At 35.9% G+C, this 144,179-nt stretch overlaps 12 protein-coding genes across 12 annotated transcripts; 3 read left to right on the forward strand and 9 right to left on the reverse strand.

The window, feature by feature from the left end:
- Nucleotides 1-7,032: 7,032 nt before the first annotated feature.
- On the reverse strand, nt 7,033-16,125 carry LOC120328699 (lysophospholipid acyltransferase 5-like). Its single transcript, XM_078114702.1, has 14 exons — nt 15,988-16,125; nt 15,179-15,282; nt 14,570-14,677; nt 13,544-13,650; nt 12,772-12,865; nt 12,368-12,405; nt 12,073-12,180; nt 11,545-11,615; nt 11,361-11,469; nt 10,364-10,450; nt 9,836-9,996; nt 9,432-9,579; nt 8,685-8,843; nt 7,033-8,075 (listed from the first exon to the last, which is right to left on the reverse strand). Exons 2-14 carry the CDS (start codon nt 15,255-15,257, stop codon nt 7,962-7,964), a joined length of 1,383 nt encoding a protein of 460 aa, XP_077970828.1. The 5' UTR covers nt 15,258-15,282; nt 15,988-16,125; the 3' UTR covers nt 7,033-7,961.
- On the reverse strand, nt 15,293-20,658 carry LOC120328687 (putative ATP-dependent RNA helicase DDX46). Its single transcript, XM_039395217.2, has one exon. The coding sequence runs from the start codon at nt 20,552-20,554 to the stop codon at nt 17,096-17,098; it is 3,459 nt and encodes a 1,152-aa protein (XP_039251151.2). The 5' UTR covers nt 20,555-20,658; the 3' UTR covers nt 15,293-17,095.
- Nucleotides 20,659-27,701: 7,043 nt separating this feature from the next.
- LOC120328688 (exportin-7-like) lies at nt 27,702-46,405 on the reverse strand. The gene is made up of 26 exons (XM_039395218.2): nt 46,201-46,405; nt 45,307-45,453; nt 44,843-44,936; nt 44,125-44,291; nt 43,702-43,914; nt 43,151-43,326; nt 42,437-42,581; nt 42,027-42,224; nt 41,495-41,616; nt 40,945-41,044; nt 40,437-40,527; nt 39,769-39,904; nt 39,282-39,390; nt 38,932-39,005; nt 37,785-37,929; nt 37,237-37,339; nt 36,900-36,996; nt 36,177-36,287; nt 35,383-35,464; nt 34,213-34,321; nt 33,300-33,514; nt 32,672-32,810; nt 31,864-32,048; nt 31,333-31,431; nt 31,095-31,231; nt 27,702-28,388 (listed from the first exon to the last, which is right to left on the reverse strand). Exons 1-26 carry the CDS (start codon nt 46,210-46,212, stop codon nt 28,280-28,282), a joined length of 3,315 nt encoding a protein of 1,104 aa, XP_039251152.2. The 5' UTR covers nt 46,213-46,405; the 3' UTR covers nt 27,702-28,279.
- Nucleotides 46,406-48,994: 2,589 nt separating this feature from the next.
- On the reverse strand, nt 48,995-55,283 carry LOC120328689 (phosphatidylinositol 4,5-bisphosphate 3-kinase catalytic subunit alpha isoform-like). Its single transcript, XM_039395219.2, has 2 exons — nt 52,207-55,283; nt 48,995-51,376 (listed from the first exon to the last, which is right to left on the reverse strand). Exons 1-2 carry the CDS (start codon nt 55,281-55,283, stop codon nt 51,277-51,279), a joined length of 3,177 nt encoding a protein of 1,058 aa, XP_039251153.2. The 3' UTR covers nt 48,995-51,276.
- A 41-nt stretch (nt 55,284-55,324) lies between these two features.
- On the reverse strand, nt 55,325-56,758 carry LOC120328700 (leucine-rich repeat-containing protein 28-like). The gene has a single exon (XM_039395233.2). It carries the CDS (start codon nt 56,684-56,686, stop codon nt 55,568-55,570), a length of 1,119 nt encoding a protein of 372 aa, XP_039251167.2. The 5' UTR covers nt 56,687-56,758; the 3' UTR covers nt 55,325-55,567.
- Nucleotides 56,759-66,082: 9,324 nt separating this feature from the next.
- On the reverse strand, nt 66,083-73,534 carry LOC120328701 (large ribosomal subunit protein uL2-like). The gene is made up of 5 exons (XM_039395234.2): nt 73,383-73,534; nt 69,683-69,824; nt 68,885-69,103; nt 66,694-66,809; nt 66,083-66,288 (listed from the first exon to the last, which is right to left on the reverse strand). The coding sequence occupies exons 1-5, from the start codon at nt 73,518-73,520 to the stop codon at nt 66,133-66,135; spliced, it is 771 nt and encodes a 256-aa protein (XP_039251168.2). The 5' UTR covers nt 73,521-73,534; the 3' UTR covers nt 66,083-66,132.
- Nucleotides 73,535-87,087: 13,553 nt separating this feature from the next.
- On the forward strand, nt 87,088-89,198 carry LOC120328332 (cell division cycle-associated protein 7-like). The gene has a single exon (XM_039394786.2). The coding sequence runs from the start codon at nt 87,352-87,354 to the stop codon at nt 88,402-88,404; it is 1,053 nt and encodes a 350-aa protein (XP_039250720.2). The 5' UTR covers nt 87,088-87,351; the 3' UTR covers nt 88,405-89,198.
- A 2,020-nt stretch (nt 89,199-91,218) lies between these two features.
- Nucleotides 91,219-92,933, forward strand: LOC120328678 (major facilitator superfamily domain-containing protein 8-like). The gene has a single exon (XM_078114691.1). The coding sequence runs from the start codon at nt 91,587-91,589 to the stop codon at nt 92,931-92,933; it is 1,347 nt and encodes a 448-aa protein (XP_077970817.1). The 5' UTR covers nt 91,219-91,586.
- A 506-nt stretch (nt 92,934-93,439) lies between these two features.
- On the reverse strand, nt 93,440-94,788 carry LOC120328456 (uncharacterized). Its single transcript, XM_039394947.2, has 2 exons — nt 94,488-94,788; nt 93,440-93,743 (listed from the first exon to the last, which is right to left on the reverse strand). Exons 1-2 carry the CDS (start codon nt 94,661-94,663, stop codon nt 93,578-93,580), a joined length of 342 nt encoding a protein of 113 aa, XP_039250881.2. The 5' UTR covers nt 94,664-94,788; the 3' UTR covers nt 93,440-93,577.
- Nucleotides 94,789-101,885: 7,097 nt separating this feature from the next.
- LOC120328031 (high affinity choline transporter 1-like) lies at nt 101,886-111,518 on the reverse strand. Its single transcript, XM_078114443.1, has 10 exons — nt 111,488-111,518; nt 110,238-110,447; nt 109,264-109,412; nt 109,045-109,165; nt 108,767-108,915; nt 106,505-106,642; nt 105,219-105,372; nt 104,080-104,306; nt 103,829-103,975; nt 101,886-102,841 (listed from the first exon to the last, which is right to left on the reverse strand). Exons 1-10 carry the CDS (start codon nt 111,501-111,503, stop codon nt 102,437-102,439), a joined length of 1,716 nt encoding a protein of 571 aa, XP_077970569.1. The 5' UTR covers nt 111,504-111,518; the 3' UTR covers nt 101,886-102,436.
- A 14,943-nt stretch (nt 111,519-126,461) lies between these two features.
- Nucleotides 126,462-130,038, forward strand: LOC120328450 (protein XRP2-like). Its single transcript, XM_039394940.2, has 2 exons — nt 126,462-127,123; nt 128,329-130,038. The coding sequence occupies exons 1-2, from the start codon at nt 126,813-126,815 to the stop codon at nt 129,083-129,085; spliced, it is 1,068 nt and encodes a 355-aa protein (XP_039250874.1). The 5' UTR covers nt 126,462-126,812; the 3' UTR covers nt 129,086-130,038.
- Nucleotides 130,039-135,720: 5,682 nt separating this feature from the next.
- LOC120328540 (putative oxidoreductase YrbE) lies at nt 135,721-142,765 on the reverse strand. The gene is made up of 9 exons (XM_039395058.2): nt 142,267-142,765; nt 142,039-142,162; nt 141,796-141,866; nt 141,305-141,413; nt 140,893-141,014; nt 140,627-140,713; nt 139,321-139,457; nt 137,642-137,807; nt 135,721-136,985 (listed from the first exon to the last, which is right to left on the reverse strand). Exons 1-9 carry the CDS (start codon nt 142,361-142,363, stop codon nt 136,825-136,827), a joined length of 1,074 nt encoding a protein of 357 aa, XP_039250992.2. The 5' UTR covers nt 142,364-142,765; the 3' UTR covers nt 135,721-136,824.
- Between the last annotated feature and the right edge of the window lie 1,414 nt (nt 142,766-144,179).

A 144,179-nucleotide genomic window follows, 5' to 3' on the forward strand; every position in this document is an offset into this window, starting at 1 on the left:
AATTTTTTGACACAAATTAGACCTCAACTACCTTGTATGACCCAAATATGGCATCTCTACCCTTTACCGTTCTCGAGATATAGCGTAAAATCACTGGAGCGTGACTGAGGTACTGGAGAAAAAAAATTTCTTCTAAAATGGCTTCAAATAATTTTTCTAAACATGCCCATGCCTTTACTTTCTTAATAATTCCCTTCAGAAGCCTGCAATAAGTCAAAATCACTAAAGCGTGACTGGGGAGTAGGAGGAAAAAAATTTCTTCAAAAAAATGTTAAACTAATTTTTCCAACCATGCCTATCTATTTTATTTCTCGATAGCTTCAATTTTAGGTACGCAACCTTCTTACACCACCGGAGGGCGATTGGGAGGGGGAAACATCGATTTTCCGGTAACTAAAATTACAATTAGCTATATTCTTTGAGAATTAGGCAAATCTTTACCCAAAATCCCATTCATATGCCTCTGAATTGCCTAAAAACAATATAACCTAAGTGGGCGTGGCTTTGCACGAGTTTTCTCACCACAGAGGGCGTGGGGGCAGTGCCCCCACCCCCAATTATACTTGGAAAAATTCCCAATGCTCGGGCAAACGCTTTCCGACCCAGGAAACAAAGCTAAACGGCCTCTAAACCCCAAAATCACTCTAGCGTGAATGACTGACAGCTTGATTGGCCAATGACAGGCCCCAGACCCTTAAAAGCCCATTTTGGCCCACTTCCTATGGCCCGATCGTTCTGAAAAATTTTCTGTGTTCGTTTGGTAAGTGTCCCCCGCTACATGCAAAGTTTCAACCCGATCGGCCCGCCAGTTTTCTGGGAAATGGTAACTCGTAGGGTCTGCCCTAACATACTCTGGACTAGTCTTTCGTGCAACGAATTCTGATCTATACTGTGCATGACGCACTATAGTGCTTTTCCTTGCCTAACCATCCAGAAGAAAACGTCTGCCTGCGGCACACGACGAGGGGGGCCGCGGGCGCACAAATGGTTGGTTCGGCCCAAGCCGGGTATGTCCGTGACGCTCTGGCCGCCATCTGTTGCGTCGGACGGATCGCGGCATGATCCGACCGACGCCATTGACGCCCCCTACCATAAACAGTACTATCTGTATGGACGGGAGTCTATTTTTATCAATTCCAAAGTCCGTGATCACTCGACCGTGACGAAATTTCATAGGCATAAACTACACTCCAACTACCTTCTATAACCCAAATATGAGACCCCTATCTATCACCGTTCTCGAGATATGGCCTGAAATCACTGGACCGTAACTGAAGCCTACGGGAAAAAAAATTCCGCTGATACGTGATTGGAATAATTTTTCTGATCATGCCCATGCCTTCAGATTCTCGATAAAACCCTTCATTAGCCGTCAAAAGGCCAAAATCACTAGACCGTGACGGAGGCACGGGAGCAAAAAAATTCCTTGGAAAAAGTATTAAACTAAACTTTCTCAACCTACCTATGTATTTTTTTTTCTCAATATCTCAAATCTCAAGCGCAACATTCCGAGCTCACTGGACCGTTACGGGGAAGGGGAATCCCCAAAGTTCGGGTGGTAATATATTCTATTAATTAGTCCCTTCCATATTTATACATCACTTTGCCCCAAAACCGATTCCAAGTGCTCCTAATCGCCCAAAAACCATATTACCTAAGTGGGCGTGGCTTTCTACACGTTTACTCGTCACTGGGGGGGTGGGGGCACTTCCCCCACCCCCAAACACGTTTGGAAAAATTCCCAATACCCGGGCAAACCGTTTCCCGGCCCGGAAACGCAGCTAAACGGCTTCTAAACCCCAAAATCACTCTTGCGTGACCTGATTGACAGCCTAGAAATGGCAATGTCGCACATCCTTACTTTTGGGCCACTAAAATCTCGATTTGGCCCACTTCCTCTGGCCCGATTTTTCTGAAAAATTTTCTTTGGTATATTGGGACCCTCAGCTATCTTTTGACACCGCCCGCTTGTCTCTAGGACTCGCGGTTCTCCGTAACATACCCTGTTGGATCGGAGTCTGTGATTGACCTTCCATTAATATCTCTGGCCGCTGGCTTTTGATTTTTGTTGTGGCTATCGCCACCCATCACGAGACGTGGCGGGGTAGCATCCAGGGGAAGGTCGCTACGCTACCCGCGAGGGGAAATGTATGGAAATATTTTTAGTAAATTAAGAAGCATATGTTTGTTTAAAGTTTGTTGGAGGACCCGGGTCGTTGCGCCGGACGAATGGCGGAAATTCGTCCGGCGCTGTGCCCCCGACCCCTCTAGTCCATTAAGAAGTTCAAATACCCTGTAATAAACTGATCACCCCTAACCGGAGTGGAATTTTTCCAATTTTAAGGTCCGTGATCACTCAACCGTGACGAATTTTTTTTGACATAAACTAGACCTCAACTACCTTGTATGACCCAAATATGGCACCTCTACCTTCTACCATTCTCCAGATATAACGTAAAATCACTGGAGCGTGACTGAGGAGATGGAGAAATAAAATTTCTTTCAAAATAGATTCAAATAATTTTTTTAAACATGCCCATGCCTTTACTTTCTCAACAGGTCCTTTCAGAGGCCTGCAATAAGCCAAAATCACTAGACCATGACTGGGGAGTGAGAGAAAAAAAATTTCTTGAAAAAAGCATTAAACTAAATTTTCCCAACATACCTATCTATTTTATTTCTCGATAGCTTCGTTTTTAGGTGCGCAACCTTCTTACGCCACTGGAGGGCGATTGGGAGGGGGAAGTCCCAAAGTTGAGGTGGTGAAATATTCTATATATTGGTCCCTTTGAGATTTGAGCATCACTTTGCCCAAAAACCAATTCCAAGTGCTCCTAATAGCCCCAAAACGATATTACCTAAGTGGGCGTGGCTTTCCACACGTTTTCTCACCACTGGGGGGGCGGTGGCACTGCCCCCACCCCCAAATATACTTGGAAAAATTCCCAATACTCGGGCAAACGCTTTCCGACCCCGGAAACGGATCTAAACGGCCTCTAAACCCCAAACTCACTCTCGCGTGACTTGACGGACAGCCGATTGACCAATCAGCAGCTCCGGGACACTAAAATCCCGTTTTGGCCCACTTCCTCTGGCCCGATCGCTCCCAAAAATTTTCTGTGTTTGTTTGGTAACTAGACCCCGCTACATGCAAAGTTTCGTCCGGATCGGCCCTGTGGTTCTTCAGATAATAGTGATTCACGGTCGCTTAGAGTAGTTAGCTTTAGCTATTGACTTTCGTGCAACGAAATTTGATTCTATACTGTGCATACGCACTTTCAGTGCTTTCGGGTTGCCTAACCATCCAGGGGAAGGTCGCTGCGCTACCCGCGAGGGGAAATGTATGGAAATATTTTTAGTAAATTAAGAAGCATATGTTTGTTTGAAGTTTGTTGGAGGACCCGGGTCGTTGCGCCGGACGAATGACGGAAATTCGTCCGGCGCTGTGCCCCCGACTACTCTAGTCCATTAAGAAGTTCAAATACCCTGTAATAAACTGATCACCCCTAACCGGAGTCGCATTTTTCCAATTTTAAGGTCCGTGATCACTCAACCGTGACGAAATTTTTTTGACATAAACTAGACCTTAACTACCTTGTATGACCCAAATATGACATCTCTACCTTTTACCATTCTCGAGATACAACGTAAAATCACTGGAGCGTGACTGAGGTACTGGAGAAAAAAAATTTCTTCTAAAATGGCTTCAAATAATTTTTCTAAACATGCCCATGCCTTTACTTTCTTAATAAGTCCCTTCAGAAGCCTGCAATAAGCCAAAATCACTAAAGCGTGACTGGGGAGTAGGAGAAAAAAAATTTCTTGAAAAAAGCGTTAAACTAAATTTTCCCAACATACCTATCTATTTTATTTCTCGATAGCTTCATTTTTAGGTGCGCAACCTTCTTACGCCACTGGAGGGCGATTGGGAGGGGGAATTCCCAAAATTCAGGTGGTGAAATATTCTATATATTAGTCCCTTTGAGATTTAAGCATCACTTTGCCCAAAAACCAATTCCAAGTGCTCCTAATAGCCCAAAAACCATATTACCTAAGTGGGCGTGGCTTTCCACACGTTTTCTCACCACTGGGGGGGTGGTGGCACTGCCCCCACCCCCAATTATACTTGGAAAAATTCCCAATACTCGGGCAAACGCTTCTTGGCCCCGGAAACGAAGCTAAACGGCCTCTAAACCCCAAAATCACATAGCGTGACTTGATTGACAGCTCGATGTCTTGCAACCTTCTGTTGGTGCCACTAAAACCCCGTTTTGGCCCACTTCTTTTGGCCCGTTCCTTCTGAAAAATTTTCTGGGTTCATTTGGCAATAGTCCCCACGTACATGCCAAGTTTCGTCCCGATTGGCCCAACAGTTTCCCGGGAAAGCCAGAATGTTGGGGTCTACTCTAATTAACTTTGTCCTGGCTACTGGCTTACGCGCAAAGGCTTCTGATCTATACTGTGCATACGCACTTTCAGTGCTCTCGGGTTGCCTAACCATCCAGAATAGACGTCTGCCTGCGGCAGCCGCGAGGGGGCCGCGGGCGCACAAATGGTTGGTTCGGGACCATGACGGGTATGTCCGTGACGCTCTGGCCGCCATCCGTTGCGTCGGACGGATCGCGGCATGATCCGACCGACGCCATTTACCCCCCCCTAACATAAACAGTACTGTTTGTATGACCGGGAGTCTACTTTTATCAATTTTAAGGTCCGTGATCACTCGACCGTGACGAAATTTTATAGGCATAAACTACACTCCAACTAGCTTCTATAACCCAAATACGAGACCCCTATCTATCACCGTTCTCGAGATATGGCCTAAAATTACTGGACCGTAACTGAAGCCTACGGGAAAAAAAATTCCGCTAATACCTGATTGGAATAATTTTTCTGATCATGCCCATGCCTTTAGATTCTGGATAGGAACTCTCAACAGCCGGCAAAAGGCCAAAATCACTAGACCGTGACGGAGGCACGGGAGCAAAAAAATTCCTTGAAAAAAGTATTAAACTAAACTTTCTCAACCTACCTATGTATTTTTTTTCTCAATATCTCAATTCCCAAGCGCAACGTTCCGAAGTCACTGGACCGTTACGTGGTAGGGGAATCCCCAAAGTTGGGGTGGTAATATATTCTATTAATTAGTCCCTTCGATATTTATGCATCACTTTGCCCGAAAACCGATTCCAAGTGCTCCTAATCGCCCAAAAACCATATTACCTAAGTGGGCGTGGCTTTCTACACGTTTTCTCGTCACTGGGGGGGCGGGGGCACTTCCCCCACCCCCAAACATGTTTGGAAAAATTCCCAATACCCGGGCAAACCGTTTCCCGGCCCGGAAACGCAGCTAAACGGCTTCTAAACCCCAAAATCACTCTAGCGTGACTTGATTGACAGCATGGAAATAGCAATGTCACACATCCTAGATTTTGGGCCACTAAATGCCCTATTTGACCAACTTCCTCTGGCCCGATCGTGCTGAAAAATTTTAATTAGTAGTTTGGGATCGTCCCCCATCTTTTGACACCACCGGCGAGTCTCTAGCACTTGCGGAACTCCGTAACATACCCTGTTGTACCCCTATTCTGTATACACAACCTAATCATCCTGGCCCGTGGTGCCTGGTTTTTGTGGCAGCTATCGCTGCATTGAAAGAGACGGCGGGATCCCATCCAGAAGAAAACGTCTGCCTGCGGCACACGACGAGGGGGGCCGCGGGCGCACAAATGGTTGGTTCGGCCCAAGCCGGGTATGTCCGTGACGCTCTGGCCGCCATCTGTTGCGTCGGACGGATCGTGGCATGATCCGACCGACGCCATTGACGCCCCCTACCATAAACAGTACTATCTGTATGGACGGGAGTCTATTTTTATCAATTCCAAAGTCCGTGATCACTCGACCGTGACGAAATTTTATAGGCATAAACTACACTCCAACTACCTTCTATAACCCAAATATGAGACCCCTATCTATCACCGTTCTCGAGATATGGCCTAAAATCACTGGACCGTAACTGAAGCCTACGGGAAAAAAAATTCCGCTGATACGTGATTGGAATAATTTTTCTGATCATGCCCATGCCTTTAGATTCTCGATAAAACCCTTCATTAGCCGTCAAAAGGCCAAAATCACTAGACCGTGACGGAGGCACGGGAGCAAAAAAATTCCTTGGAAAAAGTATTAAACTAAACTTTCTCAACCTACCTATGTATTTTTTTTTCTAAATATCTCAAATCTCAAGCGCAACATTCCGAGCTCACTGGACCGTTACGGGGAAGGGGAATCCCCAAAGTTCGGGTGGTAATATATTCTATTAATTAGTCCCTTCCATATTTATACATCACTTTGCCCCAAAACCGATTCCAAGTGCTCCTAATCGCCCAAAAACCATATTTCCTAAGTGGGCGTGGCTTTCTACACGTTTACTCGTCACTGGGGGGGTGGGGGCACTTCCCCCACCCCCAAACATGTTTGGAAAAATTCCCAATACCCGGGCAAACCGTTTCCCGGCCCGGAAACGCAGCTAAACGGCTTCTAAACCCCAAAATCACTGTTGCGTGACCTGATTGACAGCCTAGAAATAGCAATGTCGCACATCCTCACTTTTGGGCCACTAAAATCTCGATTTGGCCCACTTCCTCTGGCCCGATTTTTCTGAAAAATTTTCTTTGGTATATTGGGACCCTCAGCTATCTTTTGACACCACCCGCTTGTCTCTAGGACTTGCGGTTCTCCGTAACATACCCTGATGAAACGCTTCGTGTAATAGACCTTCCATTAATATCTCTGGCCGCTGGCTTTTGTTTTTTGTTGTGGCTATCGCCACCCATCACGAGACGTGGGCGGGAGAACATCCAGAGAAAATTGTTCCATTTGCTGAATTACATAAAGCGAACGTGATGATTCGGTCAATTCAAAAACGTGCAACAGATTTCATAATTGAGCTAAAGTATTATTACAGATCCGGAATGTGCCTGGTATATCATCAAATACCCCTAACCATAATAATGAAATAAACACAAATTCAAATTTTTCATGCTTATGCTAAATGCATTTATAAAAAATGATGCAGGCCGTAGTAATAAATATGACTACCAAAAAGTAGAAATTGAAATAATGAGACATGGTTTGAAGCAATCATTGCTATGATACATATGAATTTGATACAGTTAGTATTAGTATATTATTTCAAATCTCATTTTTCCTAAGTACTTTCACTTCAAATAAAATCATAATACCTAATCCAACAATATAACAACAGGTAGCTATATATTCAAAACTCTGCATATACTTGTATCATTTATTAGCCGTATTCAAGATGAAATTCCTCAACTTGGAAAAAAAGTTTTGGCAAAGAAAAAGTCGCCGCTGTGTCCCCATAACGTTCCATATAACGTTACTTCGTAGTATGTGTACCGGATAGGGCATAATTTTATTCCAATTTTCCTTTTTTTAGTTCTATTACGAGTTCGGGAACTGTCTGTGTGAATATACCCCCTGCCCATAGGTTTCAGTCCCTTTACACAACTTGATGTAAAGTAGGCAAACAAAATTAGCTACCTCCGTATTGGTACACATACTTCTGGAGCGCCCATATAACTAGGTATATACCCTACTTCCATGTACTACTAGAGGCGTTTTGTTTGAATAGTTTAACAACGATAAGCATAAGTCTGGGAATGCAGAATAAACCAGCAGAGGGTTCTTTCAATCAATGCTAAGTTCACTTTTGAAAGATTAATTAATTATGGAATGCAATATCAAAATAACACATATCGTGCATTATAACAAGTATAATGCGAAATCAAAATTGAGGTTTCTTTCAGGACTTGATTACAATTGATGGAACGGAATCTTATTATTTAAAGTTTAATAAATTGTCAGTAAACATATATTAAAAACAGTCTAAAACTTGTCTAAAGCTGTTAATCTGCATAGTGTTTGTAGTTCATAGATTCTCATTCGAGTTTGCTCTCCTTCTGTTGCTTTTGCTTCATAGATGCTCTGATCTTCAGAATTATCCAGAGACTGAAGTAGACACAATGCCCATAGTAAAAAATGGACCTGTATATCTGAAAATTAAAAACAACATATTTTTATAAAAAATATGAGACATAATTGGCATACACAAGCCTAAATTGTAGATTATGACAATGTGGCAACACAGTTCGTGTTCATTTATGTTCTTACATCTTAGAATGAAATTGCTTCAATAATATTCAATTCAGGTCAAAAACAATATATTTTTCTCAAATCGTAATGTGCCAAAAAACTCACACTCTAATTTTTGTAGTTGTAAGCTTATTTTCTGTTAAAATATAATATAGATGATATTTAAAAAATCAATTGATGCTCTACATCTAAGGTGTGCAACCTTTAATACAGGAGGGCCAGTTACGAATAACTGGGTGAAACCGCAGGCTGCACCTTTATTTAACTTAGTCTTCATAATAGTGCAGGCACAAAAACGATGGCTATTGATCTTATGGCATGCGTTGTTCGCTTCGCACAAGCTCAGGTATAGGCTTTGCAAGGGAAATGGAATAACTCGCACATACTGGATTAAACTAAAATGAAAACTCTTTTTGAGAGCCGCACAACATTCAAAATTGGGACTTTTTCACGCATTTGGCCTGCCTGGCGCAGGTTGCACACCCCTGCTCTACATCAAGATAACATACCGGTGCATAAATTTTCCACTTCCGTAGAGAGAAGTCAAGGACACAATATCCGAATAGAAGTTTGACATATAGGAAACCAATGAGGTTGGGAATCCAAGAAGTAGATTTGGAAGCGATCAGAGATTTATAAATGGATGTATCTTTCAACTCTGCTCGCAACTGAAAATACAAGGTAATATTGTTTTTCACAAAAATTCGCTCAAAGCAAAATCCAAAGCACCAAACTAAAACCAAATCAAGTGAATGCTGTCAGGAAACACCATATCAAAATAATATGTGGTGTAACACTTCCCATTTAGCATCAGTCTTGCATGACAATTGATGGATGAAACCTTAGGATTGTGTTGTACAAGAGTAAGAAAAATGTCTTATTATTAATCACGGTTATACATGAAATATAGATATGTTTTGTTCCATTGTCAAGTATATTGATGATAAATTAAAAACTGCTTGTGACGGGAACAAAGCTACATTCAGTCTAGGAAAATGTCAACTCTCAGGCTATTGGAATGTCGGTTTTTATATGTTCGGATGATATAATTATTTGAAGATGAATCTCTCAGAGTTGAAAAAGTGTGGTTTGAGTTGAGTAGATTCAGAATACATCAAAATGCTTTAACGTAATGGAAAAATCTCCAATATTAATGAGTCTGAAAAGTAGATCTCTGAATTATCATGTTATATTGCTAAGGTAATTCAACATTCATCCATACCAATTATATTTAGAGAAAAAATATTTAAATTTACCGGTCTTTCGACGGTCATCACAATATATTCATAGAAAAAACAAGTGAAATATCCTTCATGATATCCATGCCATATAGCCAGGAAAAACAGTGTAGAAAGATGAGACACAGTCTTGTTTCCAAGGAAACGCAGACGTTTGAAAACATACCTGTGAAAGTACATGAAAAATCAGAACACAATACAAAAAAATAGTATAAAAATGAGTACTAAATGGGGTATTTTTTTAATTAATGGAAATAAAGAAAATTTGAATCAATCACTACAAAGTCATTTATAAACATATTGTGTAAGATGTTCTATAAGAATATTGTGAAATGTTAACCCTATTAATGATTCAAGAATAAAATACAATTCAAGTAAAATATTTCCAAAGCAAAACATTCGATCCTACAATTCATACATACCTTGCCACCCATTGGTTTGTATTTATATTGAATGAATCAATCATATCTTGAAAACTCTTGGCAGTAACGAATTTTCTCACTCGAACATTTCTAACAGCATCCCATTGCACTTTGCCATCAACTTTGTGATAACCAAGTCCACTCATTATACAAACACCTTCCTGTAGATATTTAATAGCATAAATAGTAAAACCTAAATAATGGTCGCTTGGTCCCGGCCCCAGGGGTTAGGTAAGGTAATACCCAAAATAGCTCCTTACATTTCAGTAGCTATTGATACAGGAACTTCTATAGTGAAAGACGTAAAAAATGTAATATATAAAAAACTTTAATAAAAGAGAAATTTGTTGAATCCTGAACATTCAGGCAAACTATAAAACAGCAAAACAAAAATATCTCACTGTTGTATTTACACACATTTCAGATGAAGTATCGTTACTTCAAAGGAGCAACTTGGAAATGCAAAAAAGCGACCAAATAAACTTCGATACAGTTATTATCGATATATCTTCCTACAATCCTACTTACATTTATTATCCATATTGACATGTATTGGTAAAATAAAACATGACCCCTGACACCAACGACAAACACTCGCCACCAGAAACTTGATTCCTGTAAGAATAAATACTAGGTTTGAAGTGAATAAAAATAAATAATTAGGCAAAATGGAAAGAACTGTTTAAAACGAGATGACATGATATATATAAGCAAAATTGGTTATCTTCGGATAAAAACAACTGAATTTTGTAATACAAAGAAAACAAACAGTTTAATTTACTATTTTGTCTTGTTTTCAAAAGTGGTCATATATTGGCAAAATATTCTAAAAAATTCAATCAATTTTCAATCCTATTTCAAAGAATTGCGCAACTGTGCGAGAAAATAATAATATATTATAGGGAGTTTTCAAACATTTGCTTCAAGGGAGGCTCAGAGTAAAAGTCATTAAGCTTTAAAAGACTAGAATCTTCTACATAAGCTGTGTGTGATGAGATGCCATACCATATGACAGTTTCTTATGACAATATTAGGATAAGATTTACATATTTATCCCGGGGGAGAGGAAAACCGATAAGACGGCTTAACCATACGGTAAACCACGGCCTCTTGTCCGGTTACCATTCCATGTCGGATATGCGATTAGTTAGCTATTCGTTTTTTGGGGGCATGGACTTGATGATGGAGGAAGTCATAACTAGCGGTTACATGAACCACCCTACGGCAGCGAGGAGTCCAGCAATTCTATCGGATATAACCATCCAAACATAGGATTCGAACCTGTGAACCCACGTAGGGTTATCAGAGGTGCGGTGGCAAGCAAATTTCCTAACGCTTAGCACAATAAGCCACACAGCCGCGCCAGATATGTATGACAGATATATATTTGATATAAACTTTACCAAATAACCTGATGAATCACAATTAAAAACTTTTTTCAAGAGAACAAAATAGATTATCATCATCACACACATTGATGCGATATTGCTAAGCTGCAGCTCCAAATTAAACAACTCAACTTCACCTCAAAATCTTTATTAAACAACATTTTCTCTGGAAAATATGCATCACATGCCAGTTGAAGCGCAAGAATAGTGGTGCCAGATATACATCTTCGCAAAGCAGGAACAACACTATAATAGAAATCAGAGGTCAGATAAACCGGAAAACATTTAGTTTGAACTATTGCAAATGCGATCTGTACTTACGATTTTGGTCTTCTTCCTGGACTATCTGTAAGTTCACCATTAACCATTTCGCGGAACCTTCGGATTGGAAACTGTTAAAGCATAAAGAAATGTGATCTCCTGGAAATAACATTGTTTTTGTAGTTAACATTAAGCTGAAATTACAGTTCTCATATTTGGTCGCCTTCAACAAGTTACTATACCAGAATGTTAACTATGCTTGTGGACAATGTGGAGTCTAGAAAAATTTACACCCAGCACAAAACTATTAGCTATTTAAATTCGACTCTAAACCAGACTTATAAACATTTTGAATCAGTGATCACCATTCCAAGTTTATAAAATTCATACTCCAAATAATTCAAATTTTCTACACTCTACGGATTTGACCATACGAATCATGTTCCAATAATTATATAAACATGTCAAACTCTGACCCCAGAACCGTGCTGTTAAATACCGGTAAACAAGATGCTATTTTATCGGTCCAACAGATTGATTACATGATGACAATAACTTGTAGCAACAATATAAAAAACACATCAATACCTGTGGCCCAACACTATATCCTCCATAAAAATAACAATAACCAAACATTTCAAGAAGAGATGGAACATCATTAATGAGCAATGTCTTCTGTTCAGGGGTGACCTTCTCCTGATAAAACATACCATTGCTAAGAATTCAGAAAACAAAAAATATATTATGAAATTTAGTCACAGAATTTGCCAAACAATATTGACATTATCGTAATCTGCAATACGATATTGATACTTAAAATTATAATTGCATTGAATATGAAAATAATAAAAAAAAAATAATAAGAAAAAATAAAAAGTCTAACCTGATCACGATGGCCATCATATATATCAAATGCCAAACCTGAAGCAGACGTGGGAAAATATTGATAAAAGGATGCAACAAAGATATTACCAATGCTATATTTCCAGTGGAGAGATCCAGTGGATCGTAAAGCAAAAGGTAACAGTCAATAACCAGTTTTTTATCATAATACCATAAAAATATTCAGAAAAATGAATTACAATTAGCTCAAAGAATTTCGTATCTACCGATTTGATAGAAAATTTATGAATTTTATTTGTGTCATCTACCATTCAAGAAAGAGGCTTGAACTTGCTATATCACAATATTAACCACAGGCAAGTTCCAAAAGTTTGATGGTTATTACTTTAGTTTTTTGACCAATTGACTAAAATAATTTCACCTTGACTAGACAACATAAAATACCTATAAGTCGCATCATTAAGACACAGTGTGGCATCGTCCAATTAATATCATATCCTTCAGTTGAAGTCGCAACATAGCCAGCAACGAGATAAGCCTGTCAAAATGATATAAAATATAAAACACAATCCTTTTTAATTCACCATAATTCAACATGTGTTTTACAGCAATTACAAATACCATTCGCAATAACTGTCATCTGATTGATAATTATTTTTTTATTGTTAAACGACCAAGTTGGTAAAACCTTGAACGGAACAACAGATAAATATGTGTTTGAGAGGTACTAGAAAATGAGATGCAGTGAACCTGGTAAACAAAACATTATTTAAAAATCGGGATTCTGATTTTTTTAAGTGATTGCCATTGAAAGTATGTTTTTACTGTTATTTTGACCAAAATTATCTACCTCTAAGAAGCCATCAATATTACGAAAAATTGTAATCTACAAAGGTCTATGGCAAGCTTTATTATTCTTCAAAAGTGGAAAAATATTCAGCTCGAATTTGATGTTATTGACGATAAAACAAAACTATGAATGTTAAATTCAACAATGTACTGGTTGAGGTCTGTGTGGTTAGGAGGTAATGAACTTCTCGCTCATAGATCAGAGAGTCGCATGCCCCTAGTGGGAATAAACTGCCATTCCTCAGAAGATTGTGAAATCAATTAAGTTTGATTTTAAATAATTCAAACAACCTTTGGCAAATTTCAACTTTAAATATAACTTTATATCCATTGATTGCAAACAAATTAAAATAATCAAGCAACTAACCAATTGAAATGGAAATGATATAGCCACACATGCTGTTGAAGTTCCAATGACTTTGAAAATCAGCCACTGTGCAGTGATGCAGATGATTGAATGAATAAATCCATTGCCTAAAACAAATGCCAAAGCCATATAAAGCCAAATATATTACAATAGCCATGATACATAGCCATAAAAATAAACTATTTACTGAATAGATCAAAAGTGGTCATGGGAAATGCAAGTACTGCGGTTGATAAGTGAGACAGAATAATGCGAACAAATCAATCATTATATTGTCAATCGTAAGGCTATTTTAATATAACACAGTGTGGCGCATTGTGCTGAGAGTTAGAAATAAGCTCACCACCGCATCTCTGATTATTCTTTGTGGGTTTGCAGGTTCGATTCACATGAAGGAATAATTATGTGCGAGAGGATTGCTGGACTCCTCGTCGCTGTAGAGTGGTTCACGTAACCGCTGGTCAGTTACGACTTCCTCCACCATCAAGTAAGTCCATCTCCATGCTAATCGCATACCCGATCTGGACCGGTAACCGAACGAGAGGCCGTGGTTCGCCATATGATTAAGCCGTTTTATCGGCTTTCCTTCCTACCGGGATAAATATGTAAATCCTATTCTTAACATACATAAAAGTTTATTCATAAGACAGATAACTACTCTTTTCAAGAAATACAGAAAAAAATTTCATTACTTTGTCCAAAAACACAACAAAAGCAAATTCTCTATTATTTATCAACTGAAGCTTGATTGTAGAACTCACTACATCAGCTGATGTGCATTGCTATTTGAAATCATGCTTGCAAGCATAGATTGAAATAATTAGGATATTACGATGAATATCATCCAGCAATGTGACTTGTTTATCTACTTCTTCCTTGGTTTACCTCAGCACTATTCATTGACATGTGTATCATTTCCTCTGAGTGGTTATGGACAATATTTTAAATGAATATACTCGTGTTTAAATATTAAAATTTAGACCACTTGCCTAACATTTGTAAAGATAAGACAATGAAAATTCTCACCATAATTCCAATAGATTAGAGAAAGTCCAATTATTGTGAAATAAATATGCTGGACATAAGCTGGAGTCTTGAAGAAAAATCTTCTGTGAATTGCTCCAAATATGTAGACTGAAAATTGAGAGTAATGATACTATTAGTGATAGCATACATTTAGACAGAGTCAAGTCAATATTATTTATCACTCTAACAACAATAATAAATCATAAAAAATATTAACATATTTTATGAAAAATTTATAAAACGATACAACAATAACAAATTAAGGTAATGTGCTATCTCGGTTGTGTCACAATTTTGATATATTTCAGTTCAGAACAGAAAATTATAGAATTAACTTGGCAACAGCTTGAAGCAAAATTATGAAATGTATTAATTCTATGACAAGATAAATTCTCTGACTGCAACATGAGCATATTAAAATTTTTATACTTTTCCTGAGTATGACAACAAACAACATAATGTGTTAATTTCTCATACCTTAAGTCAAGGTTAGGTTTGAAATCGACATTTTTTGGTATTGCACTATTATATACCGGTATATCATTTTGAAAATATTTCAATGTCCTGATTTCTGAATCATATTATTTTTAGAGCCCCTTTTGTACCTACCTATGTATAAAGTCAGTAATAACTTGACTGCTCCTTCACCAACGCCAAACTTGTTTGCAACCTCTTCCAAAATCCACATATTTTAAACATCAAATGAACTGGTGCTACAAAAGACTATGATAAGGAAGAAAGTAGAAGTGGAAACATAAAAAGACAGTACAACAAAAATGCAAAGGCACTTAGCAGTGAACAGCATAATATAGTAGCTTACAAAGGTAAAACGATTGACCAATTCAGAAAGGTAGAAACTTCACAAATCTCCATGTATTTTGTGTGGTTTGATAATAAATAAAACAAACAACAGCATAAAATAAAACAGAATTTTAGTAACTTGTGATGATCTATGAAAATAGTTACATAGGTTTATCCACTGAAATATAGCCTTTCATTATTTTCATTCAGAAACTTGATTGGAATAATTTATCAATGCAATATTACAGCATATTAAATACAATAGTAATTCTATTTTTGTGAAAAGATTGAATATACAACCCGATGGGATTTACCTAAACAGTCTTTCTCGATGGGTAATCCCATCTAATCTAACGGATCTTACTTGAGACTATAACAGAAAAATTGTTATTAGTGTGTCAAGGATTATTTCATGACAAAGAAATCTGAATAATTCCAAGAAGATAAACTTATAATAATTCATTATTGTGAAACATAAAAAACAACAAATCTTGTGTAGTGGTTCCAATTCATTTTTCATACACTCCCTCAAGGTATTTTAGTTTCTCATTCATTCCTTATAATAAAGAATGGAACAAACTGACAAACTGAAAGTCGAATATCCAAATACAACCTACACAGTTTTATGTTAATTTTATAGCCCCGATCAACATCTCAATAAAGAAGTATTGACAAAATCAATTGTTCCATCCATCAATTCATGCTATCACATTCGCAATGCTTCAATTTCTTCTTCCCTTAAATATTGATCATAATCAATTCATGGTTCAGATCAGAAATCTATGGCTATCTTATTAAATTAAACGTTAGGTCAGAATAACAAATTTTTTGATTAATTTCAAGACATCTTGAAACAGAGTTGACTAAACTTGGCTAATTTATGATCAAGGTCTGACACTGTTTCATTTGCAGCATACAGTCAATAACCAAAAAAATAACAAGACAAAAAAAATATCAATGCTGATTTTGTAGGATAGGAGGTTATGTTAGGACCAATAACGTAGAATCGATTGGGACTTTTGCAGGACTAACTACTTATCCTTCTTCTGAGCTTTCGTGCCATTGGGACCAAATACATACAGTGCAAGTAATCATACGTGAAATTAGATTTTAATTACAAATAAATTCAAAATATATTTTTAAATTACAGCTCAATGGGTGTCAAACTTTTTTAGCCAATGGCTATAACTATTGACCAAACTTATAAGGAAGTCTGAACAAAGAATAATACAATAATGAATATTTTTCTAAATATCATCAAAATGAAATTGCCTACACACACTAGAAAAGATACCGTAAATATTCAAAATGAACTCTCTGTTTATGCTAAACGATATAAATAAACAACCAGGTAAACAAAAAACCTAATTTATAGTCAACAACTAGGTTAAGGGGCATAGTTCAAGCCAGTTTCTAATTGAAAATTACTGTAGCTTTTTTTTGCTTAATTGCGAATTTCGCTTTATACAAGCAGATCAGCATTGTCTACCCAATTTAATACGCCTTGGCTGAGATGGAGGCATGTGGCTTTAACCCGGGATGTGTAATCTGCAATGCCAACACAGTTAAGTATTGAAGTAGGCTTCAATCGCTGATTTATCAAATTAAAAATTATATTTTTGATGATGCAGTCTTATACACTATCACATCACACCATAAAGCAAATATTTGAATAATAAATCATCGCACATAAGGGACAAACTGGACTCGTATATTTGAACCAACTTATGTAATTTTATATCGTCCTTTGTTAATAGGTTGATAAGAGTTTTGTAATCTTATCAACTCTTCCTTAATAAGACGAGTGATTTCACTTTTAGCTTTTTGAACTGCCATTTCAGAAGTGGCTTCAATGGCCAAATATAATTTTCTTTCATCTTCTTCCGGAGTTTTACCACTTGGAAGATATTGTCCACGAATTGTTATTCCAGCTTCGCTGTACTCACTAATCTGCCCCAATGTATCTTTAGAAGTTACTTTCCACCTACAAGTCTGTGGGAAATCATTTATCTCCAGCTCCTCTTCATAACGCTTGACAGTTGATCCAGAATCAGCTTCTTCATCTTCCGGTTTCTCTTGTGGCACATAATTTAGTTTCTGATTCAATTTTTCAGCTAGTTGTTCTGCAATTGTCTTCGCACTCACTTTGGGAGCTTGAAATCGACCACCTTTCATAATTGCTGTAGCAGCCTGTTGTGTAACATCTTGTGCCTCAGCACCTAAGTTTTTCTTTAGATTGATTCTTGATGCGAGTCGTCTCGCAATTTCCAACTTCTCTATGTTAGATCCAGAAAGAGGTCCTCCAGGTTGAGCGGATTCTCCTCCTGCCCCATGAAGTAGAACAGGACCAACAACATCCTTGACTCTCTTTTTACTATTGAACATGTTTTCGATTTGTTCGTCAATATCTTTCACTGGAGATTCATCATCAGAATCATGCATTCCAAGAGCGGTTTTCTGGAACTGTTTCCGTTCTCTGACAAGCTCATCTTCAGTTTCATCAAATTTAAAACCTTTTCCGGTAAAACCACTATTTTTTGAAACTTCTTTACCTTGTGATTTAAGATCTGTCTTATAATTTAACCACAAAGTTTCTAATTGAGGAGGTACGGGAGCACCACTGAGCTCAAGTGCTTTGATAATATCACCAGCATGACGTGCCTGTTCTTTTATTATGAAAGTGAAAGCGAACCCTTTGTTTCCAGCACGACCTGTCCTGCCACATCTATGAACATAATCTTCATAATGATTCGGGCAGTCATAGTTAACAACCAAGATGAGATTTTTTACATCAAGACCTCTTGCTGCTACGGAGGTTGCAATCAATAATCTTGAAACACCATTTTTGAAGTCACTGATAACAGAGTCCCTGTCATATTGATCAATACCACCATGTAATGCCATACAAGGGTATGAGCTATCCATAAGATCTTTTAATAATGAATCAGCATGTTCTTGCTTATCAACAAATACCAAAACCGATCCCTGTTCTTGGTAGGAACCTAATAGTTCAAGGAGCTTTAAAAATTTTTGTTCTCTGTTTAGAATAACAACAGTTTGTGCAACATCTGAACATACAACACTCCTACCTCCTACTTGTACCTCGATAGGTTTTGCCAATATTCTGCGAGCGAGAGCTTCCATCTGTCGAGGGAAAGTTGCTGAAAACATGACAGTTTGTCTCTCTGGTCTTGCAGAATTAATAATAAACATAACTTGAGGTTCAAAACCCATGTCAAACATTCTATCAGCTTCATCAAGAACCATATAAGTACATCTTCTCATGTTGGTTACTCGTCCACTGTTGGCAGCAAGCATATCAATCATTCGACCGGGAGTGCATATTATGATTTCAGCACCTCGCTTGAGCTCTGCTATCTGTTCAGAGATACCAGTACCTCCATACACACATACAGCATTGAGATGAAGGGGTTTGGTGAACTTTTTGCATTCTTTAGTAATTTGCAAAGCGAGTTCTCTTGTAGGAGTCATGATAACAGCTATTGGTCCTTCTCCATCTAGCAAAGGACGTTGATCCATGATATGCCGGAACATCGGTAGAAGAAAAGCCAATGTTTTGCCACTACCAGTTTTTGCAATCCCAATTAAGTCATGTCCACTCATAATAGCTGGCAATGCTTGGGATTGAATGGCCGTTGGTTTCTCAAACTTAGCCTTTTTAAGAGCATTCAGAACTTTAAATGAAACTCCAACTTGAGCCCAACTTTTAATGGGTTTTGGACAATTCTTTCCTCTGACTTTAACATTTTCAAGTTCCATTCTTCTTTCAGCAACTTCTTCTTCTGTCAATGCAGCAAGTTCAGGAACTTCAACATAGAAACTTTTCCGAAAAGGTTCATATTTTATTTTAGTATGATCAATTACGGTATCCAGTTTTCGATTCCGCTGTTTGCTTTGAAATTTATTAAATGCACTGGATAGTGACTCCTCTTCCTCCTCGGAAGAATATTCCATGGCATCAACATCAGCCTCCATCAATTCTCCTTTCCGTTTTTCAGGTCTGATTTCAATTTCATTTTTGCTTTTTGCTACGGCAACCACTCTGCTAATCTTAGGGCCATCTGTATTCTCCGTCATGGAGGCATTCTTCTTGTACACACTATCACTCTGCGATTCAAGATTCATCATGAATGCATCAAGAGGGTCAACTTCATCCTCTGCCTCCTCTATAGACATGTCCTTTTCATTCGATATTTCATTGGTTTCTTCTTCCATCTTTTCATCCTTTTCTTCTCTATCTGCAGTTTCTTCATTTAAATCATTATCTGCAGTTTCTTCATTTAAATCATCGTCATCATCATCTTCTAAAGTCCAGGTCTTCCTAGGTCCACTATCATCGCCATTAGCACTTTCACTATCGCCATCACCTGCTTTCAAAAGTGCAGATTTTTGTTCTTTGCGCCACATTTCTACTCTATCTCGGCGCTTCTTCATTTCCTCTTCCAATTTTGCTTGCTCAAAGTCACCAGTGTTGAGTTCTTTTGTTTTTTCCGCCTCTTTTTTGTCTGATGAAGATTTAGTAGTCTCTTTCTCTTTAGAACTTTGCCTGGAATGTCGTGAAGGTTTCTTTGACCTTGAATCTCTATTACGTGAACGTGATCTACGTCTTTCTCGAGATGATCGTCTTCTTTTGTCTCGTGACCTTGATCTTCGAGATCGACGATCCCTCGATTTCTCACCTCTCTCTTTCGATCTCCTTTCTTTATTAGTCGACTTTGTTACCGTTGAAGTTTCTGCTTTGGCCTCGGGTGGCTTTTTCTCAGATTTATCAGCTTTTTCAGCATTCGATTCACCATCACTACTGCTACTACTGGAACTCGAACTTTGCTTCCGCCTACGACTAGAGTCAGACTTTTTATCCCGTCTTTCCCTTGACCTTCTTGAAGATGACTTTTTTCCTTTGCTCCTTGACCTGGATCTCGATTTTGATCGACGGGATCGATATGAGCGTCCATGTCGTCTTCTATGACTCGGACTTTCCCTGCGATATTTTCCTCCTTTTCGTGAACTTCTATCCCGAGAATTAGATCGTGATCTAGATCGCTTACGACCATCTTTGCGTTCTTTTTTTGCTGTTTTTTCGATGCTGCTTTTCTCTTCCTTAATTTTAATCTTCAGTTCATCTGTTACATTGTCCAAAACAGATTCGGAATTATCCGACATTGTATCTGTTTTGATGCACTTATAACCTGTAAGCTATTGTTATATGTTTATTTAATTTTGACGACACCCCAAACAGCTTCTAACCTGAAAAAGAAAATAATACAATAATTCAGATGTTCGATGATTAATCATTAATGATATGTAATCATGCGCCAACACTGAGAGATGCAGCAGTTTTTTAAATTTCACGCAAGGCATCAAGGTGTATTTGGTTCTTACAGTTTTATTCGAATTATCAACAATGTAAGGTCTGGAGGTTGGGATTAGAGGTTTCAAAATACTGCTGTAATGTGGGCTTTAACCAAAAAGAGTTCTTGAAAGAGCTGTTTTGAGAAAATGATCAGAATATATATTTTTGAATTCAAACACCTGTAGCTGTAGATTAAGTGTACGGTAACTTTTTCTTGACATACCGTAGTCTAAAGAATTTTGCTTATGGTTACACAATTGCTATGAACCTTTATGGTAGTTCTTTGTGATATTTCAGTGTAAATAGGCTATAACTACGTTTATTTTTAAATACAGACAAAATTTTAAACAATTCCAACATCCGCCCTTTTGTCCTAATCACAGAAACGAGCACTGTGCAATAAGCTGGTATGGGAATGCAAGAATTCGGAAATGGTTAATCGCTAGGGCTGGGAATTTGGTGCATGTGCACTAAACGCCGTAAGCACTTCTAGCTAGTGTGGCACAAACATTTTTGTAAATGATTCCTAACCCCTCCTTGACTACGTCATCCAAAAAGTTATGTCACTACGATGTCACAATCACATCATAGAGCTTGCCAAAGAAAAGCTATGATCGCCCAAAATGGCATATCTGCCGACGATAACGAACTCGCTAGTCTCATTCACTCATGTCTGGATCGTTACGAGAAAATAGCTTTCTTGATTTTGGGGAATGGCAGAATGGTTATACCAATAACCAAAATGACTATAACACAAGTGAGGACATGCATTGGTATGGTAACGTTATAGTCACTTTGGGTTATACCACCCTAACTAGAGGTACTTGACGGCGTTTAGTGAACTAGTCCCGGCAATTTCAGGAAAAAAATTTTAACCATTAACCGCAGCGTGACATTTGACGTAATAAGTTGAAATTTTAGCTTGTTACGTCACGATGGTTACAAAGCAATTCGCGATCTTATCCCGGTATCGCTCGAAATTACTCATAAACCGAGATAGTTTTTATGATCGCTCTGCTGCGAGATTCAGACATATGGTATATCGGGTATTTTAGTAAAGCCTGATTTCGTTATCAAATGTCATTCATGTGACAAATTATCAGTGTTCAATGTGCAAATTCTACTTTAAATATCTTTAAGAAAAACTGCATCAACTGAGCTTTTGTTGGATGACATTCAATAGACGCTTGTGCAATAAAATCGTGAAGAATATATTTCGACCGAAAACTGATTCTGAATTTATGATTGTCAAATTTCCATAATCAGCAATAATGGTACCTCAATTATTTGGGTCTAGTATAGTTTAGTACCACAAGTACTTCCAGTGGGCGTAGCATAACGAATTTTGGGTCTCGTGTAGTTTGGTACCTAACGTACTTCTAGTGGACGTAGCATAACAATTTTTTGATATGTCAATCCTAACCCATCTGATTACGCCATCCAAAAATTACGTCACTACGACATCACAATCACGTCATAGAGCTTGCCAAATATACATGCGATCGCTCGAAATGGCATTGACGCCTACGATAAAGAACTGGCTGACGTTATCGATCTCTCTCCTATCGGAATCGTTGCGACGAGAAAACGAGAGAAATAACTGTTCGATTTCGGGTGCTCGTTTGCGCGTCTTGGATGGCAGTTCGTATAGTTTGAAGGGCTCTATTACTTCACTATGGTGTCTCATAATGCCGTAATTTTTGGATGGTGTAGTCAGGTGGGGGTTAGGATGGCTATGTGAAAAAATTGTCATGCTACGCCCACTAGAAGTATGTTAGGTAAGAAACTACACGAAACCCCGAATTTCGCATATGTTATTCCTAACACCAACCTGACTATGCCATCCGAAAATTACGTCACTACGACGTCACCATCAGTCCATCACGTCATAGGTCTTTCCAAAGTATGATTACGATCGCCCGAAATGGCATCTGCGCCGCCGATAACGAACTCGCTAACGCCGACGATTTCTCTCCTATCGTGATCGTTGTGACGAAAAACGAGAGAATATGTTAGCCATCATGGAATGATGTTGTTCGAAAAGCACAAATATAAAGTGCTATAGTTGCCTACAGACAGGCTTGAAATAGCTGCAAATACAAAGCATGACTAGTAGTGAACACAACAAAATAGATTAGGGCAGTGTGTCTGGAAAAAATACAAAATAGCTATATACAATGGAACCATTTGCCAAAACAATATTCATACAACTACCAATACTGGTAAGCAACATTAAGATGTAAAATAATTTATCAAAACAGTAAAAGCAGGTTCAATTACACACTCACACAATGAAATACCTATGAGCAAAAATAAATAAGTGACAAAAATAAAGTTAAAATATGCTTGTGTCCTAAGTGCCACATAATCCAAGTAAAGTGGTTGAAAATGTGATTAAAAATATATAAATTATTGGCAGTCAAAAGAAAAAAAAAATACCACCAAATAATATCTACTGAGTACAGGAGTAAGGATATAGCTCATAATAATAAAAAAAAATGAGTTATATTAATTTGAAATATTAGTGAGCAATATGTATGCATTGCCTAATTGTAAAACATTGTTCAGTGCTAGGTAGGACATCACTTGTTTGAAATCAAGAAATCCAACATGAATACTTGAGCCTTTGAAATAAGATGACTTTTGTGGCACGCGTGCAATTGAAGAATTTGTGATTGTCTTTAAAATTGTAACCCCATGCCAGCAAAGAGCTGCATAAAGTGAACCCTCTTTAACTTTGATATTGGATATTCTGAAGTGTTGATTTATTTTATGCCATTCTTCATTGTTTTGGACGATGCTGCAAGGTACCGGTACCAGTATGGTATTCACTTTCCAGCTTTCTATAATTTAATCGGGACGGGCATAAATATCTTAATTAAACTTGGACAGCAAATAATCCTTTTCGATTGTCGCTAGTGTCAGTTTTCCGCCATCTAAATCAATGCATTACGATTCAGCAATACCGTACGGCAACAAGTTTTTCCCACACTCCAACAAAAATAACCAACAATATTGTCAACAAATAGCAATAATAATAAACCGGTATTCTTTCTATTTGCTTGATTTTACCTCTGACTACTGGAGGGTCTTACTACTTACTGAATACAGCGCGAAACACCGCAAAGAGCGCAAAACAGCGCGAAACAGCGCAAAAGAGCGCGAAACAGCGCAAAATAGCGCATAACAGCGCAAAACAGAGGAAAACAGCGCGAAACAGAAGGAAACCAGCGCAAAACAGAAGGAAACAGCGCAAAACAGGAGACGCAGTCATTACCACCTCCTGCCACGAAAGAACCACGGCGCCTCTCGCCATGGTTTCATGGCGCTATTTCCGGTATATTTACAAGGTTATGTACCGGATTATAGGTCATCATGCGAAATTTTATCTACCTTTTTGGTGCTCCAGAAGTATGTGCAGCAATATGTCGCACAACCTGAATGCGCTACACACACACACACACATACTATTTTCAGGTTGTGCGCCATCTTGGTGCACATACTTCTGGAGGTCCCTTTTTACCTAACCCTAACCCTAAAGCCAACCATATCCACATGGAAATTGTTCTAAATTATGGTACCCAAAATGTGTCACCAGCGGGGGCAGTCCTGCCATTACAGCATTACTGGCTACATACGTTGGTTTGTGTTTTTAATTTGCTGCCGTGGTAATCGAACTCAAAACAAGGTGCCCCGAACTCATTGCAAAATTTTTTTCTGCTTCACACTGTTTCCCTCTGTTTTGCGCTCTTTCGCGCTGTTTTGCGCTGTTTCCCCACTATTTTGCGCTGTTTCCCTCTGTTTCGCGCTATTTTGCGCTCTTTTGCGGTGTTTCGCGCTCTTTGCGGTGTTTCGCGCTGTATTCAGTAAGTAGTAAGACCGCTACTGGGTTACGTAAATCTACAAGTTTTAGGATTCTCACTACTGCATTACAGACACAGTCAGTAGTACAGACCAAAGATACCCAGTACGGTACCGGTATAAAGATGATTTGTACCGGAGATGTCAGTTAAAATAAATCGTAACCGTTAACTATCTAAAATCGGTTAACCGATTAACCATTCCCAGCAGATCAGTTCCTGTAACAGTGTAACGGCAGAACGGATTAATTTAGTAGCCTACGGTCAGACGGTACCCATAGCCTACCTACAGTTACCGCGATCCTTCATGAAATCTATGGTACCGGTACTGCATACGGTACCGGTATATCTGTATGCTGGTATGTAAGTTATTTCCTATCGTAGTTCGGTATGGTCTGTCTAAAAAAAAGTTCGTAGCTGCACACATCGCAGGTACGAAAGCTTTCAAAAATGGGAGATATGGTAGATTTTATGTGTGTCTGCATTTCTACGCACGACGTTCGATCGTCACATGTACATCAATGCCAGATTAAAATCGTATGACGCCGGTCACATAAAAATAAATTATATAATCTGAAGAATGTCCCATCACTAATTAATTAATAACTCGCTAATTATACGACATAATTCATCCAAAATCAATAGGATTCTGGTCCAATATATGATGAATGCAAAATTGGGGCACATGCAAAATTTGGGGCAGATTTCATCTCGCCTTCGTGAGATATCGCGAGCATCTAACAGACAGACAAACAAATACCTATCAACATACTTACCTATCTAAAGATCGATAAGTAATTAGGCTACATGTCTGTTCAAGCGGACTAGTGTTTTTCCTGATAATTGTGAGTGTCTGAGTGTCCACACAATGAATTTACTGTCATAGTTTTGAGTTTGTTTGTATCCTGGACCTAAACCACTTTATCACCTTTTCAGCAATGCCCAATTTAGCAATCAGTGTAGTTTTTCATGGCTTGGTATTTCTTAGCTTTCATGACTATCATCGTCACTGTATTACATTGTACATTTGTACTCCCCACATTAATTTTGTACGAGACTGTATTGGTCATTATCAACGTGTTAACAGTACAACAGCCCGAAAGTTCAATAATATCGCGTATTTTGTTTGTTAAATTCTGGCCCAAGCCTCATTTAATTGGGTCTGTGTTTTTGTGTGCGTGCTGGTGGGCAGACACATGCTATTTCTTGACACATGTTTTAAACTTCTTTATAGGTTTTGCTTACTCTCCAGAATTATCCATTTTTATTTTGTGTAAATTTGTATTATCGAGTTTCCAAAATATGTCATGTCACGTAAGTAGTATCGATTTCCTCGACTATATAGTGTGAAGTCTCCATGAGATTATATTTTATTTCACGCATCAATATACTTGGATAGGAGGGAAAACGAAGTCGATGAGATTAAAAATTTTTACTTATAAAAATTTATAGACAATGGTGATTTGTAAATCGCATTAGTCTCCAGTAGACCTACTTTTGGGCTACGACGTAGCGATTGAGACATATCGTTTGCAGTTATGTATTTGTATACTCGTCATTTGAGCATTTTATTTAATATATATAGATTCAGCTTTTTTAGTCTTGATAGTTGCGAAGCGGCAGGCTGCCAATAAAACGCAATTTTCATAAGCTTTTATTAACCCCTTTCAATTAAGTTTACATTTTCTTCCCTGCGTTATAAATTATTCAGGTGTTCGCAATAAAGTTATAAAAATAAACTAAACTAAATAAAATTAAAACAGCCTAAGGACTACTCCTAAACGTCAACTTTATGGGGCCAAGACTAAATTAATCTGCCACGTCATGAACTAGCACAGGGTGGCCCATGGTTGTCGGCCTCGCGGGCCACACTATTATTTTTGTGTTGTTCGTGGGCTACGATAATAGGTAAACAGAGCAATACAAAGCAAACGCTGTTGTGTCATAAGGCGAAAATGTCCTTTTAGATGGTCACCAAGACAACTTGCAGATATATTAAGCAAAGCATTGTGGTATTTCTCCACTCATACCCAGTCAAAAATCTATTTGAATTGGTCTGCTTTCTCTTCAAACTCATGTTTACAAAATAACCTACAAATACCTGCTGATGGATTGATTACCAAATGCGAGGTACAGAAGGGTAATTACTAAATTTTTTGAAATATAGTCAGCATTTTTTGTAATACTGTTTAGGCTGGTTGCAAAAAGACACCCGGCAGAAATTATATTGATCGGCCATTAAATTATTATCTAGTTATCAGACATAACCAACCTAGGCTAATAGGTTCCTCATTCGATTTTCAGTGTTGCATGAAGCCTATTTTGTTAGCATATATTCCAGACAAAAAAAGAAGCCAGTCTTCGATTTAGACCAAAGTGATTGATTTAGACTAGCCTAGCAAACTATACAACTGCGCTAGTAGTCTCAGCTAGCCATAACACTAGTCAATAAAGTAACATCAGGGATGTAACAATATGGCAAAAGATTTCTTGTTTCCCTGAATATTGCGACGCGGGCCACAGGGGCCTGGTTTTGGACCACCCTGAACTAGCATTTTCGTAAACTTCTTCTTTGATTTTCAGGATAACTAAGCATGTAACATCACCAGTTGTAGCTAGGATGTGAGGTCGAATTCTTTATACTCATAACCCAATGCACTCCATGCCAAAGACATGCTTTGAAAACATTCTTGGAAAAATCATAACATGACTGTGTCTTTGTAACCATTATCTCTCAATATTAACTTGGGAGATGATCATCCATCCAGTTGATTGACCGCTTGGAGTTCTCTGAAGGGATAGTTTTGGAAACGCCTAATACCCTAATTTAAACGATTAAACGCAAGGGCAACCCCCCACAAACGCAAGGGCAACCCCCCACACCCCCAATCGCACAAATTGAAAACATTTGCCTTTGTGTAAAATCCTACAAAACTTAAGGATGGATAATTACTGGGATAGGACGCCGACTTAGCTTTTACAATAGAGAAACTGGTGAAAATTGACATCATCTTCCACGACAGCACATACATCTTTACTATCAGCACATGGATCGCTAAGCTTTGATACCTCAACAGCAGAAAAATGCTACACGATGCATCGTTTTCAAAATGATTATTGCAAACTGCACAAGCAGCAAGATCGATATGGGTGTGATGGCCATGAGCAGAGACAATAACATGAACTCTTGCCACATCAAAATTATTAAAAGAACTAAATGACAAGCGGATTACTGCTTCGAATTATTTCTTTGATACATACTAATCATTGAACTTAGGAGCCTAATTGAAGACAAAGTGACATAAATTAAGTGTTTGCACTAGTAGATTAAATCGAATAGTCCTTAATTCCCTAATAAAACAAGAAATTAATTTAATCATGTGTAAATTGAAACTCATACTATTAATTATAGGGCTTGAAATATTAACAAACAAGGCTGTTATGAAAGTTCATGATGATTGAAGGCTGAACTTGAAGGAAATAACATTAGAAAAAACAATGATGGACCAAAAATACGGTAGATTACAAATTACAGCCAGCATCAAGGCCAAATGTTTTCGGCAACAAAATATTCTGCAATGTACCACAATTTGGCAGTTACGGGGTCCATTGTTAAAGAACAACAAAAACATAGGTATAAAGGTATCAAGAGAAATACTACAAATTTATCAATCATCATGACATTTGTCCTGATTGAGAAAGATCAAGACCAACGCCAGTGCTGCTGTTTGATCTCAATGTCTGATTTATATCCCGACGGAACAATGACAAATTCTGAGTGAACCTGCGGCATAAAAATATCTCATTTAAACACCCTACTTTATGATCACAATTCACATACAGTTGCAATAAAGAATATCATTTTCTTGCAGTAGTGAATATACTGAATACAAATTGTTCCATTCTGAGTCAGCTGTATCAATGTCAATACATATGTGTCAGATCAGCCAAAATAAATTATATTCATTTATCTACATAACTTTTGATTGAGCAATGGTTATATTTGTACGAAAAGTTAAGCAGTACAAGACTACCAGAGACTTACTTAGAAAACAGGTTGATAAGCGTACTAATACATAAAAGCAGTTTAATTTACTATAAATATAAGTAGCAGTATTGATTATGACTGTGGGAAATAGCTGACTGCCTAGGCCCTAGGCCTAGAGCAGTGATTCTCAAACTACGGTTTGAGAGCCGCATGCGGCTCTCGACAACCTTTTCTGCAGCTCTTGTTAATGCCTTAAAAAGTAATTACTTTCAAAGAAAATTTTTAATTGAAAACTAATCATTGACTAGAAATTAAAATGCGGAAGTCTATTAGTTAGTCGAATGGATTCCTCCGTGTTTATTTGCGTAGCGTTGACTAATCTACAAGATGCAACAGTGACGCAACTGTAAGCATTTTCGCAGCCACTCCGACACTTTTCACTTGGAAAGATTTTAAACATGGCTGTAATCATTATTGGCTTGCTTTCGTGGATTTTCAGTTTTTGTGGCATTTCCGAATATTATGTATAAATCAAATAATAACTCAATGATTTTATTAATTTCTAGAGCATTTTAATTTTGTTCCAATAATCGAAAATAGTCCCGAAATACTTGGCGATCATCTCAAGCAGCTACTGCACCTTGCATCCTCCACGATTACAACCCGTTTTGACATACTTATCAGAAATCAAAGCCAAATTAAATGGCTATTAGTCTAGGGTGGGCAAAATCGAATCTTTTTTCAAATTTGGAAACTAATAGAAACATTGAAAAGTTGGCAATAAGGCGTTTTTTTACTGGTTAAGGGTTAATTTCATCATAATCGCTGATTGCCTTTGTCACCACGATCGTTTCGGCGGCGATATCCTAAAGTTGGTATTCTATATTCCTGCCCTTTCTCGCTTTTTTGCAAGAATAAGGGTTCGCCGGATATCGAAGTTTCATTTTTCTAGTATACACTTGCGTTCACATCAGCAACAGCCGTTGAAGACATTAAGGGCTGATTTCAAAACTAAATTAATTTTATTCTGAGTTTTATCCTCTGCCTATCCTATCACCGCTTGTAAATTAACCGTGCCTGTTTAAAGTGAACGGTAACCGAGATGCAGATAATTATTAAAATGATAATTGAGGTTCTCATGCTTTTCTATGGTGTTTGTGATATTTTAGTATTAGATAGATAAACCGAACTTACGATTGCGTGAATCCTGAATGTTGATTTAAAATAGCGATTAAATAAATTGGCAATAAAAGCATTTCTAGGCCATTGTGCCTAATAGAGGGTCAGACGCTAATTATACCTAATTCCGCCAAGTTTTAACCTTTTTTTTTTCAACAAAGCAACACCCCGATGGTTATTATAGCTAAAATACTTACTGAGTAATGCTCAATTTTCTTCACGGAATTTGCAAATTTAGCACTTCACTTAATGATTTTGATTATGTCATGCCTTGATGCCTAATTATTACTGCCCAAATGCTTCAAAATCTAACAATTGTAATCATTTTCAATGATAATAGACGAATCAGCGTGCATTGTTACAACGATTGATTTATTTTATTTTACGTTCTACTCTTGGCTCAACGGCCATGCAAGGTGGAGTAAAATGTTTACATATTCGAAACATTACTTGGCTAAGGATGAAAGGGATCACTAAAGAGCTAATACAAAGTGCTTTAAAGGGAGTAGGACGTGACATTTCTTATCTGGTTACAACTTAATAAATGTTTTTCATACATATAATTCATACCAACTATTGGAAAAACTTTTGGTCATTTTTAAATCCATGCTATTTATATAACTAGAGTTTTCTAACGACCTAAAATCGCCTTTTTCACATTGAAACGCCGAAAAGTCATTTTAACATTTAATTTTAATCAACTTTATGTTCGGTAATGCAAGAAATGGCTCATGACATGTCACCAAGCATGCGGAGTTTAAAATCTGGGAAATTTATCTTAAATACCTAATCGGGTTTGACGTTTTCTAAATTTACATAACGGTCGGTACGTTTTTTTGCAAAATATGGAATTGAAACGATACGTTAGGTGCAAAGATAAGCATATAACACCATAACGCAAAGACAACCCCTTTTCAAATTTGTCGTTTTTTTCTGATAGCGAGCGCCGTTGGCAAATCTCGCACAAGTCACGATTGAGTTGGAGGCGCGCGAGTTCGATGTTCAAGCAGGTCACGTGGTATCGGATATTCGAATACATAGTAAAATGCCATTCAAATATTTTATAATACAAATATTTTGCCCAGCCTTAGTTGTTACGTGTGTTGTTGTTACGATGACTTGGTATTTTAAATATGCGCTCAAGGTTTGTTGCAATTTTACCTTGCGTTGTTTGTGTGCAGCTCTTCATAACTTTGAGGTTTGAAATGCGGCTCTGGGACTAAAAAGTTTGAGAACCACTGGCCTAGAGGGTTAACACCGTAGAACTGATATGCTAAACTTGGAAGATAAATGAACCACTGGACTATTTATTTTAAAGCTTACCTGTCTCGATTTTTTGTGAGGAGATTTCGTTCAACTCCGTCCATCAATTGACTGAAGCTATTTTGTATTGCAGACATTTTTGTCGGATGATTTTCAAATTCAGTTTCACAAATTGATTTTTGCATAGAATTGAAGAACTAAACATGAACATGTCAAATTTTAAAACATTCATTAGTATTCAACTTTTTATACAGCTATTACACAATAATATCACTAGTCCATGCTAGAAAAATCTTACCTCTTGATTTAACAGTATAAGACCTAATAATGGCCTTGACATACTCCATTGATTTCGACAGTCTTCAAACATGATCATGTTCAATACTGTTGACATCATCTGAAGAATGAAAACGTTTATCACATTTTTCCAAATGTAAATGTTAAGTTTAATAATTAAAAAACACATAGCAGTAAATGCATATAAACTTTGGAATTAAAAAATTGGCTCATGAGTCATGACTAATAAAAGCATATTAATGATGGTTTGGAAAGAACGGAGCAAGATTAGGCTCAAGATAAAAATGGTGTCATCTCTGATCAATTTTATATTGAAAAAATTTTTGCTTTATTTTCTTCAATCTAAGCAGTACATGAATGCCACAGAAATATCAACAAAAAGCATGAGACATTCTCAGAAGGAATTTTTATTAAAATTGAGCATTACACATTACAATTAATGTTTCTTAAACAAATATCTAAAAACCATGATTAAACTATGATATAAAGAATATTTTTCAAGAACTACATATCAGACACAAATCTAATTCACCTTTTGTAACATTTCAGGATGCTGTGTCATAACTTGTAAAAAATGCTGATTGCGTTCTTGCGCATGAGGATCATGGTTATATCGTTTCAGTCTTCGCTCAGACGTTGGCGATCTTGACATTAATCGAAATAAATGAGTCACCATATTGTCCAATGTAGCGCAACAACATGTGCAAATCATTGTATCTGTAAAGGAAGAAAAAAACACTCTATACTCGCTGTCAATCTAAACTAAATCTCAAGCATTTCATTTTTCATCAAATTTGTCGGGACACTATTTTCTATTTGGTAAAGGACTTATTTCTTTATTTACAGATGAGTTTTGGTGAAACTGAATTTAAACTATGAATTAAATACACAAATTGAAATCTAATACATAAACGTCCTAGAAATAACAAAAAACAGTATTATATTTCAGCTCGAAGATTGGCATATTATGCTGAGTGTTATAAACAATGTAAGGTATTGACAAGCAGTTATGGCCTTCTCCACCACAAAACATGCACATGGTACAATTAACTGGTAAACTGTTCTCATAAACGACCTGACGAGAGGGTGTGCCATACTTTTAAGTCGTCTTATCAGCTTTTCCACCCCACGCCCTTTAAATATATAATGAGAATTCTATAATCCTACCATATATGTTAGAATTGATAATGAGTAGGGGTTTGGAACATATTATGGTTTTTGCTCAATAGTGAATAAAATAATGAATATATTTAGAATATTTGCATCTGTTAAAAAATAAATACAGTACTAAAATTCAATGAAATTGAAATATATTCATTGCACAATAAATAGAATTTTACCTAAAGCCGTGAGGCCTTCTGATATTGAAGACATAACGCGATGCATCATATGCGATGGAAGACCAGTTAAAAAATTCATATGATCCTGCGCCAGTACTTCAAGTAATGTGTAGTAGGAAATACTGAGCTTTGGGTAATCCTAGAAAAATACAAGGAAGATTTAATCATACAATATCTGAATAAAAGATTTCCAAATTTGAATATTTCAGTATTCTAGAACTATTGAATGTAATTGTAATGAATTTTGATTTTGTATAATATAAATTAATGTACAAATTTGCAGTAAAATTGATGAATTATCTATGATAGTCAATATCAACTGCCATGTGAATCCTCTCTTCAATTTTTCTCCCTTTCAGCAATATTTAGGTCTCCATGGCGAGGTAGATATGTATTAGAAATTAACATATATATCAGGGGTGAGCAAGGTTTTTGGACCAGAGGTCAAAAATTTTGCCCACATAGACTGGCCGGCCATGTAAGTATGACTGAAAAAGTTATCCCATTGCCTGATAAATTTACCTTTCCAATATTCCAACCGAATGTTAATTAGGCAAATAGAAAATACAATCCTATTCCTATCATATTATAAATAGTACGTATTAACGATCTAAACCAACAATCTCACCAAAACATCAGTTGCAGGAACTGACATCACCAATTTCATAAACATGTTGAGAACATCGTCCAGTGTTGGATCATTATACAGTCTGAAAACTCCAAAATTCACATAATTTCCACATAAAGATTGCTTCAATAATGTGAAACAAAGTGATATTCCTTTCAATCTATGTGAATATACCTTTTCTTTTGGGAGGTCAACAACTTGAAGTATTCTTTCTCCTAAATTAGAATATTTACTGTAATAATATCGGCCCTGACCACCTTCTGGCCTGCCCTAGGTTAAAATCAGGCATTACATTGCAATATTTACATTTCAGCTGATTTCTCTATCCTCATAATATCGTGATGTCACATCTCAGATGTAGCAAAACATCAAAAGTAACTATACTGAGATCCAAGCGACATGAAAGGAATTTTCATAAATTCGATAGAAGACATTGTGTGAATTGAAGATGAAAAAAATGCTTAGTGGAAGTTCAACTTCAAAAGAATTCTATTGCATTGCCTGGTTTTCAAATAACAGCTTCCACAGCTTATACTCTTATGCCACTCATTAGCACTAGGCCTGGGCATTTCGTATTAAATAGCAAATTATTCGAATTGTTTCAGAGCAAAATTTTGAATCACTGCCATCTTATTTTTTTTTCTTTCTGCCAATGGTCGAGGTGAAGATCTCAATTTTTTTTATTGAAGCCATATATTTTTCAATACAATTTTGACATACGACTCTTTTCTGTAGGACGTTATTGACGAAAATGTGTTTTTTTAATGTGCCAGTATTAGCAAACAGTAATCGAGATTGATTCAATTTAACACTCCCTAAAAGAGTGATATGTATTCACAATTAATAAATAGAGCAGGAACTACGACATAAGAATATGAGTAATTTTTAATGTAGCAAACAATAAGTCTCTCACCATAAAGACAAATCATTTTGCTTGCTTCTTGAAATAATAAGATACCATTAGGAGATGAAACTTCAAATTGTAATCTCTGTCCACGATTTAATACTAATTCACTCATCATCTGGAAGATCAAAAACACAATGATATGGCATAAAACCAAAGAGGCTCTGAATTACTAACAAATATTGGTTAAACGCAGTTCAGTAAAGTACCGTATATGCTCGTTTTACCGCCCGATCTTGATTAAGGGCTCGTTTGAATAGCCGCCCGTGTAAAAAGGACATAAAAATAAATATGGGCCGGTGCTTGAATACCCGCCCGATGTAAAAGCTGATTTTTCAGTGGTAGAGAACAATAGGAAATAAGAAGCGCCTTTGTCACAACGCTGTTAAATTTTAAGCGCTGGTAGATAACACTCACGCCTTAGGCGTCCAAGTACATAACAGATAGCATTGATCATGTAACACCATAGTTCTCAAACTGGGCGTCGAGACGCCCAAGTGCGTCGTTTCAATATTGATAGGGTGAAGAAAAACTTTTCTTCTTTTGCGAATTAGTCTCTGCGGTGCGTTAAAAAAGTCAAAATTTTCGTTATTCTCGTTTAAATCATACTTGTTATCGTAACAATCGAAAATAACAAGCGCGTGTGCTTGAATAAGGGCCGGTTTGAATAAGGGCTCGGTTAGTGAGTTGGTTGAAAAAAATTTGGGCCCGGGCTACAAAACGAGCAAATATGGTATGTAAAAACACCATATTTAACATAATTTTAGAAAGAATATTGATTCCTAAAATGATAGTTTCTTAACTAGGTGTGAGAACTGGTACTTGTGCTTGACAATGCTAAATCATTAAGATTGGTTAAAAGTAAAATAGAACAGTTACACAGATTTGCTTCAAATCAACAATGCAAATACTCATGTCATGTATAACCATAATTTACTAAGTATTTGCTAATGTAATACTAATTCTATTCCCGTATTGAGCTCTTTAGGTGTCAAAAACATACAGAAAAACAATAAAAATTACACACTTGTTTTGTGAGAATCAGCTGAGGATTTGAAAAAGGTGCGAGAAAGAAAACATTAGTATAGATATGCCTGAGATAGGTGCTATTCTACACTTATGTTTCTATGAAGCATATGAAAGTAGCAGTTAAGGAAACAATCGTGTTGTACTTTTCACCTTTAAAACAGGAGTAGTCACAGTAGGATCCAAGCACCATACATCAATTGCTTTTTGCATCACTGACATGAAGTGAGGATAGCTTATAATTTGTTGAAGTCAAGAAAAAACGTATTTTTTAATACCACTGCAGTATTTCATTCAGGACAGGGCCCTTTACACTGGGGGTTCCGTACACACGGTGGGTCACGAAAGGGCTCAGTGGGGTTCACAGTGAAATATGTATCGGCACTAACATAATATCGATCAAATTCGAAAGATTTGGAACCAGTACTGAGACCGACTTTTTAGCGATATAGCCAAATTCAAGCTTTTGTGCAAAAATATGCAACATCGGTATCATTATAGGTATTGTCGATTTAATTATTATTTTTCAATATTTTCTGTATTATTAAATTTTAATTTATTTATATTTTAGTTCTTGAGGGTCGCGAAAAAAATTTTGACGTGCCAAGTGGGTCGTGATAAAAAAAGTTTGACAAACACTGATTTAGAGGATATATAAATTTGATGCCACTGTCCTCTAATTCCTTTAAACTGAATATTTCAACGTATTCCAAATTTGCTATATTCAATTTTGTTAATGCTAGCTATTGCTAACTATTTTTGTGCATTTTCAATGTGTATGTTTAAAAACTCTATATTGTATAAAAATTGTTTAAAAATGACAAACCCTAACTCAGTCCCTAGGAGCTCTATTACCTGTATTTATAACATAATACTTTCTTCAAATATTGCCGATAAGGAGATGCCCAGTTAAAAATATTGAATAAATTCATTATTCAAAAGGATACAGCCAGTCAAAAAGCATTGCATAACTAGATTTGGTGTTAAATGCATAAGTAATCCCATGTAAATCTCTTGACAACCCAATCATTGTTCTCATAGCAATGTTGTTCAATGATCTGGAATGGAATATGAGAGTTTTTTTACAATCAACATATCTATGTTCATTTCTATATTCATGTTTTAAATAGTAAAAGAGCTTCACATTCCAATCATGATAAAAACCAAAGACAGCACCTTTGTAAAAGATTTTCACTAACAAAATTCAAAATACACAAGGCCCTATATAAGCAGGAAAAGACATTTGGAATTGCTATAAATGGAACTAGAAATACCTTTATTCGATCATAACAATTTTTTATGACCCAAATTCATGTTAAGACGATGAGAAGTACTTTGTATACTAAAAACGTTGAGCGTACTAAGACTGAATATAGGGGTTATCAACCTTTATTCTCTTATTTACCCGTTCACAAATTTCAAAGATGAAATTTACACCCAAGTTTTGTTTATTTTTCACTTCCACAAATACCTATGATGATTCTGACACATTTGATCATGCTCGAAAAATATAAGCCCAATTTTAAACCAGGTTGATAAACTGGTATAAGACAACACCAATTGTGCCACCAGCCTGCATGAACCTTCCACTCAAATGTACTATTATTCACGCCAAATTGGGCCATTAAAATTCTAGGCAAATATAACAATATAAAGTTATTTGTACTCACGCATCACTATTGAGATTGGTTCTCAACATTTGAACAAGAGAATCAAGTAACGAAGATAATGAGCTCATGAAATCATCAAATCTTTCTTCATCCTCCCCTATAATATTACATGTTCAAATTATATTGGACAAAGTAAACATTGTTGAAAAATAAATAAAAATATGGACAACAAATTAGCAATTAGAGATGTTAAGATGTTCCTGCGCCATTATTTTGCCTGATAACTTTTTCTAATAAGCCTCAAGACAAAGGGTCACAGACTAAATGTATGTGGCTACCATTTTTGATTGCAATAACCACATATTAAAACCAGAAATATACTATAGCCGATCCTTACCCAAGTCAACAATTAATAAACGTCCGAGAGCCATATAAAGTGTAGTTCTACATCGAAGATCAGTGATGGGTGAGTTAACACCGAGAAAAGGAAATTGTGTACTCTGAAACAACAATCATTTAAATATTTTATATTTTTGAATATCACATTCTTTTCGCAAGTAATTGTATTACTACAAAGAATCATTAAATAATCATTAAAAGAACAAAATGTTTAGTGTTACAATATCCAATTTTTACAAAGTCCCTGATATTTCTGTAAAATCTTTTCGAAAAACCAACACTTAATAGTAAAATTATCAAACAACATTAAATCATTATAAATATAATTGCAGTTGCAGCCCATATTACACTTAACAAATTTTACGACAACATTGGTGACTTGTAAGAGCTTGTTCACTATTATATAAATATGTCGATTTTTTTTTTTTGATTTTTCTCTGATTTATGAAGCAATTATAATGCTATCGGAGAAATTATCCATTACCAACTCAAAAACATATAAATTTCTTCGTACATAACCTAGCACGGTTATGCATGATTACTCACATTATGATTCTTCAATAAAAATTGTATTGCCTCCAATTTTACGAGTTTTCTGACACTACTGTATCCAATAGAAAGATCATTTAGTAATTGCAATGTCTTTGTTATGATTGGTTCATGATTGCTCCAATATTTTAAGTTCTTTATTCTAAAAAATACAAATAAATTGCAATCATTATCAAAACTCAATCTCGTAACTTGATAAAAAGTTATGCTGTATGTCGCAGGGTATATAAATCTTGAATGAAACAATGGCTGTGGGTACGAGTTAACTAATTCAGACCTGGTCCGGCGAACGAATGAGTTGGACTAATTAATTTTAATCCATTTCATCCAATATTCCATATTCATAAATGTTATTTCGGAATATTTTCGGAATAAGTTATTGTACGTGGTCATGTCCACTTAAATTGTTTGACCAATGGCCATGTTCACAACCTGCCAATAACTCTGCCCTAAATTTTGAATTTATTTTCAGTTGGGTTATTATATTAACTTACCGTATTTCCCAGCGAATTGGTCAATAAGAGGAGGCCCGTTTTCAAGCCTGCAAAAATGGGTTTTTGCTAATAACCTGCCAATAAGTCGGGGTAGTAAAATCGCATCAACATTGGAATCACAAATTACCATGCAATGCCTTTTGAGTGGTCGCGGCGTTTACACATTGGTTAAAATAGCCTATAATGACGTTTTTTTTGTAGCGCAATATTCGATCCATAATAACTACGTGAATTCAAGCCGTCTTTAAATTTTAATCTACTTTGAGCATCTGTTCAACTCGCGATTGCGTCCACCATGAAAGAACATTACCTAATACATAATAAGGTGACACCAAAAAAATGAAAATTATCATACTCGTCTAATAAGACGACCCCCTTCCAAAATCAGGCCATAAATTTAGGTCTAGAAAAGCGACTTATTCGCCGGGAAATACGGTATATTTACACAAAACCAAAGCAACGGTTGGTAAGAAGAATGTTTCAGAATAAATGCTTCATGAGCTAAATGCCTACTTCCCGCATTTCTGAACTTGCAAGTGTGTATTAAATGTGGAGAAATACAGTTGGTAACATAGGTTTTTGTTCAATTAGTAATGCTGAGATATTAAATTAGAAACATTTAAGAACTGATAAGCAACGGCAAAACTTACATTTTTGTGACAAATACATTCAAAATCATTGAGTCATCTGTTATTTGGAGAACTTCAGACAACCTTTTATAAACCTGCAAAGAGTGAACAATATACTGACAATATTATTTTTTACTGAGGCATTTGCATTTATAACATTATTAACCTAACACTTTGCCAGATAATATTATAGAAAAATCCACACACTAGATAAGTTCATCACATAAATGACATTGGATGACCTCCAAGACAAAACTCTTCAAAATAAATAAAGCTCATGACGTCACAAAATCAGCCATTAATTTAGATAAACTATACCGAAAAAAGAAATTTTTTTTGGTGCTTCTTGCAAAATGAAGTTTCACCGTTACCTTTGATGTTTTTTGTACTTGGTCACCAACATAGATTTTTCTATATTGTTCAAAAAATGATAGAAGTGCAAGTTCAATATTGGCAAATCCATGTCCTGAAGTCAAACGTCTGGTAAAAAAAAATTTCAAAAATGATCCTTCTAAGTTTACTAATATTTAGCATGTACTCCCTTCATACGTATGATAGAAAAAAAATTTATGGCAGAACTACAACTAAATTTTCTATTTTGCAGTTTTGATCAAGCAAAAAAATGCACCCAAGTTAAGTTTTAGTGATAATACCTATTGTCATATTCTACACATATAGATGATAAAAATTTATCAATGTGTTACTCCCGAGGAAAATAACTTTGCTGTGCGCACCAAATAGCAATCACATCATTCTGAATTATCAGAATCAGTACCATTAATTAACCAGATTTGAATCTGCAATTGGTGTGATTAAATTATCTTCTGTGATAATATGTCAATTCAGCAAAATACTCACGTATCTGTAATTTCCATAAGTTGTAAGACTCTGACGACTAATTCACCATCCATTGCATCATGATCATCATTAGATGCAAAGGATACTCGACCACCGATTACAGCTCCAATTAAGTAAACTATCCACGTTAATTGTCCTGTATGAAGGATAAAATGATAAATAGAATATATATTGTATATTAACTAAAACCCATTTCTACAACAATATTCTATAACTACCATATCAATCCATAAACATTTGGAAATATTCCTTTTGAAATCAAGCCAAAGCTTTCTGCAATCGGAGATAAGAAGTCGGAGACCAACTCTGAGCAATTAAAAAATGACTCAGACTCAGAGATTTTGACTTCGACTACAGCCCCCCACTCTAATTAGGAAAATTTTTGACTCCGGTTGTGATTTTTGTAAAATGACAATTAAGAGACAATTATAATATTGCACAGAGGTTTCTCAAGACAAGAAATTTTGCATCTGGGTTTTGCTTCACTGAATAGTTTAAAAACCACACTGCTCTAATTTGGAGCTCTGTACAAGCTGAATAACATAGATCAACTATTTTTGTAAACACTAAACACTATAAGTTTGCCACTGTCTTGCGAATTTATTGCAGTCTGCCTGTGATGAGGTACAGGAGTTAACCTATTCTCCTTCACATATTATATACTTTACCTTGTGGCAATGCAAGCTGTTGATCATCTGCATTTGCTTGTAAGAGTTTTTGCAGTCCTGAAGCAGATTCATCAAACACTCGAACCAAATGCTAGAAATAGGAGAATAGAAGAAATAATGAAGATTTTTGAAACTTAGAATTATATGAAAATAGATCTATCGCAAATTCAACAGAAAAGCATACTAGCTGTAAGGCAATGACAAAATGTTTACAAAAAAAAATGTGGCGATCGACCCATCGAATACTGTGGTAATTATTATGTGCGGGTGGATTGCTGGACTCGTATGGCCGTATGGTGGTTCATGTACTGTTGGTTGGTTGGCTAGCTAACTAATTCCATACACGACATGGACTGGTAACCCAACAGGAGGTCAAGCCACATGATTAAGTCGTCTTATCGGCCTTCCTATTCCCCAAGACAAACTTGAAAATCCCATCCTAAATTGTAGAAAAGTAAAAAAAATTTTTTATCAAATTTCTTTCAAGAAAAGTTCTCAGTCTGCATACCTCGCATGTCTTTTCATATTCACATCTGGCAATTGTCGATATTTGATCCAACTGTTGTCTTATGATATCAATATCATTCAATGGATCTTCTAAATCATCTCTAAAAAACAAATGCAGAAAAAGATAAAACACTTTGAGATAAATCGAAGTGAATACATACATATATATATATATATGTGAAAATATATATATCATAACACAGCTAAATCGTTATGTTAAAAAAAAAAATTGGAATTGGAAAAAGTAAATTGGAATTGCCAATTAATAAGATCTCAAAACAACAACAAAGAAAACTTATGTAATGAAACCTTTTCTATTCATAACAACAATAACTTTTGAATTGAAAAAAAAATAAGAATATACTGATCATGGTTAGATTCTAAAGCACTTACTAAGTTTCCTGCGTTAAGCTATCAGAAATAGACAATTGGACAACGTGATAATCACACATGAAGTGAAGCCGGAAAAAAGATAAAATAAATTCAAAACATCGTGAAGAAACTAGTTTTGCTTTGTGATTAGTAAGATGATGAACTATACTGAAATTTACCTCAAAATCACAGCTACAGATTCAAGTCTTGAATCAATAAATGCTTTTGTTATTTCAGGAGTATATGTATCTAACGAGTGAGGTTCTTGAGCTTTCACATAAGGCACACTAGCAGCCATTCTCTATAACAAAACAAAACACTATTAGAACTTTCATTTTAGACATTTCTGATTAGAAGATATGCAATATATAAAAGGTTAGCAACACAAATTATGTGCGATATTCAAACAAGGTAATTCAAAAACTTCAAAAAACTCATATTTGGACATGTTCATTGACGTTCCATGAAGTTGTATAGCAGAAACAATATTTGAAAAAAAGGACGAGCAAATAATATTGGTCATTTTTGTGCTGTTATTTTCAACAATATTTCAATAACGACTATTATTTCAGTATTTTTCAAGAGAACATCGAATAATTTTAAAATAAATTTAAACCATTAGAATGGCCACAACCCATAATTATGAGTATTAATAGAAATGTGCTGTTGGTTCAAAGGTGCATGAATATAAAATCAAATAATATGACTGACCTGCCACAAACTGAGTAAATAATGTAATGAATTAGGAGAAAACTGCCACATCCTTAGCGATGTAACAGTAAAATTTGCTATCAATCTCATGCATTCTGTGTAGCAAGATACTTTGACTAGTTCTCCAAGTTGATAATTTGATTTCAGTCTGGCAAGAAGCCGACAAAATTCATGGTACACGCTTGCATCAGCTAATTTCTGAAAATAACAATAATGGAAATTATATGAAAAGCTGAAACATTTCCAGAATTATTGTATAATCAATTAAAATTGGAGTCTAGGCAAAAATATTGAAACAAATTGCGAGAGTTCAATAACGGTATTTTGATTTTATTTCCAAATTCCAATCAAACTTAACTATTTGATGTAGAACTATTATAAGCATAATTAAAGATGTCATAACTGCATACTTGAGAATTTTCCAATATTCCTTTGATACCAGATAAAAGGTCGGAAAGAAATTTAGATCTTTCGGCGTTATTAAGTAGAGTTCGACGTACTGAAGCCATTTGTACAAGACATGACAGTAATGTCGCACATAATGATAAAGGAAGTCTGTAAATAAAAATAAATTTAAGCAATATATATGATGGATGATGTACAATCAAGAAACAATAATCAATGTCCGTATTGATCAAACAATAATACAAAATATGTTATATGTGAGTCATCGTTGTATTGAATGAACGGAAAAAAATATATATTAAAAATATATTATTATGTCATAACCAGCAAATCATCTACAACATGCAGGGATTCTCAAACTTTTGGTGTTATGGAGCCTGTGAAAAGGTTAACTGTTATTTACGAAGCCCCATAATAAATTCATAAAAATAAAAACTATCTATTGGAACTTATAGATTATGTCGTATTTGAATTACCGCCTTGCATTGTCAAATCCTATTAAGGCCTTTTTAGAACAGATACAAAATTTACCAAGTCAGTATTTTAATAAGCAAACGAATAGCTCACTCTCATGGAGCCCTGGGGCTTTGAACGGAGCACTTTGAGAACTCATTATCTACTGAATAAATTTGGGATACAAAAATACTGTAAAAAGCATCCTAGTTGTTTATACTATTCATGCAATAATAACATCTGAATTGTTGGGTTTCTGAACATACCTTTTATATAGTTCAAAATATAGCAGCATCGTTGATTGATCAAGAAAGACTGATCTCCAGCTTGTTGGAACTTGTACAGTACATAGATCATCACTTGACTCATCATGCGAGGTCCCAATAAAATCAAAAGATAAACATGACAAACCCAGATCCAATAGAATTGATATTAAAGTATTCTGTTAGAGAAAAATAAAATACAAGGTATAAGATGGGAAACTGAAATCATATTTACAAGAAAAAATGTGTTAGTTGTCTTAAGTAGATTTACATTCAAATCTGACTCAAGACTGTAAGGCGTAAGCCATTTAAAAACTAACTCCAGTTTCATCTGATGACTCCACAGAGTATATTTACCCTTGCTATTGCTGACCACTGGGGGTTAAAAAATTTATATCTGTAACTCAGCTTCCAAATCCAATTAATTTTATTCGGCGACGAAACACAAGTGTCTTAAATTTCACTAGTTTATTCAAAATTGGGGATTCTCTGAATATTCACAAAATAAAAATAAAATTTTCATTGCTGTAAAATTTGAAAAAGCCACAATTCACCTTCATTGGATCTTCAAATTGGCTGGCATCAGAAGAAGTTGCTTGTTGTAATAAACCACAGTGTAATTGAAATATATTGAACAATGTTGAATCTCGGAAAGTTGCAGCAATTTTTCTGTGCCGTGTAAGTGGTTTGACACTCTCAGATTCATTCATTTCATTTACGAGCATGTTAAGTATTTGAACACCGATAATACATTGACTCATATCTGCCTAAAATAAAAATTGTTTTGCAAGAACGATTGATTTTCAAATAAGATGAAACTGTACTTGGTATGCAATGCATAAATCATAACACAAACAATTTGGTTCGGAATAACCTCCAATAAATACTATTTTAAAGGGCTTTGCAAAATGTATATGATCAGATCTATTGTGAAGGACTGATAGTACCCACTGACCTAGATATTAACATAAAGGTACCTGTAAAAATTTTGTTACATCTTCAATGACTTTCCTGAACAACCAATCACCCTTTGAACCTTCAAACCAAGAAAGTTTTGTGATTCGAACAAACAGCTGAATCATTCCTTGAATAACGAATGGAGCCAATTTTTGTCCAGTGTAAAGATAATTTAATACATAGTTTCCTGGAAAACATGGAAGTAAATGGTTAGTGGCTCACTTGCTTTGTTTAACTTCTTTACCTGACAGACATACAAAAATGTTTCAATGGGGTGAAGCGCAGCTGACCATCTGCAACCCTTTGAAACAGAGGAGCTTATCATCTCAAATCAAACACTTATAGTATAAGTTTATTTCAACTCCTTAGTTGGTGCTCCCGTAGTGTGTGTACCAGGTTAGAGTTAGGCCATAATTTTATTCCGATTTTCCTTATTTTAGTTCTATTACGAGTTCAGCACTGTCTGTGTTAGCCAAGTGAATATACCCCCTGCCCATAGGCTTTGTCCCTGTACACAACTTGATGTAAAGTAGGCAAACAAAATTAGTTACCTCCATATTGGTACACATACTTCTGGAGCACTCCGTAATCAGTATACCAGACAATAAGAAAGTAATTGATGAAAACAAATAAATTAAACTGATTACAGATCAGGTTTAGTATGCAAAGACACAGTATTGAATTGCAATCTGTCCTTACAGTAGATATTACAGTATTAATCAATTCGAAGTTACATACTTATGTCCAGCTTCTGTTGTAATGTCAAGCTTGATCCAGGTTTGGTCACTATTTTTGTCAATGTTGTTGCAGCCAAATGTTGAGAAAATGGTGACTTTAAAAGAATATATAAAATGACATAAATGATTTTTTTTTCACCATAAACAAAAATATAAATAGTATAATTTATATACAAATTGAACATTTGAATTTTAAAATAAAAAAGCACATATATTTTCAAGTCATTAATGAAATAAACACTCAAATCGAAAGAGGAATAGTCTTGAAACCAATTTTTCCTTACTTCATTCAGATTTGAAATAAATATCTCAGTCAATATGCAGAAAATTCACTGTATGTTATCAAAAAAAAATGTTTCGAGGACAGAGTATTTCATTCATACTTGCTATACCGGACTTTTTTAATGCTAAATCAATGTTCTAAATTTTACATTTTACAAATAGCATATTGTTTAAGAAACTTACAATAGCTCTTTGAAATAACATTTGGCATTTTTCCAAAGCAGTAGGGTCAGATGCGAATTCAACCAAAACTTTTTCAGCATGCTGACGAGTTGCTGGATCAGCTGTCTCGAACATTGCTGCACAAAAGGTTTCGAGTTGAGCGACTTCCTAAAATATTAAATTGGGCATTAAGTGGTCATGGAATATACATTTATGAATCATTTTGCAAGATTGTTGCTGTTGTTATGAAAATGAATCATTATTCTCTGCAACTAATGTACTAATTGATTTCACAGTTTAGTACTTAAAGATGGAAGAAGTGGCTAAAAGCAAAGAAGGCTATGCCATTGTTTCTAAATTTGCTCCAAATTCTGAAATTTCACAGGACTCGATATTTCGCCCAAAATCTTGATATTTTTGTGCATAGTGCGCCACGATATTGCCTTGACATCACTTTAATTTGAATCATATTCCCTCTGAGGTGGGTGCTAAGCGTTAGGAATACGCTCGGCACCGCACCTCTGATTATCCTGCTCGTATTTGCAGGTTCAAATCCCGCCGAGGATAATTATGTGTATGAAGATTTCTGGACTCCTGGCCGCCAAAGGGTGTTTCATGTAACAGCTAGTCGGTTACGAGTTTCTCCACCATCAAGTCCATGCAGGATTTACATATTTATTATGGAGAAAAGAAAAGCCGATAAGACGGCTTAATCATATGGCGAACCAGTCCTCTTGCTGTATTGTCACAGTGTCAGGTTACCAGTCCATATAGGGTACCGTATGGGATTAGTTAGTCAGTTATTTGTTTTCTGATGCATGGACTTAATGAAGTGATCAAAATATATAAACTATACTGGAATTTGAAAGTCGAGACTTTGAATAGATACGATCACATAACAGCATAATGGCATACCTGCTCCATCATCTGGTTTCAATTCCTCGTGGTTGAGTAAAATTCTACCTGGCCGTACACATTTACGGGTAACTTATATGGCTTACGCAAAAACCCACAAATTGCAGGTAACCTAATTCAGCGCCTGAACCTGCTGACACAAATTGAATTTGTTGTTGACAAAAAAGTAAGCTTTCACCAAATGTTATGCAAAATAACATTTTATAGTAACTGCTTGGTGTTGCTCAAGAGCTGATACTGCCCTCTGAGGATTCCCATATTTGACCACAGAAATTTTTTTCTAATATTCCAATCATCTTTTCATGTAGATCTGAAGACAAACTGACAGTAGGACAATAATGTAGCGAGGTCAAAAATGTGGGGAGGATTACTTTTTTTTCGGGATGACATTTACTCACGCCTTTCGCTTCGAATAAGGCCGGGCATAAGCACTGATATCAATGGGCATCTTTAAAAGAAGTCTTCCACAGACGTACTACGCCTTCGAAAGCTATACAAGCTCGATTGGTTTATTTGGAGCAAAAATTGATAGTACGCCAAAAAAGCGTTGGGTTTGAACATGCCAACGACCAACTATCGACTGGTAACGGAATGATAGGTTCGCCATATGATTAGGCGGCGTTGTCGAATTTTCTTTTCGTAATAAATAATAATATAAAATCCATATCTTTTTATCAAATTGATTATAGATATACCCGGAAGGGTTTAAAACTTAAATATACGCCCCAACCCCCCATACGAAAAGCCATTGAAGTCCACATAAGGCTGAACACTATTTATAATCGGCAATACTTTTTGAGCAATTCAAGATGAGACAACACCTAACAACTAAATTTTAGAACATGGGAAAATGTTTACAATCGGAAGACAACAAATATATTTTGTTCATGGAAATCACGCCGATTGGTTTCCTTACAATGATATGCAAAGTGCACTTGCAACACGCAAAAGTTGAAATAATTGTGCCAAGTAAATATTTGATTAATTGGATTAAAAATTTGAAATTGCTGTTCTCAATGGGGGAACCGTGATTATAGATAGAGTCGAATTTCCCAACCAAAGATTTAAAGTTGAACCCTAAGACCACTTCATTCGCCAAATTATAGTCCAGATTACATTAAATATTAATTAGGTGTTGCCGGTAACAGTATAATAAAATATAGTTAATTGGGGTAGTGTGGCCCTGAGGTAGGAATATATTGATTTCCAAGGGTGTGAGCAACGATTTTCCCATTCATAGGCATTGAGTTCAGACAAGGATATAAGAATTACGGTTGTTATTTCACAGGATTACCCGAAATTAACATGGAAAATTCATCAGAGTTTTTGTAAATTTTTTGTTGTAGACTTCATTTGATCATCGTGAAGCGGCCAGAAAAACAAATCTGCGAATAGATGTTTCAAAGATTGCATTGCTTATAAGGAAACATAATAAGATGAACCATTATTTAGGGACTAATAAAGTGGTTCAATTGATTTTAGCAGGTATTTATAATTTAATGCTTATCATTTTATATTGAAAGTTGGAGGGTCCAAGGCGAAATTCTGTTTGGGGTGAAGAAGAAATTATCACACCGTGCGAAAGAACCCAAATTTGATCACATCACGCTATCTATACATTGCCCTACAAGTCAACTCCACACCATTACCTCACCCAAACACAAAATACATGTTTACATTAAAGGATAGAAAACCACATCAATTCAAAATCACCGACAGCAAATTAGAATTTCAAGGGGAGAATCCAATATATCTCAACTGGTCGCCTAGTTACAATAATTAGTAATCTTGCAGTCACTATATATATTATATTGTTCACAACCACCACGCATGCGTGCATGTGTAATAAGGAGATCCCATATAAAGAAAAGAGTGCATTCACATGCAATTGTCAAAATGCGAACAGCTATTCAAGGGAAATACCAAATATGTCAGTTACCATGTGATAAAGCAAACGTAGCATATACATATCTCAAACGTATTTGTACCAGACCAGCCTCAACACAAAACTAATTCAAATTTGGAGGTAAAAAATAGCTCAACAGCACGTCCGATCACAGTAAATAGTAGTTGTCGGGACCATATACAATGTTATTACAGCTGTTCACCACTCTAATTATTTGGTGAATCTCAGCTGAATTGTTCATCAGCTCGTAGCGGACTTGAAGGATTTTACTATTAATTTATCTACACAACGAACCTATGAAATATATAATTTTTTAATATTCTGGGGTCTTTTCTTTATCCTATAACTTATTTTTTAGAAACGAAATCACAACACTCCGTTACAGAATTTTTTCCCCCCAGATATCTTGTTAATTAGCTACTGATATATACTTTAAGAAAATTATATTGTTCCTTTTTAGATTTTGTGAAGGGGGGGATTCTCCCAAACCAGGTTTTTGTGGGAAATTTCGATATAAAGGAGCATGAAACTTTTATTAAAACACAATCTAGCACTATTTCTTTAGTGTTTTTGATATCCCAGTCCCAGAAGCATTTTTAATGAAAGAAATTAATAAAAAAATACGTTAAATATCATTTTGGCAACAATTAGGCTAGATTATTTCTTTATAAATTTTGTACCAAAACGGGGACAGCCATTTTCATCGCATATTGCCATTTTACCGAAATGTGGATATCGAGTTCTGTATACTGAACCCCATGACTTCTCCATCAATTTTCGCTGGTACCCAAAATCATTAGCTCACCAGGTGTTTTGTGGGGTTTCCACACATATTTGATGACACAGAGAGAAATCTGAAGAACTACCCATGTCTGTAAATTTCGCAAACACATATGTCAAAGTACTTTACTTCGCAGATGAGCAATAAAGAACAATTTATAAACGTATGGAAAAGGAAAAGAGTCAGAACGAAACAATATGTATAATAGTTTGGCTAGAAAGCTCTAACCATATGCAAACAAATAGCACCTGGGAATGGCGCACAACCAGAGCAAAAAGTGAGATACATAACAAAATCCTATCCTAATTAATCTTTAGTTTAATATTAAAATAGACAATAATATTGTGCAACCAAATTGTGTTCTGTTTGCAACTTGGGTTACTTCAATCTTAAAATGATAGGTCATTTTCTCTTGAAGATATTTCATATCAACACCAGAGCTAACATATTTTAATTAAGAGTGTCTTCTATTCTTTGCTTTAAACAATGCATATTTAGCTATTCTAATATTTAGCAGTTGAGGCGATATGCAGGACGGCATGAAATTCCCGTCCAACTTCAAATATTTTACTCTTGAATGTTGATTAGGTAACTGCAATTTCTACCTTAAGATAGGGATGGAAACAAGAACAATTTACACAAATTGTTCATTTACAACAAAGTGTTGTGTAATGCAGTGAAAAGAGCACATAAAAATACAAAGAACCACTATTTACATAATATCAATAGAAAAAATTTCATTTATATATAGCACTAACATAGGAACATAATTCTTGAAAGCATGTATATTAAAGCACCAAAAAACAAAACCACAAACATGGTGAACACCACAAACATTGATTTAACCAATATAAATACAGGTTAAGTATATTCATTTTATAGCGTAATATCTGTTTGAACAACTCCCGTCAGGAGTGCAAATTCCCTTACAATTTAAAATAACCCTCTTTGGAAAACCAGGTCCAGCAGCATGCCATAGAATAAAACATTCAATTTAATCTACTATTTAAACTGCAATTCTTGGCAACATTCTCTGAAGAAAAATTATCACCCAAATGTCCAATAAGCAAAATTTGATAGGCCAACATAAATTTTAGGGCATAACTGCAATTCTTGGCAACATTCTCTGAAGAAAAAATAACACCCAAATGTCCAATAAGCAAAATTTGACAGGCCAACATAAATTTTAGGGCATAATAACAAATCAGTAATCGTCTTTTGTAAAGAGGATTTTCCATGCTGGGAACCAAGTAGGATCCATAAAACAATTAGTTCATATGCAACTTCTAACAAACAAGTGTGCACATATACATCTAAAAAATTGTTCCAACGATGAAAAACTATCTCAAGATCAGTCAGCCAATTACTAACAGATACAGCCTTTACATACTAGAGAGTAGTGTTGAAAAAATAAGATACTCATTCCAATTGAAAAAGCAGAGTCGTTTCTAAATAACATTTGATTTATTTTTTTCAAAAAGCGCATTTTTTTCAGTCAGTAGTTCACCACATTATCTTCTTCCTGTTTGTATTATCCGAATGGTGTTTTACATGGTGTTAACAACCCAAGAAATAATAAACCTTTATTATCACTTTTAAATAGTACTAATATTTGCTTCGTAAAAAAAATAAATATAAGGCACAGAATAAAACCTGAGGGCACCTTGGTCACTGAATAAAAAAATAGCTACCTTGTTTATCCATCATAATGCTGGATGGCACTGCAACTGCAAAAGTAACACATTTGTACTAAGTATTCATAACATTAAGCACGCAGGCTGTTGAATACTTCAAATGGAAAGTAAGATATCTAAAATCAGGTGAGATGGCACAATCTATAACACTACATCTGCAGGTAGAAGCAATGAACCGTGGTAAAACAAGTGCAACCATAATCTGAACACAAAAAAGTAACACCGAAGGCAAAGCAACAGTCATCACTGCGTCTCTGCAAATACCACGAAAAAAAATATAGAATGTAAAAACTTGATATACAAAGCAAATATAAAATAAACGTTAAAATGCAATTATTTGAAACAATTATTAAGAATTAAACATTCAACATTTACAAATACTACTCAGAACCCAGTTAGCAATCCTAGTGATAAAAAATAAGTTGGCGCTGTGGGTCAATTCTGGTAAAAAAGCTAAGCTTCATATCATGCCCAATCCTTATGTACCGTTCATATATTTCCAAACCTTTTTCCAATCAATTCTACAAATGAATTATTGCTCCTTTGAAGTCATCATTTTGGTACCATAACATTAACCATACCAAGTCAATCTGTGAAAACCAAAAAAGGATGCCTGAAAAACATCTCTTATAACTGTAGATAAATCTCCTGGACAGCTGTGTGTCGGAAGCCTTGTTTGCAAGGAACAAGAGATTTCAGTTCTTAAAAACACCTTGACTAACTGCATGACAAACCCAATCAACTCTTGTAGTCCAACGTCCACTATGAGCAGTACTCATGCAATCTCTGAAATGTCTGAAAAAAAAATATGAGAATGGAAAAATTACCCAGCAATCACCATAAAATATATGTGCGGGATGTTTTACTTTGGAACAGAACAATTAGAAACTATTCAAGTTCTGTAAAAAATTATCAGTCCAATTTCATTTCCAACGAAAACATCACAACTGCAAATAAAAATACAAGAGAGAAATCTGGAATAGGGAAAAAGTCGCAGAAAAGTTTAGGATAAACCGAACACACACCTCTGGCCAATCGCGAAAATAATAGAGTTACAAAGTGATAACTATGATAACCAGGATTTAAAAAGAAGATTCTAAAACTGAGTGTGTTGAAAGTCAAGTATGATAAATCAGCTTTCTATGTTAAGAGTTTAATTGGAATTGCTATCTGTGACATGATTTGTTGCAATGACAAAAAATTTTGTGTTACTTTTTTAACACTCTGTATATAGTTACCGGTAGTTAGTGTGCTGTTGTATATCCTACTAATTATGAAAATACATATTGGTAGTTATGTAATATGTTATGCAATTGCGATCATATCCGGGTATTCCAATCATATTTTTAATCTCATTTATGGAAGCTCATACTTGGATGCTATTTTATTATTGCAGATTTGCAGTTATACCTGAAAATTATTTTGGAAAATTGCTATTTCAATAACACCATATTTGGCAACATAGTTATCTCTTTCAGCTCATTGTTTTTCGCAATTGTCATCCAACATATTTATTTGGTCATTATGTGTTAATAGAAGAACTATTATCCTATTACCACATAAAAAAATTCTAGTAACATATTTTATAATACTGGATATTTTAAAATGATTGAATCCCCACTAACCTCAATGCATCCGATTCAGAGGTTTGAACTGCCAAAGAACTCCTGACATATTCTAAGTCTTCAAGTGAAGAAAGCTCTGGAATTTCAGCTCCCATCATCATAGATAGAAGGTTGAGAACTAGTTGTGATCTATGTCGAATAGATAAATATGCTCTGCAACACAAGTCCTGAAAATCTGCATATTCTTCTGTTTTTGTGATATCATTAGCACCTTTACAGATTACTTTCAAAAAGTCATCTGTCAAAACAAACGGGACTCTCTCGCGTTTAATTCCATATTTTTTCTTTTTGTGGTTAAGAAAATGTCCAAAATCAATGTGAAAAAGTTGTCCGTTTTTCTTGACCATAATGTTATCATTATGTCGATCTCCTATACCAAGTATAAAAGTTGCAACACAGTATCCAGCAAACGAATATGTAAAATTTTTCACAGCTTTTTCATACTGAAGATCACCAACGTTATTGTCTTTTAACCACTGATGTAGCATTCCAGACTTCAGTTGCAAAGAACCTACTACACCTCCCTTTTTCTGAATGCTCATAACTGTTTCAGAATCAGGTATAATTTCAATCATACCTACTTCAAATCCCATCGATATACATTTATATGGGGTGATGCACATATCGAGGCCGTCTTGCTGCCATATATCATCCATCACTTTGAGGATTTGTAACGTTAACATGTCTTGCCGTAGGTCATCGCCATTTTTAAACAAAATTCCCCACATTGGTTGGAAAAAAGTTGCAAGTGAATCTTCATTATACCATTTCAAAATGAATGGTCTTTTAGCAGAAGTTTTCACTTCTGATTGTTCTGTTACTAATGCACCTAATTGCTGGGAAGGATTTAATGGGTTGGTGTTGTGTTGGAATATTTCACGAAAATCTGTTTTATTCAGATGATCTCTGAAAACTTTACATGAAACCGTGTCTTCATTCTTCATGATGGTGTTTAAATTAATAAGCTTTTCAAGCATCTCGGTCTGTCTCATAATCTCAGTAAGATATGACCCACATGCTCTGCAAAATGTCTCTAAAATTAAACCAAATTTTAACGCTATTTTGCTGTTGTGCATTTCTGCTTTTAGGTGCCAAAACAGGTAATGTCCAACATGTAAATTCAATATGGCTTTTGAGAGTAAAAATTTAACCAAAGCATTGTTGAGGTAAGGTTCAAATTTCAGGGCTGTGACTAACTGTAACAAATATTTCAGCAAATCATCATTGCTCAAAGTTTGCTGGAGGCATTTGGTTGAAAATGTTCGTACATTCGGATCAGGATATTTACTATCAAGCAACTCTAGTGCAATCTCTGGAGGCAGTAGTTGCCAATGCTTGAGCAACATATATATTTGTGAAACCTCATTCCTATTCTCCCATTTGACAGATTGTAAAAGTTTGGGTAAAGATTCTGGTATTTGCATACATGCTTTACGATTGTTCCACATCAAGTCTTTCTCATTATCAGACAGTTCATACAAAGGATCACGACTGACGATATCTTTGATTTGAAGCACTGATTCTTCATCTACATGAGAGTTAATATCCATCATATCAAATTTAAAATAATCTGAACCTTCAGCCCCATCACCAGAAGATCTCAGACAATTGTCAACAATCTGTGATTCAAGTGGAAATCGAACTTCCGGTCCAAGGTCACAAAACTCCAATTCTAAACTTGGAGAATCTTTGCATGGATTTGGTCCTGATACTCCAAGTGGATTGAGTAAGTCTTCAGTCAAATGAGAAGTAGACCACAGATGTACCGTATGTCTGCCTTGCAAGTGACATCCTCTATAATCATATATGGGAATGTTCGCCCAAGCCAGTGGCCAACATTCATCTCTCTTGCGCTTTAGAACACAAATAGCCATGCACAGTTTGGTACTTCGAGGCATATCTCGTAAAGATATATCGCATTCAAGAGTTTCATTCCATTTTGGTGGGCACGCCATTGCCTGCGTTTTCTGAGAATGACAAAGCGGTGTATTGCCATGATATAAGTTTAAAAACACGAAAGTACGATCTTGTTCTTTCGTGTTCACATAAGCGGCAGACAAAACACGTATTCGAAATGACGTATCACTGCAAATAAATTTTGATGAATCATTAGGAGTTGTAATTTTACACTTCGCTATTTGTGGTTGTAAATAAAAAAGTCCAGGGTCAATGTCTCTAACAATGTCCTTTGTAAGTCGAACAGTCAAATCAGGATACTCGGATCTATTCACACACTGGCGAATATATTTGTATTGACATATTGGATAGCTACCAATAATGAACTCATTCACACCACATACTTTTAACACATAAATGCTTTCAAGCTCTTTAGTGGACAAGGACCGGGTTTCAGGAGGATAGGTATCTTTACAATTACGGACACTTTTCTTTACAACTTCCATAAGAACATCAGCTGGTGTGGCATTGTACGGAACCCTGACTGAATATTTAACTTGCCTTTCATCATCTTTGTCCCATATTCGTATAACCACCAATTTCTGTCTCAAAAGTTTATTTTTGGTGTGTAGAGGCAAGGTAGGCGAAGACTCAACAGCAGGAGGATATCTGTATTTGATCAGAGCACAATCATCTGAACTGTCTCTTCTATTTTCAATTACATTCTTACAATGCACTGACATGTCTCTGCGAAAGTCATCAACTTCTTGACATTTGATACGATCAAATTCATCTGTAGACATACCAATCGCTTGTCGTATCTCATGTTTCAATATCTTTTCTTTGACGTTACCTTCTGCTTCAACGAGGCGTAAAATAGGTTGGAATAGATGAAGATCACACAAACGTCTTTTTTCGTTATAGAACTCTTCACATTCTGCATCTTGTGTGATTCCGACAAAAATATAAGAAGCAGGTTCCATTAAAGATTCATACAAAGGATATTGTCGTGCCTGTGCCCAGACATCATCTTTTAGATCCAGTAATGTTGACTCCCTTGCAGCCTCCAGAGTTAGGTAGATCCCATTTGGTAAAAGCATATCCATTACAATTTTACTTGGCATCAAGGGTAAGCCCCACAACTCCCCTGAAGCAGATGAATATCCACTTGATGGAGCCATGTTCTGGGGTGTTTGGGGAATATTGACTATTACTAAATTAACTTTAAAATCAAGAATAATCAAGCTGATAAGATTAGAACTTAAAATATATACCGTATGTCAAATTGTTTAGGAAATGACTGAGTCAAGAAAGGTATGCTATTTTGCACAGTAATTGGTCTTATTGGCGGGCATAGAATTGTTCCAAATGGAGCTATAAATTAAAACTTTTTTCTAAAAGTATGAAATGAAACATAGACATATGTTAATATACGGTAAGTAAAAATTCATAAAAACAGTAGAAATTATTCATCAATTTGTAAGAATAAATGAAGTAAAAGACATTCTGGTGAACAAAAATATGATAAAAAATAAAAATTTTTTATTGACATTGAATGCCTTAATTTACAGGGTGAAGCTTTATTTACCACAGCATAACATGACCAAAAAATAGGTTTTGAACAATAATAACAATGACCGAGGGGTGACTCAAGACGATCAAAAATATCCCCTGAGAGATCATTTTCTGAAATAAGAAGATGTTGCCTCTCTGAGAAAAAATTGACAATACGGCTTGTTATTTCCATAAGTGACGGCACAATTTTTATTGAAGCATATGATTTAACATGGGATGGAAGACTAATGGTATATGAATCCCTCGAAGTTATCTGAGCAAGAGTGACATCATGAAAATCATGCTCACGGCCAATCTCAACTTGAGCACATCCATCAAAATGACAATATTTAGATAAAAAGTATGAGGGACAGAAGTGCAGCAAAGGATTATTTCCCATTTCTATAATACTCAGAGTGGAATGTTTTCCAAGATCCATAGGGAGGTTTGATATACAATTAGAGGTGATCGATAATTGCTCAAGATGAGTAAGAAAACATACTTGTCGAGGCAATGAATATAAACGATTATTACTTAATAATAACTGATAAATATCTTTGCAATTACCAATTGAGCATGGAACAGAACGCAACTCATTATGAGAAGCATCTAAAACTTCCAAAGATGAAGCATTTCCAATGTTGTAAGGCAAAGATTTGAGTATGTTATGCCTTACCCTTAATTGTTTAAGATTTTCCAATGTGGTTATGGAGTCTGGAAGGTATTCAAGTTCATTGTCACAAACATCTAAATTTCTCAAGTTTATCAAGTCACCAATGCTTTGTGGCAAACTACAAAGTTGATTCGATGTTAAATATATTTCAGTTATTTCAGGATATTGCAAGGAAATGTCCACAGGTAGCTCTTTTATTCTATTTCGTTTAACATAAAACATTTTTGCAAGCAACCGATGCTTGCTACACAGTCTGTTTGTTGGTAAATTCTCCAGATTTCCATAATTTAATAAAACAATTCCATTTTCAGTAACAGCACGTAACCATGAAGGATGGCAACAACAATTATCATTCATTTGAATCCAATAATTAACTTCAATTATTAAAAAGAAACTATGTACAGATTTACCTAGTATCAAATGGAAAAATAAAACAATAATTAGAAGAAATAAGAATACCAAATGAACACTTCAAAGTTTTTTTGCTACAAAATTTTATCTACATATAGTCTAGCTGTAAAGACAGAAAAAAGATTTATAAAACTAAACTTCAATCCAGTTAAAACCAAAACTACCGAATATCAACATTTTTTTCATACGTGTGGCTTGACTCTCATATTTTTCCATAATAAATTTAATCTGAAACTGTCAGAAATAAAATAATGTATCATAGACAAGTAAGCTAAGTAATTTTAATGTACTGATAACTTATGTCCTAATCCAGTACCGGTAATCAGACAGTTAGAAATGATATGCGATGTTACAGTACGGTACCCAGCCTCCTGGTCTCTAAATCTTTTTCAAACTTGACCGCTGAACTGCGATGCAAAAAACTGACAGCACACAACAGCACAAGGCAAGCATGCTGACATTAATATACAGTAAATAATGAAATACAGTATGTGGAACAACTGTTTAATGGGCAAAACATAAATATAGAAAACAACTGAGTTATCTTTCTATTAAAAAACCTAAAACATAACTCGTAGAGCTCGGCCTGGACCCACAACTAAGGGCAGGGAAGGCGAACCGCGCTGACTCGTTGGTAAAACTGTGGTATGCTGGTATGGCAGCAAACCCGATCTCGCATTTTTTTCTCGACAATCGTCGAGTGGCAATGCTGCAATGTGTACTCGTTCATCTGCGGTGTGCGCATCCTGCTGAGCGTAAAACGCGCTTGCCACAGCACCTCTGATTTAGTTAACAGGCTGATTGAACAATTAGTTCATATTAAGCTGAAACATGTATGAGAGTGTGATGGGAGAAGGGGTTATTGGATTGTATGGGTTATCAAGAATAGAAGTCAGGTACTTTCAGAGGTGACTCCAGTTATAATCAGCTTGGCGAAATACCTTATTTGTCTTCATATCAAATACTGTTCACTCTTGTTTGGGAAATTTTATTTATAATTATGAAAACGGTGTGGCAAACAATTCTTATCTTTTATTGCAGTTCCTATTTTTTATTCTAATTTCTTTTTTTTCGTATTTATTATTTTTATTCTGTTTGAAAATATAATTTATCTAAATTCCATCACCATACTAATTGCGAATAGCTTGATGAAACAGCAATCCCCGCGTACAGATTCAGATATTTATTTTTATCGTGCAGAAATCAACGTAAAACAATAAACACACATAAAATGACAAAAAAAAAACGGAAAACATTGAATCTAGCCATTGATGAGGGGTCGCGAAAAACTCGGCGAGGAAACAATATATTAGCTTAACTTGCACAATCATCAGAAGTTCAACAGATTAGTGAGAAAACCATTGTAATATATTTCGTATAGATCAAAGTCCTTATATACCTGGTATAGATGGCTCATTAGCGACATTTAGTGAACAGGATATGACTCGATGAGTGCAAGCACAGCAAAATTTTGCTGACTAATATGCCTAGCATAAGAAATGACCCTGCCAACCAGCAACGAGGGTCGTTATGAAAGCGGTCGACAGACAATTAACTTATTGGCTCTATAAAATACCTGGGATAAAAACATATTTGCATCTAGCTAATGTCACATGATAAGTGGTCAGAAATAGACAATGCCAAGCATGAAACAGATAACAGCAAAGTAAATGATGCACAACTTTTCTGAATGAGGCTGCAGTCATATAATAGAAGAACACAAACGGATGAAGTGTATGGGAAATGAAATTTTAGTCACGTCACCTGAAAGTCTCTTTGGATTACTGGTAAGAATCAAGAAATAGAGTGTAAAATAAAGGCATGCTTGGCGCGGCGGTGTGGCTCAACGGGCTAAGCGTTAGGAATACGCTCGCCACCGCACCTCTAATTACTCTGCGTGGGTTCGCAGGTTCGAATCTCATGCAGGGATGATTATGTGCGAGAGGATTGCTGGACTCCTCGCCGTCGTTGGGTGTTTCACGTAACCGCTGGTCGGTTACGGCTTCCTCCACCACCAAGTCCATGCTTCCGAAAACAAAACAATATAACTAATCCCATACCCGACTCGGAATGGTAACCGGACGAGAGGCCGTGGTTCGCCATATGGATAAGCCGTCTTGTCGGCTTTCCTCTCCCCCGGGATAATTATGTAAATCCTATCCTAAATTATAACTCATTGTTCGAGTACTATCAGGAAGCGAATTCCGTGGACCTTTGAACCCCGAAAATTTTTTCCTATACTTTATCATTGCAAAATTTTCGGGGCTATTTTAAGAGTGCTTTTGCGAGTTGGCGCCTGTAAAATGGAGTATGTGTTTTAAATCATCATTATGATTCATCGCATACAACAATCTGTTTTTTAAAAGTACCGGTGAAGAATTTTAGCCTAGTCTATCACAGCTATTTCTACACTAATTTTTTATTACTGTAAATAAATTAAAACTCCTAGTAAGACGAAGTAATCATTGAATTATCTGATTTATATTTAAGTTTCCAAAACACGACTTGAAACTAACGAATAGAGTTCAAAAACGCGAAAACGAAGTAATGTTTACGACCACGCTTGAAAATCTGTCTGAGTGAGAAAAGTGTCTGAGCGGATGCGAAAAGGGAGCATTGTTACGTCACTTTTTGCATCTTGCTGATTGGCCAATGTCACGGAGTAAACAAGGCAGTCGATGCTCGGGGAAAGGTCCATAGTTTGACACCAACAAATTTGATTGAGTTTTGAGTAAGTTTGTGAGAAATAGAGTAACATAATAAGAGCATCTGGCAGAGGACCGTGTACCATATGAGCGAACATCACTCTGCTTCGTGAAATAGTTGGTGAATGTTTGGGGGAATTTTTTGTTGTGGTGTTGATGCATTGATTCCAACACTTCGACTTTATAAACATCTGCCATTTTAATTATATGAAGGCTATGGAAAATAGGACTAAGATGAGTGCGGTAACCAACATTTGAAATAGCGCGGAATTTTCGGTTCTGTAAAATTTCGGCGCGATGCAATAAAGTCTTATCCGATAAACCCATGCCACTATGCCATATTCAATATGGGTTTGAAATAAAGAGTAGTAGTAGATCATGCGTAAAGTGGTAAGGGAAGTAAATTGTCGAAGCTTATATAGTATTCCAACTGACTTGGATAATTTAACATATATATTGGCTATTTAAATATCCCACTTCATTTTGTTATCTATATAAATACCAAGATATTTATAGGAGTTGACATTTTCAAGTATCGTACCATCAATCATGATTGAAAGATCATTTTGAGAGTTGCTTCCATTTGGAGATAATAGCATTGTTTTTGATTTATGAATGTTTATTGTTGGCTCTCATTCAATGTGCTACTGTCAATTGGATTAGTGTAATCGGAACTCCATGTGTCACAGCTAAAGGAAGTGAAGAATATGTTCCCACTTGAACATACTGTGATCTACCGCTCAAATAACTAGAGATGAGATTATATGCTATACCCCTAATACCGTAATGCCTCAACTTGCAAACTGGGATGACTCGATTTACGGTGCCGAAGGTCTTTTTAGATCCAGAAAGTTGCACCATCGAACGCTTTTCTTTTTACTTTATTGTAAACATATGATATTGTATCCCAAATGAATGGCATGCGATGTGGAATGATGTTCTGAAAACCGAATTGAGATTTATCTATTACACTGGGCGTGACGGTCGATAAAGCAAACGAGTGACTGTACGAATTCATCAGAAAAAACATCAAAATTTTGGGCATTCAGTTACAATCTGGCAAACTGGTTTTAATAGTGCACTATGCATCAACACGAAATGAGTCAATCGATAAAGATGACATATCCCTTAACATTATGCAGTCATTTGAGCAAGTTGGTTTTATGCCACTAACACAGCACATGATTGGGAAGTGGTCAAATATATCTGACAGTATAACATAAGAATTGATTTGTGAATTTGCCATGTTTGTGTATAGACATAATTTTCAATCTGGATATTAATTGATGTTAAAAGTAAATTGATATTCCTGATGACAAAAATTGTTTATTTGCCAATATAGCCAAAGAAGATTTAGATATGTCAGTAAAGTATGGGATATCATTACGGGGGTGTTTACAGGTAATGCCGATGACTAATCTTCTGACAGTGTGGGCCAAACTGATCCCCAACCATATATTTTCACAATTAGGATAATTATAATTCGATTTTAGTGAAAGCGAGGCCATTCCTAACTAGAGAGCAATGCCCAAATATATGGACACGTTAATCAGAGAGAAGCAGTTCTTACATTTGACGCTACCGGTACCTACCGCGCTGTTCGCCATTCCCCGTTAGGAAAACAAGAATTTCGTTACCCAACACCGACGTTCGATGAGCACGCGATCAAAAGAACAAGAAAAAGAGTGTCAGCATAAATGCGACTTTTTAGGTTTTCCACCAGGCGTCCAAAAAAAGTAAAACGATCCATAGGTCCACTCCGTGTTCAATAATAAAAAATAAAAGTAATAGCCTTTTGGAAAAAAAAATCATTCTTTCACCACTGAAAATTTCAAAGCAATTGGTCCAGTATTCGAAGAGAAAAGCGATTTTATCATGACGAGGAAGAAAAACAACACAATAGGTCTAATATTGAAACGATCGATATGTCCACTGACGTGTTCAATAAAGAAACCAACACCACCTTCTTTAGTGAGAGCTGGCATATGAATAAAAAACTATATCCATCAATTGCAATATTAGAAACATAATTATGATGAGATTACTTTGTTTCGGTTATTGCAATTATATTAGGAAGGATGTAAAACTAGATAAAAGTGTTGTCAAATGAACAATTTTTTTTAAGCGGAACGCATATTTGGGTGAAAAATGAATAAATCAGATATGAATTCAAATCTGGAACTTCTATATTAATGCACGCAGCAGTGTCAGTGGAAGTTACTATTTTATGATCACTACCCTTGGTTATGGTTGAAATTGAAAAATATTAGCAAGAGGGTATGCACGAAATATGCGGTTATATAACCTATAAATATACGAATACAGATTAGAACAATACATATTATTAGTAAGATCTTACAGTAGGGCTGGGCATTTCGAATTGAATCGAATAGTAAATTATTCGAATCGGTTCAGAGCTAAATTTCGAATCGCCGCCATCTTGTTTTTATCTTTCCGCTAATGGTCGAGGTGAATTCCCCAATTTTTTTTTTCATTGGAGTCATATTTTTTTCAACGAAATTCTAACATATGACTATTTTCTGTAGTGAGTTATTGAAAAAAACGTGTTTCTTATTGTGTGTGAACGCTCAGTAATCTATCTGGGTAATTTATTCTATGTCTTCAGTAATTCATATTTTTGAGAGGACCAATTACTAAAATAAAGTCGCTTACAATTATATATTTTCAAGTATTCGATTCGAAAAAAATTATTCGATTCTGAAATCACAAGGTATTCGAAAATGCCCAGCCCTACCTTACAGTGTAGAAAAATGAAGTGTACAATTGAGTGACCTACTTGAATAGTGGAAGGTCATCTTCAGTTATAATAGGAATGGTACTTGTCATGGCGTACTTTTTCATTAGTACTTTTCCATTGTGAGTCCACAAATATTTGTAACCACAATTGTTCTTAAGGTTTAGCTTTAAAAAATAGATCCTTGTTGGTAGACTATTTAGCAGGTTTTCAACCACACAATTTTTTTTTGATGCAGGATAACGAGATAACGAGGAAAGTTCAGGCAGGTTGGCCGATCTGAGTTTACGACGATTTTTTAATATTTGGAATCTGGTTGATCTGTTGGTGAATTTTACTACAATTGGTGAAGGTTTTAACTTGTTGTTCTTTGACATACAGTGGCATTTAGAGACGTCATATGATTGAAACGGTACGTTGATCATTGATGCTACCTCTGTTATAATATTTTCACAGTGTTCGCCTGGTGAGTACGGGATGTTATAAAATTCCAAGTTATCAAGCTTAGATCTACGTTCTTGATCTTGTAGTCGTTCTGTAAAAATATCCAATTCTTCTTTTAACTCATTGACTATCTGTTCAAGTTCCCGAACTTTTTTGTTGCTATTAGCAGTAATTTTGTTTAGTTCTTTGTAATTGGCATCCAGTTCGTCAATTTTTTTTCGAAATAAAATCTTAGCTTTTTTAATCTCTCCTGCTTCATTTTTGATCACACCGATTGAAGATAATTGAGTTTTTACTTCCTTCAATGATTCGTCCACAGATGATAATTATTTATAGATGCCAATGCTGGTAGGAATAGTTGAGGAGATATCAAGAGCTCGATTATTATTTCGACTCTTAGGAGTTTTCAAAACTGTGCTGTCAAGTCGGAGATGGTGCTCTCCGTTGGTTTGGCTACTATGGAAAAACTACTATATACTGCAAAACTTATTTAACAGCGAATAAGGATTCATCCCTCGGTGCCGGGTGTGAGCATCGTGCTAAACGTTAGGAATATGCTCGCCACCGCACCTCTGCCTACCTTTACGTGCTGGGGTTCGCACCCCGCCGTGAGATGGAGCACGTAACTGACTAACCAATACCATACCAGACATGAACTGGTAACCAGACGGGCGCCCGGGGTTTGTCATACGATTAAGTAGTCTTTTCTCTTTTTTTGGGGGATAAATATATAAATCCTATTCTAGTTGCGTCTACTGATGGAACCAGTAGTTAGTGTGGTTCTGAAGGTTACAAAAAATAAATCAGACGTAATATCCTTTGTCAGCGATAATGCAACACCAGACCTTGTTGATATATGTGTAGCCTATGTTTTGAAAGTAGCAAATCATTGTTTCATGGTAAATAAATTCCAATTTGGTTTATTGTTTTTTCACTGTTTGGAAGAATTTTCATTATCTCTTCGTAAAGCTTTCCACATATACCTAAAATATCAGTATTTTGTTCTAACAAATTTCTTTTCACACGTGGAAAAATTTTGTCATTGAATTTAACCGATTTTGGCAAGCGAACCGAAAATTGCATACCCATACTCGACAATTTCAGGTGCAAATATTGGTATACTAACTTACACTCAAACAATTCTGTATGAGATCCAAGGGCCGATGATATCGATATATTTTAGTCGATATCGAGAAAATGGCTAAATGTAGACCGATATGTTTAGCTTTTTAATCTGACACGGAATTTTTTAAAAAATAATTTAGAATATGGAGATTGAACTTATATTTTGTTTGGAGGGATCGTGTTAGCGGTATTGGTCTCGTTGACACTGGAGTAGGATTCTAATCTGTTTTAGCCATTTATCAGCCAAACTAGCTCAAATAATTTGGCTATTTTCGCTTTCAAATCAATTATTATATTGCCATTTTTATCTTATATGGTTATTACGAAGAAATATATCAATCGATTATTAGCAGATTTTTCAATGTGTAGGTTATAGAGGGGAGTTTTCAAATTTAGGGGATGGCAGATATTTTTTTATTAGTGATAAAACTATCTGCAAATTATAAAAATGTGGTATGTATTTGACCGATCATCTTCACCCGCATATTAGCCAGTTCCCTGGATATTCAAACACATTTACGTCAAGAATTAAAAGATGGTATGAATGAACAAACATACATGACACCTGAAAATTAGAGCGGGTGGGGGTCGATGTAAGGAAAACCCTGGTCGTTGCACAACGCATCTGAATCAATTCAGGTGCTCCAGAAGTATGCGCACAACCTGAATCCTAACCGGTACACACATACTATGTTCAGGTTGTGAGCCATCTTGGTGCTAAATCTGAAATAATGTTAACGGCGAATAACGCTCAGTTTTCTCGAATCTGGGCTATCGAAATGTCCGTAGAAGACTGAGCTTATAAATGTAGACAGTGCCGTCACTGCATTATGCCGCTATGAGTAATTGGATCTGGTGTATCTGAATATTGGTTTCCGACTCAAAACCAAAATAAGATGAGTCGGTCGTAGAACTCGGAATTCAATCTACCATGGATCGAACACAATGACACACACTTAATATTGTGCATTGTTGCCTGAAGAACACATGGTACGGTATGTTAGTTTGTTGAAATCTACAAGCAAATTCACGTGCACCCAACGAAGACAGCCAATTGTATCATGTCGTACTCGTAATCATACCAACCACCGCGGATCACTATGCAAAGTATAACTCTTGTAAAGGGCCGGAGGATAACGTTCTCAGGGTCCGAGGAATACACAATCGTAGTTACATATAGCATTTTCTTTACTGCTGGCATTTGAAAACATGCACACGTTTAGTACACCATGTTACTTGCCAGGATCATAATTTTGAGCGCACATGCCAAACCCCTGCCCAGTTTTAAAAGTTCACAAATTCTTTTTCCCTTCGATTTCAACGTATTTGGGTAGTTTTCAAATTCAATAAATTCACTCTTTATCAATGACCATCCTTGTTCCTCTGACTCTACCAGTACGTCTGACAGCAATAAGACCAACCTTCGCACCAGGTGAAGCATCACGACGCACAATTGATGGGGAACCAATATGTTGATGGTTACCACCACCGTGAGGATGCTCAACAGGCTGTAAGTAGATTAAGTAGCAGTTAATAAAATGTTTTAACTAATTTGGACTCAGTGACGAAACTTGTTCTCATCCATGAATCATAAACAGCCTCTTAAATCGTCAAAATGATTAAGTTGATAGAAATAATCCTTTTCATGGATAAGAAGGGCGCCTGAAAAGTTATTTAGAGCACAAAAATGCAGATTTTTTTATGATCATCATTAGCAAACAATTCACATAAGAATGTATGATGTATCCATACTTACGAGAACATGGTCGTCAGATGGAATGAGTTTTCTCGAATCTGGGCTATCAAAATGTCCATAGAAGACTGAGCTTATGTAGACAGCGCCGTCATCGCATTCTGCCGCTATGAGTAATTTCAATTAATTGGATTCGATGTATCTGAATATTGGTTTCCGACTCAAAACCAAAATGAGTCTGTCTAGAATTCAATCTACCATGGATCGAACACAATGACACACACTTGATATTGTGCATTGTTGCCTGAAGAACACATGGTTCGGTATGTTAATTTGTTTAAATCTACACGCAATTTCATGCGCACCAAACGAAGACAGTCAATTGTATCATGTCATAATCACAACAAACACCGCGGATTAAACTCTGTAAAAGGCCGGAGGATAACGTTCTCAGGGTCAGAGGAATACACTAACAATCGTAGTTACGTATAGCATTTTCCTCACTGCTGGCATTTGAAAACATGTACGTGGTTAGTACCCCGATGTTGCTTGCCAGGATCATAATTATGAGCACACCTGCCAAACCATTAAAACCCCAGCCCAGTATTAAAAAGTTCACGTTTTTCCCTTCAATTTCGATGTATTTGGGTAGATTTCAAATTCAATAAATTCACTCTTTATCAATGACCGTCCTTGTTCCTCTGACTCTACCAGTACGTCTGGCAGCAATAAGACCAACCTTCGCACCAGGTGAAGCATCACGACGCACAGTTGATGGGGAACCAATATGTTGATGGTTACCACCACCGTGAGGATGCTCAACAGGCTGTAAGTAGATTAAGTAGCAGTTAATAAAATGTTTTAACTAATTTGGACTCTAGTGATGAAACTTGTTCTCATCCATGAATCATAAACAGCCTCTTAAATCGTCAAAATGATTAAGTTGATAGAAATAATCCTTTTCATGGACGAGGATGCCTGGGAAGTTATTTAGAGCACAAAAATGCAGATTTTTTATGATCATTATAAGCAAACTATTCATATAAAAATGTATGGCAGATTGCCGATTATTTTTCTTAAACATCACCTTTCATAAAATATCAGTTTTAAAAACTATTCTGAACAAAAAAATGTGGACATATTAAATTTCAAGCCAAAACAAATCCTGCAGTCTGTCACACCCTGCTAATGAATAAAGTATCAAAAGAAAACGGGAGTAAAAATAACATACATTCATAGCAACACCACGAACTTTGGGCCAGCAGTTACGCTTAGCCTTGTATTTGTGATAAGCTGTTCCTGCCTTCAACATTGGTTTGTCGATACGGCCACCACCTGCGACGACGCCTGCAAAATTAAATGGATTCTGTTGCAATATTATATCGACAAGAGTTATTTGCTTTTGATATCACTATTATTTTTTAACATACGAGATTTGATTCAAATCAGGGATGGCCAAAACCGAATAGTTCATTATTTCGAATACATTCAAAATTATTTTTTCGAATATGAAATTTCGAATACTTCGAAAATAAAATCCATTAATTGAAGCTTATCTAAGTGTATGTAGGAATTTCCATACAATAAGCAATGGAATAACTGCTATCTACAAGTTACGACCTAGCTATATTACCAGGCATTTCATATTTGCAGATTATTGCAGTATATATTTTATATACCATGAGTCATGTTAACAGAATTAAATTAATACGGCAATAGTGGTATCGATGATGGATTTGAATATTTGCGAAACACAAAATCATCCTAGTAAAATGCCATTACTTTTAAATACCAACCATTATCCAAGTTATTTGCCAAAAAGCGGGATAAAGTATGAGTTATTTTTCCGACTTGTGACAATTTTTTCGTGAGTACAAAAATACGAATCAAAAATTAATTATATTCGGGAACTTTATAAATAATTTGGATAATGGTTGGTATTTAAAAGTATGGGCATTTTACTAGGATGATTTTGTGTTGCGCAAATTTCCAATCCATCATCGATACCACTATTGCCGTATTAATTTAATTCTGTTAACATGACTCATGGTATATAAAATATATGTTAATTAAATTCTATTATCATAACTCAAATGTTGGTAAATCGGGCAGTTTACCACACATTTTAAGGTCACAGATCGTTAGAATTATAATAGTTTAATTATTTTGTAAATACTAATCCGAAATTATAATTGGGCAGTTTACCGCGTATTTTATGTCCACAAATACCCGTGGTATTTGGTATTAATACTTTCATTATTTTATCAATATAAAATAGGAATCAATATTTAATAAAATCGGTAAGTTTACCACAAATTTTATGTCCACAGATTGCCGATACAACCATGAGTTACGTTGAACAGAATTAAATTAATACGGCATGACATTTTAAATGCTGGTACCAGTCATGGATCGGATTATTTTGCACAACAAAAAATCATCCTGGTAAAGGATCGATACTTTTAACTATCGTTATCAGAATTATTTGCCAGAAATTATTTTCTAATAAATCGACTTGTTTTTTCAACTTGTGACAATTTATTGGATATCGTAACAATGACTGTTATAAATACCGTATTTCCCGGCTAATAAGTCCACATGGCAAATAGGACGATGTCTATATTAGCACTCCAAAAAGGGGTTTTTCCATATAGGCCTCCAATAAGACGGGTAGAAAATTTGTGTCCCTGTTGTTCAGTTATGCTGATGTGCGCTAATAATTTAAATGTTTAGAACCAGATCATGTTAGTTTGGTAGAATCATACTCACAGAATTAACTATTTTTAACAACTGAGCGGTAAATTTAAGTTGTAAAGCGACAATCATTTTGGACAACCTATTAACCCGAATGTTGAAATAATTTTTGAATGTGATAAGTAATACACTGTAGGTCCACGGGTTATTTCACAGCTGTGTTTTCCTGTCGTGTTCTGCTGAATCGGCAAAACGAAAGGGTCACAAATCGCTTTATCTCGGTGGCCTAGAAAAGCGACTTATTAGCTTGGAAATAGGGTAATTGTCAATTTTTCGTGAATTTATAAATTAGAAGCCTCGTAGACGAATGTCGGCAATGTCCACCCACGCAAACGTGCAAATGTGTCGCAACACTATGCGACATAGGGTCGCACAGAATATAAACAATCGAAGTGCCGATTCTATTTCATCGTCATTACAATACGTGAGACAGCGTAAAAAGTCGTTTTAAGATATGTAAAACGAAACGCCACGTTTACGGCGAAAAATGGCTACTATTCGGAATTATTCGAAAATCAGCCGAAAAAGTATTCGATTACTTTGATATTCGAATCCATCGAATATTTGATTCGTTTTGGACAACCCTGATTCAAATATTCAACAAAAATAGTATCTCCAATAGTAATCCCCTGCGTTACACATAACTTATAAACTGACATTATCCATACCTACGAGAGCACGGTTGGCAGATGGAATGAGTTTTTTCGAACCGGATGGCAATTTTACTCTTGTGCGTTTGGTATCCGGGTTATGAGCAATGATTGTTGCATAATTTCCAGATGTTTTCGCAACTTTGCCGCGATCCCCCATTTTTTCTTCAAGACAGCAGACAACTGTACCTTCAGGCATTGAGCCGACTGGTAGGACATTTCCGATTTGAAGCTGGGCTGTCAAAAAATTAATGCACATTAAAGACAAGAGCCGTCACGACACTATACTTCTCCTGCATTGAGTTATTTTAATCCATTGGATCTGATGTATCTGAATATTGGTTTCCGACTCAAAACCAAAATAAGATGAGTCGGTCGTAGAATTCGGAATTCAATCTACCATGGGTCGAACACAATGACACACACTTATTATTGTGCATTGTTGCCTGAAGAACACATGGTATGTTAGTTTATTTACAATAGATAAGTCAAAAATAATTCCACCATTTTTTATAAAGTCTGAGGAAACGATTGAAAAGATCAGATTGTGTTGCCGCAATTGAAACGATAGGCTGAATCAAGCATAAGTTAAAAAAAATAGGTGATTACAAGATTTGTGACCAACCTACCGGTATTTTTCATTATGTTAGTTTTAATTTTCACACACAATATAATGGCTGCAATAATGCTGAAAATAACTATCAGACAAATCAAGACTGTTATCTGAAAATTCTCCGCCAAGCTCCAAAAGCCAACGAAACACAAAATAATTCTAGGTAGTACTACACATTTAACAAATAAACTTACTTCACCTACCCTTTTTGCCACAATAAATAGCTTGGCCGGTATAATTTCCTTCCACTGCAACGAAGGTTTCCAATCGTCTTTTGTACTTGTACGGATCTTGAAATTGAACCTTCACCAAAGGTGCTCCCCTGCCTGGATCATGGACAATATCCTAAAACAAGACAGAATATAAACATAAACGATGTGCCAATGGACCAATCAAATACACGTTGAAGGTGTTTCAGTGTTAGGTTCCATCAGGGGAGGGAAATTGCTGTAACAATCGTTTCAATTTGAAAGTTGTACTTCTGGTGCTAAATATGGGCAAAAAACACCACCATCACATGTCAGAAAACAATGCAAAGGAATGGTTTCTTTTCTACAATTTCATATGTACAGTCAGTGGCGCAGCCAGGGGGGGGGGTTTCGGGGTCGAAACCCCCCCTTTTGAATTTTCTGAAAAGTGAAAAAGTTGCCGATAACATGTAATTGCCTTCTGCTAAAATCGCCATTCGTTTTTTATCAACGTGGCATTTTATTTATGCCGTGAACGCCCTTTACATTGGTGTTTATTCTCTTTAAATCACAAATTTGTGCCGCGGGAACAATGATAATTATTTTATTTTTGTACCCGCACGGAAATGTGAAAACTGAAAAAGCGTGCAATTGCCTTCTGCTGAAATCGCCATGTTTTCATCAGCGTGTTATTTAGGCCGTAAATGCCGTTATGTCGGTTTTTATTCTTTCTAAATCATAAATTTGTGCCACAATAAACATGATAATTATTTTATTTTTGTACTTTGCACGGAATTGTGAATTCGTGAGTTATTATACGTTCATCAGTGGCGAGGTTCTAAAGACAAAAGGAGTAAAACTGCGATCTAAATTTGATTGAAAAGCGGCATTATAAAATACTGAAAATAAAACCGTAAACAATATAAGTTTTGTTGAGTCCCGCGACAGTCTAAAAACGCTTTTCTAGTCGCAAAATTTCGTGTGCCTACGGCGCACATTATGTTTGGTCGCCGTTTAGGAACATACCGTCACAAAATCGAAACACGGTTAATTGTGGGTGGGATTTGCCTTTTATCCATTACTTTAAAATTGTCGTAGAAAATTTTCGTGTTATCATTAAACAAGGTTGAAAACACGATTTTTCCCCGGTTTGTGATGATATATAAGATAATTAATCCGAAGTATATCCATCAATTTTTATTGTACCGAAATAAATTTTACTCCATGAGAATTTACAGCAGATTTAGGGATTTTTCAGGAGGTTTTATCTTTAAAAATAATCGGAGTGTCAGCATTGCGATTGAACGGAGTCAATGTTACAAGCACATTTCAAATTTGTCGAATTTGCAAAATAGAAAAAATACGGATCAAAACAATATATGATAGGCGACGGGCAGTTACCACAAATTTTTATTTTTATGTCGGCGAATGGCCGAGGTATTTTGAAATTGTGAATTGTAAAAAATTGTTTTGTTTTGTCGACGCAAACGCTGGTCAAATTGAAGACAATTAAATTAATAAAGCAAGACATTTTAAATATGCCCTTATCGGTCCTGAATTGATTACTTTGCACAACAGAAAAATCATCATCATGGGAATTTATGATTATGAAACCCCCCCCCCTTTTGAAAATCCTGGCTGCGCGCCTGTGTACAGTAATGCTCATTTTCACAAGTCTTCACAGGAAACATGTTTGATATTTGAGTTTCAACCCATCTGGGTCTCAAGAATCTTGATGTTGTTCTAAGACTAAGTGATGCTAAGAATTGAGAAATTCTAATCTAACCTTTTCTGTAAAATTTGTCGGGAAATTGTGTAAACGGAGTTATATTTGGCATTTATAAGAATTATACCTTAAAATATTCTAAATTGATTGCAAAGCAGATCTGCAATATCCAACTATGTCCATAGAATATATTCAGATAACAGTTGCTAAAATCTAAGATATTTTTGAGCTCTAAGATATTTTTGAGCCAATTAAAAATCAAGCCATAATCGAATAGTCCAGTTATTAATTCATTATTCAGTGTATACAAATTTCAGAGTTATATTCTGAGACAATTTCATCAACATGTTCCAGGAAGTCAAAACTGTTCTTACATTTGATATTAGGAAGTTTCATTTTAGCTTCATAACATAAAAAGGGAAAGTTGTCACACAAACAGTAGCACCATACATGCACTTATGAAAGATATTCCCCACACACAAGAGCAATAATATGATGCCACCACTTGCAGACCAGATTAGATGATATTCATGTTTTACAGTCTTAGTATCACACTCTTACGGAATTGGTTCATCACATACTGACATAGGTATTCTCCAAATAGGAAAACGGAGAAAGGTGCACATAGCAAATTAAATAATTACATATATTAGACAACTAATCAGTGATTGAGGTTTCTCATAGTTGTTGAAATGCTAAGTCATACAATACAAGTCCATTCATGATTTAGCAAGAACAGCATTGTGCAGAAATGTTTTCCGAAAAAATATATATCGTAGAAGAAAACAGTATGTCATGCTGTTTTGATTTTGTATAGTTTCGCTGCTTTGAGTAATACCTGACAGTTTAACCACGTGATTAGGTATGTAGATCATATGCACCAGTCTGGATTTCATGGCCTTTTTGAACGAGAAATCGGGCATGCAATCAGAAATTCCCGCGTTCAAATAAGAATTTCTGGCGTGCAATTATAGCTCACGGCGTGCAAAACAACTCCGCCCGCGTGAAACTGACTTCGACCTAAGATACCTCTCAATACATCTGCGTAAAATTACCGGTATAGGATAAAAATTATGTTAAATCATAGCAAAAATGGACGTTTGACCTTTGACCCCCAAACATTATTTCTACAGTTTGTGCGACTTTGGTTACCGGTACTGCTCAGTACATTCGCGTAAAATTATTGGATGAAAAATATGTTAAATCAGAGCAAAATGGACATAATTCGTCATTAATTTGTAAGTGTTTTTACGTGGAATTAGTGGATGAAAAATTCGTCAAATCAGAGCAAAAATGGACGTTTGACCTTTGACCCCAAACACTATTTCTATATTTTGTCACTAATTTTGAGAGTGTTTGTGCGACTTTAAATACTGGTACTGTTCAGTACATCCGTGTAAAATAACTGTATGAAAAATACGCTGAATCAGAGCCATAACTGGCCAGTGTCGGTGAGGAGGCGATCTTTCTCACAAGATTCCTATCATTCAACACGATATGGTGTTTTTTGCTTCGCATTTTTCGATCAGGCCAAATCTTGCAAGCTAGTATTAGTCGACAATTGTGAAGTTATAATTTTTTGGCATCTTTATATTACTAGATTATTAATTTAAAAACTATTTAAACCGATTTACATTGGTGAGCAATCGCAAATTTTCGGCGTGCAAAATTGAATTCGCTTGCATGCATTTTTGTGGAGCGCGAGCGCCCTCGGGCGTGCATCTGCCATGGAATCAGGTCTGGCATATGCTTATTCAATAATTTTGATAAGTTAACTTTAATGTTAACATTTTCAGGGAAATCAAGATTAAGACAATCCAGCAATCCCAATCAAGACAATCTCATGGTTGCCAAAAATAGCGTAATGTTACTAAAATTAAGTTTACTGTTGAAAACTAAACAGTAATCACATCACTTTAGCACTTGCGAGTTCAGAAATTAGGTACTTAACATACACCTGCTGTTATCAAGTACAGAAAGTTAAGCTACCTTAATAATTCCTTTTAGATAACCATGACGTTCTGCGTAGTCCACAGCTCGTAATTTCGCTGCCCCTTTCCTATGTTTCGTGTGAGCTTTAAAGATGCCGCCAGGTCCTTTTCGCTGACACCTGATGACCCGTCCCATATTCGGAGTCAAGCCTGAAACAATAGAACAAACGATCAATTGACAAATCAGATTGCTTAAATAACATGTAATTATAGTTGATCAAACTTTTGTACCGCTATTTTAAATACTAAATATCAACTAAAAGGCCGATTTCACAAGATAAAATAGTAGCGCAAAATCCGAACAACCAACCTCAAATCAGCGAAGAAAAAGACCGATCGAACGTATTGATGAGCTGAGAGCGCCTTGGATACGCATGAATGAATTTGTGGAATATCGGTATAAGTTTACAGTATTCACATCGCACAATGAGCTCAATACAAAATGAAAAACAAAAATAAAATATAATAAAAAGACATATAAAAGTACAAAAAACTTATTCGTAGTTCAAAACACGTATATTATGAAAATCATATAATTTTTATCTCGGCCTTTGACACTACCCGTTTTCTTCAGAAAACATCTACTTCCTTGTTTATTTTGCCACCATACCCAATCAGCAATGAGTAAACAATGACATGCCAATTGTAAGTTATGAGGCCGCTTGGACACTTCTGTTGCTCCGACAAATATTCAAGCATGGTTGTAAACATTGCCTCGTTATTGTGGTTTCGAGTATTATATGTCAGTTTTCCGTTGTGTTTTCAAAAAATAGCCGTAAATTAAATTAGTTAATTGTCATGATGTTTACTGATGAAGTAAAAAATAACGCTATTTTATCGTCAGCGTCACAGTATCGCGGTCAAATCTATTTTATCAGATTAGTTGCAATAATCAAAAATTAGTCTCGCAAACGTTGACATATACTAGGCAAAAATTATCTATTAATACCTTTAAGCGGTACATGGTTGAATAATTTTGATAAAAATGATGGCTTCCAACCAGTGGCGGGATTCAAACTTTTTGTCATCCGGTTCTTTCACGAAAGTCATATATTTCAGCCGGTTCTGTTACAAACAGAACATTGACAGTAACCAGTAATGCTAACCAGTTCGCTGATCTCATAAAATTCGATTCGATTCTGAAATCACAAGGTATTCGAAAATGCCCAGCCCTACCTACCAGTTATTTGTGTATTTGATATTATATATCTGGAGTAATAAACTTTGTTACTTGTAATTTTCTCAAGTATTGCGGTCTTCACTGTGATATCTATAACTTTTCGTTAGTGTTTTTCATATAGAATATACCTTAGAGCAGGGATGGCGAACCTTTTTCAATGAATGGGTCAAAAATTATATTTTTATCGCGGAACAGAAGAGAGTGGGTCACAGATATATGATCAATGTTTGTATCTATCAGAATTACTGAAACAAATCTTTTAGGCTTCTGTTGGTGTAGTTTAAGGCTTTACTTATGCATCACTTCTATCAGGGACTTTTTATGGCTCTCGATTTTATGAAATTAGAGTACAAAAACACGCATATGAATTATCAAAAACGTTTAGGATGATGCGGTAAATTATTTTACGGTTTCAAAGAGTTTAGAGAGAATCCCACCCTGACAGTGTTCTATTTTTCGATCAACTTTAAACCTCATTAAGGCACTTTTACACTGCCTCATTGTTATTTCAGATATCTAGGCTTTTATTTTAAGTCAGACATGCGTCCAAGATTAGGGGTTTTGAAAATTACCATACCGGCTCGAAATTAACAATTTGAATATGAGCTCTCGCGGCCCTGACTGCCCAACTGACGGTAGATTATAATAGTTTAGGTATTGTTAAATTAATTTAAGGCCGGTTTTATCAATTTTTATCATTGATATGTTAGCATTTTTATTATTATTTTATTCGTGCCTTGGTGGGTCACGAATAAAACGCAGTGGGTCACTTTGTGACCTGCGGGTCAGTGGTTCGCCATTCCTGCCTTAGAGGTTGGTTATCACGGGTACATTTTTGTGGTGTATTTGATTCTATACTATTTTTAAGAGTTTTATTGTTCACCGCCTATACATAAAGTGAACTTTGTTCGCGAGACACGATCTTTAAAAAGGTAACCCAGCTCGAGAATTAGTAGGGTCCGCTAATGACTTATACTAGCGCATACTATTTTTTGTCTCCAATCAACTACATTTTAGACCTTACGTGGATTTGTGTGCTTTTCTGATTCTATACCTAGTCCTTTTGTTCTATTGTCGGTAAATCTATAGTATATACTATATTCAAATCTGCTGTGATAATTTTTTGAGTAGCTGAGGTGTAGTTGGTGGTTACTGCAGAATTCAGAGTGATGGTTCGGCCATCACTAAATAAGAAACAAGAAGAAAACTATGAATCAAATTTGCTCAGCTAAGCTTGCTGATGTCCCCATGGAAACCTCTAATTTGAAGTGACTGTTTCAGCCTGAAAATAATGCCGAAGTCCATGCAAATCCCTGCCTCTAACCCGATCTAATGTACCCATGGCACTAAAAGAAGACCTCTAATTTGGAGCGAACGTTAGAGCCTGAAAATTATTATGAAGTCCATGCAAACCTCTTTTCAACAGTCTAAAAACAACAACACCCATAGGCGTAGCCAGGGGGGAGGGGGGGGGGGCCAGAGGGGCCATGCCCCCCCCCCCCCCCAAAATTTTCAAGAATTCCATTCCTAATCCACCAGTTTTGTGGCATCTTGTCTCGTCAAGCGTGTACACCGCAATACAGATCGTTATGACGCTACTAGCAACCACCGTTGAGGCTGAGCGGTCTTTCTCATGCATGAAACGGGTAAAGACATGGCTGCGCTCATCAATGACGTCCAATCGCCTTTCTGATTTGTGTGTGCTTCACTGTCACCGTGAAATGGTCATCGAGGAGAAAATTAATCGAGTTGTGTCGAGCATAGTTGGCGGGAAGCGAAGGATGGACTTTTAATTGGGGCGATGTATTTTACTTATTCAAATTGCGTTGTTAATATTTGTTGTTTCAAATAAAAAAATTGTTTATTAATGGATTTTGTATTCACAAAAATCCAGCTGAGTAATTGAATCAGTTTGCTTGGTGACCAACTGTTGTTGTTTTGCGCTTGAAGAACGGTGTTTTAAACCCAATATAATTTCTAAAATTTTCAAATTTGGCCCCCCCCCAAAATTTTGGGCTGGCTACGCCACTGACAACACCTGATGCAATTTATCAAAACCAGTTTCATTGGATACGGGGTGGACCTATTGATCGTTTGGTTGTTAATATGTTGTTGTTATTGTTGGTATTTTTCTTTCTGTCGTTATGGAAAAATCGCTTTTCTCTTTTATTACTGAACCAATTGCTTTGAAATTTTCAGTGGTTGAAGATTGTATTTTTTGCTAGAAGAATATTATCCATTTTGAATATTTCTGTGATCTTTATAAAAAAAATTTTTTTTTAAGCGCTATGACGTCTTCAAAACACCTGTGTTGGGGTGTGCACCTTGATTCCGCGGTTCCGCGGAGACATATCAACGGATGTCGTGCCCGGCGAATGTCGACGGATGTCGTGCCCAGCGAATGTCAGCGCATCTCGTGCTTAGCTAAAGGGAGAAGTTTTCATGGGTAATTGTAGACTGCCGTATCTGGTAATACAAAAGTGAGTCGGAACAGTTGGTATTTCAATTTACGTTGAAACTGAATGATGAAAAATGGATCATCGTCACAGGACCTAGAAAAGCTATGACTGTCCCTGTAGTCGAGTTGTCCACCCCCCGATACGGCTAATGGTAAGTTACTGCATACGATTTTTGGGGAACTGATGATAAAATTTTGTCCTCCGTGTCCACATATTTGCGCTTTGCTCTCTTGTTTATATAACTATTTTCTGGTCTGTGACAATTCACCAAGTTACGATTACAAGTTTTCATCATATGTAATTAATTCATGTCAATGAATGTTTCCACACAAATCTTCATCAATTGATGCCCCGTGATATGAATATTGCATTGATCTTTAAAGGGCAGTTTTGTCATTCCAAGTATTTCACTCTGTATGCGCATCCACGACTATGGATGAACCCAAACGTTTCGCTTATCCTGGAAAAAATACTGGATTGGACTGGGAAAATTATGCATACTCCAACATCATTCAACAAATGATCCGTTCAAAGTCTACCGGTTTGTGACAGCTGGACTGTGTTGTTGATAGCAGTTCGAACTGGAAAACATATGGATCGTTTTGTTATTATGTTGATCTTGTTAGTATTTTCCATTTTTTTGTTATAGACCGTGAGACGAGCCCTGAAAAATGCCTAGAAAGGGAGTTTCGTAGAGCACATCTAAAAACTAAATTAATTCTTGAGTGAAAATGAACACACTGAACACATTACAGCCTATTCCCACTAACGAAAGTTGCACATGTTCTTTAAGACGTGCTTCAAAATGCAAAAATTTTGTTTAAGGGGATTCCCCGAATATCAATAACCATAGGTTTACAACCCCACAGCATGAAAAGTTGCATTCATTTTATAGAAGGGACTTTTCAGAAAATCAATATCCATAGGTTTACAACAACACAGCATAAGAACTATGCAATTCAAGAGTTCTGCTGCGCACTAACACAAATGTTTTTCTGAAACGTTTCGTCCAAAATCAGACTTCCTCAGTAAAGCAGTTTACAACAAAAAACGGCGGCATAAGCAGTTGCATTTATTTTATAGAAGCTATCAAACCCATATCTTTTTATGCAATGAAGTCACAAATTAACATTGTGAGCAAAAAACACAAATAAATCAGCTATATTTCTCACTGAGAAATTTACACGGAAAAGTCAAGAAAATTTAATGAATACAGTATGTGCATAACATAGTGAAAAGAAATATCACAATTAATCATTTTTCAGGGCTGTGTATTTGAAACAAAGGCAATATTATTCATAGAAACAAGACTTTCGATACTAACAGATGTCTGAGAAAAAACTGATAAATGATATCTATTAAATTAACTTCAATATCTAATTCACTCTCCTCTGAACTGCTTCCAAAATCCTCATTCTCGAAAATCAACTTTTTCTCTGCAAGCGTACTGTGGTTTTTGCAGTTGATACAAAATTCTGTGCAATTTAGGTTGTTTTTGGCACACGTGCATAGATTATTTTGACAATGAACACCCATTTTTCTTACACTTTGTCAACTCATGAACTGATTTGGGGGTTAGAAGTAGAACCATCAATTTAACCCATAGAACACCATCATCAAAAACCCATGCATGGCCAATAAGTGGGGTAATAATCGACTTTGGTTCTAGGCAACAGTGATGAATTGCTATTTGGTAATTTGCCCTCATAACATGCTTCTTTAGTGAATCATTGTTGGATGGAAGAGTATAATCCATATTTTTGCCAGTTTTGAAAAGACGTGCCCTGGTATAGCCGAATTTACATTCTTCATATTCTCTCCATACAGTGAACAAACAAATTCCTCAGCTTTACTTATTACTGCCTCGTTAACATCAAAAGATCTTCATAGTTGAGAAAGAAACTCAATGAATTTCGATTCCTCCAACATCAGTTTGATGGACAGTTTCAAGGGCTGATAAATGCCAATGTATTACAATATAAATAGCCCATCTAAACTGTTTGCAACTGTTATGATTCTCATGTACCTTGACGATTTTCTTCCTCTTTGATTTCTTCTTCTTCATTTTATTCTTACAGGTATAGCGCTAATATATATCAGCAGCTATGATAGCCTGTGTTAGATTGAATTGATGGAACATTTTCGTTTTTGTTGTTGTTGTAGTACAGTATTTAAAATGAGAAAGAAAATCACGGTCTTACTACTTACTGAATAGAGCGCGAAGTGCGCGAAGCAGCGTGGAAAAGAGGGAAACAGCGCAGAGGAAAGGGAACATTTTTTTTTCATTATTTATTAGCGTCCGTGAAATTTTAAACAATTTGATGGGAAACAGTATACAGTGGTAGGGAGTGATTACGAGTTTATATCAGTAAACTTCAACATCTTTAAATAACCTAACATGACGCAATATGAGCACACCAAAGAGCAAAATCAAAGAAATTTTGGAGCTCCAGACTCGTGAGCATTCCCTACTATTGTATACTATTTTCCATCAATTGTTAAAAATTTCACGGACGCTAATAAATAATGAAAGAAAAATGTTCCCATATATTTTGCGCTGTTTCGTGCTCTTCTGCGCTGTTTCGTGTTCTTCTGCGCTCTATTCAAGTAAGTAGTAAGACCAAGAAAATCATATTTAGAACAGCATGAGTGTTTTTCAACAAATATAAAGACCACTAAATACTAACTAATACTTCCCATACATAATGCATTTTATCTAATGTACTACAGTCCTGCAGTGTTTGCATACTAGACTATATCTACACTGAATCTCGACAAATCACACAATCTGAATTGCCCTAATTTTTTGAAACATCAACTTTTAGCCTATAACTTGATACATGATTTCTCACCTCTCAATCGCTTCATTTCATTCAACTCCTGCATAACTTATCATTGGAGCCCAGGTTCTTGTCGACTCTATGAATTTACACCAACTGATATGAGTAAAATTGGTTACTTTCTCCTCTTTCGCACAAACGTGCATTGCACAAACAAACGGTCATTGTTTTCTGAATCAAATATGCTGTACTAGCCTATATAGTAGTATAAGTCTGCTGAATGGTCAAGAATCAAAAGTAAGAATTCAGATACTCAAAAGTAGGAATGGGCAATATAAAATACCGAATCCGGAAGATTTGAATCCTTAGGACTCAGTTTCCGCATCTTCGTCGCCGTGCGACGAAATTTGTCTCGTGCGATTATACTTGTGTTTTCTCGCAAAGAGCCCGCAAACGCGTTTGCGTCAGATATCAAACACCGTAATCCCAGCTTGAATATTCAAAACGCGAGGACGGCGGTATTGCACCATTTTATTTATTATCATTGGTGCCGCCCGTCATCTTACAAGCGATTTTTCGATTGAAACAATCTTAATTTTTTGGAATGGTGAAACATTCTTTGTTTTATACTAAATAACTTTTTGAGTTCTCCCGGAAAATGATGAGTACCCGACGTTAGATGATAAAACATTATTTGCGATTAATTTAGATCAAATTTTACTTTTCACGACGCCCAGCTTCCGAAAATACGAAGGTATAGCGCAAAACATTGCGCTTTGTCACATTTATTTTGCGCTCCCAATAAAATACATATATCTTGGATTTCGAGTCGCTGATGAATCCGTTCCTATCGCCCAAGCGCGACAAACGCCTGGTCGAGTGACGGGTGGTATTTTAGTCGACGATAAATTTAAAAAGTTGCGATGATAACTGGAAATTAAAATTTGGCAACAGATATGAATTTGTCTCAAGATGTTTTTTTTATGAGTTTTGCTCACAGAAGCAATCGTTTTCTGTAAAAGGCACAAGACATCCAAACAATATATTACGATATCATATCAGTCTGATAAACTACATCCTGTTTAGACATCGACTACAGCCAGATAGCTGAGGACTATTCGAGCCATAATATCGCGTTGAAAGAATACCATGACGCACTCCTCAAGCATAACGAAAGAACTGGGTAATATAGATAAACGAAAAAGGCGTGAGCGAACTATATTAAGTTAACTATGGTTTTATGCGATAGTGCTCAACTAAAATTGCTATCCATGGTGAGAATATACAAGTGTTTAATAGCTTACTTATACTCTTTAACACCTTCTTAGAATAACTTAACTTATATTAACTGAAAAAGACGATGGAAAGACTAATCAACTCAACGCAAAAGAAATTTTCAGAAAAAAAATATTTTTTACTAGCTGTGCCATTTCATTTTTGAAAAGGGACCAGAAACTTTGAAAAGATTCGTTGGGCAGACCATCGATCCCGAGGGACTTATTATTTTCCATCGATCTAATGATATTCCAAATTTCGTGTTCGGTAATCAAGGATTTAAGATCTTCATTTTGATCTTTGGTTAATTTAGTTGTCGACATACCGTGTTTCCCCGTGAATAAGACTGAGTATTATTTGAATTTCCTTCCAAAAAATACCACTAGGGCTTATTTTCGGGCGGTGTCTTATATTTTCATTTATCAAAAACAAAATTATAAAGTAAAGAATCACGAGATTTTAAAATATAAAAAATATGAAAATCGATACCCATTTACTTATAAATAACACTTTTTATTCAAAATAAATGCAAAACATAGATTATCAATCATTTAAACCAGTGGTTCCCAACCTTTCTACCCTGGCGGACCGGTAAAATAAAATTAAATGTACTCGCCGACCGGCAAAAAATTGAAATGACCGGAACATAAAAGAATACCATATATTTGCGTAATACAATGCAATGTCGGGCACTCAATATGCACCTAGACAAAAAAAGGAAAATTAAACAACAGCTGACACGAAGAAAAACTATCAAATAATGTGCCGACCAAAAATAGTTGCGTAATGAAATGCAGTGCTGGGTACTCATTATGCGTAAGAAAGGCACACATAAAACATCTCACATAAAAAACATGTACATGCCAAATCATGTACAAACGCAATTAACTCTAGTGAAAATTTTGCTGCTGTTTAGTTTCCAATATCAAATTGCAAACGATGCCTCAAGGAAGTTTCTGCAACACGTAGCCCTGCAGCGGCGTGCAGCCAATTTTCTTGCTTAGCTTTAATTAAAGCTAGTGATGAAAATATTTTTATATTTAGGTAATAAAAATATAAGTAACTCGCTAAAAATACGGACAACAGTTTGATATCTCGATTACTTAGCGATGAGTATTCGTTATCAAGAGATATCCAAAATTGTGACAGTGATTCTTTTTTAAATCTGGACTGTAAAGTAGAATCACAATTTGAATCAAGCTTTTTCGTTGGGTTTATCATATTAATCCCTCTGCAGTTGATACATGCTTCAAACAGGATGAATTTGCATTACAAAGACAAACTCTAGGTAATTTGGCTACAGGCTCAAAATCCAACTTTGTCTGCTCAAGATACTGGAAAAGATCTCAGCGGCCCATACTTTTTTGCGCTCCTCGTGACCACCTGCCATATTTTACTTGAGTATTATACTCTTTTTGACTGTTTTTTCGTCTGAACAAAGAAATATGGATAGCGTTTTATTTGGAGGGTCATATTAATCAGGAAAAGCATGCAGTACAGAAAAAGCACGCGTGCCATTTTTTAGGTTTCTGAATATTGCGAGATTATGATGGAGCGCATTCACGATGAATCGTTGCCGAAAAAGCAAAAAGTGTGATTCCTGGGCGTGAATATGTCGCGAAAGACGTCACAATATGACGGCGGAAGAGAAATTGCGTAATAAATCAACCTCGTCTTCGGTAAAGAGATGGGAGCGCATTCGAGATGAATCGGAGCCGAAAAAGCAAAAAGTATGATTACTCGGCGCCAAGATGTCGCAATATGACGGCGGAAGAGAAATTGCGTAATAAACCAAGCAACCTCGTCCTCGGTAAAGCGATTTAGACGGCATAAAAACAACAAAACACCGAAATTTTCTCGCGGAACGGCAAAAAAGCTTCGCGGACCGGCACCAGTCCGCGGACCGGCGGTTGGGAACCAATGATTTAAACCGTGTAGAAGAGATTTATGTCAAAAAATAAATAAAAATTTGCGTTATTAACTAAGTCTTATTTTAACGCGAGGGCTTATATTAAAATCATTTTTAAAATTAAGGCTAGATCTTATTTTCGGGGAAACACGGTATTATCCAAAAATTTCTGCTGGTAGTGGAGATTCCTAGTATATTTCGATTGCCACACATCTTTATGGAAGTTTTCTGTTATTTCGATTATTTGTTTATAGCTTTGTTTCCATCTTTATCAACCGGTTTATAGGGGTTGTGATAACATCCCTCTTCTGCATATTTTCGATTTCTTTCCCCCCCATATCTGCCATTTTCGGTAGTTGCTATATGTGCGCTACGAAATTGAAAGATAAACGGCCTCGTCTCGCGGCCTAAATGCTTTTATACCAGGGGTGTCAAACTCGCGGCCCGCATGCGGCCCCAGAGAACTTCCAATGTAGCCCTCGAACGCTTAACAATAATTGTAATAATTTTTTATCTAAATGTAATGCATTTTTCGAACCTTTCAGAGTGTAATTGATTATTTACACAGAAAACGACAATTTACTGACAATAGTTTTGGAAAATCAAAATTTGTTTTGTTTTCAGTTTGACTCAATTATGGATACACTTCAACCTAGACAAAGAAGACTTGAAAAAAAAATTCAAGGATTAAACGAAACGCAAAGTAGGCCTACGTGAAGAAGGTGGCATTTTTGAAGAAAAATGGGAGTTGCAATATTTCTGCATTTCTCAAAATTCAAAAGCATATTCTTAATTCGTCACATTTCCATCAGGACAATGAAAGAATATAATATAAGTCATGGGTGGGCACGGTTTTTGGAGCAGGTGCCAAAAATTTCCAACCAAGACTTGCGATTCATGTAAGTGTGATGTGAAACTTACATTTTTTGAAAAATATTTACAGTGTTACAGAAGCCTAAGTGAAAAACAATAAGCCTCGCGACAAAACTAAATTTAATCGCATTCTCAACAACTTCCTTCCGCTATTTTATAGGTTTATATTAAAATTTGGTTTTAGTTTGGTTGTGGCAGCATGGCGGGCCAGATTGAACTACCCGACGGGCCAGATTTGGCCATGTCTGATATAAGTATACGTTATTAAAATTAGCTCAGCAGTCAATATGACAAATTCAAAGATCAACTTCGAACAGAAATTTTTTATGTGTTTATATTATTATTATATTTATACAACTACATATTTACCAAAATCAATATCAATCATAACTCAAGCGGTCCTATGCCACGTAGGCTAAGGGTAGGAAATGAAACGACAGTCATTTTTTTGTTTACTGATCAATAAATGAAATGATAAACGTGATATTTTTGCATCACTGAAATTAATCGAACATTCTCAACGATCCAGAATATCCGATGATCATGCGACTTCGTTAATTAGAGTTGTTACTGTAAAATCATTTCAGCCTGATATTAGTAACTTGGACGCACAAAAAAGATGCCAAAATTCAGGACATATGTAAGGAAAAAACATTGAATTTATTCTGTAGTATTTTTGTAAATTTCAAGTCTAGCCTATATATTTAGATTAAGTCTTTTTTAGTGTATGTATTATTCTTCCCTTATGAAAACTTTGTTTAAAAATGTTTTGGATAGTTGTACATAAAAATTTAGGAATTTTGGCATTAAATACAGTAAATTGCAATAATAGTGAAATGAAGAAATTAATATGTGAATTTAAGCAAATGACAAAACTTCATTCGGTAGTTCAATTGCATCACAAATTCACAATATGTGTCACAAACTACACCCATCTAAAATTATGCTTAAAGTATACATTATCAAAAACTTTTTGCGGTCCTTTGCACAATTTCCAAAATGCAATGCGGCCCTCGAAAATCCACGAGCTTAACACCCCTGTTTTATACGATCACCGAGACCCATTATTTTTTTCAGTTCATCGACGCTTACAAATTCACTAGATCATGAATTATTAAATGCCCGTGCTCTGTTTACACATGTGATTACTTTTGGCGCCAGTCTGGGGAATCACCGTCTTGCGTGCAAGCATTGGCGGGAAATTTTTAACGCGGTTCGCATTCACGATATCGGCCGCATTGCTATTTTGCCTAGTGGGCCTTCAGCATTAGCGGAGTTGAGCGATCGATCGTTGACGAGGTCACATTATAATAAGTACCGGTATAATTTAATTCAAGGAAAGCATAGACATAGGTAGGTCACATTATAATAAGTATAATTTAATTCAAGGAAAGCATAGACATTTATATAATAAAATTGTAAATAATTCGAACGGTGGAGATAGAATTGTTTTTTTGAGAGATGGTAATTTAATAGGGGCTTGTTCAAATATACATTCTAAAATTTTGGCCAATAATGTAAGGACTTTCAATTATAAATTAATGTGGGACATTTTATCAATCAAAGTTAAGCCAAGAATAAAACATATTTCTGGGGATGATATTTGTGTGTTACGGTATGTAAACAAGATTCTGAATTTGTGTCTCATTTGTTTTGGAATTGTGTTTTTACTCAGAATGTCTATGATTATATCTTTTCTGTGGCATTAAAAATGAGTAACTGTGTGATAAAAAATAATTATAAAACTTGCATTTAATTGGACTTAAATGACCACTGTTATACAAATTTATCCATAATACAACGTAATGCTATTATATTGTTATTTTGTACAGCAAGATATAAAATTTGGTTGGAGCGTAACGCTGTAATACAGTAATATTTCAAAATCATAACCCAAGCATAAATAATGTTATTATGAAAATTAGGAATCACTTTCAAGTTTTAATGAGAAGAAATATAGAAAAAGTGAGAAAGGGATTTTGTTATATAAAAGAACTTGCCATGATTTGTAATAACTTGTGAATAATTATAAAATTATGTTTTTTCATGCTAAATAATTAAAAATAAACTATGTAATTTGTATTACGAAATCAACAAATGAATTATTGGAACTCCCTGGATTATATGGAATATTATATCTGATGGAATTATCTTGATATTACTGATATATATGTTTGTTCACTTGCGGTACACAATATATCTTTATTTATATTTAATTTATTTATTATTTACATATTGAATAATCCACATTGCGGATCCATTTAAAAAAAATAAAAATAAAATAATAAGTATAAGTTTATTTCGACTCCATAATCAGCAAAACAATAAAATGAATGGTAAAAATAAATAAATAAAAACTGATTATGAAATCAGGAAAGCGAACAAAACCTTAGATAAGGTTTAAAACGTGCAGAATGTATATAAGATGGAAGGTTTTGCCAGGAAGATGTGGTACGTGTTCACTCATCTCATTAGCCAGCTGAGAAACGGACTTTTCAATGAGCACATTGGCACAGTATTTTTAGTACTTTCACTTCTGACTTCGCAAAAACGATTTATTAAATTTTATATTTTTTTATGTGAATCAACTTATCTGTTTATGCCATAAATTATGGGGCTTTCGCCTGTAGTTTGCTTATACCTCTATACACAGATACAGTTATACCTACAACATATAATGTTATATGGATAAAATTTGGCAATCTTGTCAGCTCGTACAATAGTTAGGATTTGCAAATAACTTAATTCTCAAGTCAGTCAGTAATTTATCATGTCTGGAGTAAAAACCCTGAATGCTACGCTGAAAATTTTTTCCCGAATTATTAAATCGGATTACTTTTTTCAGGGTACGGTAATGCAATAGTGACGTTTTTATATTGCGCTCCCTATTAGTTTTTTGTGCAGTGCCGTTTTGTATCGGTGTGAAGGCCCTGACTGCAGGACTGTCTTATACTATAGAGCAGAGCATGGGTTCAAACCCACTGGTAGACTATAATTGATATCTTTTGATGTTGGGGCTATTTTTTGAATCAGAGAATTGTGCCATACTGTAGATACCAATCCTACAGTCCTAAGACAGTACTGCAGTGAGGGCGAATTCAACACTCAGTTGAACTGAGTAATACAGTAATAATCTGAAATTTTTGAATTTACACAACATGCTGGCATACACTTAGCGAAAAATGCCTTTTTGGTCATGTGATGGCTGACACACAGTGTGACGATTGCATTAAATTTTTATTGAGACAAGCATGGCGTGACGTGCCAGACTCCCTTGTTTCAGAGACAAAATAGAGTGTTTTGTTTTATTGAACCAAATGTAGGAACATCTTGAAATCGAAGAATTGTGCCCTACTGTGGTAATGACCATATATGGTCCACTTTATTTATTCTACAAGAAAAAGTTCATATTGCAGTATTGAGTTTTACAAAGAATAAAATTTGCAAAACTATTTCCAGCATAATTTCTGCATAACATAATTAAAACAAGCATGGAACTTGCTGAGCTTGACCTCAATGCTCGCTTAAAAAGCATTTTTGATGAAACTGGTGAAGAAGATGATTTCCTAGGTTTTTCAGACACCGAAGTTACTAAGTCTTCTGATGAAGATCAACTGTGCTTCTCAAAGACTGTTGAAATAGAAAATATAAACCAAGACAGTAATTCAAAAACATCTGGATATGGAAGTACTGATGACTTGACTGATTCGGATTCTGATATCTTATCCGATTCTGAAGATGAAGAAATAAACAAAAAAAAGAGAGAAGAAGCTATGCATGAAAGAAGGGGCATCCTGAAAAATTTATTGACAGATATTCATAATGAACCTGTATTTAAGCAAATGATAGCTAAAACTCCTTTGTCTCTGAAAAGACAGCATCGCACCTCAAGACCAACTTGTCCTAAGCAATATTACACCACTCACAGGCTTCCTCCTGTTACGAGACGTCGTTCTAAACTTGGTGATCCAAACTATAAATGTGGAGAAGAAGAAGAAGAAGCTTCAAATTGGAAACCAAAGTTGCTTGTTCGTTTTGGCCCAAAACGACAAACTTCAGGCAGCGATGATGAAGAATCGTATCAACCAAGGAAAAGATCTTATACTCGTCGATCGGTTAATACACAGGAGCACATTATAATTCCTGTTGAAGATGTCACAGATGCAATGTTAGATAATATTGCGCAATATTCTGTAGGAAAAGATTATAACGCAATTAATGGTACATCATGTCATCAATGTCGACAAAAAACTATGGATACAAAATCTTGCTGTCGAAACAAAGAATGTGTTGGTGTGAGGGGCCAATTCTGCGGCCCATGTCTGAAAAATCGATATGGGGAATCTGTGCAGGAAGCACTTCTTGATCCTGATTGGTCATGCCCTGTTTGCAGGGGGTTCTGCAACTGCAGTATTTGCAGGAACCGTAATGGAAAATGTGCAACTGGAATTCTTATCGGTCTTGCCAAACATCATGGATTCACGAATGTAAAAGATTATCTTGGAAGTCTAAAAAGTGAAAATCAGTTTATTGAAGAATCTTGAAACCAATTTAAAATTTTGTGATACCCACTGTACAAATGGTTTTTCAAGTACTTTGATTTTCATGAAATTTATCCATGCCAGTTTTGTTATGTTACGTTTACTTTTACTTCAGGAAAGCATATTTTATTACTAGCCAAACATACATTTTTATCAATTTTCAAAGAAGCTGAAGGGATGATTACTTGGTACGGTACATATCAATTTTATTTGACATTTTTACTAATACATAACAAGTAACAACGAGCTCTTTTATGAAGCTTTTATAGTACTGTAAAACAGTGAGCATTTTATTAACTTGCCTTTGAGCTACCTTTTTGTTATTTTTATATGATTCAAAATACTGCCTTTTTATTGTGCCGAAATGCCAATAGTGCCTTTGTTGTTAAATTCATTCTGAAAAATACATTCACTGCTGTTTTTGAACTGAGTTATGCAAAGTTGATTTTTGTGGATGAATGACTGAAATTGCCTGAGCGCTATCAATTCTCACGAGACAATTTTTTGAAGTTATTTCATCAAGATTTCGTCAAAAACTAATTTGAACAGTTACTGTAGCTATGTTTTGTACATCAGATGAGAAAATATTTCTCAAGTTCATGTTATTCTTTATTTTCATTTCAATTCGTCCTTCAGGAGTAAATTTGTGTGAACTTGAAGTGTTATCTCAATTTTAAATGTTTTTGTGTGATTTTCGAGATTTGTGACTGCAGGATTGTTGTCTTAGAATATGTTACTTTGCAGTAGTTTGCTGTTTTATTCATTTTTGGTCTCAAATAAATGATTTTCCTATATGATGTGGGTGCAAGATGGTAAGGGTGTAAGTTGAGTCTACATCAATGGAGAGGGAAAACCACTGGAAGAGATATATTAGGTGAATACGTTTATTTTGATGATTTTCCAGAGTGGTTGTGCACAATAAGCCGTGATTCCGATGTAACAATTCAAGCAAACGAAAATATATCATGAACTGCGTATCGCCCATCGTCTCTAAGTATGATAATCATCCTGGTTGGTAAATACCGGTGTGTGTATGTCGAAAATCACATGAAATCCGTAATTATTCCACTATTTGCATGATAAAGATGAAGATACCAGCTACGTCAACTCGCACATAGGCTCGGATGTGGATCATCGTGCTAAGCGTTAGGAACACGCATGCTACAGCATCGCGAATTACTCTCAGCGGTGTAGCGCATCGTGCTAAGCGTTAGGAGTACGCTCGCCACAGCATCTCTGATTACCCTTTGTGGGTTCGCAGGTTCGAATCCCATGCGGGGATGATCATGTGCGAGAGGATTGCTGGACTCTTTGCCGCCGTAGGGTGGTTCATGTAACCGCTGGTCGGTTACGGCTTCCTCCACCATCAAGTCCATGCTTCCGAAAACAAATAACTGGCTAACTAATCCTATACCCGACCTGGATCGTAACCGGACGAGAGTCCGTGGTTCGCGTTCGCCATATGATTAAGCCGTCTTATCGGCTTTCCTTTCCCCAGGATAAATATGTAAATCCTTTCTTCCCTTCGACTTCCATGGGGGTTTAGTGATGTGCGAGGGGATTAGTGGACTCCTCGCCGTCGTAGAGTGGTTCACGTATTCGCTGTTCGGTTACGGCGTCCTATACCATATGATTAAGCCGCCTAACGACGCGTAACAACTTCAAAAATTGCACATTTTGTGTCGATTCTGGGTTCGCGTTAGTCGTGGGGATTGCATACCGATATTGTATTGTGACAGATTGCATACCCGTACTATTTCGTTTTGATCTTCGCGTCCATATATTTTAGCATCGTTCTCTTGTTATTCTTTTATTGCGTTTGTGAAGACATTTATTATAGTGAGCATCAAAAGTTTGGTTATAGTTATATATTTTAATTCGTTCCCAAAGATGCCATGTGTACGAAATGATATTTGTATCTGTCATGTTCTGTTGCAGTGATGGCGAACAACTGACCGCGGGTAGCAAAGTGACCCGCTATGTTTGTTTGGTATCCCGCCACGCTATGAAATAATTAAAAAAAACTAATATTTCGGGTGATAAATAATGACGATAAAATCAGCTTTAATTTAATCTAAGGATATGTAATATGCAGCTACTAGTAACAATGCTGTTACAACGTTACGTTTATGACATAACAATACCAATGATACGTTAATTGTCTTGCAAAACAAGTTCCCCCTTGCAAGTGCATAGGCGCGGGGGAGCCGTATAATGTTTTGGATGTACACGAGAACTAGATGCTTCTTTGCTATTTATTTTTTACCGCATGCAATGATGTTCGGTGACTTAAATCAACGACCTCGGAAATATGAAATATTAAAGGCAGAGACTTTAATGTGGTTGAAACGCGATCAAAAATTATGATTCTCCAAGATTAGTTTTTCCCAAACCCGGGAAAGATTTTCCGTATCCATTATAAACGTTTATCGGTAATTCGTATGCATGCAAATCCGTGTTTATTCGTCGAATCGACACAAGATCGAAACTAAATTATACCAACCAAGAATTATAAAACTTGCGAAAAAATGTAACAAGAAGTTCTGTTCTCATTGATGCAAACTAAGGTTTTATATTTATGACCCACAGTCTTCTTTTCCGCAGTAAAAATATAAATTTTGACCCATTTTCTAAAAAAGGTTCGCCATCCCTGTTCTATGGAGTTAGAGATGCAACATATTTTTGGCTTTACAAATCTACTGGACCTATGTAGCGATTTGGCTGACAATTGCTTTATTGTGTATAGTTATGGTCTGTTACGCAAATGGTTTCTTATTTAATACAATTCCATTTGCTTTGTATATTTTATGGCGCAACCAATGAAACAAGTTTTTGTGTTAAATGCGGAGTAAATAAGGTTTTGTTTAGATTAGTGCACCGCACACAATCAGTCACACATCATAAAATGTACCCTCGTAAAAATTGTACAATTTTGTTGAAATAGGAAAATAGCCCATAGCTCAACTATCCGTAGCACATTTCGAAGCTAGTTTCATTCATGAGTATTATTAGTTTCAAAATATGTAAATCTGATGCACTTCAAGAAACAAGGCATATCGGAAATGCTCTGAACGTTAGAGTTTTGCATAATAAGATTCACTGCCTGCTTTTATGTTCATATATATATAAATACTTTCTTTGTAGTAATATACTAATTAATAATTAATCAGGCAAGAAACAAATTAATGGATAAAACAGTACTCAAAAGAAATGTTTCCCTTGTTTTTTTTTTCTTTGTTGGTGTGGAATATTCGGTAATTATTCCGACATTAAATGGATATCTGTCAAAGTTAGGCGCCAGCCAAGAATTTCTCGGCATTGCCATCGCCTCTTTCAGCTTCACAGGACTAATTACAGCTCCAATATACGGACGAATAACTGACACGAAGAAGTCAGGAAAACTATGCATATTAGTCGGGAATGTTTTCGAAGTAGCGGGAAATTTTCTATATATTAGCAGCAACAACAAATACTTGGTACTCAGCGCTAGAGTCGTAGCTGGTATAGGATCTGGTGCAACATCGTCAATATTCGGTATGTTAGCGCGATCAACAACTTCGAGAGACAGAACCTCGGTTTTTTCATTACTGATGTCTTTACGTCAATTGGGACTTCTGGTAGGTCCAATTTTCAGTGTTTTACTTAATAAACTGGATGCTAAGCTTGGGCCTTTCGTAGTCGACCAATACACGTCACCTGGCCTTTTAATGGCAGTGGTATGGTGTTTTCACTCTGGTATTATAGTGTGCTTTTTCAATGACGACTTCACACAAACATCTGTCAGTGAGGAATCTACTTCTGGAGCTGAAATTCTTGTTCAGGATCATATCTCAAATATGAAAACCGTTGCCAAAGAATTATTACAGGATGGAGTGATAGTCTGCTTTACAGCGACTTTTGTGACCATGTTCACACAGATCGGCCTAGAAACTTCTGCGGCACCCTTAACTTTACTTTTCTTCCAGTGGACAGGTTTGCAAAATAGTTATTTGTTCAGCGGAGCCGCCTTTGTCATGATTTTCAGCTTTTTTATTCTAAGTTTTTTAGGCGCCAGATTTAAAATTTCCGACCGAGCAATTCTTCTTATTGGATGTATCGGCATGAGCATAAGTTATATAATGATGCTCACTGGAGCGATGTTGCTTCAATCACGAGTTAACTTGAGACAGAGCTTTAAATTGTTGTTACCCATTTTTTTGATAAACGCCGTCGTTCTGACGGTTAGCATACCATTTGTATGGGTGCCACAAGCATCTTTGCTCTCGCGGTTGACTAGTATGTCGAACCAAGCGTTTATTCAGGGCATACGACAAATTAGTATGGGGCTTGGACAAATTATGGGCCCGTTATGGGCGGCATCTTTATTAACCTATAACACGTTACCGATTTTGCTTTCCATTGATTTGTTTTTAATACTATTATTATCTTCGATGACAGTTTATTCTTATAAAGGTCTATCTCAAGAAAATTCAGAAGAAAATGAATCTGACGAGGCCCTGTTAATTGAAGAAAACTCCCCTATTTTAGAGTGAATATTTTAGAAATTGTTTTGAGAGTGTGAAACACACAGACACAGTCGTTGAATTGATTTTTCGAAATTCATTTTTCCATCGCAAAGCAAGTTTGTGGACCTGTATGGTCTTCTATGCTTTATGCCTTACTTCACAAATCTACCCTGTATATATGTATATATAGCATAATAGAGATATATGTTTCCGGATACGAGGCCGGACGATAAATATTTGTGCATATATATGATATTTATGACGTGGATGTACGTATGACAATTTTATTAACAGGTACTCCCTCCATTACTGAAAGTATGCGACAAAATGGCGGGCATACATTCGAATGGAAACTGGGTCAACCAGTCAGGCGACATGGAAGGATTTTAAATATGTCAAATCAACAACCTCCAAAATTATAATGGGAATGACAGACGCATATATCGAAATCATTCTAATTTATTTTCTCATCTAATTGACTAAGCGAGTTTAACTTCTTTGCTATAAGTTGATTAAATGAATAAACAAACTCATCATAATTATTATTTGAAATTTTATTAAAAATAAAGTTATAAAACAACAATAACGAAAAATCACGGCTAAAATCAGGCACTTTAGAGTCCGCCAATGGAATTTCCCGTTTTAGCTTATTACATTCCAAAATCATAAACTTATATTTTCTTTCTAACTGTCACGCATTGGCCATCGTTTTTAGAGGTAAAATTGCTTAAGTGTTGGTTGTGCTCCCCGAGGTATTCCACTTGCACTGTATTGAGACGACCCTCTGCTCTCAGGGATTTACACACGAAAAGTCTTCTATTACCGCAGCTGTAAAACCTGAAAACAATTTTACGAGTTTTTTAATCGGTTGTTTTATTGGTACTCCCGTAGTTTGTGTACCAGATTAGGGTTGGGCCATAATTTTATTCCGATTTTCCTTATTTTAGTTCTATTACGAGTTCGGGGACTGTTTGTGTTAGCCAAGTGAATATACCCCCTGCCCATAGGCTTCCGTGTCTTTATACAACTTGATCTAAAACATAGGCGAACAAAATTAGTTACCTCCATATTGGTGCACATACTTCTGAAGCGCCGTTCAATTCATATATATAGTATTATAAATCCTCAGAAGTTGAATACAATAAATTTTAAGGTACTCAGGATCGACAGGCATCAATTTTGCAAGATATTGAGAGTGAGCTCAAAATGAGAAAAATATCATTTTAGGGAATCCGTAATTTTTTGTAAAATTCTTATGAACCGTTAAGTTGTTTTAAAGCAAAAATTTTGATTAAATTTGATGATATTTTCCGGGTTATAATTTACGTAATCCTTTGTTTAGTTGGGATATTGCTTAAATTAGCTGTATTGATTTAAAAATTTTTATTTGTAATCATGCACTTGAAATTTCCTATTTGAGTATGTACAGGAAATATGCAGCAAGTTACTATCTTCGTCATGCATGTAATTTCTGAGCGAATGAGCTATTATTTGGGTTACTAGATACAGGAATAAAGGTTATTGCAAACTATAACTGCAATACAACGAGCTTCCATCTATTTGTCTCCGATATCAACTTACCTCCCATCCTTTTCGTAAACTTGCATGGGCGGGAGATCGTTTACAGACATATGGTTGCACTTTATTTGCTGAACCACGTCGTCAAGTTTTGCTCCAGAATGTTTGAATTGGTCATTAATTGTATTCTGAGTGTAACGCAGTTGATCTACATGTATCCAATATTTTTCGTTTTCCATTTTTGACTAACGTCAAACTATTGACCCTAGGTAACAATCAATATGCTAGAAAAAATATTCGAATTTTAAAAACCTATCTTGATCCAGCTAAACTGACCGTACCTGTGTTGACACTAAAAAAGTTGTAGCTTTAAGCCAAACGTCGTTCATTTTCAATAATAGAAATTTCGCGCCAAAATATTGGAGATTGACATACCACGTTTGTTCGCTTTACAGACTATCAACAACACGGAAATTGTTCAACTCGTGGGAAGCAATCTTTGCCTGCCAATCTCAACTAGCAAATAAGTGTAAACAAGCTATAGAAAAGTTCTGCTGAGTCTGGAATTTATCGCGAAAGAACGAGAAATCAATCTGCGGTTTAATGCGCGATAATAAAACGTAACATCACGTAGGCCTAGTTAACTATTTTTCATCTGCAATGGTCACAACAATAAGTGAACAGCAGTAAAAAATCTATCTAACAAGCCAACATATCTCAAAATGGCTGAGATTTCTATTGTTTTATGCTCAGTCGCAGAATAATCTTCTGAATTTATATCCATATATATGTCTTCACCATAGATACCACTGACTGACACAATGCGGTAAGCAAGCATTTTATTCATCAAATTTTAACGCGCTGGTCTCAGGTAGGGCGTAATAGGAAGTCAACATTCCATAACATGCCAGTTCACAATATGAGTATGGATTAGAATTAGATGATAATTTGAAATCTATAATTCTAAATTTTTGATCCCCAGTAGCAAATTATTCTGAATCTACGTTTCCGAATAGCGGCGTCGTGCTGAGTCAGATAATGGGAGAACGCTAGTGAAATATATTATTTGACAACACTTGATTGTCAGCAAATCTACGCAACAGAAATTAAGCTGTCTGAAACAGAACTTCACTTCATAGTAATATCTTGACGACAGTTTACATACACTAAACCAGGGTTTTTCACAACCACTAAACGAACCAATTTTTTTTCTTTGTTAATTTTTGTACGTCAATTTTGTACCTAATTTGTTGGTTTGTGGCATGAGTCGTCAATAAATTTCAAAAAGTGGCCCGCGACATATCTTGAGTTGGAGACCCTTGCACTAAACACTGCATGTTTCTATTGAAAATTAATTTTAACCATTCGCTATCTGGAAACTCTCCCATGACTCTACAAAGATCAAAACCAAGTCTCTACTACAAATACCATAAAGGGTTTTCACTTCCGGCTCCGATACCTTTATTTGTACAAACTTACTAATAATTACCGTGTGAAATGGTTGGCTCCCGTTTTAAAAGTATGTAGATAGATATTTTCGTTCAGGAAAACTTGGAGAGATTTTTCTGCACCGAAAAAGGTGTAATATCTCTAGCTTAGTTGTTTTTGCAGCCCAAGCTAGACAAAAATATGTGAACTGAATCTTCTAAAAAGAACAAGTGATTCAACATTTCCTGTTTCACGCTGGACAAATGAGGCTATTGCTTGTAGGTCATGTTTCATCGCATAGAAACCGACGAAATTTTTCACGTATTGCGAAATTTAGAATTTGCCACACTTTCACACTACAATGTTATTTATATCTATAGTAGCCTATCAATAACATTTTTGTGATATAAATTTTTCTACATGTCACTGAAATTAAAGAAAATCGTCGATCGTCGACCACCTTCGTTGATCCCTATATTCAATTCTGTTTGTCGTCTACTCGTCTTACAATAAAACAATTAAAAGCTTAGCGATTTTGTTATTTATTTTTTGACTACTGGGTTTAGCTCTGGCCTAACTGAATAGGGATTGCCGGGTTAAACTCTAATAGACCTTAGTCATTCAAACCCATCCTACGCGCGAAAATAAAAAGTGGCATAACAGCTCTTATAAGAAATGTGATCACCAGAGCCGAAATTTGAATAATTTGTGATTTTCTAGTTTTCTTCCATTTTAGACGTACTGATTGATGTTTGATTGGCCAAAACTATTTTTTTTACCCGATGTGCTAACTTTATGATTATCCGGATTCTGAAGTATAGAATTAGCACTGACTAGGCATGACCGGTTAGCTATGAGCCAGTAGTGGAGTAGTCACGTTCTTAGCGAGAATCATTTTGTTGGAGATATATTATATGGACTGATGAGAGACATTCTTATACGGGCGTAGTGGAAACAATTGACCCAGCATTATTGCGAAATACTGACATAGCAATTGTTTGTGGAGTCAGACGTACTGCTCAAAATTTGAGTCAAATGCGTTGTGTTTGTTTGGTTTGCAGTTGGGTGCTGTTTTCTAGTCGTAGGGTTTGTGGTTAGTTTTTAGAGGTTTAATTACCGCGATGTAGTCCTATTTAATAAACCCTAAACCTAAATTTAACAATTTTTATTTAATTTCTTCCCAATGAGATGGGACAGGCATAATTGCTATGGGATGGGAATGGGACAGAAAAATATGTCCCATGGACAAGCCTGGTAAAGACCTTTTCTGTTGCGCAATATTCAATCCATGACAACGACAAGAATTTACAATGTCTTGCTATTTTAATTTAATTGTGTTTAAGGTAACTCGCGGTCTAATTACGACTAGATGAAAGCATTACTTCTTTAAAATGCCACGACAATATGCAAACATGATGATGCAAGAATATATTGCCCGATTACATTTAGTTTTGATACATATTTTTTGCGATCTTGCGAATTTGTTATCGCCCGTAGAAAATCCTACTATATATATCCTATAAATTTTTAGAACGTACAACTTGATTTAGTACTTATTAAAAAAATATATTTAAAGTATATTAGTAAATCAAAAATACGTATTCATCGCCTTGCTTTGTTATTAATTCAATTGTGATGTGCGTCGCATTTCAATATGCGGTTGTGTTGACGAAATAAAATTATTACTACTCAGAAAATATCATGACAATCCCGTGGACACAAAATGCTTGGTAAAGTGCCCGATTATATTCTGTTTTGATTCGTATTTTTGTGATTTCGACAAATCTGAGCTGTTTGTACAATACTTGCGGCGCTCCAGAAGTGTACGTACCAATGTGAAGGCAGTAAAGCAAAGAATCTTAGAGGGAAATGTACTGGTAGCACCCGAAATTTTGCGATTTGCAATGTCTAAAAAAGCTACCCAAAATTCCGGCCGGGATGGGACTGAAATTTGAATCATTACGTTCGGGTAGGGCTTCTCTATTGCTTTTTTTTTTATTTTTTTATAAATGAGGTGTTTCGGTCACGAGAGACCGTAGGCTGTGAAAAAACACAGAAGTACCCTCATCAACACGACACATACTGTATTCTTGCAATGACAATTCAAGAACTCCTAAAAAAATTGGAAATTTCGGGTTTGCTCCTGTCTCGGACCTGCAAATCCAGTTAATTAGTCTGGTTTAATGCCCACGGGCCTGGGTCGGACTGGACTTTTTGGGCCCGATCCAACCTCTATAGTGCAGACTCGTGTTTTTGTCGGGAATCCGCAAGTGAGTTGTGAAATCCAATCGTTTGATTAAAGCGACGCGCAAGTGACCTCTCACGTTACTTGTTACCAAATTTTCGAATAGTAAATTGCTATTCTAATTGTTGAATATTTGAATATAAGCCTAGCCCTACTCAGTAACCAGTAATTATTGACTCGATGAATGTTATGTGAAAAAACTTTCTTGTTATGTTTTATGTAAACTTTAACGTAAATCGTAACTTGGCGGATAGTTAAGTTTTGCAAAAACCTTTGCGGCCCGCAGTGAATTTCTGGCTCGTCGCGGACTCATTCAAACGCTCCGCGGACTCATTTGAGACCGCGGACTCGGGTTGGGAAACACTGGTCTATTAACTGAAAGTTCGTGTTTTCAACTGAGCCTTGTTGAGGATTGCTTTGAGACACGAGTACCAACAGTCCTTTTGTTGCGGAGAAAAGAGATTTTTTACAACAACAACCACGCCAACAAGAACATCAATATAGCAAAACGATTCGTTGGTTTATTTGCAGTCCAACAAGCGCAATAACGGGCATGGCTAGCAAAATCATTCAAATCTGAAAACAATCCTTTTCCGTGTCTTGAACAAATTCTCATGAAATAACAGAATATCGAATATTTGTACTCCATTGCTAGTAAGATTCTTTCTTTCAACAGCAAACCTTGCATGTGACGACTCAGCAATCGACCAGCCATAGTTGCTGTTCCTGTAACAAATTAATCAATAATTTGGATAATGGAAGTCAAATTGTATATTATAATTGACGTAATCAAAATATTGAAGAGATCTTTCTAGTCTTTCTCGTGTATGAGAAAATGGATATTTTCCCATGTCGGGTGACCCATAAACAACCGAAATATTGAAGAGATCTTTCTAGATCATTCGAAATATTGAGTCTAGATCTTTCTCGTGTATGAGAAAATGGATATTTCCCATGTCAGGTAACCTATAAACAAGTGTAATTATTGTAAGAAGGGTACCGAACATTCTAGATATGAGCAAAAATTGCTCCGTGGGAAACGAGATTTTTGGATAATAAAGAAAGGTACCGTTTTTGGCGAGCGAGATGAAAAAGATGTTACCGTTTAAATAGACATTTGATCGTGGTTTTCGGGGCTTTTCTATTTCAATTCGTTCTATACAGCAATGCTAATTCATCACCGACTTGGTTTTCACGATTGTGAGTGTGTTTTATTGGCTTTTCTATTTCAATTCGTTCTATACAGCAATGCTAATTCATCACCGACTTGGTTTTCACGATTGTGAGTGTGTTTTATTGGCTTTTCTATTTCAATTCGTTCTATACAGCAATGCTAATTCATCACCGACTTGGTTTTCACGATTGTGAGTGTGTTTTATTGGCTTTTCTATTTCAATTCGTTCTATACAACAATGCTAATTCATCACCGACTTGGTTTTCACGATTGTGAGTGTGTTTTATTGTAAGTAAATTTATTGTGATATATTATCCGTGGAAATAAAAATCTTTACAGGCAAATTGGTCAGATCCTTACTGTTATATAAAATTAACAGATATCTCAATTTGAACACGTAACCTACTATATATTCCGTTTTTGGAGTCAGATACTTATCTAATTCGCTTAATTAGAAAGCAAAGACAGCAGAAGTTACATACCGTAATTTAATCTAATCCGTAATATAATCTGAAATGCGAAGCAGTTTGCTTGCCTGAATAGCGCATTCTTATCACATAGCATTTGTTGGTGTCATCCGACTTGTTCCAGATTACTAGAGTCGTCAAAAAAAGCGCCCGAGAATAATGAGTGTGGATGAAATTCAGTGATGACTGTTAGTGTTATTTATTTCAACCAAATCTTGCTAACAGTGACCTTTGATAGAATTTCAAACAGAGAATGTAAGCGGCGACGAAAAGCGATGCCATAACATGTGATCTACCACCTGTATTCGAACTGGCGTATCTCATACGGGGAAGTCCCACTTTTATTCGTCAATTTAGTATACCCAATTGTATCTGAGTCGGAAGGACGAAGGCGCTTTATCGTGGAAGGACGCGGTGTTTTCTGTATTAACTGGAACGGCATGCCGTTATGCAAAATATTCGATGAGTCGCGAAGTAAAAATTTTATTGTCTGCTCTACGGTATACTAGTCATGAAGTTGAAGAAAGATTTGATCCACCTTACCAGGAGGAAACACTTTATGAAATAGCAAACAAAATCTTGGAAGGAATAATAAATTGGAATGATTTTCCACCAATGGAGGTTTATAATCTTATTGGAACAGACAAATACTACAGCAATAACAACAGGCAACTTTGCTTAGCAAATATAGTACATAGACAACAAGCTGGATTGACACTCATCGTTCAGTACTTGGGTTCGGTTTGTCACACTTCACATTTTACATCAACTAATGACGGTGTGTCGGTGACTGTAAAGAGAACTTAAAACACATTTGTTATCAACACCTGGTGAATCGAAATTTGTGCAGAAAAGTTAGACTGACAAGTGACAACATTTCATCAAATGACGGTCGTTTTTAAGTTGCCGAATGTAAGACAGCAATACTGAAAGTGTCGTTATTAAAGACATGTAATGAGAAATACATAATTTGAAACGTCTGATTTTACGAAAGCTTCAGGGCGTTGCTGCCGCTTATTGCCTCAGCTCTATATGTACACATGGACACTCACACCCTGTCATCTGAGACGATTACAGCAATGGCATCAACCGTGCAATCTTTTAACCTGATAAATAAATGATGGACAATGAAATATGGTCAATACTATTTAATCGTCACAACTCAAGACGATTTATTTGAATATTTCGACTGTTTATATGAGTTCGACTATGGCACATTGTGACTTGATTGTGCATTGAACTTGCTTATTGGTTGAAGGAGGAAACTATTTGCTTGCCATTGACTCCATTGCAATATTTAGATATATATATTAGATTCGCTCACTGGAAAGTTCTTTTACATATAATCACGAATGTCAACGAAAAAAGTGATTATTGTTTGTGGAAATATAAGGCTGATATGTTCGTAATCGTTATACAGAATGAGACAAAAAAATCCCCGTTTTTAAATTCTTACTATGAAAATGCTGTGGCAGTTATTTGCGTAATTTGAGTAGATTTATATTGTTAAGTAATTGCCATTATGTCTTTAGTTTTCTAGAGATTTCAATAGACAATTTTTTATTATAAATTTCATGAAAATCATTGCATTTATTATGAATTGTTTTCTCACTAAACAGAGATCTGAACTAAGCTAAAAATGTTTTTGCTCATGATATTCCGATTCTGATTGCCAGTGTCGAAGCTCACTTTCATGTATTTGGTTTTGTCATTACATTTGTCACACTATTCGATACTTGACAGAAAGTGACCCTAAGATGCTACATGAAAGGCCTCTTCAATGCGAGCTTATAGTAACAGTGTGGTGCAGTTGCGAATTTTGAAGTTTTTTTTTATAGTAGTTTTATAGCGCAGATGCTGTTTGATTCCAAAACTCAAGAGTCATAGAGAAAATACAACGTCATAGTTTCAACAAGGTTGAGCAACTGCATATGCAGCAAAAAAACAATAGACATTTTTGGGGACCCTTTACAACTCATCTGATTTATTTACATGGCGATATAATAGGGCCAGTTTGCTTGACCTTTCACCTTGTGGTTATTTTCTATGACGTTCGGTCCAACCATGGATAAACTGAAAGCTGTCATTTGCAAAACAATAGATCAAATTCTACGGCAAATTACTAAAACAGTGAGGAAAACTTTAGGTCATGCTTACAAAAATGTATTAGAACTGCATACTTACAAAAATTGTATTGCAGCTTTATGGAGCCATTTTGAAAAGGTTGTTTTCAAAAAGTAGTTTACATAATATGGCAATCAAATGCTTTGACAAAGACTAATCTATTTACCAGTACACTCTGTATCATACAGTAGGTCAAATTGGGAGCGATCGAAGGGAATGCGATTTCTTGGATACATGTTTGATTTCGATTAAGGTAAATTGGGATTAGTCACAAGCTAACAAATCAGTGAAATGGTATCAGAAATTGTTTAAATATAGGCGTAGTTTTGTAGTAGACTTTCATTTAGATTCGTTTTTAGAAAATGTTGATTGGGCAAAGATTATTTTCTTTGACATACTGTAAATTTTTTGACTATGCAGAAATAATTATTTATAAATTTGTTCGTGTGAATAAAGACTTTATAGCCTGTACGTATTTGAATTTCGATAGATATTAATTGACATTGTTCTTCTCGTAATGCAATAAAATGGAAATTAAATTTGCAAATGCGTTGTATATATGGTGACATGACGTTCAAATTTTTGTTTCCTCTTCAAATCCCGTATTTTGCATCCCGGAAGAAACTTCAGGAAGACTTTGCTTTTTCCGTCCATCTCCATTAGATCCGGTGACATCTTTCATTGCAGTGTTGTCTATGGTGCGACCGCCATAGGCCAATTTACAATCAAATATGTCGTGTTTTGCCTTCAGATATCCGGAGCGGAAGAGTTGTCGGATACCATACGAAACAAGTAATGTTGTAATGAAAGTCATGCACATGGAAAATGTACGAAACGGAAAGTTTTTTCCTCCTGGGTAATAAATGTACGGGTCCAAACTGAAGGCTTGTTCTCCTCCTCCTAGTCTCAAAATGAAGCCAATAATGAATCCACACAACGAGCCGTACGTGTTCGGGTCCAGATACATAACAGCTACTAGCTGAAAATAAATTATCACGAATCAAATTAAAAACTGATATAACTGAATGCAAATTGTTTCGGAAACTATACCTAGTAATTCGAGGACCTTTCTAAAAGTTTCGATATTTTCTGTTCAGTAAATTTTTGGTCAATTTGCAATAGTCAAATCTTATTTCGTTAAACAATAAGAAGAATAAACTGTTTGTAAGAAGCAAAGTCAAATATGATCCATGTTTCTTTTTTAATAAGCATCCTAATATCAGAAATTGTTATCTTCTTTTTACTATATGCTATATAGTGTTGTTTTGTATATATTTATTCACTTTTGAGCAGTGCACAAATGGACACGAAGATCAAATACAAAGTAGTATGGTTACGCAATCTGTCACAGTAAACAACTGGTACTTCATGACTTCGCCTGATCACAAGAAAGCAATGAACGCAAAAGTGGAACCGCCACAAGGTGCGCAATTTTCAATTTGATCATCGTAAAGATAAATAAAAGTAAGAGCCTTCTAGTGAAAAATACAATCTCCAATTGGTTCAGTAATCAAAGAGAAAGCAATATTTTCATACTAATAAGAAAAAACACGAAATACTAACATCAGCAACACCATAATAACAAAACGATCCACACTTTGTGTTCAATAATATAATTAAAAATAATTTTCCGACGTTGAAAATAACCATAGTAAACCGCTATCCACTGTAAGCTCACGCGGAACATCGCGAAGTATATTATTACTGCAGAAAAGGCGCATATTCAAAACAGACTGATTGAAAAACCTTGTTTCTAAACAAATATTTCTGAACAAATCTTTGTAGAATAGTTAGTAACGACAATACAAAAGCACGTCTGTATAATTTGGTAAAATGACTTAAGCTTCTGGCTAGCAGTTGCAGACTACAGATGTTTGTACATAATCTAACTCTAGATGGCAGTGAAAAGAGGATAAAACGTCGCATAAAATGCCATTCAGTGGTTTAATTTTCAAAAAATACTTACTTGAGGAAATAGAATGACGTAAATGAAATCCGAGCAGAGAACGAATAGATCGTAGACGGATTTGATTGTTAATGCGAGTATTGTCGATATGGCGGCATTCACAAATATGGTAGCTCGCATGACCCAAATCAATTCTGTCTCCGATGCCTGGAAAAATATTGTTAACAAATATTAATAACAAATTATAGGAAATAATAAGGATAACTTATTTATTTGAACGTGGATAAAACTTTCCAACTATTTGACCTCACATTTTGTCTGAAAACATGTTTGTAAATGTTTCTTGTGAACATTGACGACGAAGACAAGACACTGGAATCAGCAGATGACATCACTGCAGCAGACACTGCTCCCAATCCAATGAATGAAACTGCTGTTGGTGTTAAATATTGAAGAACTATGGGCAATATCATTCGCTCTTCATCTATATCGGCTGGCGTTGTTCCATTTCCATCAAAATATTTCGTCATAGTCCAATCTAAAGTGTTCAAATTTCATATTATAGTTCATTGAACAAGTTGTCCAACTGGTATTTAATGTGACGTCATGGAGGAGGGGTGCAGATTTGAGTTGTTGAATAAAGCATTCAAAGTTTAAAAATCATAATTTTTTACTTGTGAATGTGATCTGTGAATACCATACCGTTCGAAAACAATTAAATTTATTGGTTTCCGCTGATTCATCGGTTTTACTTCATTGTAAACAAGGATATTTTGCGGATAATATTTCTGTAACATACTTATTCACATAAGCGTGTGCATAATTTTTATTGAAGCACGGGGGTACTACTGACGTCACAGAATTAAACGCAGTGCAGTGTTGTCACAATGTTTGCAAATCACAATGTTTGCAATCGAAGAAAAATGGCCCGTTCACCTACTCATACCATTAAAATTACTGTTTTCCTTATGTTTACTGTTATATATAATGTGTCGAGCGGGCCCGTTGCATTCATCACTGTCACTTTACTTTGTGTAATTTTTTTATTTGTACATTCCGACAATACGCAACCATATGCGTTTAATGATCATTTTCAAAGCCGCATTGTAAAAGTGGACCGGTTTATTTTCAAAGCCACATTGTAAAAGTGGACCGGTTTATTTACTCTGAACAAAGAATACCGCAGTGAGAGCTTTCAACATTCTTACCATTTTACAATGGTGTGCAGTTTCAAAGTTGAATACAGTAGAATTTCAATGTATTCCTTATGTTTGTACGACTTTTATTAGAGCATCGACATAAGCATGATCTCAAATATTTAGAAAAAAAATTCGACTATGAAACTTTAACTTGAGTTTTGGCCAAGTAATGTTTCTTGTAATGCATGAATAGGTATGATTGATTAATCGTTGAGGTATATTACGTAAAAAAATTAACCCTTTCTACTCACTAGTTGAAACTCCTATTGCACCGATAAGTACAGATGGAATGGCCATAACAAGACATCCGAACGCAGCAACGAAAGACAATATTTGGGCATGTTTTGCTGAATCTGACGATAATACACGTTGGTAATATACTTGCCACGGTATTCCTCCGAACATCTGGAAGAGATTTATATACTTGTTCATATATACATATTATGTCAAATGATAACCATTGACGATTGGTTTGCAAAAATTTTTAAACACAATTGTTGAACGCTGCTCACAAACAAATGCAATCACATCAAAAGCATAGAAGAAGGATAACTTTTTTTCTCCGCAGAAACCCAATAGACAGAAAAATTTATAATTGGACTTTTTGAATTGGGCTCCGAGGCTAAACAAATAATTTCTGTTAAGTTGGTATGAATGGAACAACGGATTAGCAGTGGTTCTCAAACTTTTTAGAGTTGGGACCCACTATTTTTTTACCACAGCTTATGGCGACCCATTTAACTTTTTATGACATAACACATAACACAGCAATGGTTAATCATCGCAAAACTACCGTGTTTCTTCGAAAGTAAGACTTGGCCTAAAATTAAGACCTACCGTAATTTGAATTTTAAAAATGAGTTTATTTAAACCCTACCCTTAAAATAAATTTAAAATGTGTGGGAGAGGAAAGGTTCAATGATCTGAGGTAAGTAAGGTGAAGATCACACCACTATGTAAGATTGTGTGCTGTCACAATCACAATTATGATATTTGTTACTTGAATTTTGTATAGGAAATACGAATAAAAACAATAGATGTCGGTTTTTATATAATGTTTATTAAAAAATCTCGTGATTTTCTACAATGTAATTTTATTTTTGATAAATGAACAAAAAAGATCTCTTCCAAAAAAAAAAAAACCATAGTATTATTCTACAAAAGAAAATAAATCTAAACTTCGGGGAAACACGGTAAGAAGTTGCTGTACAGTGTACAGAACTGCTATGCGTAAAAAGCCACATGGTCATTCTTCGCGTAGCAAATTTTTGTTCCTTCGAGAAGATCGTAAAAAGGAAACTTTCACAGATTAGAATTTAAATTCAATTTAATTTCTTTTGTTTTTTGAATATTTACGCATTCGAGTCGCCACCGATCCTAATAAACAGTATAATTAATCGAAGCTTTCCATATCTTTTCACGACCCACTAAGATATCTTTTGCGACCCACCAGTGGGTCGCGACCCATAGTTTGGGAACCGCTGGATTAGAATATTAGTCATCGAGTGAATTAAATTTATTCTATTATCAATCTTACCAACAAAAGCGCAAAATCAATCCATTCTCCAGTATAGTCAGAATCCCATTCTCCGAGCCATCCACCAGGTCCACTGTATGCTGTTTCAGAAATGCTTGTTACAGCATCGTTTGTCATTGCGAATGGAATACTTAACCACTTGAAAATAAATACAAATCTTGTTAAAAGACAATTATGTGATAATCATTGTCCATTTATTTATATTTGTAATTGAGTAAATTGTACTCATTTAGCTTATGTGAATTTCACTCACCATGGTCTAAAAGTACTGACCAATGCTGTTGATTTGAGCCGTCAGACAGTCAATTTTTTTTCATCTCATGTCGTCATAGTCAAGAAAACCTATATACCAGTGTTTCTCAACCTTTTTGTCTTTGCGGACCCTTTTGGTGCTCTCAAAGCGGTCGCGGACCCCTCAAAAGTTTTTTATTTGAATATTAGTTTATAGCTTAAACAGCAACCTAATGTTCCATACAGATTTAACAAAGTCAAAAATAACACCAAACTAGTGGACATTTCCATTTATTTTGTCAAATCGAATACACGCAATGAGATTTCTGCTGTTGCATATCTGAAGCAAGTCTAGAAATACGTGGTCGTGTTTTTGATAATGATAGACGCATATGGCCTTCGACCTTTAGTTGGTGACGAGCCTTGGATTTGATATGAACGAGAGCAGAAAATCCACTTTCACAAAGGTAACTAACTTGAGGCGAAAGGAACAATAGCACGTAATCGTCTTCGACGTTTGGTTGGTGACGAGCCTCGGATTTGATATGAACGAGAGAAGAAAATCCACTTTCACAAAGGTAAGTGGAGGCGAATGGAACAATAACACGTAATCGTCTTCGACGTTTGGTTGGTGACGAGCCTAGGATTTGATATGAAGAAAGCAGAAAATCCACTTTCACAAAGGTAAGTGGAGGAGAATGGAACAATAACACGTAATCTTCTTCGACGTTTGGGTGGTGACGAGCCTTGGATTTGATATGGACTAGAGCAGAAAATCCACTTTCACGAACGTAAGTGGAGGCGAATGGAACAATAACTCGTAATCGTTTTCGACGTTTGGCTGGTGACGAGCCTTGATATGAACGAGAGCAGAAAATCCACTTCACAAAGGCAAGTAAGTGGAGGCGAATGGAACAATAACACATAATTGTCTTCGACGTTTGGTTGGTGACGAGCCTTGTATTTGATATGAACGAGAGCAAAAAATCCACTTTCACAAAGGTAAGAAGGGGAGGAGAATGGAGCAATAACACGTAATGCTTCCATCGATACTAATGGGTACGACGGCAAAATGGCGCACCAAAACGGAGAAAGTGATCACTGTAGCTGCGTTCTCGTATTTATCATTGTGCTGTAATAACTAGTATTTGTCACAATAGGTATACGGGAGATAAATTGAAATAGTTTTTGTAGGCTATTGTCATAGGCAGCAAATGTTCGAGCGTATTACAAAAAAAAACTATATTAAACTGCAAATAATTTTCTAAAATCTTAATTTAATCGCGGACCCACTGGAAATGCTTCGCGGACCCCCGGTTGAGAACCACTGCTTCACCTTCACCACCACCTTCAAAGTATCCGCCGGATAAAAATATCGCTTACATGCTTCGCTCATTCGTTAACATAAGTCATTTTTTCGATCAAACTGCTTAGCCTAAGGCTTAAAGTTATATAGAGTGGACGAATTACAATTTACAACTATCACGGAGTCATAACATTGCATAGCACGAGACATTTGTTGGAAAATTGTTGCTATAATCACACGATTCAGGGGCTGATTTTTACACTTCAATGTACACATGAGTAACTTATCGTGTTTTGCAAGTCATAGAACATTGCTTCATAAATGAAATTGTGTAATTGAACAAGATGTCATTTCCCTGTTAGATGTATTCATTTAAAGAATATCGTTTCAGTGGTTACCAGAAGGTGTAAATGTTTTCAATTTGGCCAATGATGATCACTGTCGTGAGTTTGTTTGATTGTAAATTTGTATTTTAATAGATTTTTATATTAATATTAGGCTCAGGTTTAATTATTTGGCTCTTTGCTCGTATGCTAGTGCCTATGGAGCAAATTAGGTGTTTGATGTATTCGCGATGTATTTTCGTCAAAATTTGTCAGAACAATTCAAAGAAAATAGCAATCTTTGTTGATGATGCGAGATGAAGAAAACTCTCAATTTATATTTTAGAAGAAATAAAAATGCAATGACATAAGGAACATGCAAAATATTGTATTAAAACTTACCAATCCTAAAAATATGCAAATTAATTGTATGACATCAGTATATGCGACCGAGTATAAACCACCAACCAATGTATACAAAACTGCAATGGCGGCAGAAACACATACAGAGACGTTAACATCCAATTTGATAATGACTGCTAGAGTTGTGCCTGAAACCACAAACTTTGTTACATTTCATTAGTACGAAACTATGGAGGAGGGAAACCAAGTCATATTATATAGGGGCCATTCACTTTGAGAACAGAATAGAATTAAAAATCAAGGCAATAATTTCTTACCTAACGCGGATAAAATCGATGCTGACCATAGTAGTTCACCCATCAATGCAGGCAAAAATAGAAGACCACCCATTCGTCGACCAAGTTTTTTCTGCAATGGGTCAATCATCGTGACATATCCCTATCGACAACAAAAATAGAATCACGATTAAAGTGTACCCGACATATTGTATGTCATCGTTGTATCAACATCGATTAATTTTAGAAATAATCGTTTACTTGTTCTCTCATCCTTTTCGCAAAAAACAGTCCTGAAAGTACAAGCGCAATTGTATATCCAACAGGTGCTTGTGTCCACAATAATCCATACGAAGATGTATAAACTGATTCAGCGGTACCATTTATGTATCCACCTCCGACCCAAGTGGCTAAAAAGACAAAAATTAATAATAATTACACAATATCATAATACTACATTATTAACACATTTAAATGTTTTAAATTTGCTAAATAAAACACACCTGTTTCTATTTATTCAAGAAGTAATTATAGGATGTTGTATATTTCTATATAACATCTACCTGGAGCGGTTCTCAAATGAATCATTGAGTTGTGATATAAATTATTAATAGAATAAATTTAGGTGAAAAATGGGAGATGCCGGAATTGATTCCTAATAAGTAAAATTTCACGATCTAGTCAATAAAGAACCATGACCAATGGACCGGTTTTTAATTAATCCAAACTAGGAACGGGAATTGAAAATACTTGGAAGTCAGAATAATCAATGTTAGAATGAGTTTTATTTCAAAAATAAGAAACGTTCGCGAGGAACCTAGATAGGCACGCAGAACGGCAAAACAGTATTTAGGCAACTATATGCTAATATAATTAAGAATCATAAGGAATAAAGTAAATACGCTATACACATGCACGGAACCAGGCGGAGAGCACTAACGCACAGCGGGGAGTCCAGCAATGCTTGTTTCACATAACGATATCATCGCACCATGTAGACGCCCGAGTGTTTGAAATGTTACAATTGCATTTTTACCGCTAGCGTCTAAGATTTGTTTTGTTGATACACAATTTTAATGGGCACACGAATATGTCGATTGTATGTGCATGTCACTCGTGCACAAGCAAATACAATCATGTGAATATAGGATGTTAATTAATTGCGTTGCTGTGAGGGGTTGCACGATAACTTTTACTAAAATAATATTTCACAAATTGAAATTTTTAATGTGTACCTGTCATGGTGAAACTTCCTACAAATACACCAATATCCCTTCCAGCAACCATTATTGTTTCTGTTTTTTGTCCTGCTCCCTTCTTTCTTTTACTCCACGCTGCCCAAATTCCGATTCCAAGAATCAAAAGATAAAACACAATAACCGATATCAATCCTGGAACATTAATCGCCATACTTTTGCCGCAAATTGTTGATTGTATTTTTACAACTGTCAAAATGAAAATTAGTCAATTTAGAGGAAAACATCGAGCTGCATTGATCCTGCTATAGTAAACTTCTTAATGAGGGTTTTATACCCAAAACTTAGCATATTGAACAAGCCGGCAATCGATGATTTTATTGATGGATTTATAACAATCATCTACCGGGAGTCCGGGACCTGTTCAGAGGACTCCAATTGTCTAATTTGCCCATAGTTAAATATTGAATCGCTACTGTTCCGTGAATTCAAACGGCAACAGTATCCATGTATATTTTCAGCGAGTTTACTGGCATTCTATGAATATTTTCCATTTTTTACCACTAACTTCTATAGTCAATATATTAAAGCGTTTTTTGTTGTGTAATAAAAAGACAGATGGAAGCCGTCCTTGAATCGATCTCTATCAAACTCTCTTTCTATGGTCTACTGATCCTCATTCACAAACCACAAAAAGAAAGATTTCAGACTTCACAAGCACGCAGTTGATATATATATATATATATTTAAACAAACAACAAAATAGGGCAATAGCTACTAGATCAATGTTATGATCTTATCCAGATAATTATCTGTTATTGTAACGCATTTAAAATAATCATGCTAGAAATTGAACCCCCGTCTTTCACCGTCGCACACCGCGTAAAATCAGTTACTGAACTAACATCTGAAAGCGTTGAGTCTTTGATAAACTACTTGACTTTTTAGGTCACCTGCTTATTTCTGTTCGTACAAAGATTGAGGTAATCTAGTTCAATTAGGCCTGAACAACGTAAAAAGTGAACGATTGTTATAGTTCAAGAGCGATGCTATTATCGTAATCTGGGTGAAGGTCGTTTCAAGTTGATACACATTGCGCACACATTTTTCTCGGAAATTCTTTTTTGTCTTACCATGTGCAGCAACCGTAACTTAGAGAGTCAATACCCATATATACAACATTTTAAGACGATTTTTTTGCAAAGCGCATATAAAATTTGCAGTACCGACAAATGTTAAATTGGCGCTTTTATTTTTTGCGTTCCTTTTATGAATAAAAAAGTACTAACCATACATGGGAAGCATCTAACGCACAATATCTGAGTGCTTTTGTTTGTTTCTTTAGAATGAATTTCTGAGTTCAATGATTCATAGTTTCCATTCTACTATTTAGCAAAATAAAGCAATATACCTTTAGTGCGATCAAACAAAAAATCTCGAGCTAAATATCTCGTATCTGTGCGAGACAACTTGCTCTGAATGCTGATTTCTAAAAACAAGGCTGGGCTTGTTTTTCGTCTGAGCATGAATCACACATTTATTCATTATTTGTACTTGTTTTCGGCAATTTGAAACATTTCATGCTAGAGCTCCTGATATCGATGATAGATTATATGTGAAAGATCTGTAATAGCGCAAGTAATTCGAGAGATACCAATTTACGTCTTGCTATAATTTGAGCGGCATATTATGACAAGATTTCATCTGACTTCTCATATTCAAAATCGTGGCTTTATCTTCAAATCTCCAGCAATAAAACACAACCCAGTACCAGCATTTTATTCTTGAAGCTTTGGACGCTTTTTTGAATATATATATTCGAACCTCGCTGAGATCTATTGCATTCTTCTTTCACTGAGCGAATGCTTCAATAGACGTTGTTCAAATTTTTAGCTACTATCCAAATATTCGTTTTGCATTGTATATGGGGTGCATTTCATTGCAACTGTCGTATTTTGAATTGGGTAAACAAACGTTTTCAACTAATGGGTTTTATAAAGTTATGGCGTCCAAATTTCACCAAACATCCATCGGCATACCTTTTGTAGTAGGCCTTCGTAAACAAATGGTCAAATTACAACTCATGTGTTCTCGTGTCAGAAAATGTTTCTTTGACCTAACCAACTATAAAAATATCAGGTGACTTTAGATAGACGACATGAAAAATATATGACACTTATGGCGGTTATTTCATAATAGTTTTGTTACGTTTTGTGGTCTCGTTAAAAGATAAAAATAAGCTATTTTCAATTTCTCTTTTACTTTATTTCAGAGGCTCCCAATATATCAAGATCTTGTCGCAAAATGTCGCACAAATTATATATATACATAATGATGGTAATAAACGATTTTAAAACTGTCAGGGCAAATCAGATTAATGATGTTATATATATTGGGCAATAAAACCTGCTAACAAAAGATTACCTTCATAAAATATAGCCTAATACTCAAAGTACTAATTTTTCATCGAAACTTGTATTATTGAGTACTAAATAGAGCTTAAATTCAGGTTGTTGTTGGTATTGTAATTGTTGTTGGGAAGTCCGTAATTAATTGACCAATCCATTACAAACTTTCAGTCCTTAGAGATGGAATATGTCGCTAAAAGGCTATTACTGTTATTATATTTTCAAGTTTCCATGGACCCAATATTTCCCCAAATATTTTGGCGTTTCATTATAATTAAAAAAAATACTCTTTTCATTGTATAATGTTCTACTCAATTGTCTCCGTTTGACCTGTCCGTCGAACTTTTCTGCAAACTCCGTGCTCGTACCGGTACCGGGCCACCGTGCTCGAATATTTGATTATTGCTCTGTTATATTATGTTATGCACAAATAAAAAAGAGCGGGTTAATGAATAAATCAATCAATGACGCATGTATAAAATATTCTCTGCAGGAAATTTTATTTTCTCAGTATATTTTAGAATAACTGTAACAATTTTTATACGGTGTTTTTTACGCCTTACACTCCGAATAACGCTGTGATTGGTGTTTCGGACTAAAGTTGTTCTTCCTAAAATAGTATAGACTTGGCAGAGCTTGGTTATTGGTTGGTTTCCTGCCTTGTTCTAGGGTCATATATTGCTATCTATGCTCATCATATTTGTTATAATGGGATTAGTGAATCTATTTTCATTTAATATTTTAGGCCCTCTCGATTACAGAGTTGGAGCAGTTACAATAATTCAGTTCAATTACAATTGCAAATACTCCCTTAAATATTTCAATTACAATTACTCCGTGCAAAAAATATCAAACTACAATTACATTTATAACAGAGCAATGCTCAAATAGTAGGGATTTGTTCAAAAAGAATTGTTTTAAAACAATTTTTAAACAAAGTTTTTTTTTCCTGTTTTGTTCAAAATGACTGTGCTATTTTATTTTTTTGTATTAAATAGGTTGAAGAAAAATGGATGTAAAAACTTGCCAAGCGCTTCTTATTTGCAATAAATCTTTCAAAACGCCAAAAATATCGATAAAGGCTCATGCACACCTTCTCAAGCTGTAGTTCAGTGGTTGGCGCAGTAAAACGCAACCGATGAGCCATTACGTGAACGACCCTGCTGCGATGAAACCACGTTGCGAAAATTGGAATGCGATCGAATAAATGAGTTTGTATAACCTTGAAAAACTCACTTCAACCTTAAAAAACAAAGTATGCTAAGCATGAATTATCCAAACAGTATTAACCGTAACAATGACTTCATTTTATGAGAAAAATGTCGATACATGACCTCGAAATCTATATTATGGCGTCATAACAGATTAATTGTGGCGTCTTTGCATCAGAGGACTCTTACAATTAACATAGTCTCGGTTAGGGTGTCTCATCGTTCATATCAGTAGATTACCGCCGATATAAGCATATTTTTCATTATCGCAACCCACTCGTTTTGCCGAAGGGCTGCACTTGATCGAATTGCTATTGTAGTAGGCTCGTGAGCTTATTTTCAAGATTTTTCTTACTCAAAACGTCTCTCTGATATCTCGGCTAAACATTCCGGGTAAAATCTTTTGACTTTGGTGGAGATATAAAGAGGCGATAAATGTACGCAATAGTGGTAAAAGTCAAAATAGAAAATTTCAATTTCATTTTTGAAATTATAATTCCGGCTGCGTGTGCAACTGCCAGAATGCAAAGAAAAATGGATGTAAAAACTTGCCAAGCGCTTTTTATTTGCAATAAATCTTTCAAAACGCCAAAAATATCGATAAAGGCTCATGCACACCTTCTCAAGCTGTAGTTCAGTGGTTGGCGCAGTAAAACGCAACCGATGAGCCATTACGTGAACGACCCTGCTGCGATGAAACCACGTTGCGAAAATTGGAATGCGATCGAATAAATGAGTTTGTATAACCTTGAAAAACTCACTTCAACCTTGAAAAACAAAGTATGCTAAGCATGAATTATCCGAACAGTATTAACCGTAACAATGACTTCATTTTATGAGAAAAATGTCGATACATGACCTCGAAATCTATATTATGGCGTCATAACAGATTAATAGTGGCGTCTTTGCATCAGAGGACTCTTACAATTAACATAGTCTCGGTTAGGGTGTCTCATCGTTCATATCAGTAGATTACCGCCGATATAAGCATATTTTTCATTATCGCAACCCACTCGTTTTGCCGAAGGGCTGCACTTGATCGAATTGCTATTGTAGTAGGCTCGTGAGCTTATTTTCATGATTTTTCTTACTCAAAACGTCTCTCTGATATCTCGGCTAAACATTCCGGGTAAAATCTTATGACTTTGGTGGAGATATAAAGAGGCGATACGCAATAGTGGTAAAAGTCAAAATAGAAAATTTCAATTTCATTTTTGAAATTATAATTCCGGCTGCGTGTGCAACTGCCAGAATGCAAAGAAAAATGGATGTAAAAACTTGCCAAGCGCTTTTTATTTGCAATAAATCTTTCAAAACGCCAAAAATATCGATAAAGGCTCATGCACACCTTCTCAAGCTGTAGTTCAGTGGTTGGCGCAGTAAAACGCAACCGATGAGCCATTACGTGAACGACCCTGCTGCAATGAAACCACGTTGCGAAAATTGGAATGCAATCGAATAAATGAGTTCGTATAACCTTGAAAAACTCACTTCAACCTTAAAAAACAAAGTATGCTAAGCAGGAATTATCCGAACAGTATTAACCGTAACAATGACTTCATTTTATGAGAAAAATGTCAATACATGACCTCGAAATCTATATTATGGCGTCATAACAGATTAATTGTGGCGTCTTTGCATCAGAGGACTCTTACAATTAACATAGTCTCGGTTAGGGTGTCTCATCGTTCATATCAGTAGATTACCGCCGATATAAGCATAATTTTCATTATCGCAACCCACTCGTTTTGCCGAAGGGCTGCACTTGATCGAATTGCTTTTGTAGTAGGATCGTGAGCTTATTTTCATGATTTTTCTTACTCAAAACGTCTCTCTGATATCTCGGCTAAACATTCCGGGTAAAATCTTATGTCTTTGGTGGAGATATAAAGAGGCGATAAATGTACGCAATAGTGGTAAAAGTCAAAATAGAAAATTTTAATTTCATTTTTGAAATTATAATTCCGGCTGCGTGTGCAACTGCCAGAATGCAAAGAAAAATGGATCTAAAAACTTGCCAAGCGCTTTTTATTTGCAATAAATCTTTCAAAACGCCAAAAATATCGATAAAGGCTCATGCACACCTTCTCAAGCTGTAGTTCAGTGGTTGGCGCAGTAAAACGCAACCGATGAGCCATTACGTGAACGACCCTGCTGCGATGAAACCACGTTGCGAAAATTGGAATGCAATCGAATAAATGAGTTCGTATAACCTTGAAAAACTCACTTCAACCTTAAAAAACAAAGTATGCTAAGCATGAATTATCCAAACAGTATTAACCGTAACAATGACTTCATTTTATGAGAAAAATGTCAATACATGACCTCGAAATCTATATTATGGCGTCATAACAGATTATTTGTGGCGTCTTTGCATCAGAGGACTCTTACAATTAACATAGTCTCGGTTAGGGTGTCTCATCGTTCATATCAGTAGATTACCGCCGATATAAGCATAATTTTCATTATCGCAACCCACTCGTTTTGCCGAAGGGCTGCACTTGATCGAATTGCTTTTGTAGTAGGATCGTGAGCTTATTTTCATGATTTTTCTTACTCAAAACGTCTCTCTGATATCTCGGCTAAACATTCCGGGTAAAATCTTATGACTTTGGTGGAGATATAAAGAGGCGATAAATGTACGCAATAGTGGTAAAAGTCAAAATAGAAAATTTTAATTTCATTTTTGAAATTATAATTCCGGCTGCGTGTGCAACTGCCAGAATGCAACGTTTTGGCGTAGTTTCGCGGCGATGCAAGGGGTATTTCAATAAAAAATACAGAAAAATTTTGATTTAGAACAAGCCCTTGTTTTAAAACACGATGTTTTTTAGAATTGATAAAAAACAAAACCCTACAAATATATGCACACCTTACACAGAGCGAAGCAGTCCTTACCCTTGACGCTACCGCCACCCTCAAACAAATTCCGAGTTTCGCGTAGCGAAAATTTACAGAACTTAACTTTACTTAACAAATGCGAAAAGGCATAGTGTTACGTCACTTTTTCGCATCTTGCTGATTGGCTAATGTTACGAAATAAAAAAGTAAGGCGATTCTCGGAAAACGCCCCTTGGAAAAATATTTCGCCCTTTTCCGTGTTATTGCGGGCCAGATGAAAGGACACCGTAGTTTGGTGATCCCTGGTATAATTGAAAGTGTAATTGAGCCAAAATTTTAGCAAATTACAATTACATTTACAATTACACAGACTGAAAATGCCTTAATTACATTACAATTACATGAAAAACTGTAATTAATTACATCAATTACAAATTACAATTGATCCAACTCTGCTCTTGAATTAGGAATCCGAAACGTTTACCTGCATTTAAACATGCCACGGGTGTCATCTCGCTCACTCAATTCCTTTTCATAGAATTATCATTTAGTAATTATCAGACTGTAAAATAATATGTATTCTCATTTTGTTTATGTTGCTATGCCGATCTTAAAGCTGTGCCTGTGTAATACCTCAAGTACTTCTAGTGGGCGTGCACATGTCAATCCTAACCGACACCTTACTACGCCCACTAAAAAGTATGTCGCTACAAAGTCACAATTACGCCATAGAGCTTGATAAAGTATACCTACGATCGCCGGAAATGGCATCTGCGCCGACTAAGAAAGAACTCACCAACGGCGGTTATCTCTCTCATATCGGGATCGTTGCGACGAGAAAACAAAAGAAATAGCTTGCTCGATTTCGGGTGATTGTCTGCGCGTCTTGAATGGCAGTTCGTATAATTTGAAGGGCCTTGTTACGTCACTGTGACGTAATTTTTGGATGACGCAGTCAGGTGTGGGTTAGGATTGGCATATGCAAAAATTTTGCTGCGCACACTAGAAGTACTTGAGGTACGGAACTACACTAGATCCGATTATTTTTACTGAATTACAATAAGTCTGCTTCATTCATAGACTCCTAACATTAATCAGATATTTGAATGATACTTCAGCAAAAAATAATATGAGGGGTAATAGCTTGAAAATCCATTTTATATAAGACATAACTATTTTTGTATTTGTCACTCCTAACCCCCTACCAGACTATGTCGTTCAAATATTGTCACAATAATATAGAGCTTGCCAAAGTATAAGTTAGCTACGATCGACTGAATTGGTGTCTGCGCCGTCGATAACTAACTCTCGAATGCCAGCGACATCGCCATATAGTTTTGTTTTTTTATCAATTTAAAAAAAAACATCGTGTTTTCAAACAAGAGCTTGTTTTGAATCAATTTGAATACCCCTCGCATCGCCGCGACAAAACGTTGCATCCTGGCAGCTGCACACGCAGCCGGAAATATAATTTTGAAAATGTAAGTAAAAATTCTTATTTTGATATTTACTTCTATTGCGCACATTTATCGCCACGTTTTTATCTCCACCAAAGTCATAAGATTTTAACCGGAATGCTTATCCGAGATATCAGAGAAACGTTTTGAGCAAGAAAAATCATGAAACTTAGCTCACGAGCCTACTACAAAAGCAATTAGATCAAGGGCAGCCTTCGGCAAATCGAGTGGGTTGCGATAATGAAGAATACCGGTATGCTTACATCGGCGGCAATCTACTTATATAAACGATGAGAATCCCTGGCCTAGGCTATGCTAATTGTGAGAGTCCTCTGGTGCAAAGACGCCACAACTAGTTTGTTATGACGCCATAATATGGTTTTCGAGTTCATGTATTGGCATTTTTCTCATAAAATGAAGGTATTATTACGGTTCGGTCAATTTATGCTTAGCATACTTTGTTTTTAAGGTTGAGGTGATAGCGTGTTTCAAGGTTATACAAACTCATTTATTCGATCAAACTCATTTCAATTTTTGCAAAGTGGTTTCGTCGTAGCAGGGTCGAGTGAACTATAGCTTGAGAAGGTGTGTATGAACCTCCATCGATATTTGTAGCGTTTTGAAGATTTTATTGCAAATAAGAAGCGCTTGGCAAGTTTTTACATCCATCTTTCTTCAACCTATTTAATACAGAAAAATCAAACAGTACAGCCATTTTGAACAAAACAGGCAGAAAAAACTTGATTTAAAACAATTGTTTCAAAACAATTCTTTTTGAACAAATCGAATATACTTGGACAGCAGTATACCGATACTAAGTAATTTTATACCATACAATCAATGCTCACAATACAGTATGAATACACTCATACAATGACATTGGGTATTAATAAAAAGAGAAAACGGTTGTCCACCTTACCAGGAGGAAACACTCTATGAAATAGCAAACAAAATATCGGAAGGAGTGATAAATTGGAATGATTTTCCCCTAATGGAGGTTTATAATGTTATTGGAACAGACAAATACTACAACAATAACAACAGACGACTTTAGCAAATATAGTAAATAGATAACAAGCTGGATTTGCACTCGTCGTTCAGTACTTGGGTTCGATGTGTCACACTTCATATTTTACATCAACTAATGACGATGTGTCTGTCGGTCACTGTGCAGAGAATTTGAAGCGCTTTGCATGATATAAAAACCCGTCTGATTTATGATAATGCAATGCCTCCTTGGCATGAATCAAATACTATCCCGGAAAGTAGGACTATATTGATGAGAGCTGACAACATTTCATCAAATTAACATCATGACAATCGGTCGATTCAAATTGCGGAATTTAAGACAGCAATACGGAAAATGGCGTTATCAAGGACATGTAATAAGAAAATCACAATTTGCAACTTCTGATTTTACGAAAGCTTCAGTGTGTTGTTGTCGCTTATTGCCTCACTCTTATATGTACCCATGGACACTCACACCCTGTCATCTGAGACGATTACAACAATGGCATCAACTGTGCAATTTATTAACGAGATAAATAAACGATTGACCATGAAATATAGTTCACTACAATGGAGGCGTCACAACTCAAGACGATTTATTCAAAGAATGGTTCGACTATAAAAAATGAATTGCACGTGCATTGAACATGTAACATTATGCCAATAAGGAATTAATATGAGAAAGCTGTGACCTTCAAATGAAAGCTCTCCCAAAATAAATATAAAGAAATATCTATTGCTGTTAAACCAGGCGATGCCAGCAGCTGTCACATGCATCTATAACGTTCAAATATATCCTACAAATGCAACATTTGTTGTATTCTCAGTCATTATTACTAGTTTGCAAAAAAGTTATGTTGGTAATGGTAATCTTGCTTAATAGTTGGAGAAAGAAGCAATTTGTTTGCTAGAGATTCGCTCTAACGTTCAATGTCGACGAAAAAAGCTACCACATTCTAAATCCTCACTGTGGAAATGCTGTTGCAGTTATTTGCTTAGTTTAAGTAGATTTATGTTGTTAAGCAACTACCCCTTTCCTTTGTTTTCTATAGATTTCAATCACAAGTGATTTATTATGAATTTTAGGAAAATCTTTGGTGCATAAATATGGCTTGGACAAGTGAACATCGTGCGTGTATTTATTGCGGAATGTTTTCTCACTAAATAAAGAATATGTAACCGAAAAGGTTCTTGCTAATAAATTCCTGAAGACCAGTGTTGAAGCTCAATTTCATTTTGTCATTAAGCACACTTGATACTGGGCAGAAGGTAGCCCTAGAAAGATACGATAAACGCGAGCGAGTAACAGTGTGACGTGCAATTTTTCAAAATTTTGTTTCTTTTTTGATAGAAGGAAACTGCAATTTCGGTTACTTCTGCTCGATATGTGCAGATGCTGCATGATGTCAAAACTCAAAAGTCTTGGAGAAAATGCAACGATATGATTTCAACTATATGGACGAAGTGCACAAACGGCAATAAAAATCAACAGACATTTTGGAAAGACCTTTACAACGCATATGGTTTATTTGTATGGGGATATGGGAGGATCAGCACGTTTGCTTGACCTTTCACCGTGTGGTTATTTTCTATGACGTTATATTAAGAATGTTGTGTACTAGCAACGACCAAGACCATTGATGAACTGAGAGCTGCCATTTGCACGGGAAATTACATTGGAAAATATCTTTAGGATGTGCTTACAAATGACAAAAAATTATTGCAGCTGTATGGGGCCATCGGGAAGACGTTGTTTTAAAAATGTAGTTTACATAAAGTGGCAATCAAAAGCTTTCGTAAGAGTGTAATAAGAATGTAACAAAGACTCATCTATTTTAAAAGTATACTCGGGATCAGGGCTTCCCAAACTAGGGGCCGCAGCCCTGGAACGGGCCGCGAAACGAATTTTAGGGGCCGCAAAGAGATCACCAATTTTACACAAAGTATCATATCTATTGTACTTTTCCAGACTCTTGATTCGAAATACAATTATTAACAAATAATGTGAAACAAAAATTTTACGATTCCTAATGAACACATCATCATACTGTGTAAATAAGACAGTGTCTTCAATTTTATTTCGAAAATAACACTAGGGCTTATTTTCGGAATAGGTAGAGAATAACGAGATTTTTTATTATGCCAAATATGAATTAGGGCTGGGCATTTTCGAATACCTTGTGATTTCAGAATCGAATCGAATAATATTTTTCGAATCTTGAATACTTGAAAATATATAATTGTAAGCGATTTTATTATAGTAATTGGTCCTCTCAACAAATGAATTACCTAAGACATAGAATAAATCACCCAGATAGATTACTCAGATAGATTACCCAGATAGATAGCTCACACAGAATAACAAACACGTTTTATCGATAACTCACTACAGAAAATAGTCATATGTTGGAATTTCGTTGAAAAAATATGACTCCAATGAAAATACAATTGGGGAATTCCCCTCCACCATTAGCGGAAAGACAAAAACAAGATGGCGGCGATTCGAAATTTAGCTCTGAACCGATTCGAATAATTTACTATTCGATTCGATTCAAATATTCGATTCGAAATGCCCAGCCCTAATATGAATACGGATTTCCATTACTTATAAATAGCACGTCTTCATTTAAAATAACTGCTACATATAGATTATTAACCATTTAAAAAGTAGAAATTTCCTGAGTAGAACTTTCTTGCTATCGACTAGGACTTCATTGTATTGTGACGGCATGGTACTTATCTGGAATTATTCAAACTTATCATAAGACAGCGGTTTGTGTGACGCCAAATTATCACGAAAAAACTCATGGCGCACCTACACGAAAAATATGCTGCCTGATAATAAAACACAATTTTCAATTTTGTCATTGTTAATATTTACTTATCTTATCTCTGCCTGGTTTCATATGCCCTCCAAAAATATGCTCAAGTTACGACTACCCGTGAAAATACGTATTGATACCTTTCAATAAAAGACTTTTTTTTTGCAATGAGTTTCATATGAAGGAACAAACAAAACATAACGACAGTCAGTGAAATCATACTTAATTGGCCTTGGTAGAAAAGTCTGTTTCATATAAAAACGAAATCGCAAAGGGGATAGGAGTCCGCTACGCTTTTTGAACCAAGAAAAATAATCTTTATCTACAGAAAACCGAATTTTCAGAATTAAACTTTTTTATTGTAACACCATCACAGGTAAGATCGATATAATCTTCCCCTTTTTCTGTAAAAGTAGAAGATATGGGTTGTTTGAAAGGTTCACGAATCACGAAATTTTGCGACGTCCTAGCAAAATTGAAACGACGCACTTCCGCGGGATTAGGTCAAGAAAATTTGGGCTATCGACTAAGTCTTTTTTAAAAGGGAGCGCTTATATTAAAATAATTTCTAAAATTCAGGCTTGGTTTTCTTTTCGGGGAAACACAGTAGAATCACCGCGCTTGCACAACAATGTATATTCTGATCGAAAGACCCGATTTGCGTGTGCTTGCATAACAATGCCGGCTTTAATAATTGTTAAGCTAGCGGTTCCCGAAGGCGATTTGCTAAGTGAGCCTCAAAATTTATAACATATTTTATTTATTCTATATGTTTTATTGTTTCTCATTGTTGCAAATGATGTGTATACGAATCAAATTCATTTTGCTGTTCTATGATGTGTACGCTTTGTTACGTCGGGTATCCTAAATGCTGCAATTTCGTAGGCTGCAGTTTATTCATTTGCTGAACATGAGAGATTTGTTTAGCATCTTAGAGAAAAACCAGGCAGAGATAAGATAAGGACATATTAACGATGACAAAATTGAAAATTGTGTTTTATTATCAGGCAGCATATTTTTCGTGTAGGTGCGCCATGAGTTTTTTCCATGATAATTTGGCGTCACACAAACCGCTGTCTTATGCTAAGTTTGATCAATAGGAGTGAATAATTCCAGATAAGTACCATGCCGTCGGTGGCCAGACATTGTAATTCATCATTTAGGCCTGCATAAACAAACATTGAGCCAAGGCTGGACTTGCTATGCAGCAAAAAGTATTCGCACCCGTTACACTGAATAATTAAGTAACTTTAATCTGAATAAATATGTGCTTGTTTTTGTAATTGAGTAGGCCTACTAAAAGTTGAGATATAGCTGTGTCAATAAAACATCAAAAATGCATATTTCGAGCTGTTTAGCATTATTAGCGCGAACGAGGGCCGCGGTAAATCTCAATATATTAAAAGGGGCCGCGAGCTCAAAAGTTTGGGAAGCCTGGTCTGGCTTGAGAGTGGTCAACGGGGATGCGATTTCCTGATTATGAAAGTATACAGAATAATGTATATGCGGTCGCAAAAGTATATATATATATATGGCTAGCATTCATATGCTCACTTTTTTAATAATGTGTTTATGATTGTCCAGGCGATTACGACTTGAATTTGTTTATTATAAATAAAATTATCCAAAACCTGGTACCAATTCCAATAAAATGGAATAAGCTTTTTAAAGAGATATTGGGGGTGTTCCTTGTACGTTTGGTTAACTGGTCATTACATATTATAAAATGGTACATAAAGTCGATTGTATACAGCGGAAAAAAAGGGTTAAATAAATTTTTTCTCGAAAACAAATATAAGATTAGGAGGTAATCTAGTCCAATTAGGTATTGTTGTATTGAAGTAGCTTGAAAGTTGAACAACGTGAAAAGCGAACGATTGATAGTTCAAGAGCGATGCTATATTGTAATCAGGGTGAAGGGCGTTTCAAGTTTATATACAACTTAGAGAGTTAATATACCCATATAACATTTTAAAACGAATATTTTTTCAAGGCATATAAAATTTGCAGTACCGACTAATGCCAAATTGACGTTTTTTTCTGCGTTCCTTACATGGCCCAAAAAGTACCAACCATACATCTGCAGCAGCTAACGCACAGCATCTGAGTGCTATTGTCTGTTTCTTTAGAATGAATTTCTGAGTTCATTGGAACATCGTTTCCATTCTACAATATAGCAAAGAAAAGCATTATACTTTTGATGCGATCAGTCAAAAGGATCTCGAGCTAAAATGACCCTGTATCTAAATGTCTTACATTTGTGCAAGACAAATTGATCTGAATAATGGTGTCCGAAAACAAGTCTGGGATTTGTCGTTCGTATGACCATGTATCAGACATTCATTCATTATTTGAACTTTTTTTTGACAACTCGTAACATTTCATGTAGAGCCCCTGTCATCGATGATAGATTATATGTGAATGATCTTCATTAGCGAAAGTAATTCGAGAGATACCAATTAACGTCTTGCTATAATTTGAGCAGCATATTGTTACATGATTTCATCTTACATCTCATATTCAAAATCGTGGCTTTATCTGCAAATCTCCAGCAATGAAACACAACGCCAATGACAGGATAGGCTTTACATATTTATCCCGGGGGAGAGGAAAGCCGATAAGACGGCTTAATCATATGGCGAACCACGGCCTCTCGTCCGGTTACCAGGCCGGGTATGGGATTAGTTAGCCAGTTATTTGTTTTTTCGGAAGCATGGACTTGATGGTGGAGGAAGCCGTAACCGACCAGCGGTTACGTGAACCACCCTACGGTGGTGAGGAGTCCAGCAATTCTCTCGCACATGATCATCCCCGCATGGGATTCAAACCTGCAAACCCACGAAGGGTAATCAGAGATGCGGTGGCGAGCGTATTCCTAACGCTTAGCACGATGCACCACACCGCCGAGCCCTAGTATTTCATTCTTGTGACTTTGGCGCTTTCTTTCAAATATATAGTTGAACCTAGTTGAGTTATATCGCATTCTTCTTTCACTGAACGAATGCTTCAATAAAGAATTCGTTCAAATATTCAGCTACTATCCAAATATTCGTATCGCATTGTATCGGGGGGTGCTGTCTTATTTTGAATTGGGTAAACAAAAGTTTTCAGCTGATGGAATTTACAAAATTATGGCGTCCAAATTTCATCAAAAATTCATCGGCATACCCTTTGAAGTAGAACTTCGTAAATAAATCGTCAAATTACAACTCATGTAGAAAATGTTATCTTTGACCTAACCAACTATTTAAATATCAGGTGACTTTAGATAGGCGACCTGAAAAATAAATGACACATATGGCAGTTATTTCATAATAGTTTTGTTAGGTTTTTTGGTCTCGTTAAAAGATAAAAATAAGCCATTTTTAAATTTTTTCTATACTTTTAAAAGCGTTTCATAAGCGTCCAATATATCCAGATCTTGACTCATTACGCTGCGCCTCAAAAGTAGGCACAAATTAGACTACCAATATATAATGACAGTGATAAACGATTTCAAAACTGTCGGAGCAAATCAGATTACCGTTGTTATATTGGACAATATAGTCTGCTAACAAAAGATTACCTCCATGAAATATAGCCCCACTCACAAGAACTAATTTGTCATCGAACCTTGTATTGTAACCTTGAGTACGAAGTAGAGCTATGGGTTGTTTGCTAAATTCAGGTTGTTGTTGGTATTGTAATTGTTGTTGGGAAGTCCGTAACGAATTGACCAATCCATTACAAACTTTCAGTCCTTAGAGATGGAATATGCCTCTAAAAGGCTTCTACTGATATTATATTTTTCAAGTTTTCACGGACCCAATATTTCCCCAAATATTTTGGCGTTTCATTGTATATAATTAAAAAAAATACTCTTTTCATTGTGTAATGTTATACTCAATTGCCTCCGTTTTACCTGTCCGTCAAACTTTTCTGCAAACTCCGTGCTCGTACCGGTACCGTGCGATCGTGCACGTATATTTGATTATTGCTATGTTATATTATGTTATGCACAAATAAAAAAGAGCGAGTTAATGAATAAATCAATCAATGACGCATGTATAAAATATTCTCTGCATGAAATTTTATTTTCTTAGTATATTTTAGAATTACTTTAACAATTTTTATACGGTGTTTTTTACTTTATACACTCCGAATAACGCTGTGATATGTGTTACGGACTAAAGTTGTCCTTCCTAAAATAGTATAGACTTGGCAAAGCTGGGTTATTGGTTGGTTTCTTGCCTTGTTATATGGCCATATATTGTTATCTATGCTTATCCTATTTGTTATAATGGGACAAAAAACAGGTCACCTAATTTTAAGTTTCAACGTAAATCAGTTTTGCAACTTTCGCAATCACTTCGATTTGATATTTTGCTGTTGATTTGGCGAGAGGAATGTTCAGCGAATCTATTTTTATTCAATATTTTAGGCACTCTCGAATCAGGTATCCGGAACGTTCACCTGCATGGCTGACTAACCTTCTCTGGAAAGAAGGAGCTACTTTTATTTTAACTCAATGGTATTGTTAATTCGTGTTTCCCAATGATCTTGTGTATGCTTTTTGTATATCTTATGTTTTGTCATTACTTCACGAAAATATAAACTAACATTCAAACATAACACGGGTGCAAGTTTCGCTCAGCCAATTCCTTGTCATAGAATTATCATTTAGTAATTATCAGACCGTAAATTAATATGTGTTCTTGTTTTGTTTATGTTGCTATGCCGAGACAGAAGCTGTGACGCGGCTGAAAGTATTATCGACCGTTTGTCGACCGCTAGCCCTGTACCGGTAGTCTGCTTTTCCTTTCCGGCTCTTTGATTGTTTTAACATTCCTCGGTTCATTCTGAAAGCAGGAAATACCGTTGCAGAGTCATGGGGTGTTTATTCTCAAAGAAGAGCAATTCGCAGCCTGAAACGGAGGCACCAAAAAAAGAGTACAGTTGGGACAAGCGTACACAAATTAAAGTTGAGGACTTCGCGTTAGACGGGCTACAAGACAAAACTGTGGTTAGACTTCCAGGAAGCATTGATGGTCAACAATTTATAATTCAAAACTGCACAAATTGCAAAATATTTTTGTTGGATTATACTGCTACAGTCACAATTGACAAATGCATTGATTGTCAGATTGTGTTGGGGCCGATTAAAGGATCACTTTTTTTTAGGAACTGTAAAAATTGCAAGTAAGTATGATTTTCTTCATTGCATTTCTGAATTACATTCATTCTTAGACTCATAACCCAGATATTTGAATGATACTTCAACAAAAGATGAAATGTGGAGGTGATATCTTAAAAATCCAATTATATTTTGATACTCTAGTTGACAAGGCATAACTATTTTTGTATATGTCACTCCTAATCCCCACCTGACTATGCCATCCAAAATTGTCTCAATAACATCATAGAGCTTGCCAAAATATAAGTTAACTATGATCGCCTGAAATGACATCTGTGCAGACCAGATGATAACGAACTCACAAACCCCATTGATCTTATCGTATCTCATATCGGTATCGTTATGACGAGAAAACAAGAGGGTATAACTAGCTTGCGTGATTATGGGTTATCGTCAGTGCTTTTGGATTACCGTACGTTTATTTGGCGGGCCTTATACCTTATTACGTCACTGTGACATCATATTGGCATAATTTTTGGATGACATTGTCAGATGGGGGTTAGGAATAACATACGTAGAAATTATTTAGCTACCTATACCAGAAGTACTTGTGTTACTATACTATACCAGACCTGGTTCTTGTATAGCCTACTAAGACAGTAATATACTATACTATACCAGACCTGGTTCTTGTATAGCCTACTAAGACAGTAATATACCGGTAGTAAGTAATCTTCTACCATAAATTGCTCACAATTGAATTACTGATTTAAAAAGAGGAAACAGTGGTACTCCCGTAGAGTGTGTACCAGGTTAGGGTTCGGCCATAGTTTTATTCTGATTTTAGATCTATTACGAGTTCAGGAACTGTCTGTGTTAGTCAAGTGAATATACCCCATGTAAATTAGGTGAACAGAATTAGATACCTCCATATTGGTACACACACTTCTGTAGCGCCGAAACGGTTGTGTATAGATTAGTGTTGGGGGCCATTGGCTATGGGTTGACTGAAACTCGATAGGACTGAAATATGAGTGCCATTTAACAGTGAGGAGATAGAACATGGTCATACCAACAAGATTTTAATGAATAGGATATTGTTTCAGTTTACAAAATAAAAACACATCTGAAAAAAATCAAACAAAACATGACATTCAGATAAATGAAAATTGTGAATTTTGAGAGCAACAATCAGCGATGGTCTAAATTGCATATTGGTATGGTATATTCTGATACATGATTCATCAAATGTTATTCATATTTCTAACAGGTGCTTATGTGCTTGTCAACAGTTTCGTACAAGAGATTGCTCCAGGATGGATATATTTTTATTTTGCATGACACAACCTATTATCGAAGCATCCAACAGGATGAAGTTTGGGTGTTATCAACTATCCCACGCAGGATTGGAAAAACAATTTGCAGATGCTGGATTAGAAATCATGAACAACACTTGGAACAGTATATATGATTTCACTCCAAACCCAGAAGAAGGAGCCAATTGGAGTCTCATACCGGAAGAGACAAATATTGATCAGCTGTTGACTTTCACCACAGAGAGAATGGAAAATGAAGATGGCAATGATAGCCTGAACAAGAGTTGTTTACCTGAAGATATGACACTTTCTTCCAATTCAGAATGTAGTATTGTTCCAATGACATCAGGTGAACGTGGTAGTACATCTGCAGAATCATGTCTGGCTTTATTTTTTCACCATGACCGAGCAATTCAGACTTCAATGAGTGTTATTCGTCAGCTTCAGCAAAGTCAAATCACACTTGTCAGATCTAAACAGATTCCTATTCCTCAAGAAACTGCTTCAGATATGTTTGACAAATCAACACAATCAAAACTTCTAAAAGCCACGAATCAAGGCAATGTAATTGGGCTTGAATTCAATGGCCCGGATTGTTTAGAAAAGTGTCATGAAGCTACCAACTCCCTTGCTGAGGGGCTTCTTACATTTGTAACAGACTCAAATCATCATATTGAACGTTTTTTCACTTGCCTGGATATGCAAATGTAATTGACCTTAATACGCTTTGGCATTAAATCTTATTGTTCAATATCATCTGTTGCAAAATTCTTTAAATATACCTAATTGAGTGTCTGTCTTAAAGTTAAATGCAAAATCTGTCATAAAATTGATTTGTATATTTAAGATGGAATGCGAAATTTCATGACAATGTGGGGGACGCATTTAATTCTTGTACCTAGAACTGTTGAAATTATGTTTTTGTCGTGTATATTGTGCATGAAATGGTTTTGCCAACATCTCATAGGCTATACTAATTTAACTGCAGTGATTTATGGGTTTATTACACAAATTTCTTTTGTAATCATTGTTTTATGATTTGTTCAGACACATTTAAAAATGATTAAGACTTGCCAGCTTTTAGTTCATAATTATTATTCTTGTGTCAGATCAATTTATTTATGACACAAACATATGTGTCGATAGGATTAAATAGTGGCCTCATTTGCATATTTAGGTAATGCTCTTTAGCAGGTGATCAGTATTAATCAATAATTTTTGAAAATAGGTTTGCTGGCTGTTATGTTCATGATGTAACAATAGTAAACTAAAGTATTAATGTTTCAGTCAATTGTCAAACTGTGCAAAGTGTATCAATTATAATATGGGTTAATATTAATCATGCTTATTAATAGCATCACGGCACTTGTTTTAAGATATGTTACAGCTCAAATTTCAAGATATGTCACATTTTACCCTGTTTTTGTATAATGCAATATTATTGATAATTTGACATCCTCATACAAGCACTGTTGCTGAGAGATCTATCTTATCAATGTAACGAAACCTGTTAAATGACAGATGTGCTGCAAAAACAGAGCTTTCAGTTTTGATCTGCACTGCTACCATTCATATAATCTTGATATTTTAATTTTATACTGCACTGTTATTGTATTGTACTAAACAATTGTTTTGATACTGAACATATAAAACAACTAATTGTATGAAGTTGTGATTTTATTTATAGCCCCAATTGAATTTGGACCTGCATTCCCTTTTTTGTAAATATACATTGAGCCAAATCTTGGATCTTGATCCAAGACCTTCTAAAATATTACCCGATTCAATGGGGCTGCCGACAATCCCCCGCATCAGTTGCCAAAATTAAAACTACATATGTGTGATATCATCAGTGGTCATGACTTTATTGTAACTGAACTAGTTCTTGAAACAAAATGGTACCGGTACTCATGGAGTGTGTGTACCAGGTTAGGGTTGGGCCATAATTTCATTCTGATTTTTCCTATTTTCCAGTCCCTTTATACAACTTGATGTAAAGTAGGCAACAAAATTAAGTACCTCCATATTGCCATTGGTACACACACTACTTAAGCGCCAAAAAATAGTGTCTGTACCAATGTTATTAGGCTTTTTGCTGCTCCAGCATTTCAAATCAGATGATCTAATTGCCATGAACAGGACCATGATTCTACCGAATTCGACAGAAGCGTCCAATTTTCAGACCAGATTAACTTAATTGTCAGACCCTGGACTTCATGGTGTTGGCACGAGCGCCAACGTCAAGATGGTCAAAAATCACATGACAACAAAAGCCCAAATAACTTGGCGCGGCGATGTGGCTCAACGGGCTAAGCGTTAGGAATACGCTCGCCACCGCACCTCTAACTACTCTACGTGGGTTCGCAGGTTCGAATCCCATGCAGGGATGGTTATGTGCGAGAGGATTGCTGGACTCCTCGCCGTCGTTGGGTGGTTCACGTAACCGCTGGTCGGTTACGGCTTCCTCCACCACCAAGTCCATGCTTCCGAAAACAAACAATACAGTAAAACTAATCCCATACCGGTACCCGACTTGGAATGGTAACCGGACGAGAGGCCGTGGTTCGCCATATGGATAAGCCGTCTTATCGGCTTTCCTCTCTCCCGGGATAAATATGTAAATCCTATCCTAACTTTTGAATGCTGATGTATTGACATACCGTAAATCCTCGCTTTAACGCCCGATCTTGATTAATGTATCTTCAGCCTAAACGTTAACATTCCAATTCTTGGTTACGATGCAAATTTCTACATCGTGAGAATAATATTCAACTGCTAGAATATAGTTGTTTCTATTATAATAGAAAAAATCAGCACCAATTCGTGACCATGGTCTCGTTAGAAATTCTGTTCCTCTCATTGGTTTGATTCGATCTCGTCTATATTTCTCACAAAGCTTACAGTTTCTCACAACTTTTTTTACGAGACAGTCCTGGCCACCAAACAGAATTATTCGAATGTTCACGCGATATACTCACACCTTGATGTGCATCATGTAAATATCTCAATATGTCTGTTCGGAGTATTTCTGGAATCACGAGCCTGTTTCCCTTCATCAAAAGACCACCATGAATGCTGAAGTTTGCTCGCTCGTTCCCATAATTATTCACAGGACCGTATAATTGCTTATTGTTTCCCGGCCATCCAAATTTAACATTGTGCATCACCACAACTTTTATGATGTCGTCTTTTTTCGATTCACGTCTAATTTCATCCAATCTGGAGTTTGAAGCAGGTAAGTTAATCATTATGGATTGAACATAACAGTCCGTATCAGCTAACAACTGATCATCTTTGTCCAACTTTCGGATAGGTCCTCGGGACAACGCATCAGCAGTGTATAGCATTTTACCCGGAACGTGCACAATTGTAAAATCATATCTACTTGCATAAGCGACAGGTCTAAGCTCTCATGAAGATTACTTTTGAAGCATAACAGCTCCAAGTCCGTATCCGCTTGAGTCAGCAGATACAAAGGTTTCCAACTCTGGTTTCTACATTGCAAGTATTGGATCTGACGTTAGTTTTCCTTTACTTTCTCAAATGCTTTTTCCTGTATTGGGCCCCATTACAAAGCATTATTTTTCTTCATAAGGGCACGTAAAGGTTTTGTATGTTCTGACAAATCAGGAGTAAATTTTATCAACTGATTCGCAAAAATCGCCTGAGCGCTGAAACACCAGTAGGAGTGGGTAAACATTCAAGTTTCGTAGCATGGAACACGCACTTATCAATGTTTAGCGTCATACTCTCTTCTTGGAGTCGATCCAGAAGTTGTTTAGAATATTTATCATGCTTCACAGCGTCGGTACTCAAAATTATGTCATCCATGTGACAAGTCGTATTGAAAAATCCTTCCAAAATGTGGTTCATTCGTTTTTGGTACAATTCTGGGGCGGATGAAATCCCATAAGCAGTGTTCCCTCTAAGGTGTGCGCGTGTGCGCGCGCACACAGCTTTCAGAGGGTGCGCACACGCATAGATTTACTGCGCACAGACCTATTTCGATGTAATGTAACAATGTTCTCGGTTGGCAGGTTGAGAAAGTTTGTTGTTGGCTCACCCATTACCCGGTTAGAACGCCAAAATTTCTTCATTGATTTTTTCACAAATATTAGTCATTTCCAAAAAAGTGCGCACACACCAAAATTTCTGCGCACACATACTACAAAAAATTAGAGGGAACATTGCCCATAAGGTAGCCCCCGGAACAAGAATATCCCAAATGGTGTAATAAACGTTGTCAGTTTACGACTTTCTGGGTCAAGCTCGATTTGGTAAAATCCGGAATTCGCATCCAACTGAACCTTTCGCCATACTCTCCAAAGTGTGTTCTACAGTGGGCATTGTGTAAATTTCACGTTTTACCGCAGGGGTGGGCAACATACGGCCCGCGGGCCGCGTCCGGCCCGCGGCGAGATTTTGACCGGCCCGCTGACTGTATCCAACCACACTCTGTAATGTGGTCCGACGCATCATTCATGAAAGTTGCCGATCGTTCTACTCTCACCGCATTGTCAGTGCGAGCTGGTGAAATAAACAATTGCCTTGGTGCAGGGGTTCTCAAACTTTTGGTGTTGCGGAGCCCTTGAAAAGGTTGACTATTATTCACGGAGCCCCAAAATAAATGTTAAAATTGTTACTTTCAGATTAATATTCCTGAGCAAGTTGAAAGTACTTTACTTAATTTGAATGCTGAACCTTTTTTTATAGGGTTAATACAAGTCATACATAAATCTAAATTTCAAACATAAATTATATATACTAAAGCTGTTAATTTGACACTTGACATACATATTAATAAATTAGGGGTCGAATCTTTTTTCTTTTGAAATTTTTGGAAAACTTAAAAGGTCGCTAATAACGTGCGCGATTGCATTTTGTTACAATCGCCGTTTTTTTCGTCAGCATGGCGTGTTTTTGAACCTTTTAACATCTACACGCCGGTGTTTATTCTGCCTAAATCAAAATTTTCCCTCGGCATGTACATGTATTGTTACACAATGACGGCGTTATTTGCTTTTTTGTTTTCGTGGGGAATTATGAGTTCAATGTGAAAAACATGTTACCATATTATAGTCATCGGTGACGAAATGCTAAAAATAATAATTAATAAAGAGGTAAATCCGCAACTCAAATTTCTTGATTGAAAAGTGGCATTCTAAAATAATAAAACTGAAACTTAAAATGAAAGATCACACGTTTGGTTTTAGCAGACATTATGAATCCCAAAATTTGGTGTTAGGTTTTCATCGTAGTAACTGCGAAATCGAAACACAGTCAATTGTGCGCGCGATGTACTTTTTTCCCCATTATGAAACTAACGACGGAGCCGCACGCAATGAATTGTGCGCGCTCCGCGATGTACCTTTTTTTTCATTCTGAAACTACCGACGGAGCCGAATGCAATAAAATAAATTTCAATTGTTCGTATTTTGCCCAGACATTGTGATTTTTTAAACGGCGATATCTTGCATAAAAATAATCTCAACTGCGAAAGAAGAAATCGAGTTTGACAAATCCCAAGATCGCAAAAATACGACTCCAATTTATTTATAGTTGACAGTTTATCACATATTTTATGCTATTTTAGATTAGTATTCTTTCATTTTAGTAATCCTAATAGTAATCTCGAATCAAACGTGAGTAACGATGAGCACAATTACATTATGACGACGAGACACGTTAAATGCTCGCATCGGTCATGGATTAAATATTTTACGCAACAGAAATCTCGTTAACCGTTTTTTTAATCGCGAAGAATGTCGCGCGGAAATTTCCGATTCCAATTTTGAACCACCTCCCTCTTAAGAATCCTGACTGCGCTCCTGCTTATAAATAATGTCATTTTTCAATTCCGCCTCTTTACCATATTTCGATGCTATATTGTTGTCAGATTTTATCAAAGCTGTTATTGCTTTTTTGAACAGTTACAAAACTAGTCGGTATTTTGAAAAGTAATCCAATAGCTCGGGAGCCCCTGTGTTTGCCTCACGGAGCCCTGGGGCTTCGTACAGAGCACTTTGAGAACAAACTAACTATGCCTTAGTGAACAAACTATTGCGTTATCACTCTTGTTTAAACAAACAATATAAGGTCAGAGCAGAGAGCGTCGTAAACATTCCCCACTACTGTTATCAGTAATATTTGGATCTTAAATATAAAAAGATTTTAGAAATTAGATTTTATATTAGGTTTCATTAACCATGGAATATCCCAAGAAACGCAAAGTTGACAGAGAATGTCGAGCATTTAACAAAGATTGGATACCGAAGTTTTTTTTGTAATAATCCGGCCCGCCGAGGGCTTTATTTTTTCACATCTGGCCCGCCGACTAGAGAAGTTGCCCACCCCTGTTTTACCGCTTCATTAAGCTTGGTCAAATTGACGCACATTCTAATTTCACCACTGGGTTTTGATACGACTACAATCGGCGCGCACCACTCACTTGCTTCAGTGACGTTTTACTTCACCAAGCGGTTTATTTCAGCCTCCACTTTACCTAGTAGGGGTATCGAAATTCTACGAGGTGTTGTCACACAAAAGGGCTTCGCTTTATCTTTCAAACGAATTGTATGTTCACCTTCCAATTTACCCAGTCAATTGAATAATTTGGGATATGCTTTCAACACATTCTCCTGAGGGCGGAGTGAAGGTACATTTTCTTGTGAGTCTTTCTTGCACTCAACTATTTTTACAGTATATGTACCTTTGACCTCATGTATCAAACCCAATTTCTGTATGGCTGGTATCCCCAATAGGAGTTTCGATGCTTTTCGCACCACATACACTTTTTCGGTGACCTCGATTTTGTCTTGTGTCATCGTCATATCCACACAGCCAACTACGTCTAGTTTTACACCACCAGTTCCGAATAATTTCACCAAAAGCCGTTTTATACACATTTTCGGGCATTACCGAAACTTGTGCACTAGTATCTATGCACCAAACAAATTCTTCATTTTCGGTTCCAGCTTTTAGTTTGATAAACCACTCTAAATCATTAGAAAAATTCTTTTTCATACGCTTTCTGCATTTTCTAGATCGATTTATAGTACCCACAAAATCAAATTTCGGCTAGCTAGGGTTTTCTATTTCCCCAACATTAATCGGAACTCTGCTTTGACAAACAGAATAAAAATGACCAACCTTGTGGCATTTCTTGCGAGCAGCTGGGCAGTTATCTTTTCCGGCATAGTGCAGAAAAAATTATTATAACGTGAAAAATCAGGCCTTTTTAACGAACGCGGAGACCGTTTCAGAAGCCGTTGTATGGAAACTTTCGATTCCATTTTGTGACCTCTCGCACCCTAGGACCATACTCACTGTTCTATGATAATCCAGCATTGTATTGTACAGCAAAATTTATTTTCTCCGAGCTGATACTGGTAACATTCAATTCGCTTTTGGAATATTTTTTATGCTAAGGATAAATTAGCATTGATGTATTTATATGAGCAATAAAAATAGAAGTGACATGAAGCATACATTACAAATTTACGATAACATGCTAATCTAGCAATATGATTCGAACACATCAATTGCAAATGTACTGAAAAATCTCCAAGCATTTGTCAATGAAGCTATGTACTTGCTTTCGTGCAAATTATTTAAAAACAGGCAGAAAATAAGAAATGGTGCAAGTGCAACAATAAATATTCAAGAAGGCTCCCCCAAAAAAATATACCAATTCAAATATAATGGTCAGAATATACTGCAAAAATAGTTTTATTAACTAGGCTTATTCAATGCATAGTATCGAATCGAAAAGCTGCTTCACTATCTATTTGCCTGGGCAAGACAAAAAACCCACAATTAACAAATTGGGCGAAAAATGTTTAAACAGCATAGATTGAAAATGGCATACAAGCGAGGGAAAATATGGACATTGGATCAAACTCTGCCTAATAACAGAACAATGAAATCTTAAATTTGTTTACTTCATCGCTTATTAATACTATTTTACAAGTGATGATGAATAACGTAAATGAATGTTCAACAATAACAATGATTTTATAATAACGTTTTTAAATACAACAGGTTAGATTTCAAATAATGACAACTCTGAATAATCAACATTCCCAAATGATAGTGCGAGAAAAATTGAAATGTGATACATATGTCACTGAGAAAAAATTGAAGATCTATTTTAGAGATAAATTTATAACAAATAAAAGTGAGTGCGTTGTTGTATTTTCATCAGCATCAGTTCAGGTAACTTATATCAGACAGTTTCATGATTTGACAATAACAAGTGAACATTCGTAAAGGAACAGACTATGTAAAAAATACTTTATCCATCATGAAAAAAGTGTGTATTACTAAAATATGTCCTAATGAAATGAACAATTTTGAACTAAATGTTTATAAACTTGTACTTTTTAGTAGTAAGTTTACATTTTTTTTAAAATACTTCGGACACCCCCTTGCATACTTTTAGTGCGCTGCTTCTACCAAAGCAAAGGATCATTGGAATTATTTTTGAATATTTTCTGAAAATGTTCCTTCAAATCAACAACTTCTCCGGACTTCCAGGAATCTTCAGCAGCTTGTGCGAGGAAAGTCGCTCGAAGTGTGTCATTCGGTGATACACAGCATTTGTCTACTTGACCTGAATAATAAAATGCTCAATTACATAGAGATAAAACAGTGGGAATCTTACATATAAAATATTCAAAGTTCAGGGTGGCCCAAAAGTAGGTATACAGTTATTTTATTTATTTTTTATTACCTTCCAAGAAGCTAGAAAACTAATGTAAAATTCACACTAGATTTATTATCTAGAAAATTTTTTGCAATTTTTGATGAGTATACTTCACCAAATGCTTCGATTCCAGATATGTAGCAGCACAAGTGGAAGTGTTTGCATAGTCCATAGTTGCATATTTTTCTATATCCGAATATTTTGCAATTTAGGATTCCTTTTATGACGGCAATTTCATTTGTTACAGACCCAACAAGTGTAGAAATTTTGGCGCTCCAGAAGTGTGTGTACTAATATGGAGGTAACTAATTTTGTTCGCCTGCTTTACATCAAGTTGTGTGAAGGAACTGAAACCTATGGCTATGGGCAGGGGATATATTCGCTTGGCTAACACAGACAGTCCCCAAACTCGTAATAGAACTACAATAAGGAAAATCGGAATAAAATTACGGCCTAATCCTAATCTGGTACACACACATTTCTCCTTGGGGCTGTAGATTGAAATGAAACATAGATGACTGATAATATCAATCATATCAAAAACAGTCATTTGCATTCTTCACCTGTGAGCAATGCAACAAAATGGGCAATTTCTTCCTGGTATGCTTCTGAATATCTCTGCTTGAATGAATGATGTATGACATCATTAACTGTTCCTCCAACACCGGCAAAATGAACTGCAGATTTGAATGGGTTGTCGCTCATTAGGTTTCCATTTTCACCAAACATCTGTGAATCAATCATAAAACACTATTTCGAAGAGCTACTCTATATCAGGGACCAGGGGTCACCAACCTTTATGGAGCAGAGGGCTACTTTTTTGGTACCGATCGAAGCGGCTGTTCATACACCACAACACTTTCTGTGTCAACTAGAGCCCTAAAGTGTGACATGCTCTAATTGGCTTTGAGGTGGAGGTCATTTAGCAGTGTTACAATTTTAAGCTGAACATTGCTCAACAACACTTGACATGTCCAAGTTCCATTAAAAAAGGTTAGAAATGAACGACACGCATGGCTCCAGCTGATCTATTGTGTGTGATGTCATAATTGGAATGACACGTGACATTTCGATCACATATAGAAAAGGTTGACCGTTACAATAATTATTAATTATTATATTGTCTATTCCATTTCTCATATAAGGTTTAAACGAGAATAGCAAGAATAAAACGAGAATATCGGTTGGAAACCGAAGACTTATCGATCGATAGTTAGGGGATCCCCCAAAACAGAAACTGTAGTTTCGATTCATCCGCTCTTGTAACTTGCGCACTGCGCATCGCACACATACACTCGGCGGGTTTCAAAATTCTCTCGCTTTACAAAAATCTAGATCACTATATCAATAATTGATTGATAACTCGCTAATTATACGACATAATTCGCCCAAAATCAATAGGCTTCTGGTCCGAGATAAGATGAATGCACATGCAAAATCTGGAGCAGATTCAATCTCGCGTGCATCTAACAGACACACACACAGACATACATACAGACAAATACCTATCAATATACTTACCGATCTTAAGATCGATAAGTAATTAATAGATGGAGCTTACTGATAAGCGCCGTTATTTGAGTTATTTCAAAACAGACCTGCGGGCGACTCACATGGTCCCTGGGGCGACTTGGTGCCTGCGGGCAACGGGTTGGTGCCTCCTGCTCTATATTGTTTGTAAGTTCAGTTGATATTTGGCAAAGTCAGTTTCAGAGACATAGTCGAAATATAGTTTCAAGTAAGACAAAATAGGAAGCAAATTTTGATGGAAAGAAATTCAGGAGTTTTATTGTAACCATTGTTAGAAGCTAGGCATTTACGCCTCACTGGCTATACCATCTTTTTAAATTTTCCACTTAACTATCAAACACCATCACCCAACAATTACCAATTGCACAGTTACTCAAAGCTCACGAAGGTTCCACAGAATGGCTTTATGTTTTGATAAAATTGAGAAAATGGTATAACAATCTGGGCTGTGGTGCTGGAGAAAATTTACGATTGATTTATAAACAAATCTTTTAAAAAGCCAACAACAATGAGCTCATTCAACCAAAGTTTATTCCACAAATATCATAAAATGTACTCTGTTATCTCCTATGCTAATAAATTTATTAAAAAACCTTGAATTTCGAAAACCAATGAGTGCAAAATATTATATGTCAGACTTTCCAATTCATCATAAGTCTATATTAACATTTATTTAATTTTGCTGTCACGCATTTATCATTTAATAACAAACCTCACAAGTCTGATGGTAGCCGTATTTGCAGTCTCTTGATAAATCAATATGGGCGATCACTCCGCTTGGAAACTTAAGTACAATAAATATGGTATCAACGTCTCCAAGTGCAGCAATTTCTGGGATATGGGCGTGTGCTGTGAAGAGATAAATAAATTTTTCAGACAGATTCATTGCTAGGAATGACTCATGTAAAGTGTAATCTACATTTCATTTTATAACTAAATTGCGTAATACAATACATGAGGACTTTGCACTTTTGACTCCAAAAAACAAACACCAAGCCCATGATGTAATGGGCAACTTTGTTTGCATGCAGTGGCCTTATCACAATACATATTTGAGTTCTCATTCGGCTAATATCAAGTTCATATTGTATCTTTACATTAAAAACTACACACATGAATTTCTCCTCAATTTTGTGTTATACTCATAATCATTAATGCACAAACACAGGATAAGAAAATATAAACCAAATCTCAAACGTCATGACAACCTATCACATTATTTATGACACATGGAAAATTCAGTACAACAAATATGGTATCAATGGTTCCATTACATTTGAACCCATGACAATTGCACCTGTATGCTATTGCACCTATGGAATTTTTTTTGTTTTTGGATAGTTGAACCCATACTAACCCATGGGTTTTAGCACCCGCATATAGATTGAACCCGTGTGTATACGCATGGGTTCAAATGTACGTGGGTTCAAATGTACGGTCACCGGTATCAATATCCCCAAGTGCAGCAATTTCTGGGATATGAGCCGTTGAGCGTATGCTGCGAAATGCTGTGAAAAGATAAATATGTTTTTCAGACAGATTCAGTGCTAGGGATGACTCATGTAAAATGTAATACATATTTCATTTTATAGTCCAAACATACATAATACAATACATGAGGACTTTGAGCACTTTTGACTCCAAAAAACAAACACCAAGCCTATGATGTAATAGACAACTTTGTTTGCACACAGTGTCCATATAACAATATATATTTAACTTCTACTCATTCTACTGATATCAAGTTCATTAGTTTATATTGTATCTTTAAAACTCACCTCTTCCTAAATTTATACTCATAATCAATAATGCATAAATTAGGATAGGAGAAAATATAAACAAAATCCCAAAAGTCATGACATCCTATTGAGTGATTTATGTATGTTTTTAAAATAATTCTAGCATCAGGAGCTTGTTTATACACACCCAAACACTTATAATGGATAAATGAAGAATGGTGGATAATATACGAATCTGGTTATATTTTGACATGAATGCCAAATCCAAGAAATACATACCAGCAGTATATACAGAAATTGGTTCTTCACCAATCATCCACCTTATCAAATCTAAATCATGCACAGCACAGTCATGGAACATTCCACCTGAATTAAATATAAATGAATATCATTCAATATATTAAAGGTGATAACATTTTTGAATTACGTAAAATTCCAAAATATGAAGTATTTTATTAAAGCAACTTTATGCAGTAAATATATCATTCCACTATATCAGGATAATAAAATTTCCAACATGATAGAAAACATAAACGAGGTTTTACCTGAAATCTTAATGTAAGACATTGGTGGTCTTGGAGAATCTCTCGAACATGTTTTTATGCTTTGTACTTGTCCTATAATATCACGTTTCTTGTACATGTCTCGAATTTGAGGATCAAAGCGTCTGTTTATTTCAAAAGTCATATTTATTTTTAGTATTGCAAAATACAATTATTTTATTATATAATAAAATATAAAGAGTCTTCTTTATATTCTACGAGTCTTCATCTACTAAATGATTCAGTCTTAGCCAATCAAGCTTGCTGGATCAAGCTATATCAAGTTGAGCCTTTCTAAAATAATTAGATCTGATTTTATATAGAGTAACCAAAAAATTAACTGTTGCGTACATCTGATTAATATTATATAACTCATAATGATGAGCTGAATACTAAATATATTATGGAAAAGCACCGGTTAAATGCGCAGAGAAGCGGTATGTTCCCCTTGGTTGCTTCTCTGTAGCATTCTAAAGTTGATTCAATTGTCATCGCCAAAGGTTTCTCACATAAAACTCCTTTACCTTTAAAAGAGTCGGAAGTGATTTGTGCCAATGGCCTATTATCAGATAAACATGCATCATTATGATATTTCCTTTTATTCTATATTTATTGAATAAAAGACAACATTTTAAACCACATTCGGAAATATGAGACGTTTCCGCCATCACAGACTGACATCCTATTTGTTTCTATAATGATGATTGATCATCAATGAACTAACAAATATATTACGATTGAAAGTTATAAGCAGATCAGACACAATTTTCACCCATACACCCCTTATGAGGCATGTAATAAACATAGACTTCTACAATTTAAAGAAAAACGCTCAGCAGATATTTTGTTTTTCGTGAAGTTTAGCTGAAGCACTCCCAAAACTAGTCAACTTAATTTTTGACATACCTGCTTTTATTGCTGCCATAGCAATATGAACATGTGTATCCGTGGGCGTGCATATTATAATTCCATCAACACTGAGTAATATAAATATCAGTTAATATAATATAACCACATACAATAAAACATTACTTATGGAATATTAGGAATAGATCTGTGAGAAATCATCAATGTCCTATTCTCAATCGAAAAAATAAAGTTTTCATCAGTGACTCCAGGATAAAATGGAATCTTTAGAATAAAACATACTTGGGATCCTCAAATACAAAATGATCATCTTGTGGAAGAATCACTTTTGTTTCATCAAGATGATGAAAATCCTTCAAGTTATTGGCTTTTTCTTGGTCGAGATCCACCAAGTATTTAAGTCGAACTAAAAATATAAAACATGACATTCTAAATTGATATAAATATTCAAATACACTGTACTGAAATAAAATACAATTGTTAAAAATTATTTCATTCAGATAAATTTACCGTTTGGATTCTTCTGTAGATTTTCAAAATGTATCAGTCCCATTCTTCCAAGCCCAAACAGAGCAAGAGACACTCTATTACCAGCAAATGACCCCATACCTGCAGGACCTGATATACTGTTATAGGATTTGAAAAAGATTACTGAAATTAAATAAAAATATAACTTTTAATATGTTTTTGAAATGAATTTACAAATACATAGAAAACAAATCATTGCGCTATGCTGTAATGTACGAGGTGTAACCGTAAGGTAGTTTCATATAAATGCCCGACCATTTCCTCTTTCCTGGTGTCACATGATGTGAGTATGTAAAATATGAATGGCAGCTAACTTGGCCAGCATGGTACCAGAACAGCAAAATGTCAAAGCAGTTTATATCCTTTTTTTTCCGTTGTCTATCATTTATGTGAGCTGTTTATATTTCTTTAATTCTATTTGTTTCAACGACCAGCAACCGATTTCTGATAAGTTTATTTTGACTCCATAAGCAGCATAACAATAAAATGATTGGTAAAAACAAATAATTAAAAATTCTGGAGTTGTTACGCGGCGGTGTGGCTCAACGGGCTAAGTGTTAGGAATACGCTCACCACCGCACCTCTAATTACTCTGCCTGGGTTCGCAGGTTCGAATCCCATGCAGGTATGGTTATGTGCGAGAGGATTGCTGGACTCCTCGCCATCGTTGGGTGGTTCACGTAACCGCTGGTCGGTTACGGCTTCCTCCACCACCAAGTCCATGCTTCCGAAAACAAACAATATAGCCTAACTAATCCCATACCCGACCTGGAATGGTAACCGGACGAGACTCACGAGAGGCCGTGGTTCGCCATATGGATAAGCCGTCTTATCGGCTTTCCTCTCCCCCGGGATAAATATGTAAATCCTAATCCTATTTTCGACGCCGATGCCGCCAACACGACCTGACGACCATCCCGTCCCGCACGACTGCAATAGATTACCGTATTAAAACAAAGAGCTTTCAAACCCTGTCAGCCTGTTCCAACTGTCTGAACATTAAACAGTAAACGTTAGGTACCCGGTATACCGTATCACCTTGAATCAATAAAATTACATTGACGACACAAACACTGGCAGACTGGGAACCAAAGTCGAACCCATTCTGCCATTGTTGCATTGCATTGAGAAACGCCCTATCTAACAGCCTTATCTAGTCGGTACCGCAATTGTGTCATGTTAACATCTGAACATCACTTCACAATGACCAATCCGCCCAAAACCGGTAGAAACCGACAGGGCCTCGTAAATACTCCGAGGAAAGACTGAATCATGCCGGATTTTGCTAGGCCGTAGTTCGAGTTTTACTACCACTGTGAAGTGACTCTCACGGTGACCTTTGTGTGCAACCAAGCGAAAAGTTCAAATATCATATCAGAATCGGAGGCGGGACTAAATTTCCATACGCAATTAGGAAGCGAATGAGGACAAAAATACAAAAATAAAGTTATATACGTTATTTCTGTAAATTGGAACAATAAGTGCGTGCCAGAAAAATGTAAAGTGCGAATCATCAAACAACAGCTTATAAATATGAGTTTTAAACAAAAAAAATGCAGCACGAGTAATTACTATAAAGGTAACTATCGTAAAACATACACTTTTAAACATTAGTCACATGTCTTTCCGCCCAGGAGGGGCGAGATTTTATTGATTGATATAAAAAATATTCATACACTCTACACAATACAATTTGAGTCGATGGGTACAAAATTTTAAAATTATGTGTAATCCATTGCTGAAAAAAGCCTATTTCGCCTATATCGTCATAGGTGAAAAATCGTAAATTTATGCACTTTTCAAACATTACTCACATGTCTTTCCGCCCAAGAGGGGCGAGATTTTATTGATTGATATAAAAAAGATTCATACACTCTACACAATACAATTTGAGT

Source organism: Styela clava, chromosome 7, assembly GCF_964204865.1.
Source record: "Styela clava chromosome 7, kaStyClav1.hap1.2, whole genome shotgun sequence".
Lineage (NCBI taxonomy): Eukaryota > Metazoa > Chordata > Ascidiacea > Stolidobranchia > Styelidae > Styela > Styela clava.

Coding starts and splice junctions, on each gene's coding strand:
- LOC120328699 (XM_078114702.1), bottom strand. CDS start 15,257: ATGTGGATTTTGGAAGAGGTTGCAAACAAGTTTGGCGTTGGTGAAGGA. Junction 12,181..12,367: donor ATGATGGCCATCGTGATCAG/GTTAGACTTTTT, acceptor ATGTTTTATCAG/GAGAAGGTCACCCCTGAACA. Junction 9,580..9,835: donor ACAAACCAATGGGTGGCAAG/GTATGTATGAAT, acceptor GTACTTTCACAG/GTATGTTTTCAAACGTCTGC.
- LOC120328687 (XM_039395217.2), bottom strand. CDS start 20,554: ATGTCGGATAATTCCGAATCTGTTTTGGACAATGTAACAGATGAACTG.
- LOC120328688 (XM_039395218.2), bottom strand. Junction 40,528..40,944: donor AATATGAAAAGACATGCGAG/GTATGCAGACTG, acceptor TCCTATTTCTAG/CATTTGGTTCGAGTGTTTGA. Junction 32,811..33,299: donor TTCCTGCAACTGATGTTTTG/GTGAGATTGTTG, acceptor GTATTTTTCTAG/GATTACCCAAAGCTCAGTAT.
- LOC120328689 (XM_039395219.2), bottom strand. CDS start 55,283: ATGGCTCCATCAAGTGGATATTCATCTGCTTCAGGGGAGTTGTGGGGC. Junction 51,377..52,206: donor TCTGAATCGGATGCATTGAG/GTTAGTGGGGAT, acceptor TTTTTTTTTCAG/ACATTTCAGAGATTGCATGA.
- LOC120328700 (XM_039395233.2), bottom strand. CDS start 56,686: ATGAATGATAATTGTTGTTGCCATCCTTCATGGTTACGTGCTGTTACT.
- LOC120328701 (XM_039395234.2), bottom strand. CDS start 73,520: ATGGGACGGGTCATCAGGTGTCAGCGAAAAGGACCTGGCGGCATCTTT. Junction 69,825..73,382: donor ATCTAAAAGGAATTATTAAG/GTAGCTTAACTT, acceptor GTCTTGTTTTAG/GATATTGTCCATGATCCAGG. Junction 66,810..68,884: donor TGCCAACCGTGCTCTCGTAG/GTATGGATAATG, acceptor TTAATTTTGCAG/GCGTCGTCGCAGGTGGTGGC.
- LOC120328332 (XM_039394786.2), top strand. CDS start 87,352: ATGGAACTTGCTGAGCTTGACCTCAATGCTCGCTTAAAAAGCATTTTT.
- LOC120328678 (XM_078114691.1), top strand. CDS start 91,587: ATGGATAAAACAGTACTCAAAAGAAATGTTTCCCTTGTTTTTTTTTTC.
- LOC120328456 (XM_039394947.2), bottom strand. CDS start 94,663: ATGGAAAACGAAAAATATTGGATACATGTAGATCAACTGCGTTACACT. Junction 93,744..94,487: donor GTTTACGAAAAGGATGGGAG/GTAAGTTGATAT, acceptor AATTGTTTTCAG/GTTTTACAGCTGCGGTAATA.
- LOC120328031 (XM_078114443.1), bottom strand. Junction 109,413..110,237: donor AGGAAGTTTCACCATGACAG/GTACACATTAAA, acceptor TTGTCTTTTTAG/CCACTTGGGTCGGAGGTGGA. Junction 105,373..106,504: donor TTGATTTTGCGCTTTTGTTG/GTAAGATTGATA, acceptor AATCTCTTCCAG/ATGTTCGGAGGAATACCGTG.
- LOC120328450 (XM_039394940.2), top strand. CDS start 126,813: ATGGGGTGTTTATTCTCAAAGAAGAGCAATTCGCAGCCTGAAACGGAG. Junction 127,124..128,328: donor AGGAACTGTAAAAATTGCAA/GTAAGTATGATT, acceptor TATTTCTAACAG/GTGCTTATGTGCTTGTCAAC.
- LOC120328540 (XM_039395058.2), bottom strand. CDS start 142,363: ATGGGGTCATTTGCTGGTAATAGAGTGTCTCTTGCTCTGTTTGGGCTT. Junction 139,458..140,626: donor AATTTCTGTATATACTGCTG/GTATGTATTTCT, acceptor ATCTCTTCACAG/CACACGCCCATATCCCAGAA. Junction 137,808..139,320: donor GCTACCATCAGACTTGTGAG/GTTTGTTATTAA, acceptor ATTGATTCACAG/ATGTTTGGTGAAAATGGAAA.